Source organism: Staurois parvus, unplaced genomic scaffold (assembly GCF_062004578.1).
Source record: "Staurois parvus isolate SC_StPar_1 unplaced genomic scaffold, SC_StPar_1.0 ptg000151l, whole genome shotgun sequence".
In the NCBI taxonomy this organism is placed as follows: domain Eukaryota; kingdom Metazoa; phylum Chordata; class Amphibia; order Anura; family Ranidae; genus Staurois; species Staurois parvus.
Window position 1 is genome coordinate 6157127 of NW_028317947.1, and position 144179 is coordinate 6301305.

At 41.1% G+C, this 144179-nt stretch overlaps 1 protein-coding gene across 1 annotated transcript; it reads right to left on the minus strand.

Annotated features, from left to right (window-relative positions):
• Window positions 1-17417: 17417 nt before the first annotated feature.
• On the minus strand, window positions 17418-107239 carry IKZF3 (IKAROS family zinc finger 3). The gene is made up of 9 exons (XM_089674697.1): window positions 107142-107239; window positions 100680-100816; window positions 97183-97236; window positions 92798-92932; window positions 73225-73464; window positions 68243-68410; window positions 62468-62578; window positions 53665-53781; window positions 17418-19100 (listed from the first exon to the last, which is right to left on the minus strand). Exons 1-9 carry the CDS (start codon window positions 107237-107239, stop codon window positions 18418-18420), a joined length of 1743 nt encoding a protein of 580 aa, XP_089530823.1. The 3' UTR covers window positions 17418-18417.
• Window positions 107240-144179: the final 36940 nt, after the last annotated feature.

A 144179-nucleotide genomic window follows, 5' to 3' on the forward strand; every position in this document is an offset into this window, starting at 1 on the left:
GCATCAAAAAACAAAAAAACAAAACAAAAAAAAAAAACAGACATTCCCTGCAAGGCAATGGCATAATGTGCTAGTATGCATCACATACTAGCACATTATGTAAAACATGCCTTAAAACGAAGCCCTCTAGCGGAGATTTGTCACCGCTGACAGGGCTTCCTTCTTTACCCGGTCTTCCTTTTCACAAGCTCTGGTCATCTGACCTGCTGAGCCACAATGATATCACTCCCATGCATGAGCACAGGAGTAATGGGCCACGGCACAGTGCTCTGAAGGAACGGCACAAGTATGAGTAAAAAAAACCCAACCCCCCCCGAATATCTCCTAAACGGTGCACATTCACAAGATATTCATTTTACCTACATGTAAATTTTCGTATAGACTTACCTGTAGATAAAAATTAACATAGTGGGTTTACTACCACTTTAATTCAGTCACATTGGATTGTTTGAGCATGAATGGCCCAGTCATTGCACAGCATCTCATTTGGATTTAAGTCTGGACTTTGACTAGGCCACTCCAGAACCTTAAATTTAGATTTTTTTTTTAACTATTCAGAGGTGGACTTGCTGGTGTGTTTCAGGTCATTCTCCTGCTGTATAACCTAAGTATCCTTGCACTTGAGGTCACAAACTGATGACCAGATATTCTCCTTTAGGATTTTCTGGTAGAGGGCAGAATTCATGGTTACATCAATTATGGCAAGTCGTCCAGGTCCTGAAGCTGCAAAGCAGCCCCAGACCATCACACTACCACCACCATGTTTGACTGTTGGCATGATGTTCTTTTTATGAAATGCTGTGTTAGTTTCATGCCAGATGTAATGGGACACACACCATCTAAAAAGTTCAACTTTAGTCTCTTCAATTCACAGAATATTTGCCTAAAAGTCTTGGGGATAATCAAGATGTTTTTTAACAAATGTGAGATGAGCCTTTGTGGTCTTTTTGGTCAATAGTGGCTTTCACCCTGGAATTCTCCCATGGATGCCATTTTTGCCCAGTCTCTTTCTTATTGTTGAATCATAAACACTGACCTTAACTGAGGCAAGTGAGGCCTGCAGTTCTTTAGATGTTGTTCTGGGTTCTTTGATGACAAACTGGATGAGTTGTCGTTGTCCTCTTGGGAATAATTTTGGTAGGTTGGCTTCTCCTGGGAAGGTTCACCACTGTTCCAAGTTTTCTCCATTTGTGGATAATGGCTCTCACCGTGGTTCACTGGAGTCCAAAAGCCTTAGTAATGGCTTTGTAACCTTTTCCAGACTGATACATGTCAATTACTTTATTTCTCATCTGTTCTTGGATTTCTTTAGATTGTGGCATGATGAGTTGCTTTTTGAGATCTTCAGTTTTTCAGACGTTCTATTTAACCACTTGCTTGCCTACTGGGTACTTATACCCCCTTCGTGCCCAGGCCAATTTTCAGCTTTCAGTGCTGTCGAGCTTTGAATGACAATTGCACGGTCATGCAACATTGTACCCATATGCAATTTTTATCATTTTTTTCACACAAATAGATCTTTCTTTTGGTGGTATTTAATTGCCACCGGGTGTTTTATTTTTTGCGCTATAAACAAAAAAATAGCAAAAAATGTGAAACAAAAGTTTTTTCTGTTTCTAATATAAAATTTTGCAAACAGGTAATATTTCTCCTTCACAGATGTGCGTTGATGAGGCTGCACTGATGGGCACTGATAGGCAACACTGATGAGGTGGCACAGATAAGCAGCACTGATAGGCTGCACTGATGAGGTGGCACTGGTGGGCATTGATGAGGAGGCACTGATGATGCTGCGCTGATAGGTGACACTGATGGGCGATGCTGACTGATGGCACTGACTGGAGACACTGCTGGGCAGCACTGGTGGGCACTGATGGGAGGCACTGCTGGGCACTGGTGGGTGGTACTGCAGGGCACTGACAGTTGCCGGTTATCGGCAGTACTTTCCTCACGCTGTGACAGCGTGAAGAAAGTGCTCCCGATACTCGGCAACTGTATTTACTCAGTGATCTGCTGTGTCACTGAACACAGTTGATCATGTGGTAAAAGGCCACTGTGATTGGCCTTTTACCTCATCACACGGAAATCGCCAGGTGTGCGCCCGTGGGGGCGTGCAGGAGGGCACGTTCTGGGTGACACCATGGGGTTTATTTACTAAAGCTGGAGAGTCCAAAATCAGACTCCCTTCTGCATAGAAACCAATCAGCTTCCAGGTTTCATTGCCAAAGCTTCATTGAACAAGCTGAGGTTAGAAGCTGATTGGTTTCTATGCAGAAGGGAGTCTGATTTTGGACTCTCCAGCTTTAGTAAATAAACCCCCATATAACACCCTCCCAGAACTGGGTAACCACACTGTAGCCATCATTCGGCTATAGCGCGGTTACCAAGTGGTTAAGTGATTTCTTGATTAAACAGGTCTGGCAATAATCTAGGTGTGGCAAGTGAAATTTAACTTATCTTTCCAAAAAAATGTGGTTAATCACAGTTCATTCATGAGTTAGCAATTTTTTACCTTAATAAATTAAATCATTATTTAAAAACTACATTTTGTATTTACTCGAGTAATCTTTGTGTAATATTAAAATTTGTTAGATGATCTGAATCATTTAAGTGTGACAAATTATGCAAAAAAGTAGAAAATTAGGAAGGAGGCAAAAACTTTTTGACATCACTGTATATGCATATTTATACAGAAATGCTTTAACCTCCCTGGCGGTATGATTATTTCAGATTTTTGGTGCTGAAAGCGGTACCATTTTTTTGCATGGAAATATGTATTTTTTTTATTGTAGGCTGTAATTTTTAGGAAAAACTCACTGAAATCTGTCCGAACAAGAGTCTAGTAAACATCCCGGGTATGATAAAATTTGAAACACAAAATCATAAATTATAATTTAATAAATAATCATAAAAATAATATAAAAATAATAAAAAATTTAATTCAATAATATAATCAAACCAAAAACACTGAAATGTGAAATATAGCGCCAAGTTTGCACATCGCTGAGCTCAGTCGCAAAATCGTTTTCAGTTTCTGATGACGAATTTCCCCCACGAATCATTATCACTCAATTCTGCAAGTGGTTCTGATTTACTATCGCTGTTCTCTAGCTGATCTAAACCGCTTTTGACCTAAAGGGACACTTTTTGGACGCCATGGACATTTCTCAGTTTCCAGGCAGAAAGAACAGACAAAATGCAGGCAGGGTGCAGGACAAAGCACTAGGGACAATATGTATGTGAAATTGGTTGAGACAGCAATGTTTTACTAGGTAAAATGTAAAAAAAAAAAAATGACATTTTTTAAAATTTTTAAATTTCCCGCCGCCGGCGGCTGCGGCGCCCGTACGTCCCGACGTCACAGGGACAGGACACAGAAGCCGGATGCCGGCATCGGCCGGAGGAGATGGCCGGGGACGCTGCAGGGGACACATCGTGGGAGCGCACGGTAAGGTAAGTGAAGAACACTTGCCGGAGCAGTGCCTCAGGGTAAGCCCGAGTGTAGCTCGGGGTTACCGCTTTTGGTACTGAAATGTTACCCCGAGCTACACTCGGGAATACCGCCAGGGAGGTTAAGGGTTTTCACTTATGTCATACAATAGGATACTGTTCATTTATAGCAAAACTGTTTTTGGTAGATGTTGATTGGTCTTTCACATTTCCACACCTGGAGGACTTTTAGACCATTTCTTCTTACAGAATGACTTATGCAGGCCATAGATGGGTCGAAAATCGGCCGATTTTTCTTTTAAAAAAACGAACAATCGGTCGTTCAAGTGGCCGACGTTACCACCAATGGTAAAAAAAAAATCGGCCGATTTTCATCCCGTCTACAGCCGGCAAAAAGTGTCCCTGCAGAGAGCTCCGCTATTTCTGACAGTTCTTTGACAGTTCCTTCACATTTACAGCGGTTGAAACATTGTATCTATTTGTTTCCATTTAGGATACAGATGTTTTTATTCGGAAACAAATAGATACAATGTTTCAACCGCTGTAAATGTCAAGGAACTGTCAGAGAACTGTCAGAAATAGCGGAGCTCTCTGCAGAGACACTTTTTGCTGGACTGGAATTCTTCTTATTTTCATCCTACTTCTTCTTCTTCTTCTTCATCATCATCCTCTTCTTCATCATCATCCTCTTCATCCTCATCCTCTTCTTCTTCATCCTCATCCTCTTCTTCATCCTCATCCTCCTCTTCTTCCTCATCCTCATCTTCTTCATCATCCTCATCCTCTTCTTCTTCATCATCCTCATCCTCTTCTTCTTCATCATCCTCATCCTCTTCTTCTTCATCATCCTCATCCTCTTCTTCTTCATCCTCTTCTTCTTCTTCATCCTCTTCTTCTTCATCCTCATCCTCTTCTTCTTTATCCTCATCCTCTTCTTCTTCATCTTCTTCTTCATCCTCATCCTCTTCTTCTTCTTCTTCATCCTCTTCTTCTTCATCTTCTTCATCCTCATCCTCTTCTTCATCCTCATCCTCTTCATCCTCATCTTCCTCATCCTCTTCTTCATCCTCATCATCTTCTTCATCCTCTTCTTCATCCTCTTCTTCATCCTCTTCTTCTTTTTCTTCTTTTTGTCTTCCTCTTGCAGGTCACTGCTCATGCGCAGATTTTTTGTCGGTAAAAAATCGGCCGATTGGCCCATTAATGCCGCGAAAATCGGCCGATCGGCCGATTTTTTTCCAACTTTACCAAAAAAAAAAAACGCCCAAAATCCCGAAAAACGGCCGACCAAATCGCCCACTAACGATCCGAAAATCGGCCGATTTTATTTTCGGCCGACAAATCGGCCGATTTTCGACCCATCTATGGCCTGCATAACTCAGGAATGTTGATGGTCCGAACTGCCTTTCTTAGGTCCTTCTACAACATATCTATAGGATTAAGTTCAGGGCTTTTACCTAAAGAACCATTTGATGTTGTGTATTGGAATATGTAACCATATACTCGGATTAAACAAAAGGTGGAACAAAACACTATCAGGTGATCGGGGATGGTTATAAAAACTAATGTCAGCCTTTATTTAAGCTACTGATTTTGGCTTTGTTAACGATTCTCGCTGTTAAAGTATATCTAAGCCCAGCATCCCTTGCTGCATTCTCCATAAAAGAAATGTAGGTGTGGGATCCCCCACCCCACCTCCCCTAATAATGGCCCCAGCAGCTAAACAAACATAGGAAGTCAAGCACAGACACCTCGTTATTTTTTTTTTTAACAAGCATTATACATACCTGCTCTGTGCCTCTTCTGGTATCCACCACCTGTGCTCCTGGCTCCTTCTCTTCTTGGTGTACCAACATAGGAAGCCACTTCTATGGTGGCACTCCTGCATCCATAGACACAGACAGTGTGGCTTGGCATTGCTCCTTCATCACAGGATTTCACTGACAGTCAATGGCTCCCACTACATCAGCAAAGCCTGTGAGAGATGCTAAAGATGGGCACAGCACTAGATCAAGTGAGGGTGAGTATGGGGGGGGGAGCAATATGCTTAAACATTTTTTTACCTTAATGCAGTAAAGTAAAAAAAAAAAAAAGTTTAGGCTTTAGAGAGGGCTATTGAATTAAAATTCAAGGAGGTCCGGTCACTAAAGTTTTCTTCTGGCCGAGGTCCGAATAGGGTGTGACCATCAGTGTGCCTCCTTACATTAGGTGTCGCCAACAGAGTGCAACTTTACATCATGTATTCCCATCACATCAGTTGTCCCCATCAGGGTGCCCCTTTAAATCAGGTATCCCCATCACATTGCCACCTTACATCAGATATTCCCGTCAGAGTGCCCCCTTACACTCAAAGTACCCCTTTCTATCATATATCTCCCAACAGAGTGCCCCTTTACAACATATTCCCCATCAGAGTGCCCCTTTCTATCACGTGCCAATCAGAGTGCCCTTTTACACAGTATGTGCCTATTTGTGCCCCCTTAACATAAAATGGGCCCCTCAGAGTGCCCCTTAACATAAAATAAGGAGCATGCTGATGGGCACATTTATATTAAGGGGCACTCTGATGGATACATTTTATGTTAAGGGGCACTCTGATGAGCACATTCTATGCCAATCAGAGTGCCCCTTAACATTCAATATGCCCTTCAGAGTGCCCCTTAACATTAAATGTGCCCTTCAGAGTGCCCCTTAACTTAAAATAAGGGGCATGCTGATGGGCACATTTTATGTTAAGGGGCACTCTGATGGGCACATTGAATGTTAAGGGGCACTCTGATGGGTACATACTATGTTGTGCCCATCAGAGTGCCCCTTTACATCCAATGTGCCCATCAGAGTGCACCTTAACATAAAATGTGCCCATCCACATGTCCCTTATTTTAAGTTAAGGGGTACTCTGATAGGCACATTTAATGTTAAGGTGCACTCTGATGGGCACATTGGATGTAAAGGGGCACTCTGATGGGCACAACATAGTATGTACCCATCAGAGTGCCCCTTAACATTCAATGTGCCCATCAGAGTGCCCCTTAACATAAAATGTGCCCATCAGCATGCCCCTGTAAGACTACAGCCTACCTTGAGGGCAGACAGGAGCTGTGCCGGGATCCTTGCTGGATGCTGGTGTACAGACAGGGTGCAGGAGTCGGAGAGACAGTGAGCTGAAAGACACAGGGCACACACGTGATGTCATGTAGGTGTGATGACTGCCCTGCTCAGCAGTGGATCTGTCATTGCGGGCTGGCAGTCCGGGCGGCAGCGCTGGCAGGGCCGTTCGCGGACTGTGGTCCACCATTTAGTGACCGCTGCTTTAGAGCCACCTTAACTCTATAGAATCTACTGAAAACTGATATATGGATTGACCCTTTGGAAAACCATTCCTTTACTGACTGGGATCCTGCCGTTCCATACTGATGTTTCCTTGTATTGTGTATAGTGATTGGAGTTAAAGTAGATGAAAAGCCTACACAATAACCCAAGTTTAAAATGGTGCCTCCCCATTGCTCTGCTATTCCCTGCATGTATTTTTTAATAAATCGCAATCTAAATACCTTTCTTTAAAGCGTTTCTATGCAATCACATGATCACAAAGTTCTGTCTGCATCCTCATTGTCTGAGCTGGTGGTGGCGGGTGATGTTATTGTCCTACAGGATCAGCAGGATTTCATAGTTAAGTGTCATGACCCATCATCCTACCACACACACCTCTATTGCACCAAATATTGCCAATGCTATGTCTGTACCGTTAATTATTTATAATTAGTGCAGACTGTCAGTCTTTTAGATCAAAATTGAACTATTTGGTACATTAAAAAAAAAAGCTTGCATCAATGCGCAAAATATTACCAACTCCCCTCAAATCAAATGTTAAAAGGAAAGAAAAATGCAGCTTTAACCACTTGTCCTCCAGAGGATTTACCCCCCTTCCTGACCAGGCCATTTCTTGTGTTATGGCGCTGCGTTACTTTAACTGACAATTGCACAGTCATGCAACGCTGCACCCACATGAAATTTATGTCCTTTTTTCCCACAAATAGAGCTTTCTTTCGCTGGTATTTGATTGCCTGTGCGTTTTTAATTTTTTGCACTATGAAAAAAAAGGCCGACAATTTTGAGAAAAAAAACAATATTTTTGACTTTTTGCTATTAAAAGTCGCATTTCGCAGTGAAAAAAGTTTAAAAATTAAATTCCATCATAAATTTAGGCTAAAATGTATGCGGCGATGTGTGGGTAGCACAATGGCTAAATGGTTAGCACTTCCGCCTGGCAGTGCTAGGGTCGTTGGTTCAAATCCCAGCCACAGCACTACCTGCCTGGAGTTTGCATGTTCTGCCTGTGCGGGTTTCCTCCGGGTACTCTGGTTTCCTCCAACACTCCAAAGACATGCTGGTAGGTTAATTGGATCCTGTCTAAATTGGCCCTAGTATGTGTATGTATGAATGTGAGTTAGGGACCTTAGACTGTACACCCCTTGAGGGTTAGGGACTGATGTGATTGTACAATATATATGTAAAGAGCTGATTAAATTGACAGCGCTATATAAGTACCTATAATAAATAAATAAATGTCTTTGCTACAAAAAATCGCAATACGTGTAAATTAATTGGTTTACATGAAAGTTATAGCATTTACAAATGGCGGTATAGATACTGGGATTTTTTAAAATTTTTTACTAGTAATGGTGGCGGTCAGCGACTTATACCGGGACTGCTGGGGGGGGGGATTGACTTGGTGTCTCTGACATCCCCAGTGACACCAATACAGTGATCAGTGCTAATAAAAAGCACTGACACTGTACTAATGGCACTGGGCAGGAAGGGGTTAACATGTGGGGCGATCAAATGGTTAACTGTGTGCCATTTTACATCTTGTTCTGTGTGTGTGTGCTTCGCTGTAAGCACACTGCTTTGCATGGCTGTGCTGTCCAGAGCCATGCAAAGCAGTGTGCAGGAGCTGACAGGGAGGAGAACTGTTTTATTTACGAACAGTTCTCCCCCCCCTTCGGAGATCCTCGGCAATCACCGGACAGTGATTGACAGCCGTGGCTGTGAATGGTGGCGTGGGTAGGGCGAACGTGCTCCCCCTACCCAGAAATGCAAAATCACGTATATATAAGTGATTTTGCACACAGCTGCCGCCCTATAGCAGTATTTCTGCTATGGGGTGGAGCTAAAGCGGTTAAGTAAAACAGTCATTTATATGGGATGAACTGTACCATTTCAGAATTATTGCTACAAGTATTCAAGATAGAAAACAGTTACACCCATGACTGCCTTACAGAGGCATAAGGTATATGAACCAAAATATGGCAGCTGCCTCAGCAATCTTTTCCATGATGCCTTGACACACTGGACCCATGTAAGGAAGGGTTGCCACCTCATCCCTTTAAAACTGAACACATATTAATTACACAGGTTCTGTGGCTAATTAAACTCACTTAGTGTCTTATCTGCGTTAAATTAGCCTTAGAACCTGTTAAAATAATTCCATGTTAGCCTGTGTTCATACAAATATAAGTGTTTAGAGGCAAAAAAAACCACTTGCAGCACATCCAGCAGCAGCATTTTGGCAGAAAAAATTGCTTGATGCATCTGAACACATGTTAATGCTTGATGCGTCAAACACTTGAGCATTAACTCATTTCAATGGCCAGAATAAATTATTATTCTAGCCCATCACATGAATTAATGTACCAAAAGACCCCCCCCCCCAGTGGGACTTTAGTGCAGCAGTGAGATATTACACGTATATCCAAGAGAACATTTTTGTAAAAGAATTATCAGCTTTATTACATACTCATATTTTGTATAAAATACATACATTTTAACTACATGCCGCCCAGCCACTGTACATATACGGCGGCAGGGCGGCACTCGCAGGCAAAACCACATTTTAAGGCGTGTGTTTTGTAAACAAATAGGGGGCACGCGCGAGGGAGGCACGCCGCCGCCTTATCTGTCCCGCGGATCACCGCCGCAGATGTCAGTCGCCGAGTCACAGCCGCTCATTAGCGGCTATGTTGCGGCGATCGGTGGCAAACAGTGACAGACAGCACAGCTACAGTAGCTGTGCTGTCTGTCACTTCCCTGTCAGCTCGAGGATGAGCTGATCGAGAAAGAACAGTTTCTCCTTCTCGATCAGCCTTGTCCCGCCCAGTACACACCCCGCCCCGCCCCCTAGTAAAACACTCCCCTCACTCCTATAACCCTTCCCTGCAAAATAAAGTTAACCCCTTCCTCCCCAGTGCCATTAGTACAGTGTCAGTTTTTTTTTTTGCACTGATCACTGTATTAGTGTTTTTGGGGATGTCAGTGACCCCAAGTCAGTACCCCCCAATGTCAGAATGTCCGCCGCAGTCCCGCCATAAGTCCCTGATCGCCGCCATAATTCGCTGATCGCCGCCATTATTAGTATAAAAAAAAACTAAAAATCCCAGTATCTTTCCCGCCATTTGTAAACGCTATAACTTTCACGTAAACCAATTAATTTACACGTATTGGGTTGTTTTTTTTAGCAAAGACATGTCGCAGAATGCATTTTGGCAGAAATTTATGACTAAATTAGATTTTTGCATTTTTTTTACTGGACATGTTTTATAGCAAAAAGTCCAAAATATTGTTTTTTTTTCCTCAAAATTGTCAGCCTTTTTTTTTATAGCGCAAAAAATAAAAACCGCACAGGCGATCAAATACCACCAAAAGAAATCCCAATTTGTGGGGAAAAAAGGATGTAAATTTCATTTATGTACCGTATTGCATGACCGCGCAATTGTCCGTTAAACTAGCGCAGCGCTGTATAGCAGAAAAATGCCGTAAGTTGCAGTATTTATACCATAGTTTGTAAACGCTATAACTTCTACATAAAGCAATCAATATACACTCATTGGGATTTTTTTTACCAAAAACATGTAGCAGAATACATTTTGGCCTAAATTTATAACCAACTTTGAGTTTACTATATATTTTTTATAGTTGAAAGTAAAAAATATTGTTTTTCTTCAAAATTTTTGGCCTTTTTATGTTTATAGCGTGAAAAATAAAAAGCGCACAGATGATCAAATACCACCAAAAGAAAGCTCTATTTGTGTGAAAAAAAGGACGTAAATTTCGTTTGGGTGCAGCATTGCATGACCGCGCAATTATCAGTTGAATTAGTGCAGCGCCGAGTAGCAAAAAGAGGCCTGGTCATTAAGGGGGGTAAATCCTCTGGAGCTCAAGTGGTTAAAGGAACATCACTCCAACAATATTCTTACAAAAATACTTTCTTCACAAGGTCAAAGGCCACTCAGGAACGAAGGAAAAAATTATTCTGACACGTTTCAATCATTCCATATTTTAAATCTTCTTCAGGGGCCATAAAGACAAGGAAAGTGTCTGGTAAACAATAACAGGTGAATATACCAAAAATAAACAATTGTTCAGTGGAATTTTTTTCTCATAATTAAGGATAATACTTATGAAAACATATGTTAGAGCAATTATAGAATGAATGACATCTGGAATGAGACACATGGATCCAGGTCCAGCTGATAATTCTTTTACAAAAATGTTCTCTTGGATATATGTGTAATATCTCATTGCTGCAATAAAGTCCCACTGGGGGGTCTTTTGGTACATGTATTCATTCAGGGACGAGCAGCCAGATACTCGACCTTTTGGTTATGATTACATGAATTAACGCCCAAGTATTTAACACATTTAAAAGTGTTTCTTCTTGCCAAAATGCTTTGGAAAGGCATTTGGTAGAGGTGGGCAAACGCCCCATGTCCATGAGGCCTAAATGGTGCAATCATGCCCTGACTACTCATTCCTGACTTGTCTCTGGACCAAAGACAGTCAGATGTTCACTGCTGACAGCTTATCTGAGATTTTTTGCAATTTTCAAAGTAATTCACAGAAAAAATAAAAAACAACACATTTTAATGGTAAAATATTTGCATTGCCAATTTTTTAAGCATTTCTCTAACATACAAAGAAATATCCACGCAAATTACAGTATTAATATTTAAACTTCTGTATCATGTTTTAAATCCACTGAGCATTTTTCATATACAACTTCCTCTTTAAGATGATGGTCAAATAATATTACACAAAACAAATATAATAATTCAAACCCACAAAAAACACATAATATATTTAAAGCATACCTGTACACAATAAAAATGAATACATTTGTGTTGGTGGCCTGTCAGTAGGCAACTAAAAGCAAAACTAAACTCAAAATTATGGTCTGAGAATAAGGTGTTTGCTAGGCTGGTAAGGTCGGTGGGGAAAGGGAATGTGAATGTAATTACCTGCCAGCTGCAACTGAGTAGATCCATCAGCTTTCTGGATTGCCTGACATGAACCCAGCATTAGTAGTTCTGTACTGTGGGTACTAATATCTGCAGAGTTTCCATACACTTTGCTGATGTCAAAGAGTAACTCCACTTTTGTTGAGAAAAACAAAAAAAACCCAATCATCTCTGAGTTATCAATGTACATTGTAATGATTTTAACAAACTTTGTTGCAGATTCATACATGTTTCTTCTCTGAAGAAAAATCTGTTTTTTCCACTTTGTCTCTTTGGATACTTATTCTGAAAGGGAGTGGCCCATTCATTTTAATCAACTGGTGCACGTTCATGGTTCTGTTGAGAAAACTTGCAGGATATGCATCCCTTTAGAAGTGATTAACTCTTTGGGAGTATCTCACCAAAATCACATTTCTGTTGCAGGGGTGCCTAAAATCTGACTTGTATCTTAGTGCAGAATTCTGGGAAAATCAGTCAGCCAATCACACAAGCAGGAAATTACATTTCTGGGGAAGTTCTGTGCACCAAATATGTACAGAAGGTCTCCATGCTGATATATTGAATGCACTGAATTTTACTTAAAATTACAATGGCTGCAGAATGAAAAGTAATTCTTAACCCCTTGGCTCCAGAGCCTCCCGGCCCTTTAAGGGTTTCAGAAGCCGGGAGGCGAGGCGGGGTTTAGAGTCATGTGACATGACGTCACGGTGGTCACATGATCAGGAAAGGTCCCGATCGAAAGAGAAGATTGGGACCTTTCCGTGAGTACCAGACATGTGTGCTGGGAGCGCGCTGGGAGCGCGCAGAGAGCGCGCTCTCAGCACATATGTCTTTTTTTTAATAGAACGCAAATGTGCGGCAGCTCGGCGTCTGGGCCCAGACATCGGGAGGCCGAGTTTTCGGCCCGCGCCAAGCGGTTAACAACATTAAATATGTTTTTGTAGCCATTGTATGTACGTTATATGCTATATTTTTGTTAATTTGATATACAGTACTGAGCAAAAGTTATAAGCAGTTGTGAAAAAATGCTGTAAATTCTGAATGTTTTTAGAAATAGATGTGTAAATAGTTTATTTTTATCAATTAACAAAATGGAAAGTAAATGAACAGAAGAGAAATCCAAATCAAATCAATATTTGGTGTGGCCATACTTTGGCTTCAAACCAGCATCAAATCTTCTAGGTACACATGCACAGTTTTTTAGTTTTTGAAGTAACTCAGCAGGTAGGTTGTTCGAAACATCTTGGAGAACTAAGCACAGATCTTCGGTGGATGTAGGCTGCCTCAAATCCTTCTGTCTCTTTATGTAACCCCAGGCAGACTTGATGATGTTGAGATTGGAGCTCTGTGGGGGCCAAACCATCACTTCCAGGCCAGGACTCCTTCTTTACACTGAAGATTTTTGCTAATAACATTGGCTGTATGTTTGGGGTCATTGTCCTGCTGCAGAATCAATTCAGGGTCTATCACACACCTCCCTGATGGTATGACATGATGGATAAGTATCTGTCTGTATTTATCAGCATTGAGGACACCATTGATCCTGACCAAATCTCCAACTCCATTTGCAGAAATGCAGCCCCAAACTTGCAAGGAACCTCCACCATGCTTCACTGTTGCCTGCAGACACAGTGAGTAAGTGTACCTAGAAGAACTGATGCTGGTTTGAAGCCAAAGGGGGGGTCACACCAAATATTGATTTGGATTTCTCTTCTGTTCATTTACTTTTCATTTTGGTAATCGATAAAAAAAAACTATTTTATATTTGTCTACAACTTTTCAACAGTACTGTGTATATATATATGTTTATATATATATTTTATTTTTTCTTTCCCCACAAAAATGAACTTACCCTTTAATTTAAAGGTTAAGTTCACCATTCAAAACATGCTACATGTTACACCCATATTCAGGGTGCAACATGTAAATAAATCAGCAGCCCCTGCACTCCCCTGAGCCCCCCATTGTGACAGCGGGTAGGGGACATTTCCCCACTGTCTCAAATTAAAAAGACTGCCATGTCATTCATTCACAGAGTTCTGTGAATGAATGAAGTACAATTACCATTGTGGCTGACAGCTTGTAGTTCCCAAAGCACTGTGATGGTGCTGGTGAGCGCTCTAATAGTTCATTGATTCTTCTTACACTTCAGTAACTGCCTGCCCGTCTGAGGTATGGCCAGACAGCTACACTGACAGTCTGCAGGAGCCTGACACTGCACCCACAATCTGCTGATCATAGGTGCAATGCTTTACAGGCTCCTAATAAAAAAGGTAATAAATGCACTTTTTATTATTTATTTATTTTATTCATTTTTTTTAAAGGAGAACTTAGCCTTTAAGCCAGTACTAATGCTAGGAAACAGTAGAAATGCACACCTTGTGGCGCCAGCTATACAGTCTCATGTTTGCTTTGGCTGCTTTAGCCAAAATATAGGTATACTTCAGTTCAACTGACAAGTAGTTTTGTACATATTGGGGTGAATTCAGTAGCTGTTGCACCAGTTTTCTTGAAGTTTAATGTATTGTGCCAAATTCATGAAGAACATGCAACACTTTTTTATTCTGACAGCGACTCGTGCTCCAAATTCAGGTTGTTCTACAATGCACCACTTTTATATTGTGATGCAATGAATGCGCCTAAACGATAAGGTCAACTTTTAGCAAAAAATAATAACTGCAATTTTTTTTGCTGAAAAAAAAAAATATATATATGTCTTTAACTACAGCGATCAGCAGATTGATGGTGCCATGCAGGTCCCCTGCAGGCTGTCAGTGTAATCTGTCTGCTTGTACCTTGTACGGGCAGGAAATTTTACACTGACAGGAAGAATCAATGAACTACCACAGCGCACAACAGCATCATGGTAGTTCATTGTGAACTACAAGCCGACAGGCGCAAAGGTTGTTGTGACTTGTATTTTCCCATTCACAGAGAATGACGTGGCCGGGTGGGCGGGTGTAAAATGTCTTGAAAGATGAACATATCCTTTAAATTCCCTCCTGCACAACCCACAGGCCCCCAAATCTGTGCTCAATGCAAGCAACTATGACTTTTATTCAAATTACACATCTGTGAAACATTGTCATGTGATTGCAGTCACGGCTGCAGTTGGGCTTCTACTTCATTCATTCTGGGCCAGTTCCTTCATTCCCCCACCTTTGCAAATGACTATTCTGCCTTATGGTGAATGTACTTACAGATATTAGAGCACAGGAGAGAATCAGGCAAATGATCCCCCATGGCTGAAGTGAAACCTACTTTGTAACCAAAACATTAAGGCCGTTCTATGTGTTCCTTGTGCTTGCTTATATGATCTGTCAATCTGTAAAGAGAAGAGTATGCATCAGGCAAATAGAAAAAGGGGACCACTGGGGAAGGGGCATATTAAAATGCCCACAGAGGAAAAGGGATCTGGCCAAAACTTGCACCTGGACCTCTAAAATCTTTAGCCATGTCAGTACTCTGGGATAACAGTACAGTACGTGCATCTCTTTGCTTGCCAGTGCAAAATATAGAGAGTTGCATGTGAGGGAAGGGAATATGAGTGGGGTTCCAGCTCATAAAGTGGAATTCCAGGATTTAGAAAAATCTCTATGCACGATGTATAAAAAAATATTACCTCTTCTGAGTTGTGAAGTGATCTAGCCATTTAATACGGTACCATAAAATCAATACTTTTACTTTTGTGGTGTTCCGTGAATAGCCAAAGGGAGATGGGAAGGACACTTATCTATGGGACTCACACCCTCTCATATCCAGGTCAAAATCAAAACCAATAGATGTTTCTAAATCCTGGAGTTCCACTTTAATTTGTCTCTTATTTACTATTACACAGGATTTATATAGCGCCAACAGTTTGCACAGTGCTTTACAATCTACAGTCTCCCAATGAAAGAAGACAGTACAGTTACAATCCAATAAAATACATGAAGGGCTCTGCTCATAAGAGCTTACAATCTGCACATAGTGTGGTCAGGTTTGGGGCCTACAAGAAAAATCTGATTTTTTTTAAAAGCTGCACCTAAGGGTGCCTGCTATCAAACCAATAACACATTGCATCTACAGTGAAGGAAATAAGTGATCCCCTGCTGATTTTGAATGTTTGCCCACTCACAAAGAAATGATCAGTCTAAAGATCGAATGTTCGGTGTATTGTAACACTGAGAGACAGAATAGCAACAAAAAATTCAAAAGAAATGCATGTCTAACAAATTATGCACTGATTTGCATGTTCATGAGGGAAGTAAGTATTTGATCCCCTTCACAAAACATTACTTAGTACTTGTTGGCAAATCCCTTGTTGGCAATCACAGTGGTCAAACATTTCCTGTAGATGGCCACCAGGTCTGCACACATCTCAGGAGGGATTTTGGCCCACTCCTCTTGGCAGATCCTCTCCAAGTTATTAAGGTATGGTGGCTGACGTTTGGCAACTCGAGCTTTCAGCTCACTCCACAGATTTTCAATCGGATTAAGGTCTGGAGACTTACTAGGCCACTCCAAAACATTAATGTGCTTCTTCTTGAGCCACTCCTTTGTTGCCTTGGCCATGTGTTTTGGGTCATTGTCACGCTGAAACACCCATCCACGACTCATTTTTAATGCCCTGGCTGAGGGAAGAAGGTTCTCACCCAAGATTTGACGGTACATTGCTCATCGTCCCTTTGATGCGGTGCAGTTGTCCTGTCCCTTTCCTTAGCAGAAAAACACCATCAAAGCGAATTGTTTCTACCACGTTTGATAGTTGGGATGGTGTTCTTGGGGTCATAGGCAGCATTCCTCCTCCTCCAAACATGGCGAGTTAAGCTGATGCCAAAGAGCTCGATTTTTGTTTCATCTGACCACAACACTTTCAACCAGTCCTCCTCTGCATCTTTCAGATGTTCAGTGGCAAACTTCAGACAGGCCTGGACATGTGCTTTCTTGAGCAGAGGGACCTTGCAGGCACTGCAGGATCTCAATCCTTGTCGGCGTAGTGTGTTACCAATTGTTTTCTTGGTGACTCTGGTCCCAGCTGCCTGTAGATCATTGACAAGATCCTCACATGTAGTTCTGGGATGATTCCTCACTGTTCTCAAGATCATTGACACTCCACGAGGTGAGATCTTGCATGGTGGACCAGACCTATGGAGACTGGCAGTTGTTTTGTGTTGCTTCCATTTGCGAATGATTGCACCAACAGTTGTCACCTTCTCACCAAGCTGCTTGGCGATAGTTTTGTAGCTCAGTCCAGCCTTGTGTAGGTCTACAATCTTGTCCCTGACATCCTTGGACAGCTCTTTGGTCTTTGCCATGATGGAGACTTTGGAATCTGATTGTTTGCTTTCTTCTGTGGACAGGTGTCTTTTATACAGGAAACAAAATGAGATTAGCAGCACTCCCTTTTAAGAGACTGCTTCTAATCTCAGCTTGTTATCTGTATGAAAGACACCTGGTAGCCAGAAATCCTGCTGAATGATAGGGGATCAAATACTTATTTCCCTCATGAACATGCAAATCAGTGCATCATTTGTTAGACATGCATTTCTTTTGAATTTTTTGTTGCTATTCTGTCTCTGTGTCACCTACCATTCGATTTTTAGACAGATCATTTCTTTGTGAGTGGGCAAACATTCAAAATCAGCAGGGGATCACATACTTATTTCCTTCACTGTATGTTCCGTAAAGAAATATAAATAAAGTGTCCACGTTGCAGTACAGAGAATTTCCAATGCTACATCTTGCACTGGTGAGAGCTAATAAGCTTCACATTGTTATATGCAAAATAAATATAGGGTTTTCTTTTAAGAAAATACCTGTGATTTCAATCCCCATTATTAGGTACAATGGAGGACTAAATCCCATGTTTGTTTTTTCACTTGTGATAAAGCAATGATATATAAATTCCTTTTAATTTTGAAAAGATGGCCTGCTTCACAGTATTGCTAAGCGAAGGCTGTCAGCTAGTTTGACCTATTTCATCATGCCCTGAACGATTTGTACATTTTACATTTGGTATCGCTGTATAGGTAATGGTTCAGCAAAATGTCAATGTTTCTAAAATTTGGGACGTTGAGGTAAAAAAAAAAAAAGGTTTAAAAGGTCAACAGTAAGCTTAAATAACAAGAAAGATTGTTCAAGCCTGACTGAACAATAGAATCTCAATGCAGTTAACACTAAAATTAGCTTTTTGCTCCTTCATTTCTATATTAGTTCTGGACGTCAATACTGAACAAAGCTCCAGCACCACCAAAATCCTTTCTCTCATCCCATGTTAAGGTTCACTTTCAGCCTATATATAAAAAAGTTTTCAGCCAATAAACTGTTCTTCAGGTCATCTGGTGTCTTTACCTGAGATGTCTATACAGCAGTCTGGTTCTAACACAGTACAGTATGCAGATCACAAAAGTATGTACATTAATTTACAAATCTTTAGTCACCTAAACCAGTTTCTACATATGTTTCTAAAAGGTATCTGGCTGCCTTTCCTGGAGCTGCCCTTTATATATATCCATCCACCCATCAGGAGATCTGTAAAGTTTGAAGGTACAATAATTATTAAAAATATGACATTTCTTTTGCAGTTAAAAATTGTCCCACATTTCCAAATATATATTTATAGCTCTAATGTCCAGGAACCAGTGTTCTGGTTAATGTTGTCTTGGACACACAGATGTCAACAGAGATGCTAATTCATTCCAAGGCGATGTTCGCCACGTGCGATGTGAGATGAGAACTCATAGCGATCCTGGCTACGATGACCACAAATGTTGCACTCAAAGGGGTCTCGAAAACCATGGCACCCCATATGGATGGTGAACATGACATAATCCAGAAATAGAACATGACAGTGGTCACATCGGTACATCCCCAAGGGGCACCCATCCTTGCTTAGAAACTGCAGAAGCTCACGCTGTGACAGACCAGAGTGTTTCAAGATTTCAAAGCCCCTAGAGTGCTCCTTGGGGGGCTGAAGAACACTGTTTGTCCGCACTGGGATAGCATGTAATGCAGAAGGATAAGGTGCCCTTTCTTCATGGCTACTATCTGTGTCAGTCGAGTCATGAGCATTAGCACCTGGGGACAGACTCCTCTCTAGAGCTGGCTTCTTTTCCTTGACTGGCTGGGACGGTAAGTGTCCATTAGACATATCAATACGAGTGAGTGGTAGCGGGTAGAGGCTGCTAATAACAGGCACCATTTCAGCAGTAGGTGTAGGCGGAGTATGGACCAGTGGACGTAAAACTCCTGGACTCAGGTAGGCTATAGGGCTCCCTGTATTATGTTCCAACATTCGTGGAGGTATCATGTCATGATCCTTGTCATACAGGAAATTGTTGTACGGCATCTCAAAACACTGCCTCTTTTCTCCTGAGGAAAGGAACACACAACAGCAAGAAAGAGTTAATACAATCAAAAGTTAAAGTTCAAAAAGAAACATTACTGCTTTGGTATTCACAATCATCCACCCAGCAACCACCAAGCCATCCTGCATCTACATACCTCAAATCAAAGCAATGTACAAAAAGACTTGAGAGAAATCTGCAATCAGACTTACATGTGAGCTGCCATTGCTGATTTCATTCTGAAAATGCTAGCTGCCTGGCTTTTCTTTCCTGTCTGGCACCAACACATTCTTAGTTATTGACCCAGAATAAGCATCCAGATCAGGAGTCTCAACTTATCACCTGATGAGAACTGGTTCATGTGTAAGTAACTTCTTCCTTCTCTCTTTCCATTGAAAGGACAGATGCATTGGGAAGGTCAATTTCCCAACAAGCGGTAAATCCCTGGTGACAAAAACAAAAGCTTCTGACACGAGAAGCATCCATTATGGTCTTCTAGATGCACCTATAAAACCTCCATTCCTTGCTTAAGGCTTCATTCACACAGGTGCAATGCATGAACGCAAGTAAATTTGGGTGCGTTACTGCAGCGTACAAAAATGCATATCCTTTTTGCAGGAGTGCTGCGGTGCCATTATTCTTAATGGCCCCCATCATACCTTGCCAAAGTGTGTTGAAAATCACATGCCAAAATGCATTGTAAGTACTATGTATTTTGGTGTAGTGCAAATTAATAAAAAAAAAAAGAATAACTTCTCTGATGCGATTTAGATGCAGTAGGCAACCCTTTCAAATGAATGGCCTGTCGTACTGCAACTCCATGTATTGGGCATCACACAGATGTGAACCCAAAGTAAGTGTTTCCTTAGGCATTTACAGTATTTTTGGCTCTTTATGACTGGCGTTAGTGTCACTTTATCTAGCGTTCCACACCAGCCATTGGGTATACTGTATTCATTATTATCCTTTGTTATTTAATGATGTTATTATAAAATGATTACATCATAATATGGGAAAAATGCAACCTATGGAGAGAACTGAGACACACAGTGGAAGCTTTCAGTAATTCAGAACTGTAGCAAAATACGGCATATGCCATGTAGAAAAGTCAGTTCACTGGTGCCATTATACTGTCAACGTAACATAGCGTACATAAAACTTGTGTTCTTTGCCCACCGCAATCCGTTAAAACTCTCACATCTATTTTTAGGCTCTCTTGAAAGTTTCTTGTCTATGTCTACTTTTATGCCCTTGAAAAAAATTGCAAAGCAGCCTGTCTAACCTTGTTACATTCACAGGGGACTGGTTCTAATGTGCGCCAGTCACATATCATTTGGAATGACATGCTCAGCTTTGGACACATGTAAGTGTATTACCGTGTTAAAATAATATGATCGTATGCATAGCCAGTTAGGGTACTATCAACTTTTGAAGGCTACATAAAAAATTAAAGGCGCACTGCATTCATCATATATGTTTAAAAGTCAAGAATGCAAAATGGTGCCATGGCACCAATATGGTACCCCAAACCAAGAATCGGAAAAGGGTTACAACCTCTGTTAGATTTTTTTACTGCTGAGTCTCTGCTTGGGTGATATTCTGTCCCTATGACACCAGAAGAAGAAATGACAGAATGAGATAAACAGGTGTCACAGAACAGGACAACAGCTATGGCAATAAACACTTGGCACAGGTTCCAACCATTCCACCCGTATAATATAAAGAACTGTCCATTTGTTCAGAGATTATCTGCACATATAAAACAGATGACTTGATAGTGTCCAGATTTAAAGGATAAGTTCACCTTTTGTAACATGTTACATCCATATTCAGAGTGTAAAAGGATAGGAAAGGGCCAGTCCCCGCTCCCCCCCCCCAATTCCCTCATTGTGACTGGTAGCGGGGGATCTTCTCTCGTCAGTTTTTAAAAAACGTGGCCATTCCCGGTGCAACACTCATTCACAGTATTGACAATTTCTTTTGTTGCTGTCGGCTTCTAGTTCTGTAGAGCGCTGTGGTTCATTAATTCTTCCGAGTGTATTGGCTTGCCCGTATGATGTACAGATACACTGACAGGTCTGCAGCAGTCCTGCACGGCACCAGTGATCTGCTGATCACTGGAGAAATGCTTTACAGGCTCCCAAAACCAAAAATAGTAAATGCACATTTTGTGACCTGCAAAAATGTAATGTCCACCAGTGACATCTCTCAGAAGGAGCATTGATCAAGCATGTAAGAAAACATCCCCAAATCACTATATTTCTCCCCGAGATGTCTCCAGTGCTAACCTACGCTGTCCCCATCTGCACTAACGTAAAAAATATATTTATTCAAGCTTGCATAATTTCCTAATATTTATCTGTGTTGCTTCATATTATCGCTCTTTCCACTGTGCACTGATCAATGCACTGCTATTTACCCATAATAAGGCCTCATGTACATTGCTGTACCTAAACGTGAGTTTAGGAGCTTTTGGCGTTTTTTGCCAAAGCCCCTGAACTCAACTCAATAAAAGCACACATAAACTTTAATCAGAGTTTAACAGCAGCAGAGTTTACATCCCTCTCCTGAATGCAGAAGAATAGCGTCCAGGAAAGGAACATTTGGCTAAAAAACGCCAAACGTGACAAAAAAGTGTGAATTTATGGACTTGGGAATTTATGCATTTCAATGCCAAGCGCTCTGGCCAATTAAATGAATAAACATCCAAGTGCTAAATGTGGCTAAAGAAGGTACCGCGTTTACATGCATGTTTGCTGCGTTAAGTGTTTTTTTTGCTGCCGTTAGAATTAACGTCTACGGCAGTTCCAGTGTACATGTAGCCTTGCTGTGCCCACACACCTACCTTCTGTATTCTCCTCCTTTTATACAAGTGCCTGCTCTCCTTCCCAATGTGATCAGTCAATGTCAGCACAGTTCGTGCCTGCTCTTAGGGTAGGACTGGCCTGGGAAGTAGTACTAATACCATATGCTGTGGTGGAACCAAGAGGAAATACTTTTCTACATACTGTAGATACATCATTCAGATACTGATCACAGCGGGACCGAAAATCAATCACACATGCTGGACTTTATATCCAGTAGCTACATCATTCAGTAATGCAAACACAGTGTCTGGTAGTGAAAAGCTATTCAGCAACGCCTCTGCCTCTGAGATGTCATGTGAACAAATGTTGAGAGATTTCCACCCACACCAGTTCTCTTCCCCTTTATAGTTGTTCTCCCCCTATTCTACCCATACCCACTCACCTCCCCTCTATGATCATTTTGCTCACTTTCCATCCATGCTCATTCTTTTCTCATCATTCTCCCTATTCCCATCCATACCTGATCTCCTACACTTTATGATAATATCCCTCACTTTCTATCTACGTCCACTCTGCTTTCATAATTCTTTACAGCAGGGCTTGACAAATTTTCTTTGAATCTAGGAGCCAACCAAAAAAGATAGGAGCCAGTTTATTTCTTCAGCGTGGGTTGTCAGCACCTGGGGCAAAGCAACTCCACCAAGTTTTAGGCGCCATTGAAAATAATGGCAGCTGAACCTGCTCTTTGCGATTACAGCGATTCTGCCGCAATCCCAAAATTCCCAGGTGTGAATGGTCCAAACCCTGGTTCACATATGTGATTCTGGATGCGTTTTAAAGTCACAGATTCGTATGACATTCTAGACCCAGGCACCAGGATGCAATTTCTAGTCGCCATTTTGACCTGGTGCCTGGTATTTGTCAAGCCCTGCTTTACAGTATGACCACCCATACTTGTGCTCCCTATATCTGGTTGTTTTCCTTCTCTCTCATCCATGTCCACCTTCCAGAAAATATGGCGCTTGGGAGTATAGCCAAAAGTAGGCGTGGCAAAGTTTTGGTTCGCATTTTGGGAAAGTGAAGTATCCTACAACACTTTATTCAAATAAATAGCACACTATAGATACAAACCTAATTACACAAATGCAATGCTGCCTGAAATTTATATAGGCAGATGAGTTAGGCCTGCAGATTGAGTTAAGACCCTTGTGCAGAAACCTGGACCCCCCCCACTTCACATACTGAAAGAAAGTGTATAGATTGTTCCTCTGCACAGGAGTGAGGAAACAACACTTTATGTATGACCTATACTGTGTGGGGCTTTTACAGATAACTGCAACTCCTCCATATAAATGAGGACTAAGATGATAAACATTCATTCCTTATAGGATGAAGGACAGCAGTTAATAAATGATTCAGCCTCCAGCCACTAAATATCTCATCTCATCTTGCAGAAGTATCCCACCACCATGAAATGTATTAAGTGGTGGGGTGTCTGAGTAGCTGACAAAGATTTGTTTCCACTCACAGGGTGAAGCACATACACTACACTGCCAAACGTATTGGGCTAGCCCTCCAAATCATTGGATTCAGGTGTTCCAAACACCTCCATGGTCACAGGTGTATAAACTTAAGTACTAGACATGCAGACTGCTTCTACAAACATCTGTGAAAGAATGGATCGCTCTCAGGAGCTCAGTGAATTCAAGCGTGGTACCGTGATAGGTTGCCATCTGTGCGATAAGTCCATCTGTGAAATTTCCTTGCTACTAAATATTCCAAGGTCACCTGTTAGTGGTATTATAACAAAGTGGAAGCAACTGGGAACAACAGCAACTCAGCCACAAAGTGGTGGGCCACGTAAAATGACAGAGTGGGGTCAGCACATGCTGAAGCGCACAGTGAGCAGAAGTCGCCAACTGTCTGCAGAGTCAATAGCTAAAGACCTCCAAACTTTGTGTGGCCTTCGGATTAGCACAATAACAGTGTGTAGAGAGCTTCATGGAATGGGTTTCCATGGCCGAGCAGCTGCATCCAAGCCTTACATCACCAAGTGCAATGCAAAGCATCGGATGCAGTGGTGTAAAGCACACCGCCACTGGACTCTAGAGCAGTGGAGATGTGTTCTCTGTAGTGACAAAACACACTTCTCTATCTGGTAATCTGATGGACGTGTCTGGGTTTGGCGGTTGCCAGTAGAACGGTACTTGCCTGACTACATTGTGCCAAGTGTAAAGTTTGGTGGAGGGGGGATTATGGTGTGGGGTTGTTTAGCAGGAGTTGGGCTTGGCCCCTTAGTTCCAGTGAAGGGAACTCTTAAGGCGTCAGCATACCAAGACATTTTGGATAATTTCATGCTCCCAACTTTGTGGGAACAGTTTGGGGATGGCTCCTTCCTGTTCTAACTTGACTGCGTACCAGTGCACAAAGCAAGGTACATAAAGACATGGATGAGCAAGTTTAGGGTGGAGAAACTTGATAGATCTACACAGAGTCCTGACCTCAACCTGATAGAACACCTTTGGGATGAATTAGAGCAGAGACTGAGCCAGACCTTCTCGTCCGACATCAGTGCCTGACCTCACAAATGCACTTCTGGAAGAATGGTCAAACATTCCCATAGACACACTCCTAACTCTGTGGACAGCCTTCCCAGAAGAGTTGAAGCTGTTATAGCTGCAAAGAGCGGGGCCAACTCAATATTGAACCCTACAGACTAAGACTGGGATGCCATTATAGTTCATGTACGTGTAAAGGCGGGCATCCCAATACTTTTGGCAATATAGTGTATACTGCACAATGCCATCTTCTCTCTTGCCATTGTCAAATGTAATGTTTGGAACACACTGCATTTTCCAAACACTGCTTCTTCAAGCAGAAAAGAGGATGATTTGACAGCCACCAACATTTCACTGCCCTGCTCTTTTTCCAGGATGACAATGATTAACTGAGAAAAAGAAGGGAGTAGGTACCCCAATGAAGATTAAAGGGACTTACTAGAAGTATACACAAATCAGTCATAACATTATGACCAACCAACTAATATTGAGTAGGTCCCACTTTTGCAGCCATAACAACTTTGACCCATCGAAGGCATAAACTCCACAAAGTATACTGTGGTATCTAACACATATGGCTTGCCTTCTTCCCATAGTACATCCTGATGCCATCTCTTCTCCAGGTTAGTGATGCATACGCACCCAGCAATCCACATGCCATATAAGAAAACATGATTCATCGGACCAGGCTACCTTTTTCCATTGCTCCGTTGTCCAGTTCTAATGCTCATGTGCCCAATGTAGGTGATTTTGGCTGTGGACATGTCAGCATGGGCACCCTGACCGGTCTGCGGCTACACAGCCCCATACACAACAAACTGTGAAGCACTGTGTATTCTGACACCATTATTAACTGTTTCAGCAATTTGAGCTACAGTAGCTCTTATAATGGATCAGACTACACAGGCTAGCCTTTGCTCTCCACGTGCATCATTAAGCCATTGCTGCTCGTGACCCTTTCGCCGGTTCTCCTTCCTTGGACCACTTTTGGTTGGTACTGACTGTAGCAAGCTTGCTCATCAGAGTTGGACGCGGAGTTCCCCTTTTTTTTATTAGAAGTATTCCTCAATCCTTTATTCCCTACCCCCTCCCTTCCTGAGAGGCACAGGGACAGATGTGTAAGTGTTAAAAGTTGCTGGCAGGCTGGAGCAGCAGGGGGCCTAGCGCTACAAAGCCCCCCCATAGAGCCAGCAGACACTCTGTCCCAAGGCCTGTGTAAAATATCACACCTCCTAATCAAGATAAGATAGTTTTTTCCCCTGGACTTGAAAAAAGTTGGAACCTCATAAACCCTACCAGCCAGGTGACAGAAGTTAAATGAACATTCCTCAGGTCAGCTGTCACCTATGTTTCATATCATGGATTATGAAGCTGTCAGTTTTAATGCAGAGCCCCTCCGCCCGCCCAAAACAGGGTATTGGCCAGTATTCAGAGCCACCCCCCCTCTGCAGGGGGACTTTAAAAGACAGGCTGGCAAGCCTAAAAAGTGACGCTAAAGAGCTCTCCTAATTTTAACATCGTAACAGCAGGAGATCAAAGACCCTTCGCTCTGCAACTTGGATCTGCTTACCTTAAGGCTTAACATGGCAAGTAACTTAACCTTTTAACTTCTTCCTGTTATCTCTTGGCTGTGATATGTTGTTTTTTATATATATATATATATATATATATATATATATATATATATATATACAGTATATCTAGTTACATTTCTTTGTAAATATTTTATTGCACCTGTTTGACTCTTTTAGTAATAAATCTTTCTTTCTGAAAGTGTTAAACTGTTTCTAAGTGCTTACTTGCAATTCACGAATTCCTGCCTTTTGAAGAGACGCTACTGTGTTTGTTTAATCCTCTGCCCAATCGGCCTGCAGTGACCGTATTGGACAGGCGACTCTTCAACCATTACAGTGTATATTTGATAAAGAGAGTTTCCCCTTTCTCTGTACAAAAAGGGGTGGTGGCAGTGAAGGGTTAGTTGCGTAATTAACCCGACCCAGTAACAAACGCATTCAGGCTGCCGGTGCGTCGATTGCGTTCCATTAGCTGGACAATCGTTGTGCAGGGCGCAGCTGAGTGTGGCATTGTTACGCACGTCACATCACGGTTTTAGATTGGCCGGTCCTTTGGTCACGAGTTCGGTGAGAAGGTCTGGGGTCTGACGCCGCGGGCGTGACGTATTATTGTTGGTCGCGGTTGTGCGATTGTCGCATGTTGAGGGTGGCGATTGGGCGACCGTGACACTGACCACTCCAGACTGGGAACCTCCCACAAGAACGAAAGTTTGAGTGGTCAGTACCAACCAAAAGTGGTCCAAGGAAGGAGAACCGGTGAAAGGGTCACGAGTAGCGAAGGCTTAATGATGCACGTGTCTGACCCAGTCATCTAGCCAGTGCAATTTAGCCCTTGTCAAAGTCGCTCAAATCCCAATTGCCCATTTTTCTGCTTTCAACACTTCAACTTCAGAGACAACATGTTTACTTGCTGCCTAGTATATCCCACACATAATCTAAGTTATTCACTTACTCTGCCAGTGGTGATAATGTTATGGCTGAGTGGTGTATATTGCCTTTTACGCGTATAGCACCCTGTGCATCCCTCAGCTTTATGTACTGAATGTGCCAACGTATCTCTTGCTCAACGTGTAATATTAGCTACTGACACTTTCTCACTAGCTGAAACCTGAGCGCCCCTTGACATAACAGATAGGGTTTTATGAATCACCGTGTGAACCAAGGTCCTCAGGAGAGATTGCTCATGGTAAGAAAGTGATGAGAGCAGCAGAACAGATTTATCGGAATTTGTGTTTTGTAAAAAGTGTCAATTCAACAATCTCCTGAGCAATAGTCTAAGCTGCTAGAATAACAACAATGCCGCCAGCGGGTTGTATGATACAATACCACACTAAAAAATAAGGGTAACAGTGATATCAGTTTTTTTTTTTTTAAGCACTGAAAACATTTTCAACATTCACAGCTCTGAACTGAAATATACTGCTAATCTGTTAAAATAACTATTTTATGTGTGCCTGATTGAGGTCCAAATGCCAATAGGTAAGGACAAATGTGATAAAAATATGGCTTTTAAGTATTAGAAAAATTTCTAGTTGAAATTTGTTTGACTTGTTATCTACCACTGCCTGCCACTGACATCTACCCCCCGGGGCACTTTGTCCCAGTGTGCACCACATCTAGCTGCATGACTTGGATTTATAAAAAGATGTGGTTGATGCCTTGTAGAAAGTAAGCACCAATGCTGCAATATCACTTCCCCTTTAGGTTGTAAGTTCATCTGGGCAGGCCCCGACCCCACATTTTAGGAAGGATTTAGTGCCAGGAACTCATAAGAATGACAGCATTTGGTGCAAATTGTTTTGAACTTTATTTACTGGTTCCAAAAGTCAGGTTCAGCCTAAGGGCTGGTTGACACTATAGAAACGCAGTCCAGATGGGCTCCGGATGCGGTTTTGCATGCGTGTTTTTGACACGTTCCGGTGCATTTTTTACGCGTTCCGGATACATTTTTGCATGCATGTTTTTGAGGAGTTCCAGTACGTTTTTTATGCATTCCATTCAATTGAAATAGGGACATGTGTGTTCCAGTGCATTTTACTGCATTCCAGTGCAGTTCTGTGCAGAAAAACTGCAGCATGTTCTACTTTTTTTTCTGAAACCGGAACGCACTGGAAATGCAAGCGCTGATGTGAACTACGACACTGACAACCTACTTTCTGTGCACTTTGGATGCAGAAAAAAAGCAACTGAAACGCATGTAGTGTGAACTGGCCCTAAAACGTAACTAAGCTTAGAGGAGCTAAGCCCTCCTGTCATCTGCCATCTTAGCCTCTGTCTGATCTGCAGCTATATGGTGCTGCACATGTGATCAGGTGTGACACCAACCATTTGATGGCCTGACAGTTCGGTTGAGAGCAAAAACAACTTTGACCATTATCATTCACGACATGTTTTGATTGTAACTATTTGTGGAAAAAATTTGTTCATCTGAATTATCTGAGCACGTTCTTAACAATCAGTTCATTTTTTTAACTTGGAAAAACTTGCTGTGTATTTACATTAGCTAAGATTCTGCAGCAATAAAAAGTAAAGGGCGACAATTGCAGTACCTCTGATGAAAGATGAACTTCTCCACAATGCTTATAACTACAGTAGTAAATGAGGACTTTAACCACTCAAGGTTTTACCTCCTTCATGACCAGGCCATTTTTTCCTATTTAGCGCTACGCTATTTTAACTGGTAATTGGGTGGTCATACAAGGCTGTACCCAAGCAAACTTTGTTTCATTGTTTCACACAAATAGCTCTTTCTTTTGGTGCTATTTGATCACCACTGGGTTTTTTTTTTTGCGATATGAATGAAAAAAATATTTTTAATTTTCTGCTATAATACATATCCGATTAAAAACATTTTTAAATCAAATGTCTTCATAAATTTTGGCCAAAATGTATGCTGCTACATGTCTTTGGTGAATATTGGAAAGTTATAGCACCTGCAAACTAATACTACTAATGACGGTTATCAACGACTTATAATATTGATTTAAAGTTGTTCCAGGGAATATTCAATTGCCTCTCGGGGGATCAGGAAGAAATGTTTTTCCCAGCAGGAGCAAATTGGATCATGCTTTGCTGGGTTTTTTTCGCCTTCTTCTGGATCAACTGTGGGTAAAGAATTATAACTTTTTTTTTTTCTATGGTTGAACTGGACGGATTTTGTCTTTTTTCAGCCAGACTAACTATGTAACTATTTATAATGGGACTGCGATAGTGCAGTGGGCAATCTGACACTAACTAACGCTGAGGGAAACTAACTGCCACTGACATCACCAGTGAGACTAATACAGTGATCGTACTATACATTGCCACCGTACTAATGACAGTGGCTGAGAAGGGGTCTAGGGCAATCAAGGGATTAAATGTGTGCCTAACAATGTGTAATGTGTGTAAAGTGTGCTGCTTTTTCTAATAGATCTTGTTGTTTCTCCTCCCGAAACAGAGAGATTGTTCCCTCTGTACAGAGCCCTGTGTTGATTGACAACATAAGGCTTTGGGCTGTGACTGGACACAGCCAATCAGTAGCTCTCGGCCATGAATCATTGGCTGGGACTTGCTGACAGACTCCTACTGTGTGGGTGCGCATGCATGTGCCCTGAACCAGAAAACAGGCAGCGACAAACCAATACACCAGAAACAGAGAGATTGTTTCCTCTGTACAGAGCCCTATGTTGATTGACAATATAAGGCTTTGGGCTGTGATTGGACACAGCTGATCAGTAGCTCTCGGCCATGAATCATTGGCTGGGACTTGCTGACAGACTCCTACTGTGTGGATGCGCATGTACAGGTGAAAAAATTAGAATATCGTGCAAAAGTTCATTTATTTCAGTAATGCAACTTAAAAGGTGAAACTAATATATGAGATAGACTCATTACATGCAAAGCAAGATAGTTCAAGCCGTGATTTGTCATAGTTGTGATGATTATGGCTTACAGCTCATGAAAACCCCAAATCCACAATCTCAGAAAATTAGAATATTGTGAAAAGGTGCAATATTCGCGGCTCAAAGTGTCCCACTCTAATCAGCTAATTAAGCCATAACACCTGCAAAGGGTTCCTGAGCCTTTAAATGGTCTCTCAGTCTGGTTCAGTAGGAATCACAATCATGGGAAAGACTGCTGACCTGACAGTTGTGCAGAAAACCATCATTGACACCCTCCATAAGGAGGGAAAGCCTCAAAAGGTAATTGCAAAAGAAGTTGGATGTTCCCAAAGTGCTGTATCAAAGCACATTAATAGAAAGTTATGTGGAAGGGAAAAGTGTGGAAGAAAAAGGTGCACAAGCAGCAGGGATGACAGCAGCCTGGAGAGGATTGTCAGGAAAAGGCCATTCAAAAGTGTTGGGGACTTTCACAAGAAGTGGACTGAAGCTGGAGTCAGTGCATCAAGAGCCACCACACACAGACGGATCCTGGACATGGGCTTCAAATGTCATATTCCTCTTGTCAAGCCGCTCCTGAACAACAAACTTCAGAAGCGTCTTACCTGGGCTAAAGAAAAACAGACCTGGTCTGCTGCTCAGTGGTCTAAAGTCCTCTTTTCTTATGAGAGCAACTTTTACATCTCATTTGGAAACCAAGGACCCAGAGTATGGAGGAAGAATGGAGAGGCACACACTGCAAGATGCTTGAAGTCTAGTGTGAAGTTTCCACAGTCTGTGTTGATTTGGGGAGCCACGTCATCTGCTTGTGTTGGTCCACTGTGCTTCATTAAGTCCAGGGTCAACGCAGCTGTCTACCAGGAGATTTTGGAGTACTTCATGCTTCCTTCCACAGATGAGCTTTATGGGGATGCTGACTTCATTTTCCAGCAGGACTTGGCACCTGCCCACACTGCCAAAAGCACCAGAACCTGGTTCAATGACCGTGGGATTACTGTGCTTGATTGGCCAGCAAACTCGCCTATGGGGCATTGCCAAGAGAAAGATGAAAGACATGAGACCGAACAATGCAGAAGAGCTGAAGGCCGCTATTGAAGCATCCTGGTCTTCCATAACACCTCAGCAGTGCCACAGGCTGATAGCTTCCATGCCACGCCGCATTGAGGCAGTAATTGCTGCAAAAGGGGCCCAAACCAAGTACTGAGTACATATGCATGCTTATACTTTTCAGAGGTCCGATATTGTTCTATGTACAATCCTTATTTTATTGATTGCATGTAATATTCTAATTTTCTGAGATTGTGGATTTGAGGTTTTCATGAGCAGTAAGCCATAACCATCACAATTATGACAAATAACGGCTTGAACTATCTTGCTTTGCATGTAATGAGTCTATCTCATATATTAGTTTCACCTTTTAAGTTGCATTACTGAAATAAATTAACTTTTGCACAATATTTTAAATTTTCGAGTTTCACCTATATGTGCCCTGAACCAGAAAACAGGCAGCGACAAACCAATACGCCGCTGTGTCTACAAAGGCCGCCCGTCTGGAGTACATTGTGGGTGGGCTCTCCGGAAGTGGTTAAGGTGCTTTTACATGAATAGGGGGAGGTCAAGTGTTAAAGCTGCAGCTGTGTGCAATAGGCATGCATACTTTCACATGTCTTTAAAACATGGCAAGTGTTCACTTGGGGGAGGACAAGACATCAATGCTGCTGTCACTCTTAACTGTAGTGATGATGTTGGTAGGAAGTAGAAATACAGTGAAAACTGCTCAAAAAAGTGGAGTTTTATGCTGAAGAAACTACAAACCTAACAGAGATAAGGAGCTAATAATGTGTCTACAGACAATAACATATAGCTTGGAGTTCAGATTTAAGGTTCAGGTAAGGGCTAAGCCCGGGTTCACACTGATGCGGTGCGGTATATCGCATGTGATTCGCACAGTAACCGCACCGCATTCCTGTGCAAATCACATGCGATTTGTATGTGGTACAATTGTAGCCATACATTTTGTATGGCTCTATTCGCACCGCACCCATTTTTTGGTCTGTACTAGAATTGGATCGCATGTGTATTCACACCTATGCAATTCAATTCTGCACATCGCACCGCGTTTTGCAGACCGCTTTCGGGGGTGTTGTTACACACCCTTCTGATTCTGATTCGAACTGAAAACGCTGCAAATTCCGCACCGCATCAGTGTGAACCCGGGCTTAGTCTTGGGACAGCCTAATGAACAGGTTAAGGTATCAGAGCTCAGGGCATCTAAGGACAGTTTTTGTTTTTCACCACCTGGTTGCTAAGAATGGCAAAGCTATTATGGAGCATACTCATGTGAAAGCATGCATGCATGCACACGATCAATGAAAACATGATACCACAATGCAAGAAATATTGCATAATTAGTCCTTTCCTCTCCACATAATGTCTTTCAGACTAGTTATTCTTCATTAAGGTAGCACATGTACCAAAAGATTTCTTGTTAGTGAAACAAAATTGGCAAAAAGTCATATTTTCCAGGAGCAATGGCACCGGTGCTATGAGATACACTGTAATGAGTGTCACTTTGCTCTCATTAAAAGATTTATGACTCAATAACCTTTCCACATCGGGTTCTGCTGACTGCTGATAAAAGGGCTGATTAGCACCTCTGCTGTTCTAATGACTTTTAATAGTTTTACAAATATTCAGAGCTAATCTTGTAATCTGATTCACTCTCAGACATTAAAGTGTATGTAAAAGTCACTTTTCTTTAGTTTTGGATTTTGAAGTGGGGAAGGATTAAACACCAACAGGTTCTAGTTGCTTTGTCCCTTCTGGGGAGATTCATCCTTTTATTTGTAATGACTGTCACAGGGACTGAAATCTAATAAAATATAATTTCCTTTAGCGTCTCTAGGACAAGAAATAAATCAAATTCTCCCCAGCAGGACACAGGAAGAAAAAATAACCTGTTAAAGGTTTTTGCCCTTTCCTGTTCTATCTAAATCAGTGGTCTCCAAAATGCAGCCTTTTGCATGCCTTTGACAAAAAGAGAGCAGCGCTCTTCAAATTATTATATCTCCAAACAGGTGAATTATGTATTGTGAATAAATAAAATGCCAGATATTGTAAATAAATATGACACATAAATTGATCACAATTCAACAAAAATATATATGTGAAAAAGTTTCCATAACTAAAAAGAGCAAACATTTGTGTCCATAAAGCAATACTTCTTCTTTAACCAGTTGACGCCCGGCCTATAGCCAGATGGCGGCCGGGTGAACAGCTCGTCCCTCCGGGTGGATGTCATATGGCGTCCTTTCAGGCATGCGCAGTGCACTCTGCGGCGCGATCTGTCACCGTCCGTGTACCTCAGACACAGCTGATGACAGATCTGTGTACCGGCTCCATTGCCAGTACCATATGACCTGCTGTGACTAATCACAGCAGGTCACATGACAGTTGTATTCAATGGATGGCTTCCTTTCATGCCATCCATTGTATACAAGTGTGTCTAGCTGTGAAGGGCCACAGCGATCACATGCAAGTAGTACAATGTTACTATGGTATGGAGATAGCTGCTCTTCTTTATATATCTCTTGCTTTATGGTTATATATATTTTTTCCTTTGGTGTGCTATTGGTCCAGAGGCACTGTCCCCACCTGTTATTTATTATTTTGCATGCCTTTATCCAGCCCTTGAAACACTGTTCTACCACTGATACGAGACTCTGTTACTTCCACAGGCATGAGGCACCATTCCATCCACTGACACCAACAATGAGGCACCATTCCTTCCACTGATACCAACAATGAGGCACCATTCCTTCCACTGATACCAACAATGAGGCACCATTTCTTCCGCTGATACCAACAATGAGGCACCATTTCTTCCACTGATACCAACAATGAGGCACCATTCCTTCCACTGATACAAACAATGAGGCACCATTCCTTCCACTGATACCAAAAATGAGGCACCATTCCTTCCACTGATACCAACAATGAGGCACCATTTCTTCCACTGACACCAACGATGGGGCACTATTCCTCCCACTGACACCAACGTTTAGGCACTATTCCTCCCACTGACACCAACATTGGTGCACTATTCCTCCTCCTACTGACCACCAAGCCTGAGATATTGTCTACTTCCACTGATACTGGGGCATTTTCTACTCTCACTGGCCACAGCCTGGCCCTCCTGAAGTCTGAGCGACAGTAATCTGGCCCTTTGTTTATAAAGTTTCACGACCACAGATCTACGTGATCTTTTGAACTCAGGTCTCAGAAATATGGCTCGCTCAACAACTCTGGGGAATGACAGTACTTTGCTAAGTCTCTGATAAAGAAGCAGATGCACAAATGTGTGTAAATGGCAGCAGTGCAGAACAGGATTGGGCTATAGTGGTCCATGTCCTATCCAGGGTCCTTTAGCAAGCAACATTTCAGTTTCATCAATGGTTAAGTGGTTTGTGTCAGGAGCATATACGTATTGTTCCTTCATTTCCTCACAGCTCCATTCATTGTCAGGCCCAAAGAAAAAAAAAATGGAACCTCTGGGTGATGAGTAGCATATGACAAACCCACGTGACAGTGCAAGGTAACTTAGTGCTATCACAGGGGAGTCCATAGCCCTGTGTAAGATACAATTCCAGTTACTTTTTCAGTAGTTTACACAAGGCTTTCCTTTCACTTTTGATGCCTAAACTGAATGGTAAGGAAGTAAAAGGAAGATATGTATGATGTTTGTGGAGATCTTCATTAAAAGAGAAGTATGGATTTTTTTTTTTAAATCATACTTACCTAGGTAGATGCAGCATTGGTCTGATGCTGCATCTGTCCTCCACCAGCTCTAAGTTTGAGAACTCATTGGTCACATGACCATTGATCGCCGAGTTCTCACAGCCGTTCTGAGAAGAGAGTGGTGACTGTCAGTCAACGCTGTCTGCTTTGCTGCCCCCCCCCCCATTCTCACTGGAGTGCTAGGTTGTGGAGAGCAGGGAGTGGGTGGCTCAGGCTCTCAGGCTAAGGCTGGCCATAGACAGGCCGTTTATCGGCCGAATTGTTGGCCGATAAACGAAAAATCGGTCGGTGCCGTTGCCAATGCTGCCACCAATGTCCACAAAAACGGCCGTTTTTCGTGGATTTTCCAGCATGACCGATACAAAATAAACGAGAAGATCCGCGAAAAATGCCCGACGGGCTCTTTTCCTAGCCTGGACCGGCTGAGTAACGTCAGCCAACAGTGAGCTTCAGCCCACTGTCAGCTGAAAACGGGTTACAGGAGTGCAGAACGAGCTGCACTCCTGTGATCCACAGAAATACAGACAAAAGAGCTGTGTCTGTACTTCTTCATTAAAATGAACCTGGTAATTTTGACAAGCAAAGATTTTTTTAAGGTATATCTAAAAGAGAACTTTTCTTTTTTGTTTAGTTTTAAGTAGAATAGGGTCAGGTTGGTATTGCTGGCTTTATACCTGTTAATGGGATCAAATCTCTGTTAGTCCTTGTGTCCACTATCATCACAGAAAATGATGCAAAATACAGAATTTTTGAATTGTCACAAAACAGGAAGGGACATCCTTCCAATGAAGACACTTGTTTTCATGACAATTTTCTAAAAAGAGATTTTCCCCACTTTGGATAGATTTCTTCTCATTTCATCAAATATTAAAGCCAGGGACAGCCAAACAACTTGAATTTTCAGACAGAAGCAAGCAATGGCAGCCCCCCAGTTTTAGCCCTCATGCACATGGTAACGCTGGTAACGTTAGCTGTGTAAAGTCACAGTTTTTCAGCTTTTTTTAGCGTTTTTGCATTAGCGTTTAGCCACGATTAGCGGCGTTTTTCCACATTTGTGGTTTTTAATGTTCTTAGCAGTTTTTTAACCACCAAAAAAATTCTTGGGGTCAAAAAAAGTCCAAAAATGCAGTTTAGCAGCATTTTATCGTGTTTTTACAGCTAAAAAACTCTAGAAACCCACTAGCCCTGGGTTTTTTTTCCAGCCAAAAAATGTTGATTACAGTCTATGTGTGCATGGATACATAAGATAACATGCTGGGGGGTTTACTGGATGTAGAAAAAAATGTCAAAAGCCAAAAACAGCCAAAAACGTCCAGTGTGCATGAGGACTTAAACTCCAGTTTGTGAAACACATACATAGCATTTTTGCTATAGGACGCCTGTCACTTTTGAACTGCAAGTAATGATAGCTGAATTGCTTGTTATAACTTTGCAGAAATGCTAATTACTATATTTGCTATGCATGTTTAGCACCTTGAGATAATTTACCGTTATCAATCAAAGGGGAAGAGCTATTGCACAGAGATTGCATTTCATGCAATCTAATTACCTTCCTCCAAATGAGAGATCACAGGCTGCCTTATGTGTAGAAGGTGATAGAATTCCTTAACCAGGAAAGAGTAACTCAATAAACTTTCAGTAATGGTAGCTCTTCTCACAACGGCAGCTCACTGTATTAAAGAAGCCAAAGCTCCTTTTATATACAGTTGTGACCAAAATTATTCAACCCCCACTGAAATTGAGTGTTTTGGCCAGTTTGACATTGCTTTTGATCATTCAGTCATCTTGCTTACATTTACATTAAAGAGGCACTTGTAGGTCAGACAAATATAACATAACAGTTATAATGAAATAACCACAAATGTCTTTTCTGTGCTCACAGCATTATCAGTTTTATTCAACCCCCAAGTGACATTCAATCTTAGTACTTAGTACAGCATCCTTTTACAGTTATAACAGCTTTTAAACGTGAAGCATAGCTTGACACAAGTGTCTTGCAGCGATCTACGGGTATCTTCGCCCATTCTTCATGGGCAAAGGCCTCCAGTTCAGTCACATTCTTAGGCTTGCGCACTGCAACTGCTTTCTTTAAGTCCCACCAGAGGTTCTCAATCGGATTTAAGTCTGGTGACTGCGATGGCCACTCCAAAATGTTCCAGCCTTTCCTCTGCAACCATGCTCTAGTGGACTTGGAGGTATGCTTGGGATCATTGTCCTGTTGAAAGGTCCAACGTCTCCCAAGCCTCAGGTGTGTGACGGACTGCATCACGTTTCCATCCAATATCTCCTGGTACTGAAGAGAATTCATGGTACCTTGCACACGCTGAAGCTTCCCTGTACCTGCAGAAGCAAAACAGCCCCAAAGCATGATTGACCCTCCACCATGCTTCACAGTAGGCAAGGTGTTCTTTTCATCATAGGCCTTGTTCTTCCTCCTCCAAACATAGCGTTGATCCATGGGCCCAAACAGTTCTAATTTTGTTTCATCAGTCCACAGAACACTATCCCACAACTTTTGTGGTTTGTCCACATGGCTTTTGGCATACTGCAGTCGACTCTTCTTATTCTTTGGAGACAGCAAGGGGGTACGCCTGGGAGTTCTGGCACGGAGGCCTTCATTACGCAGTGTGCGTCTTATTGTCTGGGCTGAAACTTCTGTACCCACATCTGACAAATCTTTTCTCAGTTCCTCAGCAGTCACACGGGGACTTCTCTCCACTCTACGCTTCAGGTAGCGCACAGCAGTCGAAGTCAGCATCTTCTTTCTGCCACGACCAGGTAGCGTTTCAACAGTGCCCTTTGCCTTGAATTTGCGAATGATGCTTCCTAAGGTGTCTCTTGGTATGTTTAACATCTTTGCAATCTTCTTATAGCCATTGCCCTTCCTGTGAAGAGAAATCACCTCTTCTCTTGTCTTCCTGGACCATTCTCTTGCCTTCACCATGTTTGTAACCACACCAGTAAATGTCTAGAAGGAGCTGAGTATCACAGTCATTTTAAAGCTGCCTAATTGGTGCTTATTATGCTTGATTGCTGCTCGGTGACATCCACAGGTGTTTTCAATACCTGATGGAAAGCACCTGTATGAACCTCTGTTCTTCAGAGTGGTAGTCTTTAAGGGGTTGAATAATTGTGGCAATGAAGAAACCACATAAGAACCATTTACTACTGTATTACATAAACAATTGATGTCATTTTAGTTGCATTTGGGTAGTTACAACGTCCTTGTAGGATTTGATTCTGAATACAATTCCAAATGTACACTATAGTCCCTAAACCCCTTTACAGCATTGGGGGTTGAATAATTTTGGTCACAACTGTATATATATATATATATATATGTCTCCTATATTTCCAAAAGTATTGTGACATCTGCCTTAACACGCACATGAACTTTAATGGCATCCCAGTCTTAGGTGTCCGTTTATGAACCAGCAGTAATAGATCGCTGCTCAGTTCTCCGGCATTCTCAGACAACACAGTTCTCCTGTGAATGCCGTTTATGAAGCATATGTAGATCAGTTCTCCAAACGAAGGGAGAACGGTCTACAAACGCTGGAGAACGGTCTACAAATGCTGGAAAATGGCTGATTTTACTATAATCTCGCAAGATTACAGGAAAAGATCAGTTTACTAAGCAGAGGTAAATTATCTCTGCTTAGTTTGCGGTCCCTCCGATTCTCCATCTCTGGGCTGGAGAATCTGGAGGGAGAACACAGATCTCCAGTGAAGAGCTGAACATGTTCTCCTGAGTGTTATAAACTGTGAATGACCAGAGAATAGCTGCAATCCTCTGAATCACAGCTATCCTCTGTGTCATAAAAGGACACCTATGACTCGGATGCCATTAAAGTTCATGTAAAGGCAGGCGTCCCAATACTTTTGGCAATATAGTGTATGTGTAGTATGTAAACCACCTGCGCTACTCAAAATAAAAATAAAAATAAAGATCAGGAAGTTGCTATCACCTGGCTATAAACCAGAATACATTGCAAACATAAAAAGAAAATGGTGTTGCGCTTCTATACACAGTACCTAAATACACTTAAATGGCATAATTAGTGCATAAATATTAAATCTCAAATAAATCCTAATAAAAGAAATATACTCATCAAAAAAGGACAATATTGTGATAATATGCAAAAATATATATAAGGAGAAATAAACATCACACACTGAAAAAAATAGTGAGACAACATACATGCATCCCTTAAAAAAGTGACATATATCACAAATAAAGAAAGTAATAAGTAAATGGCATAAAATATGCCTGCAAAAGTGCTGCGACAAAAGACTCACAACTGGCGTGAATATTTTTTATTTTTTTATAGTGTATGTGTGTATTTTTTTTTTCTGAATCCATGAAGGCATGATATTGTGTCTTTGTGTATGATGTGTTTAGAGCAGTGGTTCTCAACCTGTGGGTCGCGACCCCTTTGGGGGTCGAACAACCCTTTCATAGGGGCCGCCTGAGACCATTGGAAAACACATATTTCCGATGTGTAAAGAGCAGCTACTGTGTAGAAAGCAGCTGCTGTGTTGAAAGCAGCTACTCTGTTAAAAGCAGCTGCTGTGTTGAAAGCAGCTACTCTGTTAAAAGCAGCTACTGTGTTGAAAGCAGCAGTATTGGAGGTAAAACGACACTTCATGAATTATAATTACTGAGTAAATAATTTTATGGTTGGGGGTCACCACAACAGGAGGAACTGTATTAAAGGGTCGTGGCATTAGGAAGGTTGAGAACCACTGGTTTAGAGCCTGCTAGCAGTTTTGATCAAAGTTATCAACGTGCGACATAAGGTCCAGTGAACACATCTCCTCCCATGTTGCTGTTAAAAGCAAATTTCCCTCCTCAGAAAGATAAAAGGTACGTCTGGATTACAGAACAGTTCTGCATATGCACAGCTGTCTGCTTACTTGTCTTACAATGTAAAGAGCTTTTTTTTTTTTTTCTAAGGCTGATGTAACAGACAGAACGCACGCAGCCTAACCCAATGTCTTCACTTCATCCCCTAGCAATAAAAATATCACATTCACACCTTTCCCCCTTGCAATAGATTTTACTGCTGTGTAAATGTGAAACAGAAAGATTGATTTCAGAAACCTCACACCTCAAGAGCCCGTCAGATCAAAAGAAGATTATGCAGCAGCCCCTGACAGCTACAACCAGGTCGGTCGTATTATTACGCCAGCGCTATTAAATTTCAGACAATTTTTAATTTGTTTTTCTTTTTATTCTCTGTGAAAAGTTTAATGTTCGTGTGCCACATTTTCATATGTCTTTCACTTTCATTTAAGATAATAATATTATTTATACTTTTAGCTCAGTGGGGGGGGGGGCAATACATATGTTGAAATTCTGCCGATTCAGCAGGGACTGGCCGAATTTCAATCCATATGTGGGCAGGTTGGTTGTATACAAGTCGATCTATCGATTAACTTGTGTTCAACCGGCATGTTGGTTTTTTCCCTAGGCTGGTTGTGCACAACCAATCTGTTGGCAATAGCTTTGATCATTGTATTCTGATGGCAGGGAAGGCTTCCCTCCATCAGAACACAATAGCACAGCGGGAGTGATCGCTCTGTCCACCTCAAATGTGGAAGAGGGAATCAGGATTTTTTTCCATTTAATCCACTGGTTGAACAAAACAATTATTAATGTATAGCCAGCCTGATGGTTCTTTCTTCCATTATGTTATTTTGGAGTTGCTGTCTAAAATTTATCCCAAATATAGGTCATGTAAAAACTGTTTTTTTCTGATTTGTTCACAAAGCGAACATATATTACCGTATTTTTCACTCCATAAGACGCACCTGACCATAAGACGCACCTAGGTTTTAGAGGCAGAAAACAGGAAAAAAAAATTCTGAACTAATGGACTGCAGACATAGTACAGGAGATGACCAGAGACTGCGGACACAGTACAGGAGATGACCAGAGACTGCGGACACAGTACAGGAGATGACCAGAGACTGCGGACACAGTTCAGGGGATGACCAGAGACTGCGGCCACAGTACAGGAAATGACCAGAGACTGCGGCCACAGTACAGGAGATGACCAGAGACTGCAGACACAGTACAGGAGATGACCAGAGACTGCGGACACAGTACAGGAGATGACCAGAGACTGCGGACACAGTACAGGAGATGACCAGACTGCGAACACAGTACAGGAGATGACCAGAGACTGCGGACACAGTACAGGAAATGACCAGAGACTGCGGACACAGTACAGGAGATGACCAGAGACTGCGGACACAGGACAGGAGGTGACCAGAGACTGCAGACACAGTACAGGAGATGACCAGAGACTGCGGACACAGTACAGGAGATGACCAGAGACTGCGGACACAGTACAGGAGATGACCAGAGACTGCGGACACAGTGCAGGAGATGACCAGAGACTGCGGACACAATGCAGGGGATGACCAGAGACTGCGGACACAGTACAGGGATGACCAGAGACTGCGGACACAGCACAGGGATGACCAGAGACTGCGTACACAGCACAGGGATGACCAGAGACTGCGGACACAGCACAGGGATGACCAGAGACTGCGGACAGCACAGGGATGACCAGAGACTGCGGACAGCACAGGGATGACCAGAGACTGTGGATAGTACAGGGGATGACTGCCGACCTTTGGGGAGGGGGGGGAGCGGGTACCTGAATTTGACAGGTACCCGCTCCCACTTCCGCGGAGTTGTTCTTTCATCTTACCTGTTCCTTGATCCAGCCGCGCGCTGTCTTCCCGGCTTCTGTAATGGCGCTCGGCATGACAGCCGGGTGCCCAGTGCGCATGAGCGAGAAGCACTTGCGCTTTGTGATTGGTCCGGCGGCTTCTGGGATCTGTCATGTGTCCCAGGTGCCGCCTTACCATTCACAAAAAGCACCGCTTCCTGCGCATGCGCACTTGGCACCCGGCTGTCATGCCACACTACAGAAGCCGGGAAGACCGCGCCGCTGGATAGAGGAACGGGTAAGATGAAAGAACAACTCCACGGAAGTGGGAGCGGGTACCTGTCAAATTCAGGAACCCGCTCCCCCCCCCTCCCCAAAGGTCAGCAGTCATCTCTATAAGGTCCCGCTATAGAGCTGAGCGGCCGGCCCGGTATTCTGACACGGCGGCAGTGGAAATACCGGACCGGCCGCTCCATATTCGCTCCATAAGACGCACTGACATTTTCCCCCCTTTTTTGGGGGGAAAAAAGTGCGTCTTATGGTGCGAAAAATACGGTAATTATTGTTACAGACACATTTAGGCAACTGACTAAAGGAATCAGGCCTAGGCATATGTAAGGCCAACTCTGGCATAAGCCTTAAAATGGAGAACTGTCTTTTATTTCATTACTATTCAAAGTTTCCTAAGAAAAATACAAGGACATTGAACATTTCTGACAATGCTATTTGCCTGGCTGTTATGATCCCCAGCTTTAAGATTTTTTAGAGTCATTGACCCTTAACCTCCCTAGCGGTCTATTTATGTCCATATTTCTGTGCTCAAAGCGGTACATTTTTTTGCATGGAAATATGTCGTTTTTTTATTGTAGGCCTGTAATTTTTAGGAATAACTCACTGAAATCTGTCCGAACAAGAGTCTAGTAAACATCCCGGGTATGATAAAATTTGAAACACAAAATCATAAATTATAATATGATAAATAATCATAAAAAATAATAATATAATAATAAATTTAATTCAATAATATAATCAAACCAAAAACACTGAAATTTGAAATATAACGCTAAGTGCGCACATCACTGAGCTTAGTCGTAAAAACGTTTTCAGTGTCTGATGACGAATTTCCCCACGAATCATTATCACTCAATTCTGCAAGTGGTTCTGATTTACTATCGCTGTTCTCTAGCTGGTCTAAAACTGCTTTTGACCTAAAGGGACGCTTTTTGGACGCCATGGACTTTTCTCAGTTTCAAGGCAGAAAGAACAGTAAGAATGCAGGCAGGGCACAGGACAAAGCACTCGGGGCAAAATGTATGTGAAATGGCTTGATACAGTAATGTTATACTATGTGATTTTAGTGTATTGAGTGAATGTCACTTTTAAAATTTTTGAATTTCCCGCCAGTTCCGTCCACCGTACGTCCCGACATTCGCAGGGACCAGAACCCAGAAGACGGATGCTGGCATCGGCTGGAGGAGATGGCCGGGAACGCTGCAGGGGGGACATCGCGGGAGTGAAGTACAAGGTAAGTGAAACAGGGATCCCAGGGCAACGCTGCAGGGTAATCCCGAGTGTAGCTCGGGGTTACCGCTTTTGGTACTGAAAGTTTACCCCGAGCTACACTCAGGAATACCGCCAGGGAGGTTAAAGTGGAACCAAACTCAAAAAGTGAGGATTTGCTATGTTATAGGGAAAATGTAGACATTTTATTTGAGTCTAAAGAGGAACCTGAAAAAATTGACTTATATTTCAGGAGGAATTACAGATAAAAACAGTGCACTTCCTTGTATTTAGGTGTGCACAAAGCCTTATAGCTGTTATTTCTGCAGTATGCTGCCTCTGACTGCTAGCATCATAAAATTTGGAGTGAGATTTGGTGATGTCACTGCCGCGCCACTTACTGTAGTTCTTGCTGGAGGCTACGACATGAGGAAGCAAAAGCCCTGCCTTTGCCAAAATGGCTGCCTCCACACAGAGACACAGTGCAGATTAAGGCAAGGTAAGTCGGAAAGATCAGCTGCATGGAGACCACAGTAACCATAAAGCAAAACAGAGGGCGCACTGGCTTACTGCATTATCCTTAAAACATATTTTTATTTGTATAAAATTGGTAAGTATTATACTCACAAACTGGCAAATATATAAAAAAATCATCATATAGAAACAGCAAAGTCCAATCCACGATTCGTCATGTCACATGACAGGGCAATAGGACATCCAACAGACTAACGCGTTTTAAGGACTTGCCTCTTAGAGCCAGCAAGACTGTTTTCTGCATCCTCACTTAAATAATAAGGTGTCAGCTTGTGACATGTGGGGGCGTCCCCGACCCATCCCATGGACGGGAACTAACTCCTCAATCCCTAACTGTTATCTTCAGGCCCACTCTCAAGCGTAGTAGAACTGGCATTTGTTTTCTGCACAGAGACCACAGGCGTGGCTGGTGGCTAGCACTTTTCCCTCTGGCAGCCTTTTTTTTGGGCACAGTTCCTAAAGTTCTCTTTACCTAATATGCATTCAGAGCAAAGTCTGACATCTTTATCTATATAATAGGTTTAGCTCAATTATTTACAGTATTGACGCCAGAGGGTCAGCATGCAAACCAGGCACTAAACATTTGCAGTCAGTAATGGCAGGAATGGTTTCCTTTAACTTTTTAAAGCGCGGTCTATAATTTTTAACATTAAAAATGCTACTGTATGTAAAAGCAGAACTCCAGATAAACAGGAAAAAGCCATTTTGAACAGTAAAGGCCTTGGTCACATTGGCAAACCTAAGTGTATATCCGTGTGAAGGGCCATGTTTTCCTGCGCAGGATGCACTATTCATGTCTACTGAGAAGCAGCAAATGTATAGACACAGCCACTGGTCCCAGTGCAGTGTGAAGAAGCCTTTCCATATATGAAGGTTAAATCTCTTTGTCTCCAGACGTCCTCTGTAACAACGTGAAAGTGAATAGCCAAGTTCACTCTATGGACCACTTATGTATTTATATATGAGAACAAAGGACGACTGATCGGCTGCACTCCAAACAATCCAGAGATAGACCTTAATCTTTCACATGGTAATGAATGAGCGCTGTGTTTAGCATGAAACCTGCTTACCTTCTAGTCCCCCACTGTATTTCCTGTCTGTATTGGTTTAATCTTGGTTCAATAAAGTGGATTGTTTGGAGTGCAGCCAATCGGACGTCCTTTGTTCTCACCTATGCAGCACACGAACTAGGCTAGAACCTACAGGAGGAGTTATGTTTGGATATTGGGAGTCTCTCCACCTTGAGCAGTGGTAATACATATGTGGTAATACATATATATGTATTTATACATGTTGATCTTATCCCCCCCTTAATCTCCTCTTCTCAAGAGAGGATAAATTCAGCTCCTCAAATCTTTTCTCATAGCTGAGCTCCTCTGTGCCTTATCAGTTTGGTTGCCCTTCTCTGCACCTTCTCCAGTTCCCCAATATTTTTTTTTGTGAACAAGTGCCCAAAACTGAACTTTATATTCCATATGGTTTGTGCAAGGGCAAATTTATATCTCTCTCTCTGGTTTGGTAGATGATGAAGAGGATAACTATGCATACATAGTTAGTCAGTTACATAGTCTGGCTGAGAAAAGACAAAAGTCCATCCAGTTCAACCATAGACGCATACAGTGGATGCTCAAAGCTGTAGGAGACAGTAAAGATATATACTTTATGTGACAGCCAGAGGTAACGATTTTTGCCTGGCATTCTGTTTAAAAAAACACATCTTGTTATCTCTCCTGACTGATGCCTTGAGTTCCCCTGTAAGATACTCATATTGCCATACCTTATCTACAAATGCTGCAACCAGTGAAATACACCTCTTCCCTTTTTCTGTTAACTGCTAGACCTGATTCTTCTCCTTTTAGCTCTGTAAAGTGTAGATATCAGAGCACATAATGTCTAACCTCACTGACATTGATTATTCCATCAGCTTTGTGCAGTGGGAGGAAGTCAGTATCAAACCGATTTCAACTACAGACACATTTTCTTTACATGACCTAGAATTAAGATTTCACTGGGTATGTGCAGAGGTAGAAAGACTTCAGGCCATGCCCCCCTTGAAAATGTATACAAGTAAGCTATTTCAAAAGGGGATAGCTTTGTCCTAGGGCAGGGGTGGGCAAACTTTTTGACTTGAGGGCCGCAATGGGTTCATATATTGGACCCGGGGGCCGGACCAAGAGTAGATGAATGATGTGTATGTGTCATCCATAGTAAGTATAGTAATATTCCCCCATAGTAAGCATAGTAATTAATCCCCCATATAGTAATTCATCCCCCATAGTACTTCATCCCCCATAGTAATTCATCCCCCATAGTAATTCATCCCCCATATAGTAATTCATCCCCCATATAGTAATTCATCCCCCATAGTAATTCATCCCCCCTATAGTAATTCATCCCCCATAGTAATTCATCCCCCATATAGTAATTCATCCCCCATATAGTAATTCATCCCCCATAGTAATTCATCCCCCATAGTAATTAATCCCCCGATATAGTAATTCATCCCCCGATATAGTAATTCATCCCCCATAGTAATTAATCCCCCATAGTAATTCATCCCCCATATAGTAATTCATCCCCCATATAGTAATTAATCCCCCATATAGTAATTCATCCCCCATAGTAATTCATCCCCCATATAGTAATTCATCCCCCATAGTAATTCATCCCCCATAGTAATTCATCCCCCATATAGTAATTCATCCCCCATAGTAATTCATCCCCCATATAGTAATTCATCCCCCATAGTAATTCATCCCCCATAGTAATTCATCCCCCATATAGTAATTCATCCCCCATAGTAATTCATCCCCCATAGTAATTCATCCCCCATAGTAATTCATCCCCCATATAGTAATTCATCCCCCATAGTAATTCATCCCCCATAGTAATTCATCCCCCATATAGTAATTCATCCCCCATAGTAATTCATTCCCCATATAGTAATTCATCCCCCCTATAGTAATTCATTCCCCATATTGTGTCAATTCACTTACCTTTGCTCCGCGCGTTCCTCTCGCTGTGTTCCCGCGCCGTTCTGGTCTTCAGGGCGGACTGTGAGAGGAGAGGAGTTCGTCACGCTGCCCCGCCTACATCCTGACAGCCAATGTTTGCCAGCGGGTGCCCGGCACACAGAAGAGCTGCATTAAAAGAGCCGCGGCTTGCCGACCCTATTGCCTGTCACCTGGTGGGCAGTGTGCTCCGGAGCCGCATGCTGTGAAAAAGAGCCGCATGCGGCTCCGGAGCCGCGGTTTGCCGACACCCGGCCTAGGCTCACAGGAAATGGGTTATTTTTTATAGAGAAAGAGGAGGGGAACACATGTAATTCCAAGAAAAGGAATACCAGAGTTCTGTATTTTATGTTAGAAATCCAGTGTATAAAACATTCTTGTACAGGCCAGCCAAGTAAAACTGCTAGATATCCAGAAGTCTTTTCTGTTCTTGAACAGGCTCACTGAAATTAAAGGGAACCTGTCGTCAAGCATGTACATAGGTGTCTCAACAACTGATAGATTACATTACATCGAGTTTATATAGCGCCAAAGGGTTTGCTCAGTGCTGTACACAAAGTAGAACATAAAAGATGGCAATGACAAAAGCAGAGACAAATTTGGAAAAAAAAACTATAGACCAGACAATTTGTTTTGTGTTATGTATGAAATCTTTCATCTGAAAAAAAAAAAATAAAAAAACTCAAGAGGGGAAAGGGGAAGGAAGATATTGTAACATATATGATAATGACATTCTGTTGTCAGCTACAAGCAAAAAAGGTCAGCATGCTGAAGAAACAATACATTAATAAGATAATTCCTATAAACAGAGAAGAAGACATAACTATATACCTCCTATAGCTTTACAGTCTATTTATAAAGTGTCAAAAATAATAGTTTAGTTGGGAAATTATGGTTTTGACTGTTTTGCTTATTTACTACAAAACTTTTTGTTGTAGATTGAATTTACCAGTTTATCAATACATCTGATGTATCTGATCAGATGAACATTTTGCAAAGACTTTTATTAAACTACATTTGGAAAAATAACATATTTACTATTACCTATCTTGCCAGACCTGTCCTCCCTGAAACTACTTTCATTTTGTTTGCTAGGGGAGCCCAGAATTAGCTCATAACTTCTGCCCACTCACACTAGACCCCACTACCTCAAAAAGCAAGGTGTGGTGCTCCACTATCAATAATGATATATAAACATTCATTAATAATTAAGAAAAAAAATGTATATATATGGATTAAATTAAATAAATGACATTAAATTAAATAAATAAAATGAGTGAATAAGTCCAACATTAATTCAGCAGCCTAATATTACAATCACGCTGGTGCTGCATGCATGTCTTTGAATAATCCGTGATTTTGATGTGTCTTCTAATAGTGTAATACAAAGCAAACAATGTATAGTCCACCAGTCTTAAATAATGTGCTCCTTCACCAGTTGTGCTCTCACCTGACGTATATGACCATACCGTTACGTGAGGTCATAAAAGCGTGTGTCCCTTTAATTGGACTCAAAGGTGAACAAATGGATATATCCCTGTTTCCCAGATGGATGGATAGATGAATGAATCCATTTGTTCACCTTTGAGTCTAATTAAAGGGACACAAGCTTTTATGACCTCACGTAACGGTATGGTCATATACGTCAGGTGAGAGCACAACTGGTGAAGGAGCACATTATTTAAGACTGGTGGACTATACATTGTTTGCTTTGTATTACACCATTAGAAGACACATCAAAATCACAGATTATTCAAAGACATGCATGCAGCACCAGCGTGATTGTAATATTAGGCTGCTGAATTAATGTTGGACTTGTTCACTCATTTTATTTATTTAATGTCATTTATTTAATTTAATCCATATATATATATATATATATATTTTTTTTTTTTTTTTTAAATTATTAATGCATGTTTATATATCATTATTGATAGTGGAGCACCACACCTTGCTTTTTGAGGTAGTGGGGTCTAGTGTGAGTGGGCAGAACTTATGAGCTAATTCTGGGCTCCCCTAGCAAACAAAATGAAAGTAGTTTCAGGGAGGACAGGTCTGGCAAGATAGGCAATAGTAAATATGTTATTTTTCCAAATGTAGTTAATTAAAAGTTTTTATTAATTAAAAGTTTTTATTAATGAATGTTTATATATCATTATTGACAGTGGAGCGCGACACCTTGCTTTTTTATTTATTTTGACACACTAGTAGGAGTATGTGTATAGTGTAGGCGACCCACTTATTTATTTAATATTTCATACACCAGCTCATTTGATTTATATTTCATTGTATATATTTTCATTTTTATCAAACACCCGGTGATATTTCGTTAACCTGTTGGCTGTATATATATATCCACTTTATTTAATGTTTTCTTATAGTACACACCATAGTAGCTTACGAGAATCATGTTTGTTAGACCCCACTGCCTGCTTTCCTGTCTGTTCTACAACTAATTACATGTACAGTTTTAAGAAAGAAAGAAATAGTCCCAAATACAAATTACTCTGTATTGAGAGCATCTAGAAAAAACACCATACATATATACAGTACCTCCCCTGATATTTACTGTCTTTTTAAAAATATTTTCTTAATTTACAACTGAGAAACATAAGTGCAAATTTCCTGGTTTGGTAAATCCTTCCCTTTTCAGAATTCAAGCTTGGCTAAGCACACGATTTACTTTTTGCCACCGAAAACAAACAGACCCCATTTTACACTGCATGATGACGCCTCTATACTGCTGGAAAGAGGTTGTGAAACCCAGGCACCTATAAGCACCATGGGGAAAACCCCGGGAGAGGCAGAGTCAGTAGTAACTGAAGTTTGAAGCTAGGCAACAAATATAAACCTTAGAAAGGGAAACGTTTATATTTATTAAGGCAAAGAGCAAGAACAAAGCACAATACCCACAGCTGCCAACCAATTTCTATCTGATGGTTGCTATTGTCACAAGTGATCCCCTAGATTGTAAGCTCGTAAGAGTAGGGCCCTCTTACCCCTCGTACATTGTTTGTTGTTGTTGTACTGTGCCATGTATTGTCCCCCCTATTGTACAGCGCTGAGCAAACCCTTTGGCGCTATATAAACTCGTAGTAATAATAATAATAATAATAATTGGTGCATCTCTTTCCAATCTAAGGCAGTTTATGGATATTTTAAAAATAAACTCTGTATTTACACAAAAGGCACATGCACATGGAACATGAAGGTAAATATTAGGCATCACTAAGTGACGGACCAAGGTCTGGATCCGGACCAAGCCACTGACCTATCTGGATCGCCACAATCACGCCTTTTAGCAGTCGATTTTCCCCCAGCCTCCGCTGCTGTCATTAACAGAGCAGAGTGGATGGCTGGAGGTGGGACAATTCTGGACTGAAGGCAGGAGCAGCACTGCATGGAGACTGGGAGCGGCAGATGCCTGAATTAAATGTTCAGGGTAATCAGGAGGTGAGTGTCTGCTAGGATACAGGAGGCGGTCCTAGCAACCAATCACCAGCTTGTTAAAATGAAAATGTAACCCAGCAGCTCCCACCCTCCATCCAGTGCTGTTATGCCTCCCACCTTCAGTCCAGCATTGTCCCACCTCCCACTCTCCCTCTGTGTAAGGTAGGAAAGTGAAGGGAGCAAAGGACATGGCTGTGAACTTGTGAAGGATGGGGTTGTGGGGGTGATATTAAGGGGGGTTAGTGCTGCTGTGGGGGGTGATGTAAAGGGGGGGGGTGCGATGAAAAGGGGGGGGGGTGCTGTGTATGTTCTATGTGGGGGATCATGTAAAGGGGGGCAGCGCTGTGTGTGTGGGTTCATGTAAAGGGTTCATGTGTGTGGCGGGTCATATAAAGAGGGAAAGTTCTGTATGTGCAGGGGGGGTCATGTACAGGGGTGCAGTGCTGTGTGTGTAAGGGAGTTATGTGTAAAGGAAGGGCAGTGCTGTGTGTGGGGGGGGGAGTGATGTGAAGGGGGGCAGCGAGGTGTGTGTGTGTGGGGGGTGTCATGTAAAGGGGGGCAGTGCTGCATGTGGACAGTCATGTAAAAGGGGCAGTGCTGTGTGTGTGGGGCCATGTAAAGGGAGGTCGTGCTGTAGTGTGGGGGTGATGTAAAGGGGGGCAGTGCTCTGTGTGGGGAGTCATGTAAAGGAAGGCAGTGCTGGGTGTGTGTGGGGGGGTGATGTAAAGGATGGCAGTGCTGTGGGGGTTATATGTGAAGGGGGGCAGTGCTGTGGTGGAGGAGATGTAAAGGGAGCCATGCAGCCGCACACAAAATGCAGTGCTGCACAGAAAACGTGCCGGAGTACCATTAACTCTTAAACGCACTGAAATACTTGGTGCAGTCTCCCGCACATGGAAATGGAATGACACACATGTACCATGCAGTTTCCATGTGACCGCATTTTAAAAAAGGTGCCAGGACTTTTTCCCAGCAGAAAATGCACACCTGGGCTACGATGAAGAAAATGCGATTCGTACCTCTGCTGGAAGAAAATGTTACTAATCGGACCTCCATGAATTTTAATTCAATACCCCTGATGGGTTAAATCCCACAGTTTAGTACAAAATAGAAGAGGGGCAAGGTAGTGTGCATAGAGGTATGGGGATCCAAGTTGAATGCGAATGGTATAGAGACAATAAATATGGAAAAGGTCCAGGGAAGGTGATGTGAAAACTTAGAGGGTCGGAATAGTATCTCAGGAAGGTATAATTTAGGAGGGGGGGGGGGGAGAGGTGCTAGGGGATCTCCTGTCTCTAACTCCAGGCAATCACTTGCACACATTACTCAAGCAGACAGGCAGCATTGTGAGGGTCATGCATAGCCATTGCATACACAAGATTCAGAGAGGGATGTGACTTTGATCCAGCAGAACCAAAAATTCTCATGTACTCTTGGTACTCTTTGGGCACAGAAGGAGGTTTTGTGTGCGTAATACAGTATTCTGTAGTTTTGCTCTGTTGTGAAAAATATTTGTAAATCTTTTTCCTAATTAATTACCTAGAGCAGTGGTGGGCAACCTTTTTTTTCAACTGAGCCAAATCTCGCCAAAACCACGATTGAAATTTATTTTGAGAGCCACATTTTTAAAACTGAAAATACATCCCCCATATAGTAATTCATCCCCCATAGTAATTCATCCCCCATATAGTAATTCATCCCCCATAGTAATTCATCCCCCATATAGTAATTCATCCCCCATAGTAATTCATCCCCCATAGTAATTCATCCCCCCTATAGTAATTCATCCCCCATAGTAATTCATCCCCCATATAGTAATTCATCCCCCATAGTAATTCATCCCCCATATAGTAATTCATCCCCCATAGTAATTCATCCCCCATATAGTAATTCATCCCCCATAGTAATTCATCCCCCATAGTAATTCATCCCCCATATAGTAATACATCCCCCATATAGTAATTCATCCCCCATAGTAATTCATCCCCCATATAGTAATTCATCCCCCATAGTAATTCATCCCCCATATAGTAATTCATCCCCCATAGTAATTAATCCCCCATATAGTAATTCATCCCCCATAGTAATTCATCCCCCATATAGTAATTCATCCCCCCTATAGTAATTCATCCCCCATAGTAATTCATCCCCCCTATAGTAATTCATTCCCCATATTGTGTCAATTCACTTACCTTTGCTCCGCGCGTTCCTCTCGCCGTGTTCCCGCGCCGTTCCAGTCTTCAGGGCGGACTGTGAGAGGAGTTCGTCACGCTGCCCCGCCTACATCCTGACAGCCAATGTTTGCCACGCTCCGAGGGCCGGATTAAAAGGTCCGCCGGGCCGTAGTTTGCCCATTGTTGGGCTAGCTGCAGAGTCCTGACTTTTGGGGCGGCCGCCCGAGAGGAGGGAGGGGAGCGAGCGCCCGGCACACAGAAGAGCCGCACTGAAGTGTGTAAAGAGCCGCATGTGGCTCGCGAGCCGCGGCTTGCCGACCACTGACCTAGAGGTATAATCTTGCGGTGGGAATTGATCAAGGAGTGCATTAAGGAGGCTTTTTACCTGATTGGTTCTTGTTGTATGCATTCTTTTTTTAATGCTGTGAGTGGACACGTAAATTCTCAAGTTTTGGGAAGGGTACTGAGAAAGTGGGAGAGGAGGACTATAGGCCAGAATCCCAAATTTTCCAACCTGGAGATCTTGATTGCTCATGCATATGCTACTGGCTAGTAACTCTCCTAGAAATTAGCTTTTTATACATAGATTCACACAGGAAAGTCCTATTTTAGACCATTGAAGACTCTTATTTTAACTGATGAAGGGGGTTTCTCTGGCCCCGAAAAGTGTGTTGGCTGTTCTTTTAGTGTAAAAACAAAAAATGAATAGGACTCTGTTAACATTTAGTCTGGCACTCTGTCCCTTGGTGCATGTTTTTTCTGGTAACCTGCTGAATACCCACAAGAGGGTAGCCCAGTCTGTTGTGAGCAGGCTGACCTGAGTCAGTGAGCTCTCTGAACGTGTTTGTCCTCTTACAACTTTGTATGAACTCATATCAAAGCACCAACACCTCTTGGATGCTTTTTTTTTCATTGGAACCTTTTAAATAACAATCAGACATTTGCCTGTATCATGTCTTGATTGATAAACCCATAAATCTGGGAAAAACAACTGGACCTTCATACTGCCAGTTGTACACATAAAAAGGAAAATGTTGCTAAATCATACATTTTAAGCAAAATCTGAGGTTATTTGTAGATCCCTTTATGTAGCCTGCTGTCTGATAAACAAAAATGTATATTGAATGTTCATCTGATTATATTTTCTTGGCACACATCCAGTCAAACAGTCACCAAACACAGAGAACCATTCATGCCCATGTATTGATACCTTAAATGTTAGGTTTAGCCAAAAAACTTTTTTTTTTTTTTTTGTTTTGGATAAAGTGGGAGAGGGGTAAAATATCTGTCAGTTTTTAATACTCTCTATGACCTTGTTGGGGAAATTGTCCTTTCCTTCCTACCTTGGTGACATTATTATCACCAGGAGAGGAGGTATAGAGATATCTTCAAGAAATAAAGAACACTCTCTTAGTAGAAAGGGAAAGGACGAAACCGCAATCAGCTTTTCAATGTTGTCTGCATCCTGCTGTTGTTGGGACAAGAAGTAGAGGAAAAACTCCCTTACAAGGCCTTGGGCAGCAATAAAACCAGAAAACAGAGTTTTAACCCTTTCCTCTATATACAAAACACATTAAACAGTTTGGACTGGGGTTAACTTTGAATTGCCATGTCTCTTACCAGTAAACTTCTGGGGCATAGAACTCTTTCTTTTTGCCACATTGCTGGCTAAACGGTCCAGGACCATTGCCCGTTCACTCCCTATCTCTGGCTTCATTTGTTTGGGCTCTTCCACAGCTGTAATATGGAAAGAGAGAAAATAAAGAGCATAAAAAGACATTCAAAAGCCCTTAGCATTGTGAGGAAATAAAAACCTGGCAGTAAATGTCAACTGTTTTTTTCTCACTGCTTCATGTAAGTGAACTTGTGGTCAACATAAAACAGCACAGACAGACAAAACCTTCTACTACTAAACAAAGAGACAGAATATACCGCTTGTACAAACAGCACTATCTGCACGATCTAGAGGAAGTGACAAGAAGACAGAAGGATTTGTGGAAAAAAATAGAATAATATAATGTAAACAGAAACATGAATCTTATTTGTAGACTGAATGGCTTATATAACCCCAATCTCTTGGAAAGGTTTAAAACAAAAGCAATATAGTGGCAAACAGTATAGCAAGCAACAAATTAAAAAATAAAAAACTCAACCAACACTGAGGTTAGTATTTGTCCATTATAATGCCTGTACTGCTGTCCCACTATTCCATATTAGCAGAACCATCTTTGGTTTATTTATGGTGGCTGTTCCCCATATGAAAGACTCTTGCAGTGCATTTTACTGTATGTGCTATATACTATATATTATATATAAGGACTTGCAGTTAAACTCATTAATGGTTAGGTGATATTGTGGGCTATTAGTAGCATCAGGAGTGCTAATTGACACAGGTGGTATCCTGTGGGTTGGTGATTATAAGGAATAGCACTTCTGATCGCCTCTCTGGTATAACTAAGCACCTAATTGTGTGAAACGCGTTAACAGCTTCTCAGTCCGCTGTGCTGTTTGTCCCAGTTTTAGAAGAATAAAGGATTTGTATCTTTTACTAAGTCTCTGGTGTGGGACCATCATCTCTTTTTCCTCCATACATGTTGGCGAGCCAGAGCCTGCACCGGTACTAGGATTAAGTGAGTCCAGTATTTGCTCATTGATGGATTTCAGTAGTATGCAAACTGGCGTGATTAAGGCAAGGACAAGCTGAACATCATCGAAAAAAAATCTAAAATGTGCTCTAGCTAGCTTCCCCCCATTAATTCAAGAGGTTGGCTCTGCTAACATAGCAAGTTTATATGAAGGGAAAGGCAAAGAAGTGGCGCAGGGTATGGGATGCCAATTATGAAATGCTCTGTAATGGCAGAGACCACATGCTCTAGTTCAGTGGTCTCCAAACTGTAGCCCTTTGCTCGTTTTGTTAACGCCCTTGGGGCACTATTGCTCCCACTGATTTGAGGCACTATTCTTCACACTAACACCAACAGTGGGGCTTAATTCCTGCAACTGACACCAACAATGGGGCACTATTCCTCCCACTAATATCAGTGATGGGGCACTAGTCCTCCCACTGACACCAATGATGGGGCAATATCCCTCATCCTACTGACCACATGCATTATGCCTGAGACATTGTTTGCTATCACTGATGCTGGGACTGGGACATTTTCTACCACCACTGGCCACAATCAGGCTCCCCTAAATTCAGAAGGACAGTAAACTGGCACTTTGGAAAGATTGGAGACCCCTGCTATAGAGTATACCACAGGACAGCTACAATAAAAAAGGATGATAAATTATTAAACAAGTTGATGACTTGGGAATAGTAAGCAGCTCATAAACCCCATATGAATACTTCAAAAGGTACCTTGTATTTCCAAAGCTCCCTTAACCACTGTGGCTACTAACTGAAACCACTGGGACTGAAAGCAAGATCCTGGTCTGTCTCTCAAGGAAGCTGACAATGGCTCTGGTATGTCTGTAAACATTGTTTGCAGGCCTTATTCATAATTAGCCAGTAACAAGAAATGTAGAAAATGTTTTTTATTCACTTTTTATCTGCAGCTCAAATGCAATGCTCCTTGATTCCCACATTATATCAGTTCTAGCAAACTCGCAAGTGAAAAAACATGTATTTAATTAATTTTATAATGAAAATTCTACCTACTTAAGCCCTAATAACCCTTATTTGGCCCTGAACAGTCATATGTTTTGATTTTTTTTTAAAGCCCAAAGTTTTAAAAAAGTTTTCCCATGCAGTGGGGCTGTGTCTGCATTGCATGGGTTAACTGCTCATTTTTTCTAGGACAGGGGTGTCCAACCTTTTGGCCTTCCTAGGCCACATTGGAAGAAGAGGAATTGTCCTGAGCCACACATAAAATACACTAATAATAAGGATAGCTGATGAACAGAAAAAGTCGGGCAGATCACTGATATAGATATACCTGAGTAATAAAACTTTATTTTATTGTAATATTTATTATAAAAGTAAAAGAGGGCAGCATGCAGCCATATGGTTGTATCTAGGGGGGTGCTAGGGTGGGCTGCACCCCCCCCAGGGCTCCTGCCCCTGTATCTCTCCACAGAGCATATGATGCTCTGTGGGGAGGTTGTGGGTGGGGGGCTTTGGGAGGGAACAGCTGAAATCTGCGGGGGAGCACAGACCACCCCAGCAAACACTCTAGATAGAGCCATGCGGCATTTACTTGCTTGGCGCTATTGGAAGTCCATGTATTCTCAGTGCCAGCTGAAGCGCCTGCTACGCTTGCATGACATCCCTCGCGTTCCTCCATACGTTCCTGTGTCTAGCTTGTCCCTGCCATCCACCATGAATTTTATGCTTGCATGGCATCTCTCCAGACATGCCTGGGCCACAAGCTGAACTCTCATGGGCTGCGGGTTGGACACCCCTGGTCTAGGGGATTGGAGAACCGAGATATGCTTCCACCCACTGTCCCCAAACAAGAAGGGTTCCTGTGGCTCCTGTCCTCCACAGTCTAGTGGTCTTTTGCAGTGGACTGTTCCTGATGGCATCACACACACAGACCTGCTCTGGGCAAGAGCATAGCAGGAACAGTCCACTGCTGGATCGTGGGGGAGCACCATTTGCTGGTGGAGCAGAGAATCAGGTGAATATAAGCTTTCTCCTCACCCCTAGACAAAACGAGCAGTGAACCCGTGCAGTGCGGCATAACTCGACTGCTTGAGAAAACTTTTTTTTTTGCCTGGATTTGGGCTTTAAGGACTCATATAGAGTATAACCTTATTTTTTGTTTTCTGTTTTCATTTGCTGATTTTTTAGAGCACTGAAAAAAACCCATATATTTTATTTGTGAACAACCTATCTATGCTTTGCGCCTAATATTTAATTATTTTACACAAAAGGAGTAAAAAAAAAAATAGATAAAATTTGCTGATTTTATCTACAATTTGATTAAAAATTAAAGTGGTTTAAAGGCAGAAGATTTTTTTTACCTTTATGCACTCTATGCATTAAGGTAAAAAACCCTCTGGGTGCAGTGCCCTCCCTCATACCTGAGCCCCATCTCGATCCAGCAATGTGCATGAGAGCAGCGGCTCTTCCAGGTCTCTCTCTCCTCACTGGCTAACACAGCATCAATGGCTGTCAATCAGAGCCAGTGAGCCAATGAGGAGAGAAGGGATGAGCCACGCTCTGTGTGTGAATGGACAATGTCCATTCACAGGAGCGTGGCTCGGGAGAGAGCCTGCTGAAGAGCCCCCGTAGCAAGAGGTGCTAACTGGGGGCACTCAGCAGGGGCCAGGACTCAAAAAGAAGAGGATTGGGGCTGCTCTGTGCAAAACCACTGCACAGAGCAGGTAAGTATAACATGTTTTTTTTTCTCCAAACCACAACCTTTAGAATCACTTTAACCTCCTTGGCGGTATTCCCGAGTGTAGCTCGGGGTAACATTTCAGTACCAAAAGCGGTAACCCCGAGCTACACTCGGGAATACCATGCGGCACTGCTCCGGCATGTGTTCTTCACTTACCTTACCCTGCGCTCCCACGATGTGTCCCCTGCAGCGTCCCCGGCCATCTCCCCCGGCCGATGCCGGCATCCGGCTTCTGTGTCCTGTCCCTGTGACGTCGGGACGTACGGGCGCCGCCGCCGCTGGCGTCGGGAAATTTAAAAATTTTAAAAAATGTCATTATTTTTTTTTTTCATTTTACACAGTAAAACATTGCTGTTTCAACCTATTTCACATACATATTGTCCCTAGTGCTTTGTCCTGCGCCCTGCCTGCATTTTGTCTGTTCTTTCTGCCTGGAAACTGAGAAATGTCCATGGCGTCCAAAAAGTGTCCCTTTAGGTCAAAAGCGGTTTAGATCAGCTAGAGAACAGCGATAGTAAATCAGAACCACTTACAGAATTGAGTGATAATGATTCGTGGGGGAAATTCGTCATCAGACACTGAAAACGATTTTGCGACTGAGCTCAGCAATGTGCGAACTTGGTGCTATATTTCACATTTCAGTGTTTTTGGTTTGATTATATTATTGAATTAAATTTTTTATTATTTTTATATTATTTTTATGATTATTTATTAAATTATAATTTATGATTTTGTGTTTCAAATTTTATCATACCCGGGATGTTTACTAGACTCTTGTTCGGACAGATTTCAGTGAGTTTTTCCTAAAAATTACAGCCTACAATAAAAAAAATACATATTTCCATGCAAAAAAATGGTACCGCTTTCAGCACCAAAAATCTGAAATAATCATACCGCCAGGGAGGTTAACAAAGGTCAAACTAGAAAAAAGATATTTATAAATAATGTCTTTTTCTTGTTAGAATTACAAACATGTATATATACCTTCAATATATATACCATCTGTAATCTTATCTTGGCTTTTTGCTGCCTTCGTTCCATAACTATTTTGCTGCTAGTGTTTTCTTAAGCTCTGTTTTCATAGCTAATTGACAAAGTAGTTGTTCAGGATTTCAGGTCAGGTTTAGATCAGGAGCAGGTCAGAGTTAGATCAGGTCAGGATTTTATCCTGTTCACAACGGAATGACATGTGCGATTCAGAAGCGTTCCCATAGAAGTCAATGGACTTTGCACCTGAGCCGACTGCACTGTTCAGAAAACTGAAGGGACTACTTTTTTTTTTAATTTGCACTGAATCCGCACTCTGGCTGCAATGGACATATGTGAACAGGCACAATAGAAAGCAATGTTCTTTCACATGTCATGCGGATTGGATGCAGTTCAAAAGGAATCAAATTTGCATATGTGTAAGCCAGCTTTTAGTGGTAGGTTCATTTTAACTAAAAAGGGTGGAGGGTAGTAACCCACAGTAATTATCTCTTGCACAGGCTATACTAGTGCCTTCTAAATGGAGATGCAAGCCACTGAATGTTTAGTATTTTAAACCAACAAGGTACATAATATATCAAACTACTATTGCTACACCTACACAAAGTGTCAAATCAGCATTACACTATCAGAGTTGTGTGGAGCTGAATATTTGTCTGTTTGAAAAAATTTTGAGCTTGTGCCAATGGCATCAGTTTGAAATCAGCTTGAGGCACTTCTGAGATTGTTCAGAATTTATTGTCACATGCATTTGACCTCCTTTTGACTTGCACTTGACCTGCTTGAAGTGGATTTTGCATTACCATAGACTTGCATGGGAATGCAAAATTGCTTGAAGCAAACAAAAGCCCGTCGACACGTGCCTTTAAGCAATTAGATATGTGGAATTTGTGAAGATTTCTTTGCATCAATTCAATTACTTTCACCATAAAATGTTTATTGGAAAATTAAATGAAAGCCAGTTGACAGCCAGGTCCTAATCCTTACCTTCCATCTCTGTTAAAACTGGACAAGTAATCTGACTATATCAATTATTTATAAAAGCATGATCTGATATTATTTTTATTATTATACAGGATTTATATAGCGCCAACAGTTTGCTCAGCGCTTTACAATATAACGGGAGACAATACAACAACAATACAACTCAATACAAGAGGGATCCTTGGTCTCCTAGATTGTAAACTCCCAGGATCAGGGCCCTCCTTTCCCTCTTGTATTGAACTGTATTGTTGCTGTATTGCCTACCATTATATTGTAAAGCGCTGAGCAAACTGTTGGCGCTATATAAATCCTGTAAAATAATAATAATATCAGATCATGCTTTTATAAATAATTCCAAACTGAGCTTGTTCAACAAGGCGAACAGTCAAGTGCATAATGCTGTAACCCATTACAAGCAGAGGATGTGCTGACAACAGTAGGTTGACATCTGATCGGATACTATGGGTTACTGCACTGAACACATCTTCATTGGTATGTGTATTGCCTCATTGTAGAAGCTAAAATGTGTCCACTATAAAACTAGGCTCATACACATCATTTAGGAGGGGAAACATATTGTCAGTGCTGACTGAGAAAACATCAAAGTCTGGTGGTCCCTGCTTCCAGCATTGACACCATGAAGCAGGTTACAATAGCCACCGTCGTGATCGCAATGGCACAGGCCACCTGCAAGCTGCCTTCTCTCAAATATTTATGCCTTTTGTCAGTATTTCCCCTGAACTGGTTTGAGGTTTTGTCTTCTCTCTCAATAGAGGGTGAGTATTCGGGTATCCTCGCTGTCTAATGGCAGGCATTGCTTCCTGCCCTTCATATTTGTGGTCAGTGAAGGAAGGAGAGTGGAGCAAAGGGGGAGGAAGCCGGCAATGCACAAGACACGAGTTGAGCGTGCAAGATGGTTATCAGAGGCTGAGTCAAGTCTTCTAGCAATATTACATAAAGCGTGCCAAACTGTACTGTTTTCAAGACATGCAGTACCTGCAGAAAAGTCCTATCTCCCGTATGATCTCTGAATAACACTGGCTGTAATTTGAACGAAGTGTGAAAAAAGGTTTTGTTTTTACCCAAATGGCAATGAAGCCAAAGCCGATATATATTTTTTAAGCTGACAACTGGTGTATTTCCTATGTCAGCTCCTATCTTAGGTTTACCACACACATTGCAATCTGACCTTACAATCAACTTAAAGTGTTCCTAAACCCATGACCCTGCATTCACTATATCCAGTCTTCTACAGTACACAGAAAATGGAAATGCAATTAATTTAGTAAATATAAACTGCTTAATACCTTTTCTCATCAGCAATATATAGCAGTCTTCATTATTATTATTACATCGAGTTTATATAGCGCCAAAGGGTTTGCTCAGCGCTGTACAATAGAGGGGGGGACAATACATGAAACAGTACAGCAACAACAAACAGCACACGAAGGGTTCGAGGGCCCTACTCTTTCGAGCTTACAATCTAGGAGGGAGGGGGTAGTGGTACAGGAGGAAGTGGCTGTGGGAGATGGAGTGGTAGGAGGAATGAAGGAGAGCGCTGTTAGGTGAGGGTGGGGTAGGCTTCCCTGAAGAGGTGGGTTTTCAGGGAGCGCCTGAAGGTGAGGAGGGAAGGTGACAGTCTGATGGATTGGGGTAGTGAGTTCCAGAGGATGGGGGAGGACCTGGAGAAGTCTTGCAATCGTGCGTGGGAGGAGAGACCAGGGAGCAAGATAGAAGGAGGTCCTGTGAAGAGCGAAGGGTATGGGTAGGGTGGTACCTGGGAATCAGGTTGGTGAGGTAGTTAGGGGCAGTGTTGTGAATGGCTTTGTAGGTCAGAGTGAGTAGTTTGACTTTGATGCGTTGTCTTCATTCTCCTATGACTGTCCAATGAGGCCGCATGACCCCTGACCCTCTGTCCGGACAGCGCTGATTGGCCCTGTGCTGATCACATGCACCCCCCCCCAAAAAAAAAAAAACTATCTAGCACTTCACACTAAACAGAGCATGTGCAAACTTGACACTGCTGCTCTGTACTATGGCAGATGGGTTGGGGACAGTAAAAGAAGGGAGGATCAGAGAAGACAGGATCAAACAGCCTTTTTACACAAAGGGGAGGATTAACCCCCTAGGTTCCACAGTGAGTATATCAAGTACGCTTTACTGCATATACAGACTGATTTTACTGTTGTAGGTTTAGGAACACTTTAAGAGCAATGAGGGCCCAACAAAGATAGCCAATCAATCTAAATAGAATCAGGCAGGCTCTTGCACTACATCCTTGTTTGTAGATCTAACGGAAATTGTACAATCAGACTGAAACGTGTGTGATAAGCTGTCAAGTGAACCTGTCATAAAACTGTGCAAGTCAACAAACATGACCAAAATGCATGAGCAGAGGTTAACTTCAGGAAGAATCTAACATCAACCCTATCAACAGATCCAGAGACATATACAGATAAAATCATAAACAGATCTTAACCTTTCCAGTGAAAGCTGCACTAGATCCTACCCTTTCCCACCTAAAACCCAACCAGGAAGTCTAGACATGAATGAAACATAAATCCCAACTTTTCCTCTGAAAGCTGCACTAGGCTTTACCCCTTCAATCTAAAACCCTAGAGAATCAAGATATTAATAAAATGCAAATCTTAACTTTTCCCTTGACAGCTTATACTGGCTCTACCCCTTTCACTTAAACACCATCAGAAGATCGAGAGGCCCCTTCTCCTGCCATATTTTTATGGTGGATTTATGTCTGCGGATCCTAACTATACTTTTTTTTATTCTTGTACAAAAAATAAATAACTAATCTTTACAATCTAATGCAAGGATCTTAGAGGTGCTTTGTGAAAGACCTTTGAAGAACAAAGTAGCCCAAAACAGTTTGTGATGTTGCTATGAACTATTATAAAAATTCCCTGTGCAGCATTGCTAACCATTGTATATTTACACTGTCTGGACACTGAAATAAAGTAATGCATAAATAAATATAACAGGATAAGAAAATGTTAATGTAAGAAAGGCGATAGGTGGAAAGCTTCCCTGAAGAGGCATCTTCTCAGGGACTAGAGCCGCCATGTTAGTGAGGTAAGCATTAAACCCACCAGACTCATTAATATTTTGAAGATAAACACGACATCGCTCCTTGTGTTCCTCCAGAGAGCTGCGCTGCTTGTAGCTACGTCCACAGAATTCACACTTGTATGGTTTCTCCACTGAGGGCAATAAAACAACAGCTTGATTCTGTCTGTATTAGATGTACCCAACAACTGTTAGCTCATGAGCCACACCTGAGCACATGAAGTAGCAGTGGCCAACACAAAGTATGACAAAACAGCACCCAAAAGTTCCTCATTAAAAGAAATCTGTGATAAGAGAAACATAGAGGCTCCCCACTGCTGATCTTTTCTTCTGAAGATGGTAGCTCCTTGTCAGGAAGAGGCCCTGAAAAAGTATGCAAGATATTGGGCTTTATTTTGACCTTAATATATACCGATTCCCGATTTTAAAGTTGGATTTCAAATACCCTCCTCTAATTCTGAATGGCAGAAATACTTAGATCCCTGCTTGCATGATGATCTGGTGCCTGAGTCTTTTATTTTTTTCATGCAGAGCAAAAGGGTCCTTTTTTAGGTGATCATGCCACACTTCCCATTGGCTGGGTCCTCAGAAGACTACAGCATACGGAAGACATTAAGAAGAGGCAACCAGTCTTCTGTAGCACTGGATCTACCAGTCATGACTCCTGGAAGCAGTGCCAACTTAGGAGAATTTAATAAAACGTCTAAAGATATTTCACTTAAAAACAACTAGCCAAATGGATGTAAAGGTGTGAGGGGGGTATTGGCATGCTCAGCTTGGTGTTGAACTATAAAAGCAAGTGGGTCAGAACAATAGCCAGGAAATTAGCATTTTCAGGAGGTTAGCAGTGGCAGCCACCCTATTTCTCTCATCACAATTTGTCAATGTGGTATTAAAGTCAATTTGTTTCCTTAACTTGAATACTAATATAACTGACAAGTAGTTGATGTTTTTTTTAATAAAATTTCTCTTCGGGGGTTCCCTTTTAAACTGTCCCTTGCCATGCTACTATATTGTCGTACTATGTTTTCCCCTATACCGTAGGAACCTATAGTGTCCTGTAGAAGTCTCCTCTACATGTGTGTGCTGAGACTACAACTGTACATGCAGCCATTCCACGCATCACATGCAGAGCCAGTGCAAGAGGGACACAGAGCAAAAGCCACATCTCTCCCTCTTCTCCTCTTGCACAGCAGTGATTGACAGCGGCCTGTGCATGCGGTGCTCTGAATGACTGCATGTACAGTTGCAGTCTCAGTGGGAACGTGCATGGAGGAAGACTGCTACAGGACTCCACAGTTGAGGAAAGTGGAAAGATAGAACTGGACCTGCAGATTTACTTTACTGGTATTGTTATTTTAAGGTATTAATGCTGATGCAGGGGCGGACTGACCATTTGGAAACTCGGGCACTGCCCGAGGGCCCGGGGTCAGTAGGGGGCACCATGAGATGCCCCTGGTACCTTTTTCATAGGCTTTTTTGAGTTTGGGCAAAGACACAGAGGCCCCATTATCCCTTATTGCCCGGGGGCCCCATGAGTTGTCAGTCCGCCCCTGTGCTGATGTAAATGATCTGGTTCCTGGGCAGGCGGCTTTTACACCCCAGAGGATCTCCACTGTCTCCTTGGCTTGAAGTGTGCCGTAAAAGAGTTGAAATTGAAGCACCACACCACTGCTAAGAGGTCCAGATACAACTGCATTCCATTAAAGGCCAGGGGTACAACTCAAAAAGTAGCCAATGGGGCAAGAAAGAACATAAGAAGATGTTGATATAAATATGATATCCGTACAATATCCCTTTCACAAGGTCATAATTAAATCCAAACCGTCAATAGTAATGAAAGTGTCAAAATAACTACATAAAAGTGGGAACATGAGTGCTGAACAAAAATGAGTGCTGAGAAAAATGAATAATTAAAAAATAATAATAACAACAATGGCTATTATTAAAATGATACACTGTGGGTGATATGTTAGCCTAATATGAATGAAAAAAGAAAAATTGGGTAAAAACTCTAAAAACTGGTATGTGTATAAATTGAACCATACATAATTTTTATTAGATTAACACATCACCCACAGTGTATCATTTTAAAATTAGCTACTATTATTTATTTATTTATTTATTACAGGTACTTATATAGTGCCGTCAATTTACGCAGCGCTTTACATATATATATTGTACATTCACATCAGTCCCTAACCCTCAAGGGGTGTACAATCTAAGGACCCTAACTCACATTCATACATACACATACTAGGGCCAATTTAGACAGGATCCAATTCACCTACCAGCATGTCTTTGGAGTGTGGAAGGAAACCGGAGTACCCGAAGGAAACCCATGCAGGCACAGGGAGAACATGCAAACTCCAGGCAGGTGGTCCCGTGGTTGGGATTCGAACCAACGACCCTACTATTACTATTATTGTTGTTAATATTATTATTATTTTTATTTGTTTATTTCATTTTATTTCTAAAAACTGGTATGTGTATAAATTGAACCATACATATTTTTATTAGATTATCACATCACCCACAATGTATCATTTTAAAATTAGCTATTATTATTGTTGTCATTATTAATATTTTTTTTTTTTATTTAATTTGATTTCTAAAAACTGGTATGTATATAAATTGAAACAAAAACGAGAAGCGCACAAACCTTGCGCATTACCTCAGTAAACAAAAATGTATTAATAAGAAAGGTACTCACAAACAGCGAATAAAATCAGGCATGTAAGTCCTCACAGGAACTTCAAAGATAAGGAGCCAGCGCGAGGCCCATCGTGGGGGTAGACACTCAGTTCAGCTGACGCATTTCGAAGGCCAAACCTTCTTCATCAGAGCTCTGTCCCTGTGAGGACTTACATGCCTGATTTTATTCGCTGTTTGCGAGTACCTTTCTTATTAATAAATTTTTGTTTACTGAGGTAATGCGCAAGGTTTGTGCGCTTCTCGTTTTTGTTTCGCTTTGTAGTGTTGGTCGGGCTTCCCCAGCCTTGTTTGGAGCTGCACAACCTTTGATGCACTGGTGGTCGCTTTTTTCCAGTTCTGGTTCCATCTATTTGCCACCCGCCTGGGTCCTAGAGTGCAGAAGAAATCGTGTTTGGTCTATGTGTATAAATTGAGCCATACAAAATTTTTATTAGATTAACACATCACCCACAATGTATCATTTTAAATTTAGTTATTATAATTATTATTGTTGTTATTATTATTAATATTTTTGTTTATTTCATTTTTTTTTCTCAGCGCTCACACTCTCATTTTTGTTCAGCACTCATGTTCTCATTTTTATGTAATTATTTTGACTCTTTCCTTACTATTAACTGTTTAGTTTTAATTATGACCCAGTGGAAGGCATATTGTATCGATATCAGATTTATATCAAAATCGTAAGTTTCTAGCCCTGATAAAGGGGGCACTTAGATCCCTGAAATGCACTGGCTACTTTTTAATTGTACCCGACCTTTAATGGAATAAAGTTATATCTGGACCTCTTAGCAGTGGTGTGGCACTTCGATTTCCACTCTTTTTACAGGACTCCGTAGGTCCCAATGGCACAAGGGCCACACATAGGACAGCAATGTAAGACAATGGCCAGGGAAAATTTTAAAAAGGAAGCTCCAGGGAGGAAGTTTATAAAATAAATAAAAACCATCAAATACATGTAAGTTATATTATTAGTATCTAATTTAGAAGAAAAATAATGACTTTAATAACACTTTAGTCAACCATGTTAACGAGTCTGCACACCCTTGAATCACCTACTGGCACCATGTATCTTCTAGGAACTTAGTGCAGGAATATAACTGGGGAGGATTATTTTTTATTTGCTGTAGAAGGCAGAGTAGTCTCACTCTCCTCACTACAATGAAATTTACAATATAACAGAAAATGTGAGCCTTTACATAATGACTAGGGTAAGTGAGTGGATTGGAAACATACACTGTAATGAAATACATAGGCTGCCAGTGTGTGATTCAACCTGCCAATAGCTACCAAAACTGCAATGCTCTTATTGGGTGTATTTACGCTTTAAAAAAATATTTTAATGAAACAATACCAAACTTGCAAACTCTACTTGCCTTACTGATTATATGAAGCATATGAGACACAACATAAAGACAGGCAGAGAAGTACTCAGTACCTACTAACAGACTGCCACAAATTACATCAACGGTTGGGTATGGCTCCCAAGCCACTGACTGGGAATCACTGACCTAAATTGTAATATTCTGCTTACAGCAACGCACCCAGTGTGGTGACATGAAAACTGGAGCAGCATATTGGCTCAGTGGCTAGCCCTACCTCCGTGCAGGTCTTAGGGCCTGGATTTGGTGGCCACAAGGACCCATCTGTTTGGAATGTGTATGCTCTTGGTTTGTGTGGTTTCTCATTCAAGTGCATGGGGTTTCTTCAGTGATAATTTGTGTGCTCACCACAACTTTCAGCCCCGTGCTGCTTAGACCCTGCAGACTGAAACAACACTATGCAAGATTTAAGCCAGCAAAGGCTAAAGTGGTATTTTATAAAACCTATGCATCAGGTCTTTGCTAAAAACCTTACAATGTAAATATAAATAATTTGCCCAGATGTAATTTCTTCCACCAAAGATTACTAAATCCCATAATTTCCCATATAGTAGAGTCTCTTGACTCGTACATAGTAGTGAAATCACTCCCATATTCCAAAAACACAGTAGTTCCATTGTGTGTCCACTTGAATGTGGCCAGGACACTGGACTGAATGTTCAGTTGGTGGCAGGGATTGATTTGAAATTGTTTTTTATAAGCACTGCAAAATATGTTTGTGCTTTATAAATGAATATATATCTTTTTTTTTAACTTTTCATACCTGTATACACAATGTTAATCAATCCTTATGACACCACAAGGGCTATCTACATATAAAGGATCAGTTAGCTGACAACAACTGAGGAAACCAATACTCAGAAATATGTAGGCTGCCACTGCTGATCTTTCCTTCAGAAAATGCTAGTTGCCTGACTGATGTACTGTTTTTATTACTTTCTGAGATGCCAATCAAGAGTAACTAAGCAGATCAAGAGCTTCTAACAACCAGTTAAGCAGGCTGGGAGTTTCCAAGAGCAAATATGCATATCAGGAGTTTTACATCTCAAACCCACCCTGCTGCATACCTGATCCAGGTCCGTGGCTCCAAATACCAAAGCCAGAGTAAGGCAACTGGCATTTTCAGAAGAAGGTCAGCAATGGAAGTCTACTATACATGGTTCCCTCAGCACAGACTTCATAAAAAATATTTTTATAGGCATACAGACATAGTATTGGTTACCCAAACTATGTCTACTTGCTAATAAAAGTATTTTAGGTGCATTATTGACCACTAACTGAACTCTTACAACAGGTTTAACGGCCAACTCCATCAAAATTGTGTTTTAGTTGTACATAGTTGCTGGCATCCTTATCACATGCTGATCCCTCACACTTCTTGGGTACTCCAGGTTTAAGAAATCCCCATCAAAATGTTCAATTCTGCCATGCCAGTAAATCACAAAACCATATATTGGTCTTGTCTTCTCCTAAAGGATCCTTCATAATTAAGCAAAAGAAAATATCTGGAATCCATTAAACCAATGAATGCTGCCTTTGTTATGGCTTTATGTGAAAAGTGAAAGCAAACTACTGAAGGAAATCCTGTTAAGGGAACATCCAAAAGAAACACGAATTTGAAAGGTAATTCAACCAAGCGGAACATTTTGAAAGGAGTTGGCCTTTAAATGTAGTGAGCGTGAGGAAAGTTGAAGGTATGCTCACCAGAGTGTGTGCGGAGGTGCCCGCTCAGGGCATCTCTCCTTTGGCAGGCGTAGCTGCACAAATGACATTTGAATGGTTTCTCTCCAGTATGCAGCTTGCCGTGTCTGAGTAAATTCCCTTTCTGGGTAAAGGATGCTCCACACTGATTGCACTGGAAAGGACGTTCCCCTGAAACAGGCAAGCATGGGCCTATAAAAGCAAACTCCATTCAGCATGCAAAAAAAAAACTGAACCACTACGACTATTTAACAAACACTGTAACTCAATATAATTCATGTCATATAATAGAGCCAGATTTAGAATCTTTTTCGCACAGGGTCCCTGGGCAGGACCATAGTCAGATCCTGTACTCTTTCAAAACTACAGAAGATGGTGCTGTCATAAATATATCATTGACTATGCTTTAAGAATGGTCCCCTCACTGCCCCCAGCTAGATGTCACCACAACAATTAAAAAAATGTGTTTTAACTTGTATGGCCTAAAATGTCTTTTTCTTTTTACCCTTTTTTTCTCTATGCTCCCGTTAATACAATTTTTTTTTAAATCTGTTTACTTTCTTTCCTTTTCACAAGCAATGTTGATCAATGTTTGCATTGAAAATTCAACAATAAAGCTTAGGAAATAAAGAGGGTTGTGCTGGATCTTGGGAACATGATGAACAGTATTTTCAGATTCAGAGCCTGGGAAAAATATATGGCCAAGCACACCTGTCATAGTATGGCAAAGGGAGCCAAACTCATCAGAGAGTTTACAACTAGAATCCCTGGGAGATATATACCCCTGTGGATACCTCAGCTTCGACGGCCCACACTTGACATCTTGTTCTGCTAAATGACTAATATCTTAAAATTTTGATGCTGCATATAAAAACACATCACAAAAAAATCATTCTCTTCCCAACTGATGCTTTTGCTACACAGTCAAGTTTATTCCTTATGCTAAAATAAAAATGTATTTTTGTGTCCAGACATGAAAGTCAGGTAGCAGACCTTTCCAGCATATTTTATCATGTGTACATATTGCTCAGAACATTTGCTGTATGTATCAGTATTTGAATAGCTCTTAGAGAGTAAGCTCATAAGATCAAGGTTCTTTAGGGGTTTATTTTTCAAGTACGCCTGATGTGAGAGACTTACGGAGGTTGCCATTGCTGACCCTTTTCTTAAAATGCTGGTAACTTTTCAATGCTTACTTAATTATTTTGTATTCACTTGCAATGTACCTTTAAATGTGGTAGAAAATTTGACTGCTCCAGGAAGAGTCAATTCCTTAGCTCTGCCCTCATCCTCCACATGTCATAGCCATCCCCTCTTCTGGGGATGCTGGCCCAGCATCTCCATCCCTCCCTTCACCTCCCTACATAACTGTTCATGTAGCTGTGGAGGGTGGAACAAAGGTGAACACTTAAGAGTGTCATGTAATCACAAAGTATGTAGACAAAAGGCACACCCCTGCCACACCCTCAAATGTGCAGCTTATCCCTCTAAATGAGTTAGGAGTTCTGCACCCAGCACCAGTTTCAGGACTTTTAGATATCCATACACGGGAGGATTTTAAAAATAAATACCATGCCTAATATATGTTGAATGCATATATACTCTTATGGAAAAATTGTTAGAATTAGGTCAATGACACATATTAAATTTGACAACTTTTTCAAGAGAAGGTTAGCAATGGAAACCTCAACGTTTCTCAAATGGAGATTTAAACCTGTGCTAACTACAGTTAGAAACTTAACTATCTTTAAATAAAACATTCCACTTTCATTATTACAGCATGTATAGATGGCTTACAAGACATTTTAACAGTTCTTTGCATCCTTCTGATCTTGCTTTTTATAATTTTTTTTATTAAGGGCTTGACTTCCTAGACTTTGGGTCAAAGTTCCATCTCTGGAATCTATATCCACAACTGCTTACCACCCCTGTTCAAGGAGAACACTTCAGTGGCCCATAACAACTTTGTCATTACAATATGGCACACAATGTCCTTCTGCGCTTGGACTTTGGTGACACACTTCTAAATGTGGCTCTAGGGATGCAGTGCTTCTTATTATAACACAGAGAGTATTCATTTGGAAACATTTGAGCAAGTGCACCATAATGCTCTATCTGCTGCTAAGAATCTGAACAAAGATATTTAAACACTGTGTTAAAATGCTTTCACTGTATATAGCTTAGAAGGACATTGTTTTTCTCACAAATGCTGGCATTTCACCCTAAAAGTTAAGGCAAAATGTACAGCAAGAAAAACACTAATAATATTACCTTTTTGTGTTACAGTAGTATACAAGGAGGTTACTCTGATCTATACTTACTCATTTTATCTTACACCAAAGGCTATATGTAAGCCTTCCTAAAACCATTCATGTTCAAGAATTCTATGTGCTGACATCAAGCAAGCTATTAAAGGATTAGTACAACCAAATGTTCTATATCAGTATATGGTGGATACAAAAGAGTTAAACAAATGTTTTGTTAGGTCTTCTAGGTAATACAGTGGCAATAGCACAGCATATCAATTCGCAGGTTTGCGCACATTACTGTGACTGCACCAGTATGCTTGGGGCTTCTGCTCCTGCAGGAGTGAGACTCCATAGACGATAAACTCCATTGTTCAACTACTAATGACAACCAATTGTCTTTTCAATTGTATGCTTATGTCAGTGTTACCTCTGTTATATGTATTTCTACCTGTCTAAAATCAATAAAAACATTGAACAAGAAATAAATTCCATTAGGGTGAACTTGCCACTGAATTCTCTAACAGATCCTGGTGGGTGACTCTATTTACTTGCTATAAGTGAAATATCTGTACTAAATATATTGAGCCTTGAAACTTAAAGTGTACCTCCTTTAAATCCCACCAATTCTGTTTCAGAGCCCTGCGTGAACAGCATTCTCCCTGGACAAAGAATCAGCAGTATCTGCAGATTCCTTGTCCAATGAGAACAGGAAGCTACAAAAATGAAGTTTGATGAAAAGAATAATATACTCAGTATAAAACCCTTTTCTTGCAGTCTATTGAGGGACACAGGAGGTCTTTCACCTTCAAGTTATATTGCCACTTATAGAAGGATTCTACACTTTACTGTAGGCCAGCCCAGGACAACCCATCCTAATATTAGCATGCCTCAGTTTTCTAAAGGTGGAGTGTGTCCCTTAACAGGCTCCAATAAAAGGATTTTATAATGAATACAAAATTCCTATTTTCTTTCTAGTTCATTGAGGGACACAGGAAGTCTTTCATATCCAGGATATCCAAAAGATGTCCAGCTGAGGGGTGCGCAACACAGCAAATGCTACCAGGCCCAAGAAAACAGAAAACCAGAGACTGCCTGCAGGACCTTACACCCAAAACAGAAGACCAGGTGGCCTCTTGCAAATCTAGGAAACAGTTGCTTGATGCTGAAAAGCCCAAGTAGCATTCACAGAACTAGTAGAGCATGCTTTTACTGGAAAGCGTGGGACCCAAACCTTGAGAACAAAAGCTTGAATAATTCTAGGCCTGAGCCACCTAGAGATGGTGAAAGGAGAAGCTCTTGTACCCTTACAAAGGCTATATGGAATGCCAACAAGTGAATCACTCTTTCTGAAAGAAGCATGGTTCAGAGCTCAAACATCCAGACAAAGTAAAAATTCCCTTTGGTGAACTGGAACCAGATAGAGTAAAGGAAGAACGATGTCCTGATTGACGTTAAAGGTAGAAACTACACTAGGTAAGAAGGCAATTTTAGGCCTCAACAACACTTTGTCCCTATGCAAAGCCAGAATAGGCTGGAATGTGGAATTCTGCCTAAGACAGGATCCAATTTACATTTCCTGCTGTGGTGAGACTTCTGGTTCCTTCCTAATGATTGAAGCATGCCTCAGCTCTGGTATTGTCTAACTGAATCCAGATTGGATGACCCTCCAACAGGATGATCCAATGTTAAAAAACGCAGCCAAATTAACTGAAGCTTCAGGATGACAACCAAAATATCAGGCTTCTCTGATGCATAGAATGCTTGAAGGTAAAAAGCCTTCAGGCTTTACAACCACTTTAAAAGTAGCTCTCCTGACTAGTCCACCTTCAGAGCTCCGTGGCTAACTTTTACAATAGCAGAGCCTCTAAAACGCACAATGACTCAGTCTCCAAGGGTATCGTTTAGACTAACGCCATAATGTCCATCCAGATAAAGCACTTTAAAGCCAGGACAAGGATGGCCATGCTGGATATCTGCAATCTGAGAGACCAGCTCCATCAACTGTGCAGAAAGGTTAGAAAGAGGTTAAAAATAATATTAGTCTTTTACACAGCACAACTTTAGAAAGAATGTCCAACTTGCAAAAAACTGAGACATGCTGGTAATAGAAGGGGTTATCTTTGGCTGGCTTTCAGTTTTTTTTGATTGCCAGTATCCAATTCTCTTGTAGGTGTCAGTATAACAAGAAGATGAAAGTCTTCCTGTGTGCCTCAATGGATGAGAAAAAAACATATATATGAATTTGAACTTTGTATTTAGCGGTTTGCCTGACATTATGCTTAAAGGAGAGCTCCAAGAATTCGATTTTAAAAAAATAGTGGGTGTTGAGTGTAAAGTGTTGCTGCTGCCCTTTCACAAATACAATTCTCCTAAAACTGGGAATGAAGTGTACTGGAACCGCTAGCTCAGTGCTTCAGCTCATACACTGTCTACTTCCAGTCTTTTCCATTTTCTGAATGGAATTAGTTGCTGCAAATTGTGGCCACATAGACTGAGACTAATTACATTCAGAAAATAGCAAGACCCGAACCACGAAGCTGATGTTAAAGTTGACCTCTGGTCTCATTTTTAGGAGAGATGTATCTTGGACCATGGTCCTTTTCAAATATAATTCTAGGAACTCCTTTTTAAAATACATGATTTACAGTCTCAACAACTTTTTGCAATGCATCTGTAACTAGGTAGTTTGAAGAAGCACATATTTATTTGGTCAGCTGATCACGGAAAGATCCCTACCTGTGTGGCTTCTTTTATGCACCAGTAAAACATTGAGGCTGTTGCAGGCCAGTCCACAGATGTCACAGTATAGTTTTCCTAGACTAGGTCTATTGAGGTCATATGAAGAGCTGTGTCTTTCCAGCTGGATGCTTTTATAGGGTTCTGAGCCGTAGCCATAAGTAAGATCAATGCCTTCAGGGTGTTCTGGAGGTGCTTGCGATGATTCCATGGATTCATTTTTCACCTTCACCATGTCCACTGACAACAGAAATCAGAGACAGAATCAATAAACAATGTATATTTTTTGTCAAGTGTACAAATGTGATATTTTTCCAAAGAAATTAAAGACATAGAATGAGATGGGCAGAGAGAGAGGGGGGGGCACAGAGAAGTAAGAGAGAGTGAATAGTTTGTTTTTAGTGCTAAGATTTCAGCATGGGTCTGTGGGGTTTTTGTATTGAAAAAGCACGCAATTTCAGTGAGTGGGGTAGAGTCATGTAATGTTCAATGTAAACTAATATGTTTAGGTTAAGTGTGAAGGGCCCATTTTAAAAATTAGTTTAAAGGTAAAGCCTAACTTGTCCTACAAATGTCCCCCCCCATTGCCTATACTGACTAACTTATGTAAAAAAGATGTATATACTTACCTACTTTCATCCTGATCCAGTCCGGTCACATAATCCGACTCCCGTGTCAGCTGCAGAGGAGACGAGGGACTGCTAACAATGCCTGCACCATGGGAAGCCTATGGATGACATCATCACTCCTAGCTTCACAGCCCTTGTTGGGCACTCACTCCATTCCCCTGTAGCCACTGCTGGCTGATATAGGGGATCATGTGACCACACTGGAGAGGGTTGAAAATAGGTAAGTATATACATCTTTTTTTTTTACAGTTAAATAGTATAGGTGCTAGGAGAGGGGAGGAAGCATTCTTAAAATTAGTTATTCTACTTTAAAGTTAGTTTTTGGCTAACAGTTATGGCTTGCACTGAGACACACATACCAAGATGAACTTAGTTGGGCTCATAGCACCAAAGCCAACCTACTAGGGAAGGCTGGCCATAGATGGATCGTTCTTTTTCAATCGGTCAGTGCGCTGATTGAAAAAAAACATAACAAAGGATTTCCCTATCCACACAAGCAAAGTGAATGGAGGACACCTCCCTCCCTGTGCCATTGTATTCTACTGTGAAGTGAAGCAAAAAGAAAGAGCACACCAACCTTGTGCATTACCTCAGTAATTCTGAAATTTTATTAAATAAAATATATATATACACTCACAAACAAGGAAGTAAAACAAACATTACAGATCTTCAAAGGAACGCTGATGGAGAAGGGTCCCCCTTTGAAACGCGTCAGCCTCACTTTGAGAGTCTACCCTTGTGACGTGACTCACACTGGCTCTATACTCCCTAGTTCCTTTGAGGATCTGTAATGCTTGTTTTACTTCCTTGTTTGTGAGTATATATATTTTACTTTACAAAATCACAAAATTACTAAGGTAATGCGCAAGATTGGTGCGCACTTTTTTGCTTCACTTCACAGTATCAGTTGGGCTTCCCCAGCCTTGTTGTAGAGCTGCCCAACCTTCCATGTTCTGGTGGAATTGTTTTGAGGTTCCTCGATTCCTCCCCCCTGGTTTGAGTCCTAGAGCGCAGGAGGTGTTATCTTTGTATCTGCTTCCATTGTATTCTACAGCAAGACACCTCCACTGTCAGAATACACTGATCAGAGGTTGCGGTTATTTAGCTACAGTTGCTGATTAAGAAAAGTTTTCCAACATTCCTGTTCAACACAAATCAATTGTCATTGCTGTTGACACATCTCCTGTTTCCAAGATGAAGAAGATCCCACAGAAAGAGTGAGATACCTCATAATGGCCCTGGTAGGTATGCATACTTGTTAAAAGGATAGATTCACCTTTCATAGCATGTTACACCCATATTCAGAGTGTAACATGTAACATGTTATGAAAGGATCGGCGCCCACTCCACCCCTGCTAGCTGTCGAAATTTTTAAAAACCATGGCGCTGTAGTAGTTCATTGAGTCTTCCTGTCAGTGTATCACCTTGCTCGTACGGGACTTCCCTTTTAATTATCTCCGTACCTAGGAAGCTATATAAAAAACTGTTTAAATTAAATTTATAAAGTGTCCTCTAAGAGCTCATGTACACTGCAGCTGATAAACTCACATTTAGAAGCTGTTCAGTTTTTTTTACAGCAGCCCCTGAACTCACCCTAATGTTTTCCTATGTGTCCATGTACACATCGTCGTTTACCGTCATTTACAGGCATTTGAGTTTACAGTTGTTTTTTTTGAAGGCAGAAAACTTGCATTTAGCAGGCGATATCAAACGCAAAATGCTTGTAAATGCGTCAAATCGCATTTATAAGCATTTGCGTCTGAAAATTTGTTTTAACTCTTCCAGTTCCCTATGCTGTCCAGAGCCTTTTTTCATCAGGAAAAATGCATGCAAAGAATTTTCAATGTACTCAGATGGACAAAACACTGAACACAGGATGTGCCTACCAAATTCCTCACGCAGACCCCCTGCCAGGTGACCTTAATGACTCACTCCACCAGACACCTTTCCCACCCTTGGAAACAAAAGATATGTTTATGCCCATTCACACCTCAAATTCCTCATGAAGACCCCCTGCCAGGTGACCTTAATGACTCCCTCCACCAGACACCTTTCCCACCCTTGGAAACAAAAAGAAATGTTAATGAGCAACTCACACCTAATTATCTCAACGCATACTGCTCTGTCTCCTTCTACTGTGTGTATTTCTCTGAAACAGTCTGAAATAGTTAACAATTTACCACTTTTCAGTGCATTCTGGGCATTGGGAAGGTTCTCCTGTGCTTATCTTTACAAAACGCTTGTAAACGCAAATGCGCATAAACGCGTTATGCAAACACGGCTAAACAGATGTTTTTTAACCTACGTTTTCCAGCAGTCAGTTTCCATCGTTCAGAAGTGTCCCGTGTACATGGGGCCTAAAAACATGTTATAACCAACTCAGTGTTGTCATTTCTGTATTCATGTGATGCATTTTAAAGGCAAAGTACAGTAAGTTCCAGCTTTCTAGATTATAGAGGAAGCAAAAGAAACTAAAAATGCACACAAACCTGTATACCTGTAACCCATTTTGTATGTACGCTAATCTTACCTTAAAGGAAACTCTGCATTAGCAGAGATACAGAGAGCAGACTGCAAGTTATCTCAGCTCCACAGAGTTAGTCTACAGCTGATTCTTTTGGAAAGACACTTGCATACAAATGTAAAGTATGGACTGGGATGTAAAGCAGAATGAATTCCACTGTGTGGGGGTGAGCTCTCACCAAGTATGCAAAGCATAATTGCACAATTGGGACACTTACTGCCTTCTGCAGTGACAGATCCAACGTCTGGAGGTTGTTCTGCCGATGCTCATCTTTGGCCACTCGACAGGCACTGATGATGTAACTTTGAAGTTACATCATCCCCAGTACCTGTCAGGACAGGAATGCTGGAATGGAGAGGCAGGCCTATTAACAATGTAACGCACTAACTGACGACAACCACCACCCACAGACCGAAGTCCCTCAGGGCGCGGAGTCTAAGTCCCAGGCTGCCCTTCACCAGGGCCCCTGATGGTGGGGATGGACTTGACGCAGCCAGGAACCAGGTCGCGGCCCCTGAGACACCCCAGTTGCGGTAATGGCCGCCGCCAATGGCGTGTAGCTGGTGGAAAGGACAATAGAGTAGTCGGGCGGGCCAGGTCGACAACAACGGGACAAAACGGTACAGGACAGCAGACGAGAATCACAGGTCACGGGCCGGGTTCAGCAACGGAGGGTCAGATCAAAGGAGAATACAAAGAATGGTCGAGTCACAAGCCGAGTCAGATTCCAGGAGAGTCACAGCAACACCAAGACACAAGTGCAAAGAGCATGTGCGGACCACAGGCTTATATGTAATCAGCCACACCCCTCTGGGGGATGGACCTCAGAGACCTGAAGGCATAAAGGATTCCCACCATGCTCTGCAGAAATCCAGGATGGATGCCAGCACATGGAGTAACATAACCTCTGGGAAAAGGTAGGACCTTGACAGTACCCAGCTCTATTCTTGGCCAATGATGAGCCAGAATGTAGTCCGCACAGTAAGGTTTCATGTACACGGGACACTTCTGAACGATGGAAACTGACTGCTGGAAAACGTAGGTTAAAAAATGTTGGTTTAGCCACGTTTGCATAACGCGTTTATGTACGTTTGCGTTTAGAAGAGTTTTTTAAAGATAAGCACAGGAGAACCTCCCAAATGCCCAGAATGCACTGAAAAGTGGTACATTAATAACTATTTCAGACTGTTTCAGAGAAATACAGAGAGTAGAAGCAGTGGTAGCAGTGTGTGTTGAGATTAGCTTAGGTGGGAGTTGCTCATTAACATTTCTTTTGTTTCCAAGGGTGGGAAAGGTGTCTGGTGGAGGGAGTCATTAAGGTCACCTGGCAGGGGGTCTTCATGAGGAATTTGAGATGTGAATGGTCATTAACATATCTTTTGTTTCCAAGGGTGGGAGAGGTCTGAGGTGTGAATTGGCCATTACAATGTGTGACAAGCTTGGTAGGAACATCCTGTGTTCAGTGTTTTGTCCATCTGAGTACCTTGAAAATGCTTTGCCTGCATTTTTCATGATGAAAAAAAACTTCGGACAGCATCGGGAACTGGAAGAGTTAATAAAAAATTCAAACGCTTATAAACACGATTTGCTGCATTTAGCGTTTGAAACGCTGATAAAATCGACTGCTGAATGCAAGTTTCCTGAGTTCAAAAAAATGCCTGTAAACGACTGTAAATGAAGATGTGTACATGGACACATAGGAAAACATTAGGGAGAGTTCAGGAGCTGCTGAACAGCTCTTAAAAGTGAATTTATCAGCTGCAGTGTACATGAGCCCTAAGTGCAGAGAAAAAAATTTCTATAAGCATGAATGAAAGTTTAGCAAAAAAAGACTATCAACCCTTTGCCAAATAATGTCACTGACAGCAATTTTTCACATTGAGCTAGGACTTTAGTTACATTTTAAACTACTCCCAAGCAGAGAGAGCGCTTATAATCTGACCACTTTGGCCAGATATGCAGAGCCAGACTTTGCATAGACATGTTCTGTAAATGTCACATCCTTCCAAAGGGAACATACAGTTGTGTTCAAAATAATGGCAGTGTGTTGAAAAAAGTGAATAAAGCTCAAAATCCTTCTAATAGCTTTTATTTCCATACACACAAATGCATTGGGAACACTACACATTCTATTCCAAATCAAAACATGAAGAAAAATATATCAAATTTGTGTTGTTCCTCTAAACAAATTGAAGAAAAGTGAATATTAGACTGTTCAAAAAAAATAGCAGTGTTTGTATTCTTCTTTACAAACTCAAACGTTCACTATATAAACTGAAAAATGTTTGAAGATTTTGCTTTCCTTTGAATCACTTAATGAATATTTGGTTGTAGTCGCACTGTTTCTGAGAACTGCTGTACATCTGTGTTGCATGGAGTCAACCAACTTCTGGCACCTGTGAACAGGTATTCCAGCCCAGGATGATTGGACTACATTCCACAGTTCTTCTCTATTTCTTGGTTTTGCCTCAGAAACTGCATTTTTGATGTTACCCCACAAGTTTTCTATTGGATTAAGATCTGGGGATTGGGTTGGCCACTCCATAACGTCAATCTTGTTGGTCTGGAACCAAGATGTTGCACGTTTACTGGTGTGTTTGGGGTCGTTGTCTTGTTGGAACACCCATTTCAAGGGCATTTCCTCTTCAGCATAAGGCAGCATGACCTCTTCAAGTATTCTGATGTATTCAAACTGATCCCTGATCCCTGGTATGCGATAAATAGGCCCAACACCGTAGTATGAGAAACATCTCCATATCATGATGCTTGCACCACCATGCTTCACTGTCTTCACAGTGTACTGTGGCTTGAATTCGGTGTTTGGGAGTCGTCTGACAAACGGTCTCCGGCCACTAGACCCAAAAAGAACAATCTTACTTTCATCAGTCCACAAAATGTTGCGCCATTTCTCTTTAGGCCAGTCAATGTGCTCTTTGGCAAATTGTAACCTCTTTGGCACGTCTTTTTTTCAACAGTGGGACTTTGAGGGGGCTTCTTGCAGATAGCTTGGCTTCACATAGGCGTCTTCTAATTGTAACAGTACTCACAGGGAACTTTACACCTTCTTTGATCTTCCTGGAGCTGATTGTTGGCTGAGTCCTTGCCATTTTGGCTATTCTTCTATCCATTCGAATGGTAGTTTTTCGCTTTCTTTCACGTCTTTCAGGATTTGGTTGCCATTTTAAAGCATTTGCAATCATTTTAGCTGAGCAGCCTATCATTTTCTGCACTTCTTTATATGTTTTCCCCTCTCCAATCAACTTTTTAATCAAGGTACGCTGTTCTTCTGGACAATGTCTGGAACGACCCATTTTCCTCAGAATTTCAGAGAGAAATGCACTGTAACCAGCATGTACAACATTTGCTGCCTTCCTTCCTTAAATAAGGGCAATAATTGCCACCTGTTTTTCAAAGAATGAATGACCTCACTAATAGAACTCCACACTGCTATTATTTTGAACATGCCCCTTTCAATTAGTGATTCAATTACACAGAATCAGCAGCAGGCATGTCATGACTGTTGGGTCTGTTGGATTTCTATTACTCTACTACACCTGCTAGTAAATTATTTGCCATGTAGAAATATAATTTCTACCAAAAACAGTGATTGATCAGGTTAGTGATGTATGACTGCTATTATTTTGAACACAACTGTATGTTTAAAGAAGTATCCAATCTTCAACAATTTTTAGCTTGACAAATTGAACACAAGTAAATAAAACATTTCCCAGTAAACTACTTGTTAAAATCTTACCCCAGCCTTTGCAGTTTACAACTTTCAATGCTGCTGGTTCCTGCTTTCTCATTGCTCTTTCCCTGAACTTATGATATACACAGGAAAAAGTTAACTGTGGACAATGCAGTCTCCAGCCACTCTGTTAGTTTGGGAAAGCAAGTGAAGAGGAAGAGGGAGAAGCAGGGGAGTGCCTAGCCATCCTAGGCTCCAGGGGTATGCGTTTCTATTGATTCACACAGTGTAGGGTGACACAACTCTAGTCCCTGCGTGCAAGGGTGGCTCCATAGAATGCAGCAAGAAGAGGAGCCACCTTTAAACAGGGAACCTGGGGTAGCAGTCACCATCTTAAACAGGAGCATAGGCAAGGATCAAAAAATAGAGAATAAATTATATTCAGTAAGTAATTAAATCCATTGCTTCAAGTGCTTTAAAAACTGAGGTTTTAATATCATTTTTAAAGAAATACAAAGCTTATCAATTCTGACCATCTAAAAAAAACATAGTTGCATGGCTGTCATGTTGATAAAAATACCTCAATGTTTTCTGACTTACTAACCCAGTTACAGCAGCAGTATAGAAGTTCTGGCTTTACTAACTACTTACATATTCGCTGTTATTAGACCAGAAAGCACTGAAGCAATTGCATTAGCATGGAAGCTGGGCATCTAACACTTTGGGCCAGTAACAGCAGCTTCAGTAATTCTCTCAGGTTTATTTTTAATGCAATGTAAGATTTTTTTTTTTTTAATCCAAGAGTTTTTATTAGTATTGAAATCGTCATAAAGTAGCAACATCACATTGTACAGTCTTTTAAATTGTTCTTTAGTTGTGCATGTAAAAGAAATCAACTGGAAGTAAATGATATTGGTTTGTTCATGTTTGAACTTGTTTCTGTGTATGGTTTTATATATGTAATGATACTGTATATGTACATATGGGCATCTACGTATATTTGCTCATTACATATGCAGGCTCTGCTTCCTACTTTGCAGTTGTACACAATGGTTTTGCTTAACTGCCTCTTCTCATATTGCAAGCCTATAGAGTGGGATTATCAAAGGAGTAGATCATTTTTATTTTCCAAAGTGAATGTTCACCTGGATTAGTAAAAATGTGAAACTTTGCTCACTTTAATCATCCAGACGTGCCAGAAAAAAATCCTGATTTCCAAATTTAAATTATACGCGATTGGCTTTTCAAAGCGAACACATTTTCACCTCATTTACTAAACTATGTGAACCTACATTTGCAAAATCAACATTCTCTCCTCCTTTAGTAAATTAACCTCAATAAGTTGGCTGACTCATTATGAACAATGCACTCGCTGATATGTGAAAGTTTTGGTGTGCCTTTTTACACGCAAGGCAAAGCAGTAAATTCACGTTAATAGTGGCCCCATCAGTTGCACATATGGCCTAAAGTGTATCTAAGCCCAAAATCAAACATGTACTATATTGCAGATTACTAGTCATTGGGATGGCTGCATTAGTTTTCTTTTTCAACCCTATTAGCTCTATTTTGCAAGTAATCCTGCAAATATCACACTTCCTGTCCCTGGGTGGCTACATATATCCTCCACTGTTATGCTTGGTACACTCTATGAGTTGTTTTTTTTTGTTAGGCCCAGTGGGCTGAAAGGTAAAAATGAGGCACTCGCGAGGTCTCTGTACTAACTGTGCAATGTTAGTACAGAAAAATCTCTGTGTTTTGACAAGGGGACTGCCCCCCGCCAGAAAACACTGGTGAGCACTTTCAACCAATTGGCAGATGTTTTTCTAGCATGCCCGTTCTACAGACGCTGGACAGGCTGTTGTACACATGGGCGGAATGCCGGCTAGTTTCTGTTGAACTGGTCGATATTCGGTCCATGTGTACCAGGCTTAACCACTTCAAGTCCGGACACTTTCACCCCCTTCCTGTCCAGGTAAATTTTCAGCTTTCAGTACTATCACACTTTGAATGACAATTGCGCGGTCATGCAACACTGTACCCATATGACTTTTTTAGCATTTTTTTGAGACAGATAAAACTTTATTTTGGTGGTATTTATTCACCACTGGGATTTAAATTTTTTTGCTATATAAATGAAAAAGTCCAAAAAATTTTTAAAAAAGTGTTTTTCTTAAAAATTTTGTAAATAAATAATCTTTCTTCATAAATCTTGGCCAAAATGTATTCAGCTATCTTTTTAGTGAAAAAAAAATAACCCAAATTAGTTTATAACCAAAAATTATAATTTTTCAAAAATGTTTTTTACATTTTTATATTATTATTTGTTTTTTTTTAACATACTGTCACCCTAGCAGTACAGTAGTACTTGTGGGGGGTGATGAAGATTTTTTTACACTGATTGCTTTTACACCCATAAAGGCTGTAAAAGCAATCATTTCTCCTCCTCTCTGGCTGCATTCTTGCAGCCATTGAGAAATACTGTGAGAGCTGTGATTGGTCACAGCTTGTCACATGGTACAAGGCTGTTGTGAATAGCCTTGTACCATGTGACCTCAGTGATCATTCACAGATTTCACTAGTAGTAAGCAATGATGTCAGCAAGTGACATCTTGCTTACTACTATTCATGTGATCACTGATTGGCCAATCAGTGATCACATGATCGGGACCTCACGCAGAGGTCCCGTACAGCGATCAGTGTTCCGCTGTGTCCGGAGGACACAGTGGGCACCGGATCACGGTGCCGTGCACTCCCAGGAATGCGGGAGGACGTTTATAAACGGCCATCTGCTCCTGCACTGCTCCCGTCCGGCCATTTATGTACATGGGCTGGATGGGAAGTGGTTAAAGAGCCATGGTGGTCACCCTAGGCTGTTCTCCTGATATGGGCTACAAATATGTGAACATGTCTATATCTTCTCATCTCTATTATGTGTGTGTGTGTGTGGGGGGGGGGGGGGTCAGGACAATTGGTAGCTTACAGAATTAAGAAAGCTAGAAAAGGAGATATTCTTTGATGTTGCTCACAGGAAGTGAGAGGGAAGCTGCATTTCTGGCAAGATATTTTCTGTATTCTTAGACTGGAAAAATAAATGCAACCACTGTAAGGACTGTAAGATGCAATATAATGCATTTTCCTTCTTGGGTTTAGTTATCCTTTAAAAATAAATGAGATTCACCTAAGAATGCTACTTTATTTTCTTACTGTAAATACTCCATAATATAATAGGTATGACATTTCTTTTGCCTCTATTCTTTTTGTGTTCTTCCTGTGTAGTGTGTACAAATATTGGTGCCATCCCAAAAATACACACTGGTTAGATGTTCACACTAAGCACCTAATACAAGGGTTTATTTTCGGTAAAGACACAACATATATAAAAACCAGAACATGACTATGTAAATCCAACCAGGTTTCCTCAACTAGAAAAAAACCCACAAAACTCTAGCGCCTTAACCGGCAACCACTCCCTGGACATAATAGAAATGTACTTGCAGCCTGCTGAGAACTCATAGCTGCCACACCAAGGCAATTACCACATCCTGAACCTGGGCTGCAGTCTGTGACTCAAACTGTGCATAGACAGCCGCTGTGATAGCACTTCCACACAGACCTAGAGCACAAGGCCTGGCTCACTGTGGAACAAATAGTTTCTGGTCTAGTTTAGTAAAGAAAGCCAATCATTTAGTAAAGAAACTCAACAGGAGCTATTATAGTGGCTGGTGATCACTCACCTGCACAGCCTTTGCGTCCATGGGGAACTGGAGCCCTATCTCCCCAACCCAGCAATGCATCAGGTCAAATCAGAGGATATAGAGTTCCAGAACCCATTAGGGTTCAGAAGGTCCTTGGTTAACATTTACTAAAGCAGAGATAAGTTCCCATCTCTAATAAGACTGATAGCCTTTACAATTTGAATAATCTAAATACATTACTGTCCTAGTGAAGTAGAGGAGTACCTGCTTACTGCTTTAACTTTTTTTAATACATTTTTAAAATAATTTTTTCTTGCTTTATGGTCATGGTGCCTTTTATAGCAAACATGTTGGAAAAATTATAGAAGGTGCCATCTGGAAATGATAATTGTCTGACTCTTATTAAACTAGTTAATGACCAGGAAAAAGTATACATATTAGAAAGTAAAATATAAAGCCATAAGTTCTTGTCTACATCATTGTTCCAAATCAGTTTCAAGGTATTTTGGGTGAATATGACAGCCAGACAACTAACATTTTAAAAAGAAGAAAAACGCAATGGCTGTGTCTACGACTGCCTAATAGCAAGTTTAATTGAATGTTAATGCAGCTCTGTAATTAGGGTTGCCACCTCATCCCTTTAAAAGCAAACACATATTAATTGCACAGGTTCTGAGGCTAATTTAATGCAAATAAGGCACTAAGTGAGTTTATTTACCATCTTCATCAGCCACAGAACCTGTGCAATTAATGTGTTTGGTTTAAAGGGATGAGGTGACAGCCCTATCTGTAATCACTAATACATTATTAAAGATGAACTTCAGGGAAAGGGAAATTGCTCCCTTGCAGTGTTCATTTACATTCTGTCCTATGCTCTGGTGGTCTGGTGCTAATGATGTCATCAAGATTGATGCAGAGCCCATCTACCAGTGGAGTGGGGACCAGTTAAGTAAAAGTGATTTTACTGGTTCCCTAGACCTAAATGCACATTTAACCCTTGCAGTGGGGGGGGGGCAGTATCACCACAAGGGAGGATTTGTACTTTTCCTGGAGTGTATTGTTTTTAATACAAGAATAACAATCTGAATTAGACCTAGTATTACTTTACAGCAGGGCTGGAGAAATGGAGGAAATAGGAGCACAAGCAGCCCAGCCAATCGGTTATGTGCTGATAAGGAGCATACTAAGAGAAAGCAGGGCAACAGAGAGGAGCTCATCAGTGTGCTGCTTCTCCTTTCACTGTCCAGTCACAGGCTAGGGAGGTTCCAGGACAACCTTGGCTGAGAGGAAGTGAATTGAATGATGGCTGGCCCTCTGACTGGGCACATCTAGCAGAAGAAAAAAGAACTGCAGGGGAAATCACTGGATTTTTTCAGCAACAGCTATTTTTTACTTTCTTTTTGAATTCACTTACGTCTTATGTTTGTCTGGTGTTCTGCTTTAAAAACAACTCCAACTAATGGCTAAATACCATCGCTGTCTATTGACACTACAACCACAAACCTTAGAGGTACACTTAGGTGCACCACCTCATTAACATTAACCCCTTTTGGATGGATGTTTGAGTCATGGACAGAGGTCACACAGGATGCTCTAGGGAGCACTGGAGTGCGCTATGTTTGCTATTTAAAAAAAAACAGTCTACCACTATCTAAATAACCAGACAGCTATTAGAAGGAGAGAGATCAGTAATTAAAGTCCATAGAGAGGTGGCTCCAAAGATATATGGGAATGGGTAGAGGGAGAAGAGGACCTGCAGGTGCATGGATCAGTTCACTTTGGGCACAAGTCACACAGACTTTTACATCCTTCATGTCCTCTGAGAGAATGGTCCACCAGAATGGTGGGAAAGGGACAAAAGAGTTATATGAACACAAGATTGTCTGGAGAGCTTGGCGTCATGGGCCCAACATTGAAATTTAGTTCTAAGTTTCAGAGGCGCTAAAGTCTTGCCAGGGTGAAAAGAGGATTCCTGGGTTGAAATCAGGGCAAAAATGTAAGTGGCCAAAATAATGAATTATGGTGCAGTAGTAGCTTTAGAATCTTGGGAATCAAAGCAGCATGAGAGTGTGTCAGCTCTGGAGTTGGAGATCCCGATCACTCACTATCAAGTCAAAATGAAAGAAAAAGGACCAATGAGCGTGCCTGGAGTTTCATTTTTTTTTTAGTTCCTGTAAATGGTGATTTGATGAAGTTATTGCCAATCTTCAAGAGACACCTGACATCTGGCGGTCTTTGATCATCAATGGAATAATTATTTTCCTCTCAAGAAAATTGTCTAGCGAAGAAGGGGCAGGGCCTCACCGGAGGATTGAAAAAGGATGGCATGACTTCCATGGGTGATGCATCAGCCTTGATGCAGAATGGGTTTGTAAACTCTAGTTCCACTGGGCCCAAATGGAAAGGAAGGCTAGCTTCCACGAACGGTAGGCTTCAACTGCGTTGAAAGGCCAGTTCTCTGGGTTGGCATCTTTCTGGCTGAGAGCAGTAATGAGAACAATGAATACAGAATAGTCGATGATGAACTGCCAGTTGTAGTTTGTGAATCCTAGAAAGCACTGTGAAGAAGATGGATGGGGCCAGTTGGAGATAGCAGAAGCTTCCTCGTTGTCCATGGAAAACCATCCTTATAGACTATATTGCCCAGAAAAGGTACCTACTAAAGTTTTAAAACACAGTTTTCAGCCTTAGCATAGAGTTCATTCACACATCTGTGTGGGAATATCTGGGTAAAAAACCTAGCACAATGTTTAAGTAGAACACACTTGTAGAAAACATATCAGATGATTTCATTGACAGTGCTGAAGAACTGTAGGGGATGCTACAGAGGCCAAAGAGGCTGGTATTAAATGCTGTCTTCTATTTGTCTTCTTGTTTGATACAAATTAAGTTGTTTGCACCTCATGGATCATGTTTTGTGAAGACTTGGGCTCCCTGGATGCAACTGAAGAGCTCAGTAATAAGGGACAGAGGGTAGCAATTCTTGACAGTGATTCCATTTAGTCTGCCATACTCAATAAAGGGGCAGAAAATACATTTTTTTTCTATGAAAAAGAATACACCCTAGCAAGAGGAAATTTGCAGATAAAGCCTTTTTGATGATTCTTTGAGATCTATTCAGACATAGCCTTTGTCTCTGGGAGACTGAGCAGATGTACTCATCCTCTAGGACAGGGGTCTCCAAACTTTATAAGCAAAGGGTCAATTTACTGTCCTTCAGACTTTGGAGGGCCAGACTGTGACCAGTTGGAGTAGAAAATGATCCAGCATCAGTGGGAGTGATTAATGTTGCAGGCACTTGTGTTTAGAAGGAGGAATAATATTGCCCCATAATTGGTATCAATGGGAGGAATAGTGCCCCATCGATGCTGTTAGTTGGTGGAATAGTGCCCCAAGGGCCAGATAAAGGCAAGCCAAGGACAACATCCGGCCTCCAGGCCCCAGTTTGGAATATACTGCTCTAGGAGAATAGGTAGATGGCACAACTGTAGGGAAAATGTGTTGGTAACTGATTCACCTAGCACTTGGAGAAGATATGGTTGTATTCATGTAATGAGCCGGAATGGAGTAGGTTACCTTGGAGATAGCCTAAGGTAGATATAGACATAACTGGCATAACCTTGGCAGGGCACATACAATGACAGAAGGACCCCCAGGCAAGTAACTGAGAGGAACCAGTAAAGCACTGGGGAGAGTTGGTGCAGCCAAGGAAGGCCCAGGATGAGCGTAGGAGTGGCTTATGGCAGAACATGGAAGGAGGTGGCTTCCTGATGGGTTTTGTGCAAGAGCAGATGGGTCCACAGGAAAGGATAGTGCCATCTACTGCAGAGGTTAAGGGAGAGGCTTGTGGAACCAGGCAAACGTTTTTATGAGGGATGCATGAAATAAAGTTGCCAGCTGCTCACAAACCTAGGAAAGCTGGTCCAACGCATCCCACTCCAGCCATGCTAGATGTTGGAGGTTTCCCACCCACTGTGGTCACTGCTTAATAAACTGTTCTTTTGGTCCACAGTAAATATAAAGGCCTTGGTTCTAATATTTGGACCTTTCTTTTTGTGATAGTCATGAACAGCCAAGTTGCATAGGCTCCTCTCAGGGAGGTGAAGCTGAGTCAATGCATGGTGACTGGGTGGAGGCATAGAAGACCCCTTGTTGATGAGGAAGCTCAAGCAGGCACATAAAAATTCCTCAGAAGAGGGCCAGAAAAGCAGCAATGTTGTTGATCGCAAAACAGAGATATGCAGAACAAAGCTTCCCTGAGGAGCAGGGAAATTACATAGGCCACTTTTGAGCAGTTCATAGGAAGGATATGAAGCTCTATCACAAAGTGAATGTTAGAGATTTATGTACCTGCAACCACCCTTGCAATCCTTGGAGAAGTGTGAAGATCACAGGTGAAATAGATTACAGGAGCGTACCTGAGGCTGTGTGGAGACACAGGTGTCATGAAGGTGCATGGGAGCACACTGCAGAAAAAGAGCACTCTTGAAATCACTTGGTAACACAGGGTGAACTTGGCTGCTATATGGAACAGAATGCTTGGGGGTGCACCGGAGGCAGGAGCCTCACTGGATGATACAGGATGCTCTAAGGTACACTTGAGTCACAGGGCACACAGGGATACACTGGGATCACTGAAGTAGACAGGATACTCCGAGGTGCACCGGGGTTATTAGATAACACAGGATGCTTTGGAATCCATTGGTGTTATGGTGCTAACGGGGGTGCACTGGGGTTATGGTACCACACTGAGATGCTAAAGCACAGGAGAAGCAGTGACACAGCAGTCATTGGCAGCAGAAAAAGGACAGAATATGCTGATCAGACACTGGTTAGATTGCTGAAGAAAAGGTTTAGAGCGTTGAGCCTCACTATTTTCTGACTAACGAAAGAGAAGACCTGCCAGAACAGGTGAATGTGTCATACAGGTGTATGTCCACAGAAAAAAAATATTGATTGTAAAAGGCGTTCTAACTTGTACAATCAATTGTTACTCTGACAGCAGTTAGGAGTCTGCAGAATATGTAGATATCTTTTCCAAAAGATTCTCTCATGTCTTGTCTGTGGGAATACTTATATGTACTGTGTACCATAATTTTCAATATAGATTGGTCTCAAAAGATACTATACCACATATTATCATATAGTGTGAACTACTTCTACAGACCTTCAGAAATATGAAACTTCTTCAAGATCCTTTATATATTTTAAATGTGCATGCAAATATGTTTTGGATGCATTTGGATTCAAACATAATGTGAAAAACCCCATCCAAATGACTTGGCTCAAAGGCAATACACAAATGACTTGGCTCAAAGACACACCAAAACTTAGTCATCACTGTGAACAGGGACCCATTTATTTTAAATGCTCTGGAAAATGCAGCAAAATGGATAACATGTCTGGAGTCCCAAGACAAACAGTAGCTAGAAACATAATACAATATTATTATTATTATACAGGATTTATATAGCGCCAACAGTTTGCGCAGCGCTTTACAATATAAGGGAGACAGTACAATTACAATACATTTCAGTACAAAAGAAATGTGAGGGCCCTGCTTGTGTAGCTTACAATCTAAAGGAAGGTGGAGGCGATACAAAAGGAGATAGCTGCGGGGGATGATCTGTTGGAGGTGATTCAAGTACAGTTCTTAGGTAGAGGTGGGGTAGGCTTCCCTGAAAAAGTGAGTTTTCAAAGATCACCTAAAGGCAGACAAAGTGGGGGCTGACCGGACATGCTGTGGTAGGGAGTTCCAGAGGATGGGAGAGGCTCTGGAGAAGTCCTGGAGGCGAGCGTGGGAGAAGGTGATGAGGGAGCTAGAGAGGAAAATATCTTGGGAGGAGCCAAGTGGGAGATATCTATGGATGAGGTTGGCGATGTAGCTAGGGGCAGTGTTGTGGATGGCTTTGAAAGCTGTGGTTAGTATTTTGAATTTTATATGTTGGGTTAGTAGAAGCCAGTAAAGGGATTGGCAGAGAGGGGCAGCAGTTGAGTCTAGCAGCAGCATTCATAATAGACTAAAGGGGGAATAGCCTGTGTAACGGTAGACCAGTGAGGAGGGAGTTGCAGTAATCAAGGCGGGATATATGAATAATTATTTAGAAAACTAGGCAAAAGGATCCTGAACAAAAGAGTTTGCAATTCAAAATCACAAGTGATATACACAAGTGGTAAGGGAGATGTACTAGAGATAAATATATATATATATATATATATATATATATATATATATAATGCTAAAATTGGTAGGTAGAGTCAGGTGGTAGGAAGGAGATCATATTCAAGACAATTAGGCTGCCAGGTGGTAGGTAGGAGATGTTATTTAAAACAATTTAGCTTATGGAGTCTTCTAAAGCAAAATAGTACATATAATATGGGTATTAATTCAGAAAGTGCCCATAAGTTGACATTTGTCAGACAGAAATCATGTCTGTGTGGTTTTGTGGTGAAACAATATTCTTTTTTTTAAAGGTTCCTTTTCAGTAGTGAGAAGCTATTAGAGGCACGGGAGTCAGAAGAACTCTTCAATGTAGGACATACAAGATACAGGGTCTGCTGCGGTGGAGAGTGGGTGGTAACGTATGAAGAAAGAGCGCCATACCCACAGCAGACGAGGGTGAGGAGTTGTGAGTGGCTTGTGGCAGGAAGAGCTGATGCTGCAAGAACAGGACAGGCTAATATTCTACGCTAATAAGGTTTGGGGAAAGTACAAACTTTGGCAGAACGGACAGGCTGGGTACCAAATGCACAATATATTTCGAATATTTTGCCCTACAACAATCATCCAGGTGTACTAGCTTTTTAGTAGAGTAGTACTGCTGACAATACGTGCAGTGCAGTAACCCACACGATGCAGAGGGGACATATATTTGCAAATGTGCAACTACAACCTTTGATTTTATTTTCTCGCTGGCTAGCTGAAAAGTGTGCTTAAAAATATATTTTGCTTTTTCTGTTGTCTGCAAAGCCCTTCCATGTGCACCTTGCTTTAAAAAGCTAGTTGCAAACTGAGGTGGTTGCCATTTTTGCTTAAAGTACAGAAACTGCTGTCTTCGCTAGTTTTCCAGCTGCACCAAATGGTCCTGATTTCTTCAGCTGCAATAGCATTTAAGGGCTAGTTCAGTCCAGTGCTTTTTTTCTGCATCAAAAATACATGCAGTGTTTTCCATGTATTCCAATGGCTCTAGTTCACACCAGTGCAAACAGTTTCAATGTGTTGCGGTACAGAAAAAAAAATAGAACACGCTGCATTTTTTCTGCACAGAACTGTACTGGAACACAGCAAAATACATAAAAAAAATGCACCAGAACAGAGTGAACTGTAAGCATAAAACGCATCAGAAACACATCCGGAGTGCATTTTTGTGGTGTGAACTGGCCCTAAGGCAATTTAAAATTCACTAAATGCATGCTAAAGTGGCCTTTCAACCAGTTTTAATAAAAGTAATTTTTGGCATGACTTAATCACTATTTAGTACTCCTTAAAGTGAACCTTTAATAAGAGAAATATGGGGGCTGCCATTGCTGTGCTCCTTCTGAAATGTTAGTTGCCTGTCTGTTATGTTTATTTATGTTATTATTGCAGAATGAAAAAAGTAATCATAGCCATAGTGTACTGAGGTGACTGATAAAGACATATTAAGTTTTTTTCCAAGACAAGGGAGTATTGAGAATTATACTATATTGCCAAAAGTACTGGGCCCCCCTCCAAATCATCGGATTCAGATGTTCCAATCACCTCCATGACTACAGGTGTATAAAACGAAGGACATAAGAATGCAGACTGCTTCTACAAACATTTGTGAAAGAATGGGTGACTCTCAGAAGCTCAATGAATTCAAGCGTGGTACTGTGATAGGTTGCCACCTGTGCAATAAGTCCATCCATGAAATTTACATGCTATTAAATATTCCACGGTCAACTGTTAGTGGTATTATAACAAAGTGGAAGCAACCGGGAACAACAACAACTCCACGTAAAATAACAGAGCAGGGTCAGCGCATGCTGAAGAGCAGTGCGCAGAAGTCACCAACTGTCTGCAGTCAATAGCTAAAGACCTCCAAACTTTGTGTGGCCTTCAGATTAGCACAACAGTGCAGAGAGAGCTTCATGGAATGGGTTTACATGGCCAAGCAGCTGCATCCAAGCCTTACATCACCAAGTACAGTGCAAAGTGTTGAATGTAGTGGTGTAAAGCACGCCGCCACTGGACTCTAGAGCAGTGGAGACGTGTTCACTGGAGTGATGAATCATGCTTCTCTGTCTGGCAATCCGATGGACATGTCTGGGTTTGGCGGTTGCCAGGAGAACAGTACTTTCCTGACTGCATTGTGCCAAGTGTAAAGTTTGGTGGAGGGAGGATTATGGTGTGAGGTTGTTTTTCAGGGGTTGGGCTTGGTCCCTTAGTTCCAGTGAAGGGAACTCTTAAGGCGTCAGCATACCAAGACATTTTGGGCAATTTCATGCTCCCAACTTTGTGTGAACAGTTTGGGGATGGCCCCTTCCTGTTCCAACATGACTGCACACCAGTGCACAAAGCAAGGTCCATAAAGACATGGAGGAGTGAGTTTGGGGTGGAGAAGCTTGACTGGCCTGCACAGAGTCCTGACTTCAACTCAACAGAACACCTTTGGAATGAATTAGAGATGAGACTGCGAGCCAGGTTTCTCGTCCAACATCAGTGCCTGATCTCACAAATGTGCTTCTGGAAGCATTCCCATAGACACACTCCTAAACCTTGTGGACGGCCTTCCCAGAACAGTTGAAGCTGTTATAGCTACAAAGGGTGGGCCAACTCAATATTGAACCCTATGGACTAAGACTGGGATGCCATTAAAGTTCATATGCGTGTAAAGGCAGGCGTCCCAATACTTTTGGCAATATAGTGTATATTCAAAACAACATCCCTGGCAAGCCTGCAGCTGTCCATATACTTGCAGCCTCCTTTCATATGGTTGTCTGGAACACTTGATTAGAAACAAAGAAGAGAGTATGCATGTGTTGTGTACACAGTAAAATGGTACATAAACTTTACCACTGTTATCGTCTCCATTAAGATCCTCCTGGTCTAATCCTTGGAACTGTGCCTCTTCTTCCACCTTTCTTTTTGGGTATACAGAAACATGCAAGTCAGTTTCTACGACTCTCTTTGAAGAGCAAACACTCAGATCTGAGAAAAAGGAGAGGAAAAAACTGTAGTACAGCAGAGTATGAAAGCACTAAATAGAATACTGCAAGATTTGCCTAAAACAGGAAAGTTACCCAATTAGGAAAGAATCCAGGATTCTTGTATGAAAATAAAAATAACCATTAAATAACTAACACAGGTCTACGACTAAAAAGCTGTTTGATTATTTTCATCTAATTTCCATGTATTGTGGTGTGCTGAAAACAAATAAAATATTGAAAAAACTCCTAGACGTCATGATTTGCAAAATGCAAAATTGTCTTCAAATTTAGCAAATTTTTTAAATTTTTGATTTTTTTTTTTATATTATGGGTTTTTAACCAAATTTAAAGTCCAAATTACTATTAATTAATTCACATAAGTGCATTTAAGATATAAAATGCCAAAAAAAACCTTAAAGGGGTTGTCCAAGTTATGTAAAAAAAAATATAGCACTGTAAATCTGATGATCAGCAATATATATAAGCTAAGCAAGTTTTAGGGAAAAGAAATTCTATTTCCTCATTTCTCTAGTTCTCTTCTGGCCCTTTGTTGTTATTTGCAGGTAAACAATCTCTGCCCCTCCCCCCCGGCAAAGGGGGTGAATACAAGTGCTGCTCTGAGTGACATGTCTGACTACTGGGATGCTCAGCAGCATGCTGTATGTGTAAGCCTCAGCCCTGAGTCTGCGCTTCTAATTGTAGAAGGGGTTAATCTTTCCTGAAGAATCCAGTGGGTGGGACACCAAATACCCTTGTTTTCTGTGTCTATGGGACAGTCGAGACCGACAAAATCACTGGACCAAGAAGAGTTAGCAGCCCAGGGTGCTAACAGTCGGTGAAAAAAATGTCCACCGAGAAAATTTGGTGTCTTCCCATAAAGTTCTTCTACCACCTCTCCACATAAAATTGGGATTGATGAAGCAATTCACTTCAAAGAGATGGAGAATGCTTCAAATACTTGGTCACCAAGTTTCCAGGCCTGTCGGAGGCAAAATTGAAGGAAGGTGTGTTCGTTGGACCAGACACTAGAAGGCTTATAGTTGATCAAGAGTTTGTCAATACCATGATGGATCCTCAAAAAGAAGGGTGGATTGCATTTAAAGAAGTCGTACAGAAATTTGTAGGCAATAACAAAGATCCTCACTGCAAAAAGATCGTCGGACGAATGCTGAAAGCATTTCAAGCTTTAGGTTGCCTGATGAGTTTGAAAGTGCATTTTCTCCAGTTCCACCTTGACTACTTTCCTGAAAATTTGGGAGCTGTGAGTAAGGAACAAGGTGAACGATTCCACCAAGACATTAAAGAGATGGAAAGGAGATACCAGGGAAAATGGAGCATTACAATGATGGCAGACTACTGTTGGATGCTTCAGAGAGACAATACAGATGCTACTCACAAGCGGAAATGCACCAAGAGGAGCCTCACAGGGAAGAAGAATCGAGTTTAGTGTGTGTAGGTGAGCTCATTTCAGTTCAAAAAAGGATTTTCATGAAAAAATTGTAATAAAACTTTAATTTTATAAGTCTATTTCCATTTATTTTGAGGTATTGCCTTATTTAACATAGTTACCTAAATTGTCAGGAAACGTGATGTCCTATGACAAAATGGAGGTAATTTTCGGATTCAGCGCACCAAAAAACATAGAGATTACGTGGAATAACCAAAACAGCTCTTGATAAAAAATTTGTTGCAGACCTGTGTAATTAATGAATGTCCACCGTTTGCCTTGCATCACTGACATCGCAGTTTTGACTTCAATGAAGGACACACTCTACATGAAGTTTGTATTTTCTCCCTGAGTTTTTGTGCATTTTCTCCAAGTACTTTGATAATCTCCCACAATTCATAAACCTACTGTAACTTTCTTCTCCCTACTGTGTGATTGTGGTATGGAAAGAGATTGGAAGCTCCTTCAGGAGTGTTAACATATTCTTCACATACTGTATATTTATTCATACTCTGCAGAGTGCAGCAGAATATGTCTGTAGATAATCTACAATAGTATGCATACACACACTGTATAGTATGCCATTTTTTACGTGGCATGCCAGTAAATTAATGTCTCACAATATAATATATTGTGAGGCATTGGCAGTCAGGATTGTGGACAGTGTGCACGTGACACCTAGGCTTCCCAGTCATGGAACAATACAAACGAAACCCCACTGCTCCACTCTCCAATCTTCCCCCGAGCTGCGGGTGCGCTGGGTGCCAGTCACAGGAGCTTGTTCACACTCCATGTAGACTTCGTACAGAAAACAAAAAGGGGTGCAAACAGATGATGTCACTACTTTTCACCTAAAGTTCTGGCAGCACTCAGCCTTTTCATCCAGTAGCATACTCCCACAGCAGAGAGAAAATGCCCTCAGCATCATTCAGCTCACACATATAAAGGTAAGTGCACAGATGAGACTAATAATGTGGTCTGGATGCCAGGTAAGATTTAGACCTAGGAATGTAGGCTCTGATCCACCAAAAGCTCTACATAGCCTCTGGGTTTCAGGACCCAGAAGAGGACTTAACAAAAAAGTGTGTTCCCTTCACAGCACCCTCAAACGCTCCTCTACATGTGTATGTCAGAAACATAGGTACAGAAAACAAAAAGGGACACACACTGATGAAGCCACTTGTTTTCACAGAACTTTATTCAATTGAGCAATGTATGCTTATAACCCCCTCAATGATGCATTTTACTCTCCTTAATCATAGCCTAACCACAGAGGTGGGAGTGATCAGGAAGAGAGAGGCTTATGTAAAGTCTTCAATTAAAATGTGATTCTTAGGGTAGCTTTAGATATGCGTCCAAATCTCCCTTGCCCCTGAAGCCCGATCTGCTTCAGGATGGCACTCCAGAGGCAACTTACAGGCAGTGAGGAAGTGATGCAACGCCCCCTCACTGGCAACAGTTGTAATGTACGCAGTTTTGGGGTGTTTGCGGCACTTCCTCAATGACTTGGTTATGTAGAGAACGCTATGGGGTTTATTTACTAAAGCTGGAGAGTCCAAAATCAGACTCCCTTCTGCATAGAAACCAATCAGCCTCTAACCTCAGCTTGTTCAATGAAGCTTTGGCAATGAAACCTGGAAGCTGATTGGTTTCTATGCAGAAGTGAGTCTGATTTTGGACTCTCCAGCTTTAGTAAATAAACCCCTATGTGTCAGGTCAACTTACTCACAATCGCGAAGCAACATAGCCACAGCATGTAAGCATCCCCCTCTGTTGCCTATTGCAACTTCACCACACATTTTTGCCACCCCCCCAACAGCAAGTCTAAATGTCCCTTTAAAGAGACACGTACTACCTATATGTATGTAGATTTAGATAGACTGATCCATCTGCTGCAATCAAAAACTAGTCTAAAGCATAAATTCCTTCCAAAACACCAGACGTGTTTTAAGTGTTTCATACTGTATCCAAATCCAAGAAAAAATATTTTACTTTGGATATAGAACTAGAATTTCCACAATAAAGACTTCTCAATGTTTATGACAAACAAAGAAAAATGTGTTTGCCTTAGCTATAGGACTTAAATTCTTACAATTAAGACTTCTCAATATGCCATATACATGAAATGATTAGGCTGGGTATGCAGGCTTCAATTTTTTTTCTGTTCAACCGGTGGGCAAAACTAAAAAAAGTGAATGGTTTCCTCCATTCACACAGTCAAGGTGGATGGAAGAATCCTCCCCACTGTGCTATTGTTTTCTGAGAACTGAGACTCCTTCGCTGTCAGAATACACAGATCAGCGCTGCAGCTGATTGGCTGCCACGGCTGACTGAATGAAAGTTTTCCAAAAGTCCTGTTCGACAGAAGTCTATCTATGAATCGACTTCTGACAAATAGGGAGGGCCAAACACATTGAATGTATCTAGTCCCTGCTGAACCCGCTGGATTTTGATCCGCATGTGTCCACCTTTAAAGTTACTTTTTTAATGTTTCTCTCATTGTTCTTTGTATAGCTGATTATTAGTTGCAGAACTTGCTTTTGCAGAATCAAGACCACATTTAGGTGAAGAAATCCCCTTTCCATATTGTTGTACCCATCAGACCGGGAGCTTGGGAAGCCAAGCTGTTATGCCAAACACAAATTAAAATCAAGACACCACGAGAAATCCCCTTTCGATATTGTTGTATGTTACCTCAACTGCCCACTATAAACCACTTCTAATATACTGTACATCAGACCGGGGAAGCCAAGCTGTGGTGCCACACACAAATCAAAATCAAGACACAACGAGAAATGTTTTACCTGCAGGCTGAGGCTGATCCTGGCTGTTGACTGAGTCCATACTTGTCTCCACATCTGAAAACAAAAATCAACAAATCTTCAAAATGGACGCAAATTATTTAACCAATGAAAAGAAAACATTTTATTCACTGCAGGCAAAGTCCCTGACAATAGGTAATAAAAGAGCACATAATCCGCATAATATAAAATTTGAGGCATATTTCAGCCTAAATTGAAACTCCAACACAATGGCATCCACAATTCACTGTAAATTATACATAGTGACAATCTGGGTATGCATGAAATTCTTTTAACAGAAAACAATAAACGGTAGACAACTTACAGATGGCTAAAGAGTTCACTGCTACCTAAAACTAATTTTAGCCTATGGGGCCATGCAACAAACCAAACAATTGCTTTCCTTGCAGTTGCAGCAAATTACTACCATTGAAAACTGCCATTCAGCAAAAACAAACAAAAAAAGGCATTTCGAAAGTGTCAAGATCACCTACCAAACACCTGAAAATGTGGAAAAGACTCCCTCAAGAGTTAGTTTTGGCCAGCTCAGTAGATTTCTTCAAAAAAGTCCTGGATTCTTTCCTAGATACTCAGAATATAACTGGATACTAACATTTATAGGTAAAGTTGATCCAGGGAATATCCAATTGCCTCTCGGGGGATCAGGAAGGAATTTTTTTCCCAGCAGGTGCAAATTGAATCATGCTTTGCTGGGGTTTTTTTGCCTTGGATCAACTGTGGGTATAGGATAACTTTTTTTTTCCTATGGTTGAACTGGATGGACTTTTGTCTTTTTTCAGCCAGACTAACTATTTAACTATGTAACCTGAAAGCAGCTGCTTAGCCATACCCTTAAAAGTGATCCGCCAAAGAATAAACTAACATGAACTTAATAAATAAATGGACCCTTCCATGCTATGACACAAAATCTCCTACAAAGCGTGAACTTAGAATTTTAGTTGTTTTCCACCTTAAAGTAGAATACCAGCCTAACACTAACTAGTCTTAGCCCCCCCCCCCCCCCCCCCGCTGTTTATGCTGCCTAACCAGTGTGTAAATTATGTGTCTACTTACCTATCTTTTAGTAAAGACACATACGGCTGATACATGAGAGTCTATGAGTGACGTCACAACTCTGTTGTTGAATGTCCCTTCTTCTCCCATGCAGCCGCAACTGACTTACACAGGGGATCGTGTGATCGAACCACAGCTGACTAACAATAGATACTTCTTCTCTAAATCCTCTCATGTCCAATCCCAATGAGAACACAATGTAATCTCTTGTACGGAAGCTCTATACATGAATAATGAAAGGAATTACTATCACTAGCTTTCAAACGAGGACTATTCTCTAGAATTGGCCCGCAAAGCTTTTCCTGTTCTAATAGGTTTCCTGCTATAAAGTATCTAAGAACCACAATCCCTGCCAGGCATACAAAGGTATAAAAGACTTACAGTACATCTCTAAAACTTCCTCTTAATGTTACCTAAAATAAAACTTAATTCCAAAATGAGGATTCATTAATGTTCTCTTTATTTAACAGATACATTATAAAAATAAGTATCTTGTCTAGACGTAAAGGGTCAGTAGTAGGAGATAACCAGGGAGATTGTGGCAGGAAGTTCTAGAGAATGTGAGAGGCTCTGGAGTCATCCTGGAGGTGAGCATGGGAGAAGAATGAAAGGGAGCTGTATAGCAGAAGGTCTTGGGAGGAGTGAAGAGGACCTTTTGGGTAATATTTTGAGTCTAGGTTGGTGATATAACTCAGGACAGAGTTATGGATGTCTTTGTATGTTGTTAGCATTTTTAATTTTATTCACTAGGTGGATGGAACCCACTGGAGGGACTGGCACAGAGGGGCAGTGGACACTTACAATTATTAAGGTTGATGAGTCTGACAGACAGTCATGAGAGACTGAAAGAGGAATAGATGTAAACCAACAAGGAGTTAGTTGAAGTAGTTGAGGTGAGAGATAACAAAGAATAAATACTGTAAGTAGTTTGGTGCTGTTATTGGTTACAAATGGGCATGTTTTGGAAATATTGGGTGGCAATATGAGGTGAAGGTAGCAAGATTGGTTGTGGGGATGGAAGGTGAGGTCAGAGTCCAAGAATAAATTTGACAAAGATGATGGACTTATTGTTGTACTATGGATCAAGATTGAAAAGTTGGGGGTGGGCAGGGGAAGGAAATATGAGCTCAGTTTTGGATATATTTAGTTTTAAAAGTGGTGTGACATCCATACTGATATGTCAGTATTTGTAAATCAGTAGTGTTCAGGGATACTGAAGGGGAGAGCTGAGGATTACAGTGTTGTCAGCACACAGATGGTATTGAAATTCATGGGAAACAATCAACTGAGCAGGTGAGGAAGTGTAGACAGAGAATAGGAGTCTGAGAAGGGGCCTTGGGATCCCCTACGGAAAGAGGAAAAAGAGAGGAGTTGGAGATGTAGATGACACTGAAGGAGCGCTTAGATAGATAGGAGGAAAACCAGGAAAGACCAGAATGTGAAGGCCAAAGCAGTTGCCCTTTTTGAGGAGCAGTAGGTGGTCAACCATATCAAAGGCAGCAGAAAGGTAGTTTCCTTTGATTTAAGAGGTTAGTAAGGCAGTTTTAGTAGATTGCTGAGGGCAGAAGTCAAATTGTTAGTGGTCGAGGAGGTTGTTATCATTGGGAAAGTAGCTCAGAGGATTGTAGACTAGGCATTCTAGAAGGTGGGCAGTAAATGAGAGCATGGAAATGAGTTGTTCAAGTTGGCGGGTTCCAGTGTGGACTTTTTAAGTATTAATGCGACCAGTGCATGTTTTAGAGGGGAGGGGAAGATGCCAATAGAGAGGACGGGTTAAAGTAAAATTAGAACTTTCAGTTCATTTTAAATAGTTTGTTTGGTTCAAACTGGCAGTTCTTGGGCAGTGCATGAGTTGGCTGACTGAGGCACTAGCAGACGATGTAAGGAGTTAAAGTTAAAAAAGAGTTGGCATAACTGGATGTGAGACTACTAATAAGAGTGAGGTCTGTTTGGCAGCACAGAGGGATAAATTATATTTTAAGAGGGCAGATTTATGCAAGGTATTCATTAACTTTCTATATGAATGTATGGGATACTTATTAAATTGCCTCACTAAGCACAAAGGAGGCATGAAGGATTTGATAAGATCAATTCTTTGTTGACCACATATTCTGGGGTCCCCCGTGAGATACTCATTATAAATCCAAAGCACAAAGCCACCCACTTACGCACACTCCGCTCTTAAAAGAAAGATACTTTCAGCAAATTGTCTTCTGGCCATCATGTTCTTACCATTGTAGATCGCTTAGCATTCACCAAGAAAATACCAAATGGAAATCAGAAACTATTTTATTCATACATCCAAGAGAGAGAATAAATTTGCAAGTGCATGAGCTAACATCTTTTGAACTATCAAGCTCTGGTCAAGAATATTTAAGGAAATCTCTCTATGGGATGCTCATTTCCTCTGATTTATGCCCACCTACATCTAAAATGAACTACTATTTCTGTAGGATAGAACTTCTGCCAGTTTTCTGTCACCCTTAGCAGCCCCGCTGGTGAGATCTTCCCTTTCTTTCTGTCCCAGTTAACGTTGTCATTAGGACATGAAGTGAGGAGAAATCTCCAAGAGAAAAACACGTCAGTAAAAGGAAACTTTTTTAAACAGAGAGTAGACTAGAGTAAGGCTGGAATCAGATTTATATTGCTGTGTCACTGTTCAGGATATTCCTAAAGCGCGCTCTGATCGAAAGAGGTGGAGAGGTGGCACAGTGATGTCACAATCTCCACCTCATCTTTTCAGAGAACACTTTGCATTCCACGAAAATGCAAAGTGTTCTCTGAAAGGTGTCCCTGCTGAGCGAGCGACCTCCTGTGTTCACTAAGCAGCAGAGCTTAGCTTAGACTAGAGAAGAGAAAGAGGAAGTAGCACAAAGAGACAATCATCTGCACGACACGGTTCTCCTGCCCTACCAGACAAGGATGTGCAGTGGCAGAGCTGTGCAAATGGATTTTAAATGTAACTAAACCCACAGCAGTAAAATCAGTCTGCATATGCACTAAAGCATGCTTGTTATACTCACTGTGGAACCTAAGGGGTAAATCCACTGCACTATGTAAAAGGGATGTTTGATCCTGACTTCTCTTCTTCTACTGTCCCCAATCCATCTGCTGATAGAACAAAGTCTTGGGGGCAAGCTACACTTGCTCAGTTTGGTGTGTATTGCTACAGAGTTTTTTTTTCTTGGGAGGGTGCATGTGATCAGCACATGACCAATCAGTACTGTCTAGACAGAGGGTCAGAGGTCCTGAGACCCCATAGGACAATCAGGGGAAAATGAAAACTCCCCCTACAAGGTTTAACCAGTACTCTGCTGGACACTGATAGAAGTCACAAAACTGCTCTAAATGCTGATGAAAAAAGGTATTTAGCTGTTTAAATTTACTAAAATAATTGCATTTCCATGTTCTGTTGGAGACCAGATATAGTGAATGCAGAGTCCTGCATTTAATAACACTTTAAAGAAATACAAATCCATGTATATTTTTCTAAGTATGTCATCTTTGCATTTCTATTTTACTTTAGTAATACAACCTTTTTAAGGGTTCTAACTTTTCCATGGTTTGCATATTTGCTCCAGGTCAGTCATGCAGAAAGTACTGAAGCCAGTAAGTTCGCATAACAGCCAGGCATTTGGCTATTTAGGAAGGGAGTTAGCTTTTGCAGCACTGTGGCTGTCTCAAGACTGAAGTTCTCTTTCAAATGTATACCTAAAATTAATAGACAGGCTGCAGTTCTTCTTAAACAATCAACCAAATCCTACAATATCCATCAATGTCAATCTATCTTTGCTGCAGAAACTGCAAACTTCAACGCACGACTGAAAACAAAGTGGAACAATACTCACAAATCTATCTGGGTATAGATAAAGCTTTCGCAGTCAAGTAATCCTGCATTAATGTCACGATTTAGAGGTGGAAAATAGCAGATAAGAATATGAAAAAGAAAAAAAAATTAACTTGCAAATTTACTGGGAAGGATGCACTGATGCAAAACATTAGCATATTTTTGAACTTCAATTTGCGGCTTATGAATTGTCTTCAGATATCTTTCATAACCAAGGAAGACACTGGAAGACCCAATACACATCAAAGCCAGTGCAACTTCTTGTGAAGCTAAACATTTACTGTCTTCAGGCCAATGATTTAAATAAATATTGAGCGCCACTCCTTATATACCTCGTCGTATCTCCTCTGTAAGGTTATATAAATCTTCTAGGATGAATATATAGATCTGCTACTGTCAGAAGTAAAAGCATAAAAAAGTATCATAATAGGAAAACTAAAACTAAACGAAGTAGAAAAGAACTGGAAGCAAAGCAGCTAATAGGTTCAAAGTGGTGTTAAACCCAAAAGCAAACATTTATTATATTGCAGCTCTTAGATGTGATCGCTGCATTAGTTTTCTTACTTAGGCTTTCTTTTCTTTATTTTTATCTGGTTATCCAGCCAGTAAGTCTCAAGCTCTCCAGCAGAATGTGGTCAGCTACAGAGATGAGAAAAAACCTTTCCACACTAGCAGTGCTATCACACTTTGAATGGCAATTGCGCGGTCATGCAACACTGTACCCATATGAATTTTTTAGCATTTTTTGAGACAGATAAAGCTTTATTTTGGTGGTATTTATTCACCACTGGGATTTTTATTTTTTTTGCTGTGTAAATTAAAAAGTTCTTTTGAAAAAAAGTGCTTTTCTTATAAAATTTTGCAAATAAATGGTATTTCATCATAAATCTTGGCCAACATTTTATTCCGTTATATTTTTGGTGAAAAAAAAAAAAAAAAAAACAAATTAGTTTATAACCAAAAATTAGAATTTTTTAATTTTTTTTAACTTTTTATATTATTTTTTATTTATTTATTTTTTTTTTACATACTGTCACCCTAGCAGTACAGTGTCACCATGGTGACACTGTACTACTTGTGGGGGGTGAAGATTTTTTTTTTTTTTTTACACTGATTGCTTTAACACCCATAAAGGCTGTAAAAGCAATAATTTCTCCTTCTCTCTAGCTGCATTCTTGCAGCCATTAAGAACTACTGAGTGAGCTGTGATTGGTCACAGCTTGTCACATGGTACAAGGCTGTTGTGAATAGCCTTGTACCATGTGACCTCTGTGATCATTCACAGATTTTGCACGTAGTAAGCAATGATGTCACAAGTTACATCTTGCTTACTACTCTGCATGTGATCACTGATTGGCCAATCAGTAATCACATGATCGGGACCTCGTACAGAGGTCCCATCCGACGATCGATGTTCCACTGTGTCCAGAGGACACAGCGGCCCCCGGATCGCGGTGCTGAGCGCTCCCAGGGAGCGCGCACAAGCAGGGTGTGGGGAGGCCGTTTATAAGCAGCCACCCAACCCTGCAGTGCCACCGTCCGGCCGTTTATATACAATGGCCAGACGGGAGATGGTTAATATAGGCAATGTAAAATCAGTAGAAAGTAACAATCTGTAATAATACAATTTAAAACATCAGCAATGATATATAAATAATGAGGAAAAGGAGGGAAGAAGCACAATTATTTAAAATAAAAACACTGCGGTCTACGCTGTGTTCCAACGCCTGGCAGAGCTTCTGGCTTCCACCATTTACACAGGAATCTAGCGATCTTTCCCCTCTTGGTCATCTGGGATGGCTTGCGGGGTGTTTCCTCTGCCAGCAAGTATTCTGCAGCATTTAAAGATGTTCTCTTCCTACACCATGTGAGTGGCTAATTGTAAGCCATCACCCCCTTTCTACAATAAATATTTTTTTCTTTTTTTGTGCTTTTTCTGCTTTTGTCTTCTTCCTGTTTCAAGGTGGCTCCTTTCTCTTGCAGAATTCTCTGGAGTCACCCTTACATGCATGAACTACAGTTGTGTCACCTTACACTGTGTACATCAATAGAAACACACAAGCCTGTAGCCAAGGATGGAAAGGCACTCCCTTGCCCTTCACCCCTCCTTCCCCTTCCTTCAATAATCTAACAGACTAGCTGGAGACTGCATTGCCCACTGTTTCCTGTGAATACCAGGCATTCAGGGAACCAGGCAGTGGCATGGAAAGTTGCAGACTGCGAGTGTAGGGGGAATGTTTATTTTATTGTGATCAATGTGTGAAGCTAAAAATGCAGAGGGTATAATTATACTTTAACTTATAAATCCTGGGGCTCTTTATGAGAACTCTGTGTTATGAGGGAAGTCCCACTCTGTGAGCCAAATTGAGAAGACTGGAGAATGAAAGAGAAAAGGAAAGCATAGAAAAAAAAGAAGAGAAAAAAGGGTAATCAAGCATGATGGAGGAGAGAAAGGAAGGGGAGGGAGGAAGGAAAAAAGATTGGGGGAGGAAGTAGATAGATGGAGAAGTTTAGGGAAGCAAAAGGGGGGGGGGAACTCCAGAGGCCATCGTGGAAAGCTGATTAAATGCAGTAGGTCCATTTTACAAGTCCAGTAGACGCACAGTGACTTGGGAAGGCGGGTAGCAGTAAAGCCATAGTTGCCAAATTGTGGGAAACTTATCATGCATATCATTTGGGAAAGCCATTAGCTTTTCATTGAAAAATACAACCTGTATACGACCCTTAACTTCAAAAAGATTGGGAGAGGGCAATTTCCACGTCTGATCGATCATTTATTTGTTTGAAATGTTATTCTCAAAGCAGGAAGCGAGACTTAGTTACTTTGAGCACTGCGCTGAAAGTTGATGTCCTGTGGGGTGCCCATCATCCAAGCTGTTGACTTTCAGAAACATGTCTTTTGATTCTTTTGTGGCTCTGGATCTGCCAGAGTTTCTTCCATTTTCTAGGTGCCTTCCAATGGTGTAGAATATTGTACTCATTGACCCTGTAGCTATACTTTGGCTTTGAAATTTGTATTTTTGTTCAATTTCTGGTAACCAAAACTTTTTTCTTCCTAATCTCTGGCTGTTTACCACTTGCCTTTGTGCTATTTCAGGTTATTCAATAACAACTGGAGAAAAAATGTATATGTATTTGAAAGACTCTTTATCCCTAAACTGTTGCATCGGCTTTTCATTCGGCATTATGAGTGTTCCAAACACCTATTTTACATAATTCTGGACTGATGCAGCTCAAAAATACAATGACAGGCGCGGGGCTCAGTATAAATGAGTACACCCCTTTTGAACAGTAAGATTTTAATCAATAACTCAATGAACACACAAACAATTTCCAAAATTTTGACAAAACTGAGTTTTATAGAACATTTGTTTAGCTCATTACATGAAAATAAGGTTAATAATATAACTTAAATTACAAAATCTTCAGTTTTACTCAAATTATTTGATGCAAATACAACCCACAACAAAAACATCTAGTATTTTCTATGACTTCCGTGATTTGTAAGGACAGCACCAACTCTTCTAGGCATGGAATGAACAAGTTGGCGACATATTGCAACATCTATCTTTTTCCATTCCTCAAGAACGAACTCTTTTAGAGCCTGGATGCTGGATGGAGAGTGATGCTCAACTTGTCGCTTCAGAATTCCCCATAGGTGTTCGATCAGGAGACATACTTGGCCAGCGGATCACTTTCATCCTGTTCTTCTTCAGAAATGCAACAGTGGCCTTTGATGTGTGTTTTGGGTCATTGTCATGTTGGAAAAGTGCACGACGACCAAGGGCACGGACTGATGCTAGCATCTTCTCTTTTAATATAGAGCAGTACATCTGTGAATTCATGATCCCATCAATGAAAATTAGCTCTCCTACAGCAGCAGCACTCATGCAGCCCCACAGAAGGACACTGCAACCACCATGTTTCACTCTAGGCACCGTGCATTTTTCTTTTTACTCCTTACACACAACTGATTAGTACATTTCTATCCCTCTAAGAATATCTGAATCCCTTAATGGTTACTGTATATTGGGACCTGTGAAAGACCACTTTGTATGTGTATCTAATGCCCACGCACACACACTTTCTCATACTGGTACCATCTATCTGGAAATACTGTATATTTCTGAAGAAAATGTAGACTAGCCAGTGTCAGTATGATGTGTGAACAGTGCATTTTCCTCAAAGCAGCCAATATGCGTTAGACTTAAGTTCACACTGGCATTGAAAGCAGGCATTTGAGGGGTGTTTTTAATGCTCCTTAAATGCCTATGCAAATGATACTATGGACAGCACACAGTGTTGTTCACATTAACAAAACATGAAGCTCTATAGTGTTGCTTCCCTTCAAAAGTGAAGCCTCCTGTCAAATCTGAAGAAGTTTGAAGCCTTTCAACAACTCCCATTCAAATCTATAGTAATGGTCCGCAAATGTGCTGGCAGCACGGTTGTCGTGCGGTTGCAGCGCGTTAATAACATTCGTTTATTATAGGCGTTTGGGGTGAGGTTTTAATGCCTTTCTAAACACTCCAAAAATGCACATAGGGTGCTTGGAAGGCGTTTTTAACGAGCGTTAAATACGAGTCAAGCATTTTGAGTCGAGTGTGAACAAGCTCCTACATGGTCTTCTGCAAAATATCTACAATCCATATTTAACTTTTTTTTACAACCACAAAAAATAACACTGGCAATATTACAAAGAGGAAGAAGGAACTATCTGTGTGTCATGTCCACTTCTGTTAAGACTGTAAATTGTATTTCTCAACCTTCCTCAGTGCATGTCTCAGTGTGATGAAAAGCAAATGGAGTCTATCAATGGTTTTGTCCGGTAAATTTGTTAATTTACCTATAAAAATATGTAGCATTACTCAACACTATCAAGGACTGCACACCTCCAAGGCAGCCAATGTGTCTGAAAAAATAAAGATGTGTAACTTCTGCTGGTCCTTCCACTCCACATGCTGACTGAAGGAATTCCAGATGTAGGTCATCATGTTTTAAAGTTTTTCACTGGTTTTACTCCTCCTGACCTGGCGCCCACCTTTCTTCTGCTTGTCTTCGAGGGATTCCCCACATCCTTAACGAGGAGCTGTCGGTCCTTTTCCAGGCATTTGCCTTCCGGTCCATCCCTTCTCCCATTGTCAGCCTCAGGATGCATTAACTGTGTTCACACTGCCACATCAGTCACATAGGATCTTCACCATCCCTGACAAGGCTTGCCGACTCCAATCCAGGTACCCTGGTTCCTTGCTCTGCACTCTCCTCCATTTGCCTATCCCATGGACGATTCCGCCCAGTGACTCTTCTCTGTTATATCTGGTGTACAGTCAGCTCCCATTTTCCTTCTACTATGCCCCATGTCACCATCCCATTCTACATTGTGTGAGCGCTGAATTTTTGTTCATTATTTAATGATCATTGCATGTACCATTTTCAGTGCTGAACATCTTGAAGAGTGGCTGCAGTGATAAAGTTTCATGTCTGTGTGGACACCCCTTTCATTTCAGGCCATGAACTTTACAGACTACCCTCATAAAAAGGGAATCCCAGCATTGCTCTAGTCATGAAAAGCACACTATCTTACTAATGGTGATATGCTCATGGAACTAAACCAAGGACATTGTTGGAAATTGCTGAAAGTTGACCAGAAGCTCTGTGTAGACTTTTGGAACAGGAAGTACACAATTACAGGGAAGAAAGTGAGATCTCTAGGGATGCTCTGTACAAACCACGTTCTTTACAGACCATCTCCAAACTCGCATGGTTTCACTGGAACGACATTTGCATTTTCTGGCTACTTGGAAAATCCATGTGCTTGCAGACGGAACTGGGCAGAATATATATTTTTTTACATATTAAAATGGCAGGTATAACAATTACTGTATTTTTCGCTCCATAAGACGCACTTTTTTCCCCCAAAAAAAGGGGGGGAAATGTTAGTGCATCTCATGGAGCGAATATGGAGTGGCCGGTCCGGTATTTCCACCGCCGCTGTGTCAGAATACCGGGCCGGTCGCTCAGCTCTGCAGCGGGACCTTATGGAGATGACTGCTGACCTTTGGGGAGGTGGGGAGCGGGTACCTGAATTTGACAGGTACCCGCTCTTTCTTCCGCGGAGTTGTTCTTTGACCTTACCCATTCCTCTATCCAGCAGCGCGCTGTCTTCCCGGCTTCTGTAGTGTCAGCGCTGGGCTTGATAGCCGGGTGCCAAGTGCGCATGCGCAAGAAGTGGTGCTTTTTGTGAATGGTAAGGCGGTACCTGGGACACATGACAGATCCCAGAAGCCGTCGGACCAATCACAAAGCGCAAGTGCTTCTCGCTCATGCGCACTGGGCACCCGGCTGTCATGCCGAGCGCCGACACTACAGAAGCTGGGAAGACAGCGCGCGGCTGGATAGAGGAACAGGTAAGATCAAAGAACAACTCCGCGGAAGTAAAAGCGGGTACCTGTCAAATTCAGGTACCCCTCTCCCCTCCCTCCCTCCCCAAAGGTCAGCAGTCATCTCCTGTACTGTCCGCAGTCTCTGGTCATCCCTGTGCTGTCCGCAGTCTCTGGTCATCCTGTGCTGTCCGCAGTCTCTGGTCATCTCCTGTACTATGTCTGCAGTCCATTAGTTCAGAATTTTTTTTTTCCTGTTTTCTGCCTCTAAAACCTAGGTGCGTCTTATGGTCAGGTGCGTCTTATGGAGCAAAAAATACGGTATGTTATATGAGTATCTAATAAAATTACAGCTTAATATTATCGCAGTGTGTTGGCAGAGTTGTAATTTTATTAGATACTTCTATAACATAATTGTTATACATGCCATTTTAATACGTAAAATAATATATATTCTGCCCAGTGTGTTTTCATTAGCATCAGAAACACTTCTGTGTCAGATGTTTGGTCCCCCACTACGTGTTGTGGTCCCACCCACCAGCTGTAAAGTTTCTACTACTATGACATACAGGCTCTCATACTGATAATTTCCATGGAATATACAGAAAGTATTTCAATTTGCCATGTAAAGATAGAATACATGACGCTTAATTTTCTTTCCAAAGGAAAAAACTTTTCAGAGCTCTGATCAGATCACATCACATAAGCTTCCCCCCTTCCTTCATTCTGCTTGCTGGTATGCAGAGGATTACAGGAAGCTAACACAAAGGTCTATTCTGTAACCTATACAAGTCATATTTAAAAATACCTTTTTCAAAATACATAACCGGACTAAAATGGTGTTTTTATGTGTGTGCGGAGTTCAGTTTTAAATAGTCATTGTTAGTGTGTCTGTTTATGAATGAGTCAGCTATGCTGTCCCATCATCGCTATTATGAGTCATTCCTAGTGGTGAAGAGCAAATTAATTTGTAAACTACCAAACTGCAAATATTTGATTCTCCTTGAACATGCATGGAAATCAGTCTAATCTGCCTGAAAGTAAACTATTTGCAAATCACCATTGCCTGGATTGTGAAATTCTTTGAAGACTAGACCTACGAGTATACAGACATTTGTAGAATTGTAAAAATTGTGAATCACTGATTGTTATTACTAATTCAATCACCTATATTTATTAAACATTCTTGCCAAGACATTCTCATCCCTGGAGTTCTTAACCACTTCATATCCAGAAACTTCTTCCCCCTTCCTGCCCAGGACAATTTTCAGGTTCAGCGCTGTCAGATTCGCTGTCAGATTTTGAATGACAATTGCACGGTCATGCAACACTGTACTCATATGAATTTTTTAGCATTTTTTGGAGACAAATAAAACTTTACTTTGGTGGTATTTATTCACCACTGGGATTTTTTTTGTTTTGCTATATAAATGAAAAAGTCCAAAAATTGTGAAAAAAAAAAACAGTTTTTCTTACAAAATTTTGCAAATAAATAATCATTCTTCATAATTCTTGGCCAAAATTTATTCAATTATCTTTTTAGTACAAAACAATAACCCAAATTAGCTTATAACCAAAAATTATAATTTTCACTTTTTTTTTTTTTTTTACATGATTTTATTTTCTGATATTATTTGTATTTTTGTTTTAACATACTGTCACCCTAGAAGTACAGTGTCACCATAGTGACACTGTACTACTTGTGGGGGTGATGAAGATTTTTTTTTTTCATACACTGATTGCTTTTACACCCATAAAGGCTGTAAAAACAAACATTTCTATTTATATCTGGTTGCATTCTTGCAGCCATTGAGAAATACTGTGTGAGCTGTGATTGGTCACAGCTTGTCACATGGTAAAAGACTGTTGTGAATAGCTTTGTACCATGTTATCTCTGTGATCATTCACAGATTTCACAAGTAGTAAGCAATGATGTAAGAAGTAACATCTTGCTTACTACTATTCATGTGACCACTGATTGGCCTATCAGTGATCACATGATCGGGACCTCACACAGAGGTCCCATACAGCGATCGGTGTTCCCAGGGAGCGCGCACAGGCTTATGAATGGCACCCTGCTCCTGCACTGCTCCCGTCCGGCCGTTTATGTACATGGGCCGGGCGGGAAGTGATTAAATGAGTTATGTTCATGTTTTTATATTTAAATTACTGTTTTTGCACAGGGCAAATGACTCTGCAGTCAAAAACAAAGTACTCATAATCCCAGGCTAGATTTACTCTCTGGCAGAGTAGGCCTATAGGTGGTGGAGGAAAAAAGGCAACCTTTCCATTATGTCACAAGATTTAAGGTTAGAACCTAAAGCTGAACAGACAAGGAGCTAAATTCCCAAATGAAATAAATATAAGGGGGCTTTTCCAGTCTTGAGATTAGCACAGTCCAGTCTAGCAGGGGAGATTGGATTTTTCATTACTGCAGTTATACAGGTCTTGTCCTTCCCCCAAACATTAAAAAGAGAAACAGCAGATGGAGGAGCTCATCTCTCTGTTACAGAACTCTCTCCTTTTGTAACATAGTTAGTCTGGCTGAAAAAAGACAAAAGTCCATCCAGTTCAATCATAAATAATAAAAAAAAAAAAGAGTTATAATCCTATACCTACAGTAGATCCAAAGGAAGGCAAAAAAACCCAGCAAAGCATGATCCAATTTGCTCCTGTAGGTGAAAAAATGCCTTCCTGATCCTCCGAGAGACAATCGAATATTCCCCGGATCAACTTTACCTATAAATGTTAGTATCCAGTTATATTCTGTGTATCTAGGAAAGAATCCAGGCCTTTTTTAAAGCAATCTACTGAGCTGGCCAGAAACAACTCTTGAGGGAGTCTATTCCACATTTTCACAGCTCTCACTGTGAAGAAACCTTGTTGTGTCCTGCACATGCACTGCAATACACTCTGTTCTCTCCTCCTATCAACATGCCCTCTTATAGCACATGGTCACTGCAGCACAACTGACTAGCTCCTGGTACTGCTGCTCTCTCCCAGTCTGAGCTCTGTTATACAAGAGATTGAGGCTGATATCTAGTTACATTTTACGAAATTACAAAAGTCGCATTTAAAAATAACATGTCCGTAAAAAAGTCCATGTGCTCCCGAAAGCAACTTCTTTGTTCTGACTCAAACCACTACCTAAAAAACTGTTTTTTACTCCGCTGATTCCTGTAATATAGTTTGCATAAGGCTTTCACAGGCCGCCCTCTCTTAGCAGATGGGACGAGATACATGATAGTATCGCTCTCAGAAAACGTCTCCGAAAACAGCAAATCCACTCTGCGGAAAAAGAAAAATTTCAGTCTCCAGGCTTGGGGCAGACACTGGCGTTCTTACAGTGGTTTTGCACTGATAAGAAGAGTAGAAAATGTTACCAGGCCATATGAGTAAAAGTTACCTGTGAGTCATTTCTATGAAAGTAGATTATCAGCAGGTGGTGCTGGCTCATAAACCACATTGTCATACACATGTTATATAAATACAACTCATTTCTTTATTTACAGCAGATTACACGCCTTGGGATAGATTTTTAGGCAATTTGTGCTTGTCACGGCAAATTGACTTTTTTCAGTTTCATTTAAAGTGTATGTCACCCCAACATTTCATATTACTGATATGTGTATGTTGTAACATGTACTTGTGTTGAAAAATATCCTGTTCTCTTTGTATTCCTTTCTTTGTGCAGAATAACTGGTGATCCTGCCTGTCCCTTTGCTTTCCTATTTCAAACTGACCACACTAAGCATAGAAGCACATCCTTCCCAGCATGGTCAGTTAACTGGCTTTGCTGGGGGGAACAGCCTACCTGTCTTCCAATGGTCAGCCATTTATTGAGAAGATCTGTGTACTGCTGATTATCCACTCCTACCTCTCCAGGCTCCCTATGCAACTGTGAACAGAGGTCATGTGATCACTGTAAAAATAAAAAAAAAAGAAAAATTATATATATATATATATATATATATATATATATATTGTGGGAACTCGCTTCAGAGTGGTAGAGCTTTTTTAAAGCACACGGCAACTCGCTTCTTCTTAAGGGCCTTTTTGCCCAATTTTATTTGAAAGAAAATGTCCCGTCACATAAAATCCTCCCATGCAGGGGTATCCACATCAAACAAATGCAAACGATATTCAGCCTTCTGGCTGGTACACCGATTTCCGTCTGTCTCCTGCAGACTCTATCCAAAAATGGCTTTCCCGCACACAGCTAGCCAATAGCACACAGCTTGTCTGGCTTCCACCTCTACTAGGTGAAGCCCACCTGACTCCAAGGCAGAGACCTCCTGTCTGCCAGGGTGGAGGCCTCCTGACTCCTATCTGCCGGGGTGGAGCTCAGAATCATGGCCTGGCCTCCACAAAAAGGCCTGCACACACCTGTGCAATCAGCGCGCTTGCTGCTCCCAAAATATGGGCCCAAGATTGGAGATTTCATCCCTCCCAAATCTCTTAGAAATCTCCAGGCTACAGGTCCCAAAACAGGCTTTACAAACCAAAGAGGAAACTCATAAACCAGTTTCCTCTGCATTATGAGATCTGCCTGGAGCCCCTCAACCTGTATGGTTGAGAATCCTGGGTCTCCATCGTGATTTCCACCGTGGCAGGATACCGCACTGCCACATTATATATATATATATATATATATATATATATATATATATATAGCCTTTCATTTCGATTTTAAACTGAATGGATTGTTTTACAAGGTGTGAGTTTACAAATTCTTTAAGATGACACATATTTTACCAAAGTAAGGGGCTGTAGTATGCATATGAGGAGGTAGTGGAGTGCATAATTTAAATGAGTAAATCAGTCTATAGACCATAGGTGATAATGCATGCCATGCAAATATTTAGGTTGGGAACCTGTGGGTTGGATCACCGTTTGGCTTGTTTCTCAGAGATTTCACTGGCAAGACTTCCCAGCAGTAGCTTGTATCTCTGCCACCTCCCACAAGGTCATAATAAAAGTGTCACCCCTAAATTCCCCTGTTCACTCATTCTATATTATGGAGAATCCAACAGCATCATCATTCCACTTTGTAATCCTTGTGGCTGTTAGGCAGAATTGGAAATTCGGGTGGGGTATCTCTTTTTATATTTCAATGTTTTTATTAAGAATAATGGAGATACAATAGTAGAAAATGCCACATAAAAAGTAACATGATGTTCTCAAGGTGCAATTACAATAAGAATGAGAACATTTCAAGAACATCCAGAGGAGCCAATCAAAAGATCCTCAAACTTCAAGCCCCAAATGCCAGAGGTCCCTCTAATATACATTGTAGAGTATAGGTATGGTGAACAGATGTCTTCAGGACATCAATAAACACAAAAGTGGTCTACAGTAAACTTAGTGAACATCATCAGAGGTCCCTCTGGTATACATTGTAGAGTATAGGTATGGTGAACAGATGTCTTCAGGACATCAATAAACACAAAAGTGGTCTACAGTAAACTTAGTGAACATCATAACGTATTACAATATTTTTTTTTTCAAGGAGACGTTGTAATCAGCAAGTTGACCAACAAGTAAATTCTTGAGAAGAAAACTGCGGCAATGTAATAATAATTAAGTCACCAACAAGGTGAAGGGAGTACCAGATAGAAAGAAAGGGAAAAATTGAAAGAAGAGGGTCGACCAGGGACAAGGTAAGGAACAGACAAATACTGAATTCATGAATCCCACGTTTTATCAAATTTCTTAGTATTATTTTGGAGAATGCAGGTAAGTTTGTTGTTACCATGATCCAGTTCAGCTTACTTTTAACATAGTCAAGTGGCACTATTGATTGCCTCCAATATTTTGCAATGGTACTTTGCGGCCAAAAACATATACATAATCAATTTTGTGGATTTTTTGGGGAACCTTGTCGGGAAGAGGGTAGCCTTTGGGGATCTGTGGATAGTCACTCCTGTCACTGAGTAGATAAAATTAAACATCTAAACCCAAAATATGGATACTATGGGACACTGCTACCAGATATGGTGCATAGTCTCCATCTGTCTGTAATACCGGAAACAAATGGGAGAGGTAGTAGGATGCATTTTAGCAATCCCTGTGGGAACTAAGTACTATCTTAAAAGCATTTTATAATTGAACTCTATCAATGAGGTATTAATAGATAGAGCATAAGCAATAACCTTTAGGTCAAAAGTAAGATTTAGGTCCCATTCCCACAGGGTCATGTAAGGAAGTTCACCTCTTAGGAGACCCCTAGCCTGACAGGACACTTCAAAGGTTATAAGTTTAAGATGTCCATCTAGTAAATTAAAGGATAAATTCACCTTTGGGAACATGTTACATGTTCCACCAATTTTTAGGATGGAACATGTAACATGTCTCCATAGCTGCAGCCCCGTACTATCTGTCAGATTTTAAAACAGGGTGGCCATGCGGGACTCCGCCCACCCATCCGCATCATTCATTTATGGACTTCCATGAATGAATGAGCAGAAAGTACCGACAGCCTTAGTGACTGTTGGCTTGTAGTTTTCAATGAACTACTACAGCACTGTGGAGCACCATGGTAGCTAATTGAAGCTTCCTATCAGAATATCTGCTTGGCTGTACATCCCTGGACAGGAAGCAGATATTCTGACAGGTCTGCAGGAGACCTGCATGGCATCAGTGATCTACTGATCGCTGGTGCAATGCTGTCCAGGCTCCTTTGGACAAAAATTATTAATAACAAATGTGCATTTATTATTTTTGTCCAAAAGGTGAACTTATTTTGTAAGTTTAGATCTTATAAACGATACTATTTGATTGTACCAAATATTACAGTGGAGGGCAGTTATAGCTTTACTTTAAGGTGTTGTAATGACTATGGTTCATCACCATTGAGGTAGTCCTCAATACGCAAAAGACCTTTGATCCACCACCGGAATTAGGTTGGCACAAGCCCTGGTATAAACTCCAGGTTGGGGTATCTCAAAAATGGGGTTTCTAACTCAGCTGCCTAACAACTGCAGCATTTAATTATCAGATATAACAGTTAACTTTGAAGTGGACTTTGTGCTATAAGTAAGGCTGGCTTATTTACTAAGGCCCTGCCCAACACTGCATTAACGAATGAAAAAAAAGCAGAATAAAAAGGTAATTATAAATATACTTATCTCACTCCCAGCTTCCCTACTGCAGGGGGTGATATGCCACCAACCTTCCGACAAGATCCCAGGGAATGCTGAGTCGCCCAAATCCTGCGCTATACTACAGGTGATCCTGCAGAGCAGGGGCCAAATCTTGTGAGATTTGAGCTACTCAGCATTCCTGGGATACCACTGGAAGGATTGTGATGTCACCTTTTCCTATGTACCATACCCATGCCTGTTGGATCCTTATTCAGACTGACTAGTTTTACCATCCCAGATATGCAAATTAGTTGTCATCTACTGATGTGAGCAGCATGCCCATGTTCTTAAAGCCACATTTCAGACAGCTAAATGTACAGCTAAAATATGTGTATATGGGACTGTAGTACTTGCTAAAATATTTGTAATTCTGATCTGATATTGTAAACTAGACATCCCTGCTGCACCGAATAGCTAGGTGGTCAGTAACCTACTTTTCTCTAGTTAAGCATTAAAATTGGTTACCGGGCTGATAATTTGTACAGTGAACAGAATATTAACATAAGTCATCCCTTTCTCTTTCTGAACATGCTTACAGGACAGGAGAGCAGACTTTCAGCAATATTTTATTTATTTATTACAGGTACTTATATAATGCTGTCAATTTATGCAGTGCTTTACATATATATTTTATACATTCACATCAGTCCCTACTCCTCAAGGGGTGTACAATCTAAGGTCCCTAACTCACATTCATACACATACTAGGGCCAATTTAGACAGCAGCCAATTCATCTACCAGCATGTCTTTGGAGTGTTGGAGGAAACCCACGCAGGCACAGGGAGAACATGCAGACTCAAGGCAGGTGGTGCCATGGTTGGGATTTGAACCAACAACTCTAGTGCTGCCAGGTGGAAGTGCTAACCATTTAGCCACTGTGCTGACCCGATATGCATTGCAGTTAAGCCTGATTGCTTACTAGTCCTGGCCCTCCCTCTTCTAGTCTGAAAGCAGCAATGTGAGGGGATTGTAGATCAAGATGATTCACACTGGCCACACATGGGCAAAGCTGCACTGCATGCCTGCTTTGACCTGATTTTTACAGTTGAAGTAAATCTTTATTGCTTTTTTTTGATGCTTATGAGGGGTGCCTGAATCTCAAAGCAGATAACACAGCCCACATATCTGCATGTTAACTGTGCTTTTAGCCACTGTCATGCTGTCATTAGTGCATTCGGATAGCTAAGTGTCAGAATACAATATCTCTGCAGGGGAGATCAATACTATATCTGAGAGGGTGATCAGCACCTTGGTTGTATGGATGGAGGAGTCTCTTGATTTTTTTCCTGAAGCTTACTGGCTGAAAGAAAGAAAAAAAATTATCCATCTATAGCCAACCTTAAAGCAGAGTTCTACCCAAAAGGGGAAGTTGCGCCTTAAAGATCGGTCCCCCGCTCCCCATTAAGGATTGACACCCTTGAGGAGCGGGGGGGGGGGGGGGGGATGGGTACCTAAATTTGAGGAAGAAAAAACCCTATACTAATTTAGCATTGGAGAGATGAATTAATAGCATTGGATGTACTGTCTGAGATAGCCCCTGGTATGCTCTGAAGTACCCTTGGGGGCTAATGTACCTTCAATTGATATCCATTGAAAAAGCCTATTAGAATAGCTACTATATGCACATTTTTTTGTAAATTTTCATGGAGAGTTTACTGCCAGCAAGCACAGGTGAGAAGTGTATGAGATTGCAGTTCACTAAGCGTCACTGAAATTAAAGCTGAACTTCTAGCAGTTAATGGAAACAACACTTAATCTAGTTTTGTATCCATTAAAAATGACTAAGGCCCTCTTTAGACTGGCTATCTGGTTGGGTCCACCTGTCCGTTTTTTCAGATGGGCCCAACCGGACCCTCCATTCTCCTCCATGGGTAGACGAATGTAAACAGACTTGTGCCTATTTACACCTGATTATCTCGAATCCGATCCAGCAAAAACAAATGGAAGGGTTATCCATTCCCTCTCGTCTGGCCTGATCGAATGGCAGTATGTTGTAAACGGACAACCGGCCTATTTACATCAGACTGCTCATAGAGGAGAGCAGAGGTGTCCATGTCTGCCCTGCATAAGTGCAGCAGACACGTACCTGTCATCTGCAGACAGATCCCCTGCTGAGCAAGCGCATCGCAGGTTGAGTATACCCATGTGAAAGGGGCCTTACTGTATTTTTACATTAAATTAATAAGTACCTAAATACATCCTCATTATATTTCTCTTTTCATCCCTGCACAGCAGCATTCAATAGCCAAAAAATCCCTTGCTACTTGTTACTATAGCACAGCTTTATCCAAGTAGTACTTAAACATCCTTTCAATAGAGAAGAGCAGGCAATTGACTTCATTAGAGTGCTGATGCTCCTAAACTGTCCATTCACAGACTGTGCTGTGCCCTTGACCAGGCTGTATTGCCTAACTGTGGTATAGACTCCAGAGAGATATGACCTGGTCATGCTGTTTGGCACGAGGGCAAGATCTCAAAACTCAAAAATAAAAAGATGGCGTAAAGAGTGCCAGACCAAAAAAGGGTCTCAAGAAAGCTTTAATCCTTCATCGAATAATTGAATTAAACAGCCAACATGGGCCAAACAATAAAATGCAAATAAAAAGCATAAAATGTAATAAAATCTATAATAAAAAATAAAAAAACAGATTACTGGCTTCCCTAACTTCACTTTTGATCTGGCACTCTCCGTACCATTTTTCTCTTTCTGAATTTTTGATTCTGGGTACCCTAATTAAGGTAAAGTTATCTGATAACAGCAGCCTGATTATTGCTGTTACAAGAGCCCCTTCCATACTTATCCTGGATTACAAGATTGGCTGAACAGAATGACTGCCTTAGAAAAAAAGCACTCATACATTTATTATTTATTGCAGGTACTTCAGCTGTATGTTCTATGTTTAACTATGTGCTTGGAATTTAGCTTCAATGAGGCAAACAGTGAGTCATCACAATCCACCGCAGACCATATATTCCTATTTATACACTTTTTAATTCAAAAGCCTTGTAAAAAATCTGACAATTGAACTAATTCCATTGACTGATGACCCATGCAGACAAAAATCAGATGTGATAAAATTGCAGCGCTAATCAAAAAAACATAAAGTCCAATATATAAAAAAAAAAAGTTCCAGTTAAAAAGTCCCAAATGTAATTCCCACGATCCACCATCACCAGGACACCCGACTGGTTCAGCCACTTACCAGAAACTCTGACCGAAACACACTGGTCAATATAGGCAACTCAAGTGGGAGATGAATATGTGTAGGTCATGGAACCAGCAACCCTCATCTAGATGGATATCAATCCTCCCCTCAAAGATCTGAAAAAAGGTCCTAAAAGAAGACTCCCATCTTGGAAAACACTTTGATGTGTTCCTGGAAACCAGTCACTCCACCATGACAGGCTGCTCTCTCCCTGTACAGACCCTGCTGCCTCACAGATTCTAATTTCCAGGAATTATAATCTGTGAGGCAGCAGGCACTGTACATAGTGTCACATTGAAAAACTTGCTCACACAGATTTTGCAAAAGTGATTCACGTGCATTCTAAAAGTGGCGCAGCATGTGCTATGTTCTAGACAGGCACATGAATTTGGAACATTCTTAACCACTTTTAGAATAAATGAGACACACTTTTGTGAAATCTGCCTGCACCAGTTTTTCTGAATCTCAGGGATCATCTCTTATTATTGAGCTGTTGAAACATATAAGGTCCATGTTGTCATTGCCTTCTACTGTCACACTCAGGGGACGGCGATGGACAAAAATGTGCACCCACCTTTGATTGTTTTTTAGAAAAATGGAAGCATAGCTTATTTGTAGACGAAAACTTGTCAATGTATTTTCCTGGTGCAATAATTTTTATTTGTTTAAAAAAATTACTAAGGCAAGCACTGAATCCACACATGCAGGGGCTAGAACAGCAATGGGCAAACTACGGCCCGGCAGACCTTTTAATCCGGCCCACGGATGTGGCTGTCAGGATGTGTGTAGGCGGGGCAGCGTGACGAACGTGAGGGGAGGGGAGCTAGGCTCCTCTCACAGTCTGCCCTGAAGACCGGAACGGCGCGGGAACACGGCGAGAGGAACGCGCGGAGCAAAGGTAAGTGAATTGACAAAGGGGGGACTTGGCTTACTACTTGGGGGGGAATAGTACTGTGGGGGATGAAATAATATGGGGAATGAATTACTATAGGGGGGATGAATTACTATAGGGGGGATGAATTACTATATGGGGGATGAATTACTATGGGGGATGAATTACTATATGGGGGATGAATTACTATGGGGGATGAATTACTATATGGGGGATGAATTACTATATGGGGGATGAATTACTATGGGGGATGAATTACTATATGGGGGATGAATTACTATATGGGGGATGAATTACTATGGGGGATGAATTACTATATGGGGGATGAATTACTATATGGGGGATGAATTACTATATGGGGGATGAATTACTATGGGGGATGAATTACTATGGGGGATGAATTACTATATGGGGGATGAATTACTATGGGGGATGAATTACTATGGGGGATGAATTACTATATGGGGGATTAATTACTATGCTCACTATGGGGGAATATTACTATACTTACTATGGATGACACATACACATCATTCATCTACTCTTGGTCCGGCCCCCGGGTCCAATATATGAACCCATTGCGGCCCTCAAATCAAAAAGTTTGCCCACCCCTGGGCTAGAATGAAGAGCATATGTACAATAAAGCTTATGTGATGCAAGTAGAGAGATAAAACATCAGAAGCAAAACATATAGCAACACCATAAAGGGGGATCCAGGAAAGCTCAACGTGGCTAATTGCACGCCTGGACACACTGAGCAACAGACAACTGTACAATGGGCCCATACAGAGACCAAAAGCAGGGGACAGAGTCCCATCAGGAGAGAAAAAAAGCAAAGATGGAAGGAAGCAAAAAATGGAAGATGAGGGAAGGCCGTCAATTTATTTCTCAAAGATTAAGCCTGTGGAGGCCCCTGAGTTGGTTCAAATACTTGGTAATAGCCTTATGAACCTTTGTTGTTTAGTTTTGGATAGAGTAGAGATGGATTAGAATACCCTGTCAGGTTTTTTTGTTGCCAACTCTGCTCCTGCAAGGGTGATTCACCCTCTCTATTTGTCCTGTTTACCATTATCATTGAGAGTGAAAGTAAAAGAAAATCCCAAATTTTCGGTTGTCCCCAGAAAAGTAATAGAGGGGAAATCTTCCAATCATCTAGTTCTAGGACCAGCATTAGTTCTGGTGACCTGGGGGTCTCCAAGAGATTCCCTTAATTTGAAGGCATTTCCTTTCACTTTCTGTTTTGGCTAGGGGACAGGCAGTGAGGCAAATCTCCCTAATAGGAAACATATGGCAAAAAAGGTGAAAGGGGTTATAACCCTCCTTAATGCCCCGTACACACTATAAGAAAATCGTACAAAAATTTTTGTACGAGGACCGATCGTCCGATAATCGGATCTTTAGTACACAGCTTTTGAGAGCCGATCACGACAATATTTGAAGGGACAAGTGCAAACATTTTTCTCATACGATACCAGACCGTATGATTTGCGTTTAATTAGTACAGTAGTCATCTGAAAGTACAATACAAACACAACACAATACATGACATCACTTTCGAAATTCTTTTCTTTCATAGGAGAATTTTCGTATCTTTAGTAACCTTTTCACTTTCGATGTGAGACTAGCAGGTGAAAAAAAACGAATGATCGTTCGCCCGATATTCTAATCGTGTGTACGGGGCATTACTCTATCCAAAATTTTAAAAAAAGTTTTGCCTATAGTTCTACTTTAATTAGTATGTTTGACCCTTTACCTCTTTTGAACTTGACAGCTGAAATACAAGAGTATGGAACAACTACCATAAAATACTATAGGAAGCCTACTTCTTCTTCCTGCAAAGATTCATCCTACACCACTGATGAAAAGCATACTGATGGGATAATACTTGCAAGCTTACAAAAACTATAGCAGATTAGAGGATTTAAAAAAAAAAGGCTGAAGTTTTAAGGAGTAGCTTTCTAAACTGGAATATGGTAAGAAATGTTTAAAAAGGGCATATTGTCGGGCAAGGGATAGTACACGAGAGAACCTTTTTTACAAGTTAGATAGGCAAATGTTGGACAGAACCAAACTAAATGTTCAGTATACAAATGTTTCAAATAAGCTGCAAAGTATAGAGTATGTTACAAAACATAGGTATTGTCACAAAAGATGACATGATCAGAGACTTTGTGGCAGAATATTGTCACTAAAAAGCCAATCTGAAATACTGTATGTACTATATATAATACTGTACACAGCAATGTCACAAGTACGATAAACAGAAACTGTAAAGAATGGAGTTTTTAAATGCAGACTTGTGAATATTGGCCCTACATTGTAGAGTATGACAGTTTAAAGTTGTCTATTGGCAGGCTCCTTAGGTGCAAAGGACACTAAGTGTAACCCCTGTGGGGTGGTATATGAGTTCTCCTACGCATGTGAAGCCTTCTAGGTGAGAAAAACTAATAGAACTATTAAAAAAACATATGTATAACCACCTTTGTGACATTAGAAAGTGTGATCTCAGGTGCCCAGCTGCCAGGCATGTCATCTTTGAACATAATGGAAGAGATATGTTGAAATTTTTAGTTACTGAAAAGATAAAACATACTGTAATTCACATGGAGGAGACCTTGATAGGTTGATATTACAGAAAGAAACCATGTGGATTTAGTAGTTACAAGCCCTCTGGGTCTAGATAACAGTTTAAGCCTTAGTTCATTTTTGTATATAATACTTTTTGATATGTTTAACTGGAAACTGCATTTTGTATGCTGGCTTTGTTAGTATTACATAATGTATGACTATGTATGTTAATGTACAAGTGGGACATCCTCTGTGAAATATCATTTACAATTTACTGAAGAATCAGCATCCAGCATGTATTGAGGTGTGTAGGTTGCCTGGTTTCCCACTACACTCTATGGCTTCATTTGGTCCCTAACTCACTACAGGACATACTGTAGTAGGCCAGCAGACAAAACCTCAGAGTGCAAAGGGGAGCACTCCAGGAAGTTACATTACAATAATAATGCTGCGCTTTAAAAATATCTAAATAAAAAAAAAAAAAAGAACATGTATGGAACACAACTGCAGTACAGCTCTCCTTGTTTTATATCTCTAAAGTGAACTTCCCCCCCCCCTTAATATACTGACCACCAGGGTGGATAAAAATCAATGATTTTTTAAAAAAAATAAAAAAAATCGGATTTTTTTTATTTAAATCGGATTTTTTTTAAATAAAATGCTTTTTGAGGAAAATATATTACCATCCAAAGGTTATTTCATCATGAAATAAAGATTTGTTTTTTAATTATGTAGAATAAGGCTGTATATGTTTAATTTTCTTGGTAAATAAATTCCATGAATCCATTCACAATGTCATGCTCTTCCAGAGGTTTTGGTAAGATTATTGGGCAGTTTCTCTGCCTACAAGATATTATCACAGATGCTTGGATTACTTTTGCAGTTCTCAAAACTGAATTTGACTCAGCGGAGATCACATGCCTCTTCTTCACAGCAAAAATGTTATAACATGAACAGAGTTAAGAAAAAGACCTTAATCCTAACTTCTACAAACCTATGAATACAGAATCAACCCCTTCAGTGCTAAATTTCAAGAAGTTCAGTGAATAGAATAGAAACAATATTTTTCTGATTGTTTGGAGTGGAATAGATCTGCACAAGAAGAAAGTGAAACTAAGTGTGAGGAGGAAGGGGCTGACAGTCTAAGTTTCTTAAAATATATATATTTTGTTTAGCCAAATTAGTTAAACATGGATGTTTGTTTAAGCAAATAACATATGCTGGAATGTTATTGTTTCAGTTGAATAAATCAATTTAAATTGTTATTATTAAGGTAAAGATTATTTTTCTCCTTCCTAAGTACAACAGAAAAGTTGTCCAAATATGAATGATTAACCTATTAAACTGGGGATAAAAAAACTAATATGAAAAGTTGTTATTCTAAAAATCTTCATCTACTTGCATATTAAAGTTATACCAGCAAGAATTAGTCTTTATGTAGAAAACTAGGATTTAAATCAAGCCTTACTGACTAGTTATTTAAATCGTGATTTAAATCAAATCCACCCTGCTGACCACAGTTATTAATAAATGTATTTAGGGAAACCAATAAACACATTTAATAAAATACAATAATTTTTCATAAATGTAACAATTTTTAATAAAGAAACAATAATTCTTTCTTCATTAGCTTGCCCCTTTCTCATACGTTGTTCTCACCTGGGCTCCACATCTCGTGCTACCATTTTTTAACAAATAACATCATCAGTGGCTGGTTTCTTCTACTATGTTCTGTGACAGCCCAGTGATAACAATTGTGTGTGATCTCATGCAAGCACCATATGAGATTTGGCATGGTCTGGTATTATTTATTAACAAACTGTGCCAGACCTCACATGGTGCATTTGCCAGACCATCCAGCCTATGCACCAGATCATGAGCCTATCTCCCACCCCCTCTGTATACATTATTTTCTTTATCAGTAAAAAAAATGCTGCTATATGTCTATATTTTGTAGGAACTAAATTGCCATTAATGTGTCAGTAAACCCATGTCATAAAAAATTATCAATACATGGTGTATTACATGCTGTGCATACTCACTCAATCACTATGGGATTTGTTTTCTGTATTCTGCAAAAAAAATGGTTGATTCTGCTGTTTTCTATCACCCCTTCTATCCATGTCCCCAATGCAGTTGGAGATTTTGCAGAGCAGTGTTGGCAGCAAGTGCACATGCTCAGTTTTCAGTGAGTTTCTTTGCTGAGCATTTCCTCCCTATCACATCTGAGTAGCCCATGTTACTAGAGTCAAACATGTGGGCGTATACACAGTGGTAAATGACAGCCCACTCCTTCCCTTCTCCTCAATGCCCACTAACTAGCTAAACACAATGGGAGTAGGATATTACATCTTGATTAATGGAGTCTTCACCTCACTGTTATTCTAAGACACTGGCTGAAGGGGCGACACAGCCTATGACTAACAGAAACTCACCCACACCATGTTATTGCTAAAAATAATAACGATTTGATTTCATATATATACACTATATTCTCAAAAGTATTAGGACGTCTGCCTTTCCACACACATGAACTTTAATGGCATCCCAGGCTTAGTCTGTAGCGTTTAATATTGAGTTGGCCCCGCCCTTTGCAGCTATAACAGCTTCAACTCTTCTGGGAAGGCTGTCCACAAGGTTTAGGAGTGTGTCTATGGGAAGGTTTGACCATTCTTCCAGAAGTGCATTTGTGAGGTCAGACACTGATGTCGGATGAGAAGGCCTGGCTCACAGTCTCCACTCTAATTCATCTCAAAGGTGTTTTATCGGGTAGTAGTCAGGACTCTGTGCAGGCCAGTCGAGTTCCTCCACCCCAAACCCCATGTCTGTATGGACCTTACTTTGTGCACTGGTGCTCAGTCATGCTGGAACAGGAAGGGGCCATCCCCAAACTGTTCCAACAAAGTTAGGAGCATGAAATTGTCCAAAATGTCTTGGTATGCCGACGCCTTAACCCTTTGAGGACCAAGGGACGTATTTGTACCATGTTTGTAATTGCGTGTATCATCTGATTAAGAACTTAAAACTCTTTTTTTTTTTTGGTTTGAGTCAAAATATTAGTTCTTATCAACAAACAACAAATGGATCTAGCTTTTTGCCAATTATTTCATGAAATGGCTTAGTTACAGCAACTGAAGTGTACAAACTTTAAAAACAAAAAAATTGATTCTTTTGGCGTTCCAAAACCTTACGGTCCTCAAAGGGTTAAGAGTTCCCTTCACTGGAACTAGCAAGCCCAGCCCCTGAAAAACAACCCAACATCATAATCCCCCCTTCACCAAACTTCACGCTTTACACATTGTAGTCAGGCAAGTACTGTTCTCCTGACAACCGCCAAACTCAGACAAGTCCATCAGATTGCAAGACAAAGAAGAATGAGTGGTCACTCCAGAGAACATGTCTCCACATGCAACAATGAATGCAGGGTCCTGGGTTTAGTAACACATTCAATTTTTATTTTTACTCTGTATCCCAAAGGCTGTTTTTTTTTTCATTTTGAACATGTGACCAGCTGTAAAGGACTAGAAGCTCCTCCTGCTTATGTTTTCCTGCAGACCGGCTGGGAAAGAGTTGGGTCATGTGCCAGCTGTAGGTCAATTAGGAAAGGCACCTAGAATTTTTTTCTTTCAATAATTATAGTGCCATCATCCTCATATAGAAAGAGAAGGCATAATGTAAATGAAACAGTATGTGTATAATATCACTTTAAGCATTTACTTAGTTTAGCTATCTAAATTTAGTCAGCTTCTCATGTTTTTGGGTGTAACTAAACATTTCTCAGATGAAGTGTATATTTCTCCAATGTGTTGGTCTTTTGATGGAGAAAAAAAACCACACAAATTGTCCACAGGAGATGCTTTTCAATCATCTCCTTATGTGAGAACTGGGCTAACACCTTCTTCTGATACGTCATTCACATGAGAACAAAGATCTTAGCACCATACACAAATAACAGAACCAAGGCTCTCACTGCTACAATGCAAGGAAATCTAAAGTCAAAAACTGAGAAAATCAAAAAGCAGTTGTAACTTTACCAATAGAGACATGAAAGCAAACATAAACTCACATTACCAGACTCATTCTGTAGACAGTGTGTTACTGTACTAAGGTTAAAGTAGAAAGTTCAGTAACGGAAAAAAGAAACAGTTTAAGTCTGCAATTTATAGATTAGCCAATGCAGGATTCAGCGAGTCCCTAGTATTTGCTAACCTTACTATTGCTGGTTAACTCAGACGTTCCATCAATTTACTGTTCAAATATAGCTAGGTCCAAACTACACAGGTAGTTCTTTATCATGCTACCAAAAAAGAGTGTTAACTATACAAGCAATGAATAATTGTAGATAATGTGCATGTGTCTTGTGTAGCTTGCACCAAATGGAGCCATTAGTTTCAACTGCTTAGTTACCTATTGGCAGCCTTATGCACCATTTACACTTGCGAATAGGGCCTTTTGCGACTCAGTGGGATTCCCTATGATTAGCTATGAGTGGGAAGCCCCATTGAAAGTAATGAGAGCATGACAGGCACTGCAGCTATTCATATGTAATTACTAATGCAGTGATAACCTGTGAATGATCAGCTCTGGGTGCAGACTGGTTGGGGTTTATTTACTAAAGCTGGAGAGTCCAAAATCAGACTCCCTTCTGCATAGGAACCAATCAGCTTCCAGGTTTCATTGCCAAAACTTCATTGAACAAGCTGAGGTTAGAAGCTGATTGGTTTCTATGCAGAAGGGAGTCTGATTTTGGACTCTCCAGCTTTAGTAAATAAACCCCGTTGTGTCCAGGGCTGATCATTTGCAGGAAACTGCTGCATGAGCGACTACATGCGAAAGGCCATCAGCAGTTTGATGGCGCTGTCAGGCTCCCATTGCTTTCAATGGGCCTTCCCACCTGCATCTAATCACAGGGAACACCAGGTGAATCTTTCTCTGCCCACCTGAAGTCTCCAATCCAAGCTCTCTAAGCCCCTTATGTGATCACTTATAAAAATAAAAAAAAAAGAAAGAAAAAGGCAAAACTCCTTCCAGTTCATTTTTGCTATTTGGGTTCCAAATTTTCCATTCACTTCCTGTGCAGCGACACAACAGGAATTTAGAGCAAAATTCCCCTCTGAGACTGTTGGCCCCAGAACAAGTGTCCATATTTCTCAGCACCTCTTGTTCTAGTGACAACTCTAAAAGTTTGATGTGTGTGGATGACAGTACTGGACTAATGGAACCAAAGTTTGGTATCTGATGGATATATTTTTGGGGTAGAACTTCCTTCTGAGGGTTCGATACCCAATGGAGCCGCAATGGTAGTGGTCTGTGTTATGGTCTTGGGCATCTTCCTTTCTGATATGACAGAAAGGACATTTCAGCAGGAGACACTTTTGTTGGTTAAAGAGCAGTGTTCAGTAACAAAAGATTGTCTCACTCAAAGGTCTCTTTGGGAAGTGTATTGGAGGTAACAGGTTTAGCCAATGTGTTTTGGGGGAATTGCTCTTCCCTTCTTCAGGGCTAGTATGAACAGACATGCAATAGTTTTTTTCAGTTATTTTTATGCCATTTTTACTGTTTAAATTTAAACCTTTTTTGCAGCATTGCACAATAAAAATCTTTAAAAAAAAAGTTATTTCCATAAATAACTTTGCCATGCTTTGAACCAGAAAGGTAATTTTAGCGTTACTATAAACGGTGAATGGTTTTGATGGTATGACATTTTTACTGCAGTAACAAAAATATTCTGAATTTAATACCTCAGTTGTTAATAGTTATATTCTGGTATTTGGGAGATTTGTTCTAGCCACCCCCGCCTGCTGCTTTTTGGGGTTCATGATGGTGGTTTTGTTGGTATGACATTTTTACTGTAGTAACAAAAATATGCTGAATTTAATGCCTCACTTGTTAATAGTTATATTCTGGTATTTGGGAAATTTGTTCTAGCCACCCCCGCCTGCTGCTTTTTGGGGTTCATGATGGTGGTTTTGTTGGTATGACATTTTTACTGCAGTAACAAAAATATGCTGAGTTGAATGCCTCACTTGTTAATAGTTATATTCTGGTATTTGGGAGATTTGTTCTAGCCTGTTGCTTTTTGGGGTTCATCGAATAAAATAATAAATCATAAAATAAACTGAACTTTTCAGGAAGGGGGCACTGAATTGAAAACAACCCAGAACCCAAGGTAAATTTAATCTGACACTTTAATTTCATGCCAAATATAATTATTCTTGTTTACATTAATTACATAAAAAAAATGTTTAGTCCTAAACCATCTAATGAACCTACATTGCCCCAACTGACCTGTGATATTGAAGAATTCTAAATTGCAGGATACACTGGTGAGATCAAATTTGTTTGAGATGCAAAGAATATATCTAGTAGTAAAAAAAAATGGCAGAGAATGCCGATCACCTTACAGTGCAAGACTTTAAAAGCAAGATTTCAACTTTCAGGTGGCACCAGATTTAAAGTACCTATACTAGTTGAACTGCAAAGTGACTGTGGTTTTTGAAGCATTAAAAAGAGAATGAAAGGTGGTTTACTACATTTAGCTACAATGTTCTCATCTACATGACATATTCAATCATTGAAAGAAGTAGAATAAATTCACCATGAACACTGGAAACAGAGTAACTTTATTTATGTAATACAGGAGCTTTTATAAGAAAACTATGGTGTACTTTCAGTAAGTACATTGTAGTATTATCGTAAATAGTAAAATCATGCCTGTTTGGGCGCAGGAGAGATAAGGGGGTGTAATGAAACTCTGACACATTTAACATAAAACATCTCTGTAAAAGCCAATGTGAGGGAAACTGCCCTCATTATATTAGGAGATTAGAAAGCATTAATACACAGGGTCACCTAAAGTAATGCATGCTTTTCTTATATGCTAATGCCCACAAAAAAGTCCTACTTCTAAGCCCCCTACTCTGCCACTCAGAATAACGTGGTTCTCCACTGTGCCTCTTCCTATGGTAGGGACTTGAGATGGCTTGATGGTCTCCATTGATTGGTCTTAGTATCATCTGCTTATGATGCAAGACTAAAGGATCCTGCCGATAGACACCATCTTTAGCCAATAGACAGTGCCAACGTCATCAGGAAGCAACATGAGCACTGGAAGAAGAACCCTTCCATACTACGGAGAAGAAAAAAAGCAAATGGAACTGCCTGTCATGTGCAAGCTGTTTTAGGTAGGTTTTTGGGGGTCTTCAGGTTTTTTCTAATAACAATATATGATCAGCTACAGGTAAGTAGAGTAGTAGGGAAATATGTATTTTTTTTTAGAATGTCCAGAGATTAGCCCTAAAGTAACTTTAAACCCTGACTATAAAAAATATTCTACCGATAGTCCCTACCTCTATTATGAGAGTCACCCCAAATTTCTGAAAAACTGTTTTTGCACTCACACTAATCCTCCAAGCACAGAACTGCAGAAGATCACACTAATACTTTATTGGCCATACAATGGAAATAGAAAAACATTGTCAAGCCGTTTAGTCGTGCTGTGCTGGACACTTCCCCAGGAGTTTGTGTAGGTAAGCATTTAGTCTGGTACACAGATTTAAAGTGAACCTACACATCTCCTAAAGAAGTGGCCATTGCAGCGACATAAAATGCACTGACTGTGATTTATATACATAATAGATGACCAATAAAGCCCAATTTTTAAAGAATTAAACTCTCCAGCACTGATTATCTAACAGGTACCTCTACTGATTTCCACTCCCTTTCTTTGGAAAAAACACTAGAATTCAATTGCTCTTCATAGCAGGATACCCCGGAAGAAAACCCCAATGAGCATCGAGTGTGAGCACTCTCTGCACAGACATAGGAAATATTCCAGGTTGCTCAATCCCCTTGTGGATGGCTTGTGACTTTTATATGTGGGTATTCATATTTGATTCAGCATCTCCAAATTTTGCCAGTATATGGAGCTTTATTCATTACATAAATAAACCATTAACAGCTAGAAAGGTAATCTTCATTGTAGAGTTAATTCTCAAGAGCCTGAACTGAGAGCCTGAACTCTGATTTCCTGATGCCTGATTTCTGCTCTGGGGTACAGTTTGTCAAAAATCTGGAACCAAATGCACATGTGGTACTATGAATAAATTAAGGAAGAACTTTTAATAGAGGATTACAATAATCCTGAATTAAACGTGCAATATGTGTAGCCAGAATGGCCTGTCTTGGGGTTCTCCAGCTGCAGATAACCACGGACAGAACTTCCAGACATGCTGGCAGGTGCAGTCTCACCATGGGAGCCACAAGAAAGATCATTTTAAGAGTAGCGCTCAGTTGTACATATGGGAAAAATATGTCAAAAAGGGTAGTAAGAGTATATTCACATTCATAAGGTTGCTGGACACCCATCCTAGGGTCAAGCAATCTATTTTAGAACATATAGACAATATGACTGTCTTCACGCACTCGTTGCTTGTTGGGGTTTTCCGGAAATTCTTGCATAGTGCTAGATTGCGAGCAGATCCGGCAATCAATGGTAGAAAGGATAAGGCCCCAAAATGGAACCAGTGTCTGGTCAACAGAGGAACCCATGCAAGAAAAATGTGCTTCCAAGTGGATTCTTCAAGTTCTTCTTGAAGAATCCACTTGGACGCACCTTTTTATTGAATGCGTTGAAAGCTTTTAAAAAAGCTTTGGCCATACTTCTGTTTGTAGGGATGAACATGTATTAGCTAACCATGGCCATGAACATGAATTAGCTAACCACTTGGGTATAAATTTGTTATAAATATTCAGTCAAACAAGTCGTGCTCTGCAGCTCCCTACAGATAAAGCACATTATTCTTTGCAAAACTATGTAGCACTGCAGACTTTATGACCTAACTGTACAAAGAGACCACAGGGGAGCAATGTAGGAGCGATTTCATAATCTAAAGACCACATTAACACCCCCTTCTAATGTGCATCTCACATCATAAGGCAAACAAGGAAACAAAGTCAAAGAAAGGCTAAAGGGATGGCGTAGTTACAAATGGATAATGTTAGCAAGATTTAACTTACATCAAGTACAAAAAAACAAACTGAGGCTCATATCTACAAGCAGCACCAAAGCTTATTCAAGATACTGCTGCCTGCATGTGGGACTGTTAGCTAATAATGTTCATTTCATCTATGCTTCTGTACAGATGAAGATTTTAACCCACTATACAATATACAACAGTTATTTTAAAAATAACAAATGTATTTTAAAAATTTTTTTTTACATTTATTCAAATCTTGACATTTTCTTGTCTGCCTGTAAAGGTCTACCATTACCTTAAGCTGAAACAGTCATGTTCTCTTGGATACAACATTCTGTCTTATATAAGGTGTACGTAAACCCAAAAAATAAAATATCTTGTTGCTCATATTCCCTTAGGCCCTTTTCACATAACTTTTTAATTTTTTCTATGGTTGAACTGGATTTACTTTTGTCTTTTTTCAGCCAGACTAACTATGTAACATGGGTTGGAATCTGTTTTTATCCGGTTTGTTCAGCAAGGGATCTGTCTGCTGATCTGCTCTATGGGCAGTCAGATGAAAACAGACTGGCTGTCCATTTACACCCAACTGCACCCTGATCCGATCGGGCTTCTGTTTGTTTTTGCCAGATCAGATTGGCGGTTCCCGGGTGTAAATGGACACAAGCCCATTAACATCTTACTGCCCAAAGAGGAGAATGGAGGATCCAATTGGGTCCACCTGAAAAACGGACAGGTGGACCCAATCTGACCGCTCACATGAAAGGGGGCTTAATCTTTCAGGGCATAAAGTGTTTTATCTTGCTTCAACAGTGTTATAAATATTATCTGATTTTATAAAATTTTTACTAATAAGTGGCATGTCCTAGGTCTTCTAGATCAGCCTTTCTCAACCAGGGTGCCCAGCAGCACCCTGGGGTTCCTTGCGGTTTCTTCAGGCGTGCCTTGGCAAAATGTCTAAAAATTGCCCAAAACTTGTATACAAGCCAGCAGGTGGAACAAGCCTGCCTTTTAGTTACACAAAGCCACAGGTTTTCATTGTGCACCACTACGACCTTCTAGCTCCCGGCATCCTGACAACCAATCACATCATTAGCTGATAAGGAGGATGTTAGCTGCCTGCACAGCATCCTAGTTTGACCCTCCCCCGCCCCTCTCCATCAGTGTTGGGGTCACATTAGTTCAGTGATGGAGAAAAACTGAGAGAGAAGAGAAACACTGGAATACTAGTCAGTACCAGTGTGCAAAAGTGTATTTGCTTTGGAAGAATAAATCACCTCTAATGTTGGGTGTCCTACATGTGTGGATGTTGCTGTGTTATATACAACTATTAGAATAGTTTTTCACATTTTAGAATGGGGTGCCATTTTAAAATCATGGATAGTCTTGAGGCATTTTAGAATGGGGTGCCCTTTTAAAATAACGGACAGTCTTAAGGCACCCAATTTTAGAATGGGGTGCCTCAAGACTGTTCATAATGTTAAAGGGTGCCTCGGGACTGTCCATGATTTTAAAGGGTGCCGTGACTGAAAAAAGGTTGAGAAACACTGTTCTAGATGTATGCTGACAACATTAATGCACTGACTACCAACATACCAGGTGCAATGTTGGCAGCAGTACCTACACAACCACCTCTGGTCCTAAGCAGAATCAAACACTGTCACCGTCTTTAATCCTGCCCCCCTGAAATGTTTGCGTGACAGCAGGACCCAATTCTGGAACTGACTCTCAGGCTGCATCACCTGCCAATGTACTACTCTTTTCTGCAAAAGAAAAAGAATGAGGTCATGTGACCAATGCAAAAAAAAAAAATCTGAAACGGTATCTTGGCATTACTATTTTAGAAAGGAAAGGCACATTGTTATAGAGTAGTTCTATGCCTGCACTAGAGTTTTCTACATTTGTGTCCTCTAGGCTTCACATATTTGAAGGCAAACCCTTGTGGTTTTGGGTTACTTTACGTTTACATTTTTCTACGGCTTTAAACAAATAGTTTATTATTAGTAGTATTTTTTTAGATTAACATGTTTATCAGATAAACATCTGCCTTCACACTCATGCTGTCTGCTTAGAACCTTGGTCCATGGACATAACTATAGTGGAGGGGGTCACCTTATTGAGCTATCAATTTCTGAAAACAACCAGACTGTTTTCAGCAAGGCAGAAAAGAATACTATGCAAAACATGTGAGAAGAAAACTAAAGTGTCACCTAGTAGCTGAAAATGAGAATATAAAATATTCATATACATCTTATTTTTTATTTTTATTTTTTATAAATATTTATTGATTTTCATCCAAATACAAATCACAATCACCTACTACTATAAAAAGACATCAAATAAATATATTCTTATTGACGTAATTTATCTATATCCCACTTCCCCTACCCTCCCTTCCCCCCCCCCCCAACTCCTTCAATCTCCTCCCCCCCCCCCCCCTCCCCATTTCTCTTCTCTAAAAACCATTTCTAAAATCCATTTTTATTTCAAAGGGTATAAATCATCATCATATATTTCACTTGTTCTCTATATTCTTCCCATTTTTTCCACTTTATATTATACTTCTCCATCATATCCATATGCATATAATACAATCTTTCCGTCCCACGAATCTGATTCATTCTGACCATCCACTCTTCCTCTGTCGGCACCTCCCTTTTTTTCCAGAACCTAGGTATAAGACTCTTAGCTGCGCTCAAGAAATACCATATTCCTGAATCCTTATATGATCTCACTGAAAGCTCTGTGACATGGAGAAGACATAGCTCTGGATCCAATCTAATGTCGATCTCAATGATTTTCCTTACTAAGTAAACAATTTTCCTCCAAAACACCTGTATCTTTAAACACTCCCACCATATGTGATATAACGTACCCACTTCACCACATCCTCTCCAACACAATGGTGAAATCTCCCCGTTCAATTTGTGTTCCACATTTGGTGTGATGTGCCATCTTACTAAACACTTATAGTTCAACTCCACTTCCCGCATGCTAGTATTTTCGTGAATTAATCTGAGCATTTTCCTCTGCTGCTCCTCATCTATTTCCCTTCCCATATCTTTTTCCCACTTCTCTATATATATTAGTTTTGTGCCCGTGTCTAATTACATCTTATTTACCCAGCTTAACCTCCCTAGCGGTCTGATTATGTCCATATTTCTGTGCTCAAAGCGGTACATTTTTCGCATGAAAACATGTATTTTTTTTATTGTAGGCCTGTAATTTTTAGGAATAACTCACTGAAATCTGTCCGAACAAGAGTCTAGTAAACATCCCCAGTATGTTACAATTTGAAACATTAAATCATAACTTATAATTTAATAAATAATCATAAAAATTATAATATAATAATAAATGTATATTATAATAATATAATCAAACCAAAAACACTGAAATTTGAAATATAGCGCCAAGTTCGCACATTGCTGAGCAAAGCCGCAAAATCGTTTTCAGTTTCCCCACGAATCATTATCACTCAATTCTGCAAGTGGTTCTGATTTACTATCGCTGTTCTCTAGCTGGTCTAAAACCACTTTTGACCTAAAGGGATGCTTTTTGGACGCCATGGACTTTTCTCAGTTTCCAGGCAATAAGAACAGTAAAAATGCAGGCAGGGCACAGGACAAAGCACTCGGGACAAAATGTATGTGAAATGGTTTGATACAGTAATGTTTTACTATGTGATTTTAGTGTATTGAGTGAATGTCACTTTTTGTCATTTTCAAATTTCCCGCCGTTCCGTCCCCCGTACGTCCCGACGCTCGCAGGGAATGGAACTCGGAAGACAGATCCGCCGGCATCCGCTGGAGGACATTGCCGGGGACACCGCGGGAGTGCAGGACAAGGTAAGTGATCGAGGGATCGCGGAACAGCGCCGCATGGTAAGCCCGAGTGTAGCTCGGGGTTACCACTTGTGGTACTGAAACTTTACCCCGAGCTACACTCGGGAATACTGCCAGGGTGGTTAAAGAAAAAAAGACTTTTGGTGCCACGTCCTGTATGTCCTATTCTATTGGAAGATAAAAAAATACAAACTTACCATGCTAGCACAGATCTGTTTCTGTGCTTCCAAGTCAACATCAAACAGAAAAATCTCCTGCACTTGGGGGTGGACTCAAAGGTAACAACTGGCTGTATTTCTATCCTGGCTCTCTTAGATCACTTTTACTTTGCCGCCCACAAAGAACTGGGGAAGTCTGGGCACACTGTAACCATAAATCAAAACAGAAGGCGTACTGGTCTAGTGCATTATCTTTAAAACATGATTTTATTTGTATAAAAGTGGTAAGTATTATACTCACAAAAGATGAATAAATCAAAGGCCCATCATTTAAAAACAGCACCACTGGCTCTGAGAAAGAGGCAAGTCTTTGAAACGCGTTAGCCTGTTGGAAGTCCATTGATCCTGTCATGGCATGTGATTTATTGCAGACTGGATGGTGCTGTTTTAAAACGATGGGCCTTTGATTCATTTGTCTTTTGTCAGAATACTTACCACTTTTATACAAATAAAATCATGTTTTAAAGATATGCACTAAGCTATTGCGCCCTCCTGTTTACTAACGCGTTTCGAGGACTTGTCTCTTTCTCAGAGCCAATGGTGCTGTTTTTAAATGATGGGCATTTGATTCATTCTCCTTTTGTCAGCATAATACCACTTTTATACAAATAAAATCATGTTTTAAAGATAATGCACAGGGCCAGTGTGTCCTCTGTATTGCTTTAGCTTACACAGTTTCTGTGCGTAGTGTGGTCATAAACCAGAAATAATTACAATATTCAAAAATAAACTGGCAGGATCACCAGATATTTTGTTTTTCTTCATCTTTTACTGAATAAATAAAATGTACCAGTAGTTGACTGAAAGGGACAGAGCAATGTAGTCCCAGAGTTTTGAAATCTATCCGTATCCGCCACCCCTCTCTGCCAATCCCTCCACTGGCTTCCAATTTCCCAATGGATAGAATTCAAAATGCTAACATTGACTTATAAAGCTGTTCATAATACTGCCCCAAACTACATCACCGATCTGGTATCCAAATACCACCCAAAACGTACTCTCCGCTCCTCACGAGGCCTCCTACTCTCTATTTCCCTGGTCTCCTCCTCCCATGCCCGTCTCCAGGATTTCTCCAGGGCTCCCCCCATTCTCTGGAACTCCCTACCCCAATCCATCACACTGTCACCTACTCTCCTCACCTTTAGGCGCACTCTGAAAACCTATCTCTTCAGGGAAGCCTACCCCGTCCTCAGCTAATTACTGAACTCCTCCATTCTTCCTACCACTCCATCCCCCACAGCTATTTCCTCCTGTACCACTATCCCCTCCCTCCTAGATTGTAAGCTCCAAGGAGCAGGGCCCTCAAACCCCTCGTGTATCGAATTTATTGTTACTGTACTGTCTCCCTTTATAATGTACAGGGCTGAGCAAACTGTTGGCGCTATATAAATCCTGTATAATAATAATAATATTAAATAATAATCTAGGTCTACATAAACTTGAATATTCCCCCTTTTCATGAATACCTTTCAGGTAAACTAAGTCCCAAGAAGCTTTCTTTATTGGATCAGCTTAGAACAGAGTTAGCGATTTGGAGATACATGACAAATTGGTGTATTATAAAGGCGTAGCAAGGACTTCCTTTCCTGGTCTAACACAAGGTTATAATTATACTTTTCTTTCCACAGGAAGGGGGAGAATACAAAGGTTAAAAATGGAAGTACACACTGATCATTACCGTAATCTCTTGTATGTTGCTTAACCACCTTTGAAGCCCACCAGAGCTGTTTTCATAAACTTTCACACAAGTTTTTCCACCACTCTATCCAGTTTTCATAATTTTCAAGACCTTGCCTTTTCTGATATCTGCATCTGAATTAGCCATCAGGCTTTCATGCTGGTCCCCTTGCTTCAATATTTTGAGTCATTGACCCAGCACATGAAAGCAGAAAACAACATCTAATTTCTCGTTTTAGGTCAGTGACTCAAAAAGTACTGTAGCTTGATTACTGGTCTAAAAGCTAGAATAAGAGAAATAATGGCAGTTACTGTAGTGCTCTCATGATGACTTAACTTTATGACAAGTGCCAGTTTCATTATAGAACAACAGGGACAACTACCACAATTCCATCCCTCCACCGAGGAAGATGATCTGAATAATGGAATCAAAAGAATTTTAATGAGACTAGTCTATGTTATACACCTGCCAACTATCTCTAACAAACAAAACATTTGAACAATTTAGGGCTCTGGAACAAGTAGGAAGACTGGCAACCTGGTCCAGGTATGTGGGTGTCAAACAGAAAATATATACTGTAAGTCATATGATCTTAGTATCTGTTAATTAAATGGTTTCTCCTAATAAATAGTACAGAACTAAAGTTTTGCCTACTTTTTAATCTGAAATTGCAAGTTAAAAAGAGTACAAGCATGCACACTTACTAAAACTATCAAGGCGATCCAATAAGGCATTAGAGGCACATTTCTGGTGGTGTGTTGGTAGTTGGAAGCCTTGCGCCTAATTCATGATGAGTCTGTGTCAATTTGCATTGTTAGTACCAACGTATGGGACAAATTCAGGAAGTTCTTATCTGCCACACTTTCACTGTATGGCACTATTGTTGCAAAAAATTCATAAACACCGCCATATTGGTAGAAAGGAAAGCTCTTTCGTGTTAGAATAAATTAATTGTGTTGCATGTGTAATTACCAAGTATTGGTTTGGGCCTTCCTGCCTTTCCATAGAGGCCCCTCTGTCCACGGAAACCCACTGCTTTCACACACTCTCAAAAGCTGCAGGAACAGAGGAGCACTGTCAGGGATCCGGATATGATCAGAAATGTGTAGGAACACAGGTGTAGTCAGGGCTTGAGAGGTGGAATGGTCAGGCAGACCGTTTGGTACTGTTAAGCACCGCCTGGTGGAGTCTCTAGCAGCCCACAGCACGGGGTTCCTCAGGGCGCGGGATCTAAGTCCCAATCTGCTTATTCACCAGGGCCCCTGATGGTGGGGATGGACTTGGAGCAGACTGAGACCAGGTCGCGACCCCTGAGTACGTCCAGCAATGGTAGAGAGTGTCGTCAGAGGTGTGCGGGAAAGGAGCCTGACGTGAAGAGGCTGGCAGACCTGGTAACAGGGACAGATCCGTGCGGGATGGATGGATCGTCTGGGTAGCGTAAGGCGTAGTCAGGCAGGCCAGGGCAGCAACGTGCGGGCAGCAAGGTACCAGAGGAGCAGGCAGAGAATGGTCAGGGTCACAAGCCGGGTTCAGTAACTCATGGGCAGCGCGGTACAGAGGAGCAGGTAGAAGGATGGTCAGGGTCACAAGCCGGGTCAGTAACTCATGGGCAGCGCAGTACAGAGGAGCAGGCAGAAGGATGGTCAGGCAAGCCAGGGGTTAAACAGGAGACGGTTAGCAGGGTCAGGAACAATGCAGAGGTCGGCAACAGAAGATTCACAGGATACCAGGTACAGGGGCTCATGGGAAACACCAAGGCACTGACTGCAGGTCTGGCCATTGCTTAAATACACCTCCTGCAATCAGCCTCAGGTGATGGCTTGACTGCAGGAGTCAAAATACTAACAACAACTTACAAAGCCATGCACATCTCTGCCCCCAGCTACATCACCAACTTGATCTCAAAATATCAACCAAACCGCTCTCTTCGATCCTCCCAAGACCTTCTGCTCTCTAGTTCCTGTGTCACCTCCTCCCATGCTCGCCTCCAGGACTTCTCCCGAGCTTCTCCCATCCTGTGGAACTCCCTACCCCAATCTGTCCGGCTGTCTCCTAATCTATCCACCTTTACATGATCCCTGAAAACCTTTCCCACTGGCTTCCACTCGCCCAACGAATAAAATTTAAAATACTAACAACATCTTACAAAGCCATCCACAACTCTGCCCCCAGCTACATCACCAACCTGGTGTCAAAATATCAACCAAACTGCTCTCTTCGATCCTCCCAAGACCTTCTGCTCTCTAGTTCCTGTGTCACCTCCTCCCATGCTCGCCTCCAGGACTTCTCCCGAGCTTCTCCCATCCTATGGAACTCCCTACCCCAATCTGTCCGGCTGTCTCCTAATCTATTCACCATTAGATGATCCCTGAAAATCTTTCTCTTTAAAGACGCCTATCCTGCTCCTACCTAGTAAACTGCCATTTCTTTCCTCCACCAGCTCATCCCCCTCACAGCTATTACATTTTGTATCACTCAACCCCTCCTCCTAGATTGTATGCTCTAACGAGCCGGGCCCTCTGTTTCCTCTTGTACCAAACTGTATTGTAACTGTAATGTCTGCCTTCATTTTGTAGAGCACTGCGCAAACTGTTGGCGCTATAAAAATCCTGTATAATAATAATAATAATAAAAATGTCTGTACCTTCAGTCAAATAAGGCTTAAACATTTAGCTTTTATTTTTCTTTTTTTATGTAATTTTCTACAAATCCCCCTCATTACCCATAACAGTACTATGGCAGAGGTGAGATAGTTGTCATTTCAAGCTGCTGAGTCAGATCTCTCTCCTCCAAAGAAGAAGCCCAGGCACATAGTAAAGCTTATGTGTGGGAACTGAAGGATGAGGTAGAAAGAAAGCAAAAGAAAGAAAGAAAAAAAAAAACAAAGAGGGAGAGAGAAAGTGTGTTTTACACACTAATAAAGGTCATCTTGCTTAATTCCAAAAAAAACTGGTCTGAAAATCTCTTGCAGGAAAAAGATACTAGGAACATTTGAATACACATATTTGAGATGAAGATTAGACTCGCAGCAGTAAGATCCAAATTGTACCCAATGTTGAATAATATCTTTTTCTTTGGATGTGAAATCATATTATATTCTTTAGACCTCACATGTACTGAAGTTAATTTCTAGGTCAGGGTTTCTCAACCAATGTTCCATGAAACCCTAGGGTACCTCCAGAGATTGCTAAGGGTGCCTTGAGCAATGATCAATTCCTGCCTCTCAGATAAGTTCCCACTGACACCAATGATTTTTCTAGCTATCTGTAAGGGAGGAATTCTTCCCAATGACCACAAGTGTAAGAAGCATTCTTCCCACCGACCATCACAGTAATGTATCATGAGTTGTAGATAGAGTCATTTTAACCGCCTCCCACCCGCCATATAGTAATATGACGGACGCAAGGTGGTTCTCTCGTTCTGGGAGGACGTCCTCCCATTCTAACCGTGCATGCGCGGCTCCCGGAGCGTGCAGCGCAGTGATCGGCGGTGCGCAGTGTCCCTCGGACACAGCAGATCACCGATCCACGGAAAGAGCCAAAGATGTCGGCTCAGTCATGTGATCAGCTGTGTCCAATCACAGCTGATCACATGTAAACAGGGAAATGCCAGTTATCGACATTTCTCTCCTCACGAGCTGTCAGGAGAGCCGGTAATCGGCATTCCTCGGAGGGGACATCTACACAGATCATCAGAGCACTGATGATCAGTGTGCCCTGATGATCTGTGTAGCCCCAGCAGCGCCACCTGTCAGTGTCCATCAGTGCCATGTGTCAGTGCTCATCCATTCCACCTGCCAGTGCCCATCAGTGCCTCATCAGTGCCACATTTCAGTGCCCATCAGTGCCACATTAATGCTACATATCAGTGCCCATCTGAGCTGCCTTTCAGGGTCACCCATCAGTGCCAGTCAGTGCCACCTATCAGTGCCACCTATCAGTGCTGCCAATCAGTACCACCTATCAGTGCCAGTCAGTGCTGCCTATCATTACCAGTCAGTGCCGCCTATCGGTGTGCATCAGTGCCGCCTATCAGTGCCCGTCAGTGCTGCCTATCAGTGCCGCCTAACAGTACCAGTCAGTGCAACCTAACAGTGCCAGTCAGTGCAACCTAACAGTGCCAGTCAGTGCAACCTAACAGTGCCATATATGAGTGCTGCCTTTCAGTGCCCATCAGTGATGCCTGTCAATACCCATCAGTGCCACCTACCAATGCCTCCTCATCAGTGCCCATCAGTGCCACCTATCAGTGTCCATCAGTGCAGCCTATCAGTGCCCATCAGTGCAGCCTCCTTAGCGCACATCAGTGAAGGAGAAAAATCAATTATTTACAAAATTTTATAACAAAAACTAGGAAAAAAAGTTTTTTTTTTCAAAATTTTCAGTGGTTTTTGGTTTGTTTCAGAAAAAATAAAAAACCCAGAGGTGATTAAATACCACCAAAATAAAGCTCTATCTGTCACAAAAAAATGATAAAAGTTTCATATGGGTACAGTGTTGCATGACCGCGCAATTGTCATTCAAAGTGTGACAGCGCTGAAAGCTGGAAATTGGCCTGGGCAGGAAGGGGGTATAAGTGCCCTGTAGGCTAGCGGTTAAGCTGGGGTTCCCCAAGACCAGAAAGTTAATTTAAGGGATTCTCTGTTTTGAAAAGTTTGAAAAAGGCTGTTTAGTAATCTGGGCAACATTTCTAACAAACAACGAATGTACATTGAAAGATTTAAAGTAGAAGTAAACTCTGACAAAGACACTATGCATTTTGTACAGCAAATGTTTGCTGGACATCCATCTTTCAGTATTTTACAGCATTTGACTATCATTTTTAAACAGGATTTGCCCATCGCTATAAAACATAAACCAAAGTTTCTAAATACAAATAAGATTCTTCTGTCACATTTAAAATGAGAAAAAAAATTTGCCAATAAGCACGCAACATAATCAATATTCCATTTACGAAGTTCGTCCATCACATTTAAAATCAAACAAGACTCACCCATCAGCCATTGCATCACACCTAAGGAGTAGCACAGTGGCTAAATGGTTAGCACTTACGCCTGGCAGTGCTAGGGTCGTCGGTTTGAATCCCAACCACGGGACCACCTGCCTGGAGTTTGCATGTTCTCCCTGTGCCTGTGTGAGTTTCCTCTGGGTGCTCTGGTTACCTCCCACACTCCAAGGACATGCTGGTAGGTGAATTGGCTCCAGTCTAAATTGTCCCTAGTATGTGTATGTATGAATGTGAGTTAGGGACCTTAGATTGTACACCCCTTGAGGGTTAGGGACTGATGTGAACGTACAATATATATGTAAAGTGCTGTGTAAATTGACGGCGCTATATAAGTACCTGAAATAAATAAAAGAATACACTTATAAAAATGTTAGGAAAAGCCCACTTGCCCAGCTGTAAATAGGAAGAGTCCACACAGGAAGTTTTCCCCTTTATTCCTGTTTTTCACCTTAATTTCTGATGACATTAGTAATAAAGACAAATAGAGGGACTGATACTTCCTAACATGGACAGAGACAACAACCACACTATCCAAAGAAAAAAGAAAAAAAATAGTTTTCAGTTAATCTTTAAATGTCTACAAGACTGTATATAATATTGAACATGAACTATTTTGATTTGTTATCCATACAGTTAACCCCAAATTGTTCTCTATAGGCAAACCTAAGCTGTTTATAAATTGTAGTTGACAGGAGACTTTTTGAAGCCCTTTTGAGTGCTTGACCAAGAGAATAATTCCAACATCTTTTTGGTACACCACAGTATCAGAAACATCATTAGAAAGGCTGGTAAAAAGCAGACACAACCAAAAAAAAACACCTAAGAAGCACTGAAAGACTCGTGAATGGAGTGCACAGCCACAAGAATGTAAAAACATCACCGGAAAAATGGTGAACACATCAAAAAAACTACATGTAACACAAGGCAGAATGACATTTGGAGGGACTAGCTAAAGAAAACCTTAAAGGACTGTGGAAAAATAACTACTGCACAGTAAAAAAACGTTTAAAAAAGCAATACTATCTAATTTCACTACAATTTAGAATGAGCAAAGCAAAGTGGGAAAGCAACCCCTAATTAAATCTGACAATCAATTTCTAATTTTGGCAAATATATAATGAAACTGAAAATGTTTAATGGTCTATCAAAATCCTCCATCATCCCTAAACCATACCTCATTATGCTGGTGAAGTATCAAAGATGCCCCCCTCATCATTATGTCATCCTAGTGCAGTCCTCAAGTCATTGCTGCCTGCAACTCCTCCTTGCTGTCAAACCTACTGCTTCAAATCTCACTCCCAATTCAGTCAATATTTTCTGGTCCCTCGGGTGAAGGGTCACTCCCAATATATACACTAGTGCCATGTCCTAATTTTGACTAGTCAGAAGAAACCAAAATACTATAAATGGACTTTATAGGCACAAAAACAAGGTACACGTATAGCAATATTGAGCAAAATTTATTTTATTTATACGTGTGCCTTGTTTTTGTGCCTATAAAGTCCATTTATAGTATTTCTGTTTCTTCTTTCTAGAAGGATTGTTCACTTCTCGGTAAAAATACAAACATGAGTTAAAGACAGCAAAATGTTTTCCAAAATGTTCGACAATTCTTTTCAACTGGCCATGTGTTTGGCATGGCCTGGGCTGCAAATCATGCATTTAGTATTTTTGGAATTTGGAGGTAATGTTCAAATTGGTTGCAGTGTACTCAAAAATGTCACATGACATGCAGCCATCCTTGATCAGCGACACGTCATTGTTTGCTTACACTGCCTCTAGAATACATTTCAGGAAATATCGCCTTTTTGTGGTGACATGATAATAATACACTGACATTGGGAATGTCAAATTGCAGTATAAAGACTTTTAGGTAACAAAATGCACACCTTTTTAAAGCTGAATTCCAGGAATTCAGCAACCTTAAAACATGTGAGTTAGGTCCAAAGAGGTACATATCACCTGGTGGACCTATCTCATTAATTTACAACTGAAAAATGTATGAAGCTCCGGGGAGTAAAGCTATTGCATACTACTGAAACTCCATCGCTGTACCTTCTGGTCTCAGTTCCTCTAGCAGCAGAAGGCTTGCACCTACTGTTCCCCTCCTGCCCATTCAAAGAGCATTTTGTGTTATGTGAACCCAATACAAAGCCTTCTGTGA

Excerpts from the sequence above, each read along its gene's own strand:
- IKZF3 (XM_089674697.1), bottom strand. The coding sequence starts at position 107,239 with ATGGGAGAAGGGATGGACCGGAAGGCAAATGCCTGGAAAAGGACCGAC. Across the intron at positions 100,817-107,141 it reads CGAAGACAAGCAGAAGAAAG|ATTTCTCCTCACTTCATGTC; the intron begins GTGGGCGCCAGG and ends TTTCTCTTGGAG. Across the intron at positions 97,237-100,679 it reads AATAGTAGTTCATTTTAGAT|ATGTGGAGACAAGTATGGAC; the intron begins GTAGGTGGGCAT and ends TTTTGTTTTCAG.